The 121,896-nt window shown below is 39.7% G+C and overlaps 3 protein-coding genes across 8 annotated transcripts; 1 reads left to right on the top strand and 2 right to left on the bottom strand.

Annotated features, from left to right (window-relative positions):
* Positions 1-3,390: 3,390 nt before the first annotated feature.
* On the bottom strand, positions 3,391-13,434 carry PRPH2 (peripherin 2). Its single transcript, XM_008496542.2, has 3 exons — positions 12,551-13,434; positions 9,580-9,826; positions 3,391-3,627 (listed from the first exon to the last, which is right to left on the bottom strand). The coding sequence occupies exons 1-3, from the start codon at positions 13,129-13,131 to the stop codon at positions 3,391-3,393; spliced, it is 1,065 nt and encodes a 354-aa protein (XP_008494764.1). The 5' UTR covers positions 13,132-13,434.
* A 6,240-nt stretch (positions 13,435-19,674) lies between these two features.
* On the bottom strand, positions 19,675-22,443 carry TBCC (tubulin folding cofactor C). Its single transcript, XM_030446662.1, has one exon. It carries the CDS (start codon positions 22,322-22,324, stop codon positions 21,254-21,256), a length of 1,071 nt encoding a protein of 356 aa, XP_030302522.1. The 5' UTR covers positions 22,325-22,443; the 3' UTR covers positions 19,675-21,253.
* Positions 22,444-22,471: 28 nt separating this feature from the next.
* Positions 22,472-66,218, top strand: BICRAL (BRD4 interacting chromatin remodeling complex associated protein like). 6 transcript variants are annotated; one of them, XM_030446660.1, is made up of 12 exons: positions 22,472-22,506; positions 46,597-46,645; positions 49,292-49,340; positions 49,420-49,488; positions 53,227-54,927; positions 56,639-56,738; positions 57,851-57,948; positions 59,723-59,784; positions 59,913-60,058; positions 60,205-60,299; positions 61,705-61,807; positions 62,390-66,218. In XM_030446660.1, the coding sequence occupies exons 2-12, from the start codon at positions 46,602-46,604 to the stop codon at positions 63,184-63,186; spliced, it is 3,264 nt and encodes a 1,087-aa protein (XP_030302520.1). In that variant the 5' UTR covers positions 22,472-22,506; positions 46,597-46,601; the 3' UTR covers positions 63,187-66,218. The 6 variants fall into 6 exon arrangements, 4 of the variants coding, with proteins under 4 accessions (XP_030302520.1, XP_030302519.1, XP_030302521.1 ...); XM_030446659.1 differs by lacking the exon at positions 22,472-22,506 and adding an exon at positions 31,707-32,029; XM_030446661.1 differs by lacking the exon at positions 22,472-22,506 and adding an exon at positions 41,575-41,672.
* The last annotated feature ends 55,678 nt before the right edge of the window (positions 66,219-121,896 follow it).

Raw genomic sequence — 121,896 nt, 5'->3', positions numbered from 1 at the left:
CTTAAAAGTTGGCCTTGGGCTGTCTCTCAGATCTGGGTATTTGGATTTAAGCCGATAATCCATACCAAGGTACCTAAAAAGAAGTGGCCTGGTTTTCTATGAATTAAGTTCACATCCTTCTAAAGTTTGTTAGTTTGAAAATCAGGACATGGCTCTGGAATTGGTTGGATTGCTGCAGGCAGATTTGGCTACATGAGCTTAAGCCTCAAACTTAAAATAACAACAATGCTTTCTTCTGAATGACTGTTGCAAGTTAGATTTCAGTGGTGAAAAAAAGTTATACACACGGTTTAGCTGATCATCAAAGATGCTGAGGATGCTGGTGGTGTCACTTGTTGAGCACATCTAGAAGCTAAGGCCCATAAAGATGTTTTAGTTCCCATGTTTTTCAAATGGTTAGTGCTAAAAAGGTGCAGCAAATTCTGTTCCTAGTAATAGGCAAGTGATTTTTGAGTCTGTTGGTTTATCCTGAGCTTAGCTGTGCATGTGAGAAGAGGAAAGTTTGCTTTTTCTCACAGTGTTATATAGAGGGGGGGAAAGCTCCCCAGTGATAGAAGCACATAATACGGGTCCAAAAGATTCACTTAGAAGTGAAAAAGAAAAATGCAAACTAAATAAATCTGTATTAAATTGTATATATTTAAACATTTTCTTTAAAGAGGTCTTTACTTTCAATATAGTTTTTAATACCTACATTTACATTTGCAGGCAGCAGAGATATCTTTATCTAGAACAGCATTTGCAATGTCACAAGAAAGTATATTTAAGTTTGGACAAGTGATATATTACATGTAATATTTTACAAAGCAGTCATATAACAATCTTGTAGTAGTAGTCATAAGATGTTACATAGATCTTCATTAACCAGGAGCCTGTAATTTAGACAGAATTAGCATATACACTGGTTTTATTTGTATGAAACCATTCTTCCAGGACTATTCTTCATGAATCTGTCTCACATGGTTTCTCTACCTGCCTAACACTATGAGACCCTTGCTCTGGGGAGTGGCATCTCCAATGTGGCATTGTAAAAATAAGTTGACAGTTTGTTATGTCACTTTAGCAATAGACTGGGAAAAAAAAAAAAAAAAAAAAAAAAAAAGCCCACAAATACTTGGAGAGTCCTGTCTAAAGCAACGGCCTAAGCCAGATTTCTAGGGCAGCAATAAATCACAATCTCTTTGAAAAATCAGATGTCTAGACAAGTGACCAGTATAGATCACAGCACACTTAAGCCTCACAAGGTAAAACTGTATTAATTAATCCCTGTAATGCAGCTCCTATCCATCTGTGACTCTTCTCTGATACAAGTGGCCACATTGTGGGCCACCTTGCAATCCTGTTCTTCTCTAACCAGCTAGACCAGCTGAGAGGAGCAGCTGGTTGTAGTGGTCTTACCAAGCAGGAAGGAGTTGGTCTGCTTTGTACAGTTCTGCTGTGCAGAGTGTCCCTCAGCAAAGCAATATGTGATAGGCTGTGGTGAATAGCAAGTTGGCTTTTATGTTAGTGCCCTTGGTCTAGTCGGTCTTACACCCAAAACAACAGAGTTGGCTTTTTAATTGATTGTTGTAATTAAATTTGTTATTGCAACTGAAGTGAAAAGGTTTAACCGGCTTTGAGAAAGTGAAAGGATGCCACAAATACCTGTCAAAATCAAACCTGGGGTGCAGATGGCCTCAAGCAGCCTGGCCACCGAGGCACAGACTACAGCTTAATGTATGGGCTCATCCCTACGTGTCCCACTGTGAGCTGGTCTGTCAGTTCTAGAAGGAGCCTGAACAAAAGCCAGGGGAACTGAGTGCTGCTGGGGCAAGTGCAGGAGTGATTGAGAATGAAAACTTCTCAATTAGGCAATTAGGCAGCTGCAGACATGGCTTCATCCAAAAGCTGGTCACCAGCCTGGTGGAAGGGACCTGCCAAGAAAACTCTCCCAGGTGCACCACAGAGAAGTAGAGGTTTTGCACAGCTGGAGGGAAAATAAGAGTGGTGCCTGGCTTGTGGCTGGGGGGCTGAGATGTCTGCAACACATTGGGTGTGAGGTTGGGGTTTTCTGTCTTGGGTTCCTTCCCCTGTAGCTGAATTTATCTGGCATCTGCAGGTAAGCTTGCCAGGATGCTCTGTACTCTTACTAGAGGACACACACCACAGAAAACTCTTTCCACTTTTTATTACAACCTTGTGTATGAGAACAGGGTCCTCTAGTACCACAGTATGTTTGGAGAGATGCAGCATATGCAAAATGTGCCATTCCATTGACTTAAAAGATAAAATGAAGTAATGAAGGGGATCCTATCACTGATGTGGAAAAATAAAACTTACAAAATTTTGCACACCGGGGGCTGATTGAAACTTCCTTTTCCCTGTCATCACAGTCTTGAGACTTGACATACTTGCAGACAAATGGTGTCCATTTGCTAGGACACTGGAGAACATTTAAAGTGTTAGTTGTACCTGGCTTCTTTATTTTTCCTTGGTTTAAAAATAGGCTTGAATGTTCTGTAGCAAGCTATGGGATATACTTTTTAAATTGTCCAGAATAATTATAACTGGCACATGCTCGCAGCATTGATTCCTGCCATTAGGAGAGGAATCTTCTAAGCTTCTGCTTGTTTAAATACAGGGTGAAGCAGAAGTCTACAATACACCCTTTCAGCATATACTGGCTGGAAAAAAATCCCTGAGAAACAGAAAACAAATCTTACCTTAGTGTTGCTTTCCTGATACTCGTGCTGCTTTGTCAGTTACAATTTTTGCTTAGTATGTAAATTGTCAGTGTAAGCTGTCATTTTGTTCTATGTACATCTTAAGAATACAACAGAAAACACCATTGCTTAGCACATAAACAAAAATCACAGTATATGAGAGGCTTGTCAAAATACCTGAATACTAAGTTATTTACAATTCTGGAAATCTTTCCTTTGACTTCTAGCATGTTACTCCCCAATAAACCAGTGTGTTGGTCTTTAAAAGTTGATGTGAAGCATGCTGATAAAACAAATTGAGCAAAAAAATATTAACTTTTCAAAGTCCATTTGTAGTTTCAAAATAAGATGAAACAGATCACTGTGTGATGCCAGCAATTTTCTCTTTAACTTTTTTTTTTTTTCTTTTTTTCTTTTTAATAAACTAACTGGCCCTGATAAGGGAACACATGCATATTGCAAGTCCTAGTGGGGTCATTTTCTCCAGAAGTTACGAATACGTTGTACTCACTTTGTGGAAATACGTATTATCCCAAGGTGCACTATGTTGGATACTCTCACATACAAAAAAGCACGAGTAGAAACGTGTATTCTGATGGTTAATACAGAGCTTTTAAAACGTAGATATTCACAATCCTCAGGTTTTTTTTTATTCCTCTCTGATGAAAAGTCCGCATCAATCAGCAGCTCAACTGACTGTGGCGACGGTTTGTGTCTTCCCACCGTCCTCTCCTCCGCCCCCTTCGGCATCTGCTTCCACCTGATTGAACTTACCAATCTTTTTCAAATTCTCCAGGGCAGACCTCAAAGTGTCTTTCAGGCTGTTCTCCAGGACCCAACCTTCACTTTCGCATTCAGGGTCTTCAGGATTTGCGATGCTCTCCAGAGAGGTGTGCAGCAGACGCAAGCCGACAGTCACGGCCATCTGCAGCGTGCGATGGAGAAGACAGAGGGTGTCAGGCAAACCAAGACAGAGGGTGTCAGGCAAACCTTTGTACCCTTGGCCATGTCTTTGCCACCCTCTGCTATCAGCAGTCTGGGCTGACAGCGTGAACAAAATGCCAAAGGCACGAAACAGGTACAGCTTAAGGGCTTTGGGAATCCTCTGCACGGGAGGACATCCTGAGCAGCTGCCCCTCCGGATGGCTGAGAGGGGTGAGGAGGAGCTGGCGGGAGGAAACTTCTCCTCAGAAGTAGGAACAGAGAGGGTGGAGGTCTGAAATCAGTGAGTGCCTCGGGAAGTGTGACAGTTGTTAAGCAATGGGTGGATGCATCACCTTAGGAAGGGAACAGCAACTTTGTGTGTCCATGTGCAGAAGGCCGTGAACCCCTTCACAGGCTAGATGCCTCTTGAGAGAGATTTTAATAAAATACTCCCTCTCCTGTACACTAGATGTACATAAAGCTGGATGTATGTGCCACAACCTGCTCTGATACCATCTGCTTTATCTTAACTCTAAATATTTTTACTGCACATTGACCTTAATGTGTTTGGCAAGAGTATTAATCTGATCAAGGAGATATTAATGAATCAGCGTTTGTGTTGAACAGAGCAGCATTAGGATTTGAGCCATCAGCTTCACTACTTCAAATTCTGATTTTGTTTTTATATAGGCATGTGCAACCAAGGCAGGAGGTGGTCTGTCTCTTGCTGGTTCCATCCAAACAAAATTTCTATTTCTGATAAAAAACTTACCAGCCTCAATAAGCCCTGACTGAGACTTCCTCTACTGTATTATGCTGATGTAGCACCCCTGCCACCAGCAACACCCCAAACCTGCCTCCAGATAGAATGTTTTTAGCCAGTCTCCTTCCTTCTGACACTGTTCAGGGCAATCTGACTTCCACCATTGCAGTACTTATGAAGAAAAGGGATTGATCTGTGAAGTAAAGAAAGAAAAGGCAGCACCCAGAAGAACCAGTCTGATGAGAGGGAAAAGCAGGTGTTCAGGACAGGGGAGGAAAATACTGATTTAGTCTTGTGTGTGTGAGGCAGAGCTAACAAGACCACTTATTTCTGCTAATAACCTCTTAGAATTTGTTCTGTAAGGGAAGTAGGATGCCTCTGTTACCCTACCCAGATTCCCAAGGAAGTGATTACCTCTGTCCTTCCTAAACCCTAATGATTCAAGAGGTCAGCACCCCTCTGTGTTGCTTACCTGGTGGCACAGGTGAGGCCCACGGAGAGCTTCCCCAGACCTTAGAGGTGCTGCTCTCTGTTGGGGCTTTTGAACCAGAGGTGGTGGAAGCTTGTGAAGTGTCATGCAGGATTAGAGCATCGGGTAGCTAGGCAGATCTGAAGCAGAGATTCAGCCACATAGCATGGCTAATGGCCAAATTCACATTTGTTTTTAGACTTAACCATAGGTTACCCTCAGAATTTTCAGATGTTGAAGCCTTCACTCAAGACCAGAAAGAAAATAACATTGTTAAAACAAACAAGCTTCCTCAAATTCTTCCACATCCAAAGGGAAGTTTTCATCCTGTTTGCCATAGGAACCTTCAAAGAAGGTTTTAATGTCCCTGAATCTGGAAACAGTCTCATTTTGTTGTAGATCTAACCAATAATGTGATGGCTTAAAACAGGTGAAACATTATTCTTTAAAGGTCACAAGAAGTGACAAATCACATCCTATTAATCTTGAGATTTAAACTCTTTAACATCTTCCTTTCAACCTGAGTCCCTGTTTTGCTGTTCTCAGTCATGGGACTAATATCTTTCCTATTACTGCCTGTTGCAAGTAAAGATTAAGACTGGGTGAAAAGATGGACTCCAGTTGCCCTCTACTTGTGCTACCTCACTGTATGTCAGCAGCAGCCTTTTTTTGTGACTGACTTCCTAAATCCCACAGCAAAATTAGCTGTACTTCCAGGCTTCCTGGGTGGCTCTAAGTCACTAAATTTGCTTATGTATTATGAAAGAAAGATGCTTCTGCAGAAGGGAGCAGTCGATCTGCCCTCAGATGAGATACTGTGAAATTTTCTCTCAGTTGAAGGCTTTATGTTCTTAGATATCTTGCTCAGAAAGATTCTGGATCCCTGGGGCTGAGATCTGCTAAAAGGAGTGCAAAATACTCTGACTCTCCTCACCTCCTCTGACCTGAGCCTGCCTTCTCTGCTGGATAAGAGAGTCTGGAAAGTCGAAGACAACTATCTGGCAAATTACTCTGTTTCCTATATGACAGCATAGAGCCTCAGACTATCAGTTTTGCTCAAGTAATTTATGTTGTAAAATGCTTATCTAGCACCTTTAGTGCAGGTAGCTTTTCAATAGATCCATCTCTCCTTTTGTAGGTCTGCGCCAGGACACTTAGAGCTCCATCCAATGCACAGATGATATTATCAGCAATTTTTTAATTTTTGGAAGGCAGCTGGATATGTCTACTTCCTTAAAAAAATTCTATGTTAATGCCTCAGCACCCTTAACTTTGTAAAGATACTTTGAGGGACCTAGACAGGCTGGAGAAATGGACTGGCAGGAGTCTCATGAAGCTGAACATGAAGAAGGGCAAAGTCCTGCAGCAGGTAAGGAATAACCCCAAGCACCAGTACATGCTGGGGAGTGACCAGCTCAGCAGGAAAGGGCCTTGGGTTCTTGGTGGACACCTGAGCCAACAATGTCCCTTTGCAGTGAAGAAGGCTAATGGTACCCTGGGTTGAATTAAACAAAGTACTGCAGGTCAAGGGAGGTGATGCTCCCCTTCTACTCAGCACTGGTGAGGCTCCTGTTGGAATGCTGTGTCCAGTTCTGAACTCCCCAGCACAAGAGAGGCATGGACATGCTGGAGAGAGTCCAATGGGATGATGAAGGGACTGGAGCACATCTCCTATGATGAAAGGCTGAGAGGGAGAAGATGAGGCCTGGCTTTTTTCAGTGGTGCCCAGGGACCACATGCACAAACATAGGAGCTTCTCTTTGATCATCAGGAAACAGTTTTATAATGTGACGGTGACTGAACACTGCTACAGGTTGTCCAGAGAAGTGGCAGAGTCTCCCTCATTGGAGACACTCAAAAGCTGCCTACATGTGGTCCTGTGCCACTGGTTCCATGTGACCCTGCTTGGGCAGGAAGGGTTGGAATAGATGACCTCCAGACTTCCTTCCAACTGCAACCAGTCTGTGGCTCTAGGTTGTAGACTTGTGGTTAATCACAATCCAGCAGAGAAGGCCTGGGCATCAGGGTCCCAAAGCTGACCCTGCCTCACTGGGTGATGATTTCTCCTGTTCACTTGACAAACTGCCTTGAGAATTCTTTTCCTGTTTGTTTCCTGGAACTGTAAAGTGGCAGGAAGAACAAGGCTGTAGGGTATCTCCAAGGGTGGGTGGGTATGGCCATGCTGGGTGGTGCATCTCCCTGTGCCATGGCATGCCCAGCCCCTGGATCTGTGCCAGCAGAGCAACTGAGTTCTTTGGGAGGGTCCCTGCTCACCTACAGCCTGTGAGATAGTTTTGAAGGTTATTGGGAGTTCACCCTTAGTGTTGAGTTTTCTATCCATTGCATGGTGTGGAATGAACCTCCTCCTTGCATCTCATTGCTCTCCTGTGTTCCCATCTCCTGAAGCTCAGCACTGGGCTCTCGTGAGGCACCAGGTGTGAGATGAATCTCAGGATCTCAGCTCTCACAGTAGCTGTGACCTATTGAGAGCCCCATATTTATACAGATGAAAGACCTGGAGCATCTAAAGAACTGGCTGCTGCCCTCCTTTCCTTTTGAAATGCCCTATTCAGGGCACCCTTGAACCTCCCATTTCCTCTTTGCTGGCTGGGACAGGTCAAGAAGGCTTCCAGGCTTGCTCTGCTTGACCTTCTGCAGGGAAGCCCATCTGTTTGCTAGGGTTTAGCCTGAGGCGGCTTAGCTAGAGCATGGTGTGATCTTTTTTTGTCACCCTCATGACAGGTTGTCACTTCTGAGAAGCCTACAGCTCTTGCTAGTAAAAGCAATGTGCATAATGATGGTGGTGATAATAAGAACAGTAATAGCAACAACAACAACAATAAATTCCCGGCAAATACAACACGCTGCATTTTTTTCAAATAGAAGTCTTAATACTTCTAAATAAGCACCTAATGCAGAAACATTAAAAGTATTTGGTCTTCTTGGAGGTCCCTGTGCCCATATGGCACGTTATGTTTTTCTACAGCTGCAATGAGGGGTTCCCTCTGTCCCACTTCCCACAGGGCAGTACTAGGAGTTGGGGCCTCTGCCATGCTCCTACTCAGAATAAAATTGTTTCCTGCAATTTCAAGCAAGTTTTTATATTTCAAGGGAGGCAAAATGAACATCTGCTTCCTGCTTTGTTTCCTTCCTTCAAAGTTTGCCTTAAAAGCAAAGGGAGTTTGAGACTCAAATCTGGACCCTTTATGGTAGGATATCAGGCAAGTAATAAGTATTCCAGAGGGCAAATTAATATAACCTGGGACTGTAGTATTTCTTTAAAGAAAGAAATGCCCTTGCCCTCAGAGTCCTCTGATTACCTTGGAAAAATTTCACCTCTTATTTTAAAAAAGATTAAGAGAAAAAAGAAAAGAGAAGATCCTATTTTCATTACACCACAGATTGGGGGTACTTTGAAGAGTTAGAAATAAAATGCTGCATTTTTATCTCTGCTGTTAATGTTAATGTATCACTGTCATTAATCTCTTACAAGTCAGCAGAGGCAAGTTATAGGTTCCCAGTCATGATTTTTCACAGCTGGCATTCGTATTTCTGTGTATTTTTCCTGAGTTTTTGAATTTCCTTCTGATTTTCATACGCAGCTGAAATTCCCCTCTCTTCAAGAACTCTTTGTTGAGATATGAGCTTTTCACATGAAGTAACTTTATGGTACTTTTTCAGTTCATAATTAATTTGGATAGGTGTGTGTTTTCTAAAAATGATGTTCATTCTAGGAAGGGTGTTGCCCAGTGCTTGTATCAAAATCTAGTACTTTTTTTTTTTTTAATTATGGTAAGTTATTACTTTTTAAAATCCATCTGAAACATGTAAAATAGCCATTTGCAGCAGCATTTCAGGTGATAGGAAATGTCTGCCACACTTGGTGTCTCACAGTGAGCTGCACCCTCCCTGTTTGCCATCCTGCCCTGCACGTTCCTGCCCCTGTGCTGCTGCCAGCCCATGCCCCCTGTGTATTAGTAGTGACTAAAAACCCCAGCTAGAACACCAGACAGCTCCCAGGGGCAGAAGGACACTTTTTCCTCACATCAAATAAACTATATTTTAGCAGCAAAGCTGCACTTTGGGTTAGAGTGCCCACAAACACTTGCACTTGGGCAGTATTGGCACCCATTGGCATACACACAGTGGTTTTTGGAAGAAAAATAAAGTCAAATTAATCCTTCTGCTTCACCTAAACCACTTCTTGTGACTAAAACTATTGATGAAGCTGATCAATCCAAATGCTGCTCTGTACCTGGACACTGAGCAAAGTTCTAGGTCTCATTTTCATCACCACCCCTTAATTACACTTCCCATCCCACAAATTACTGCTGCCCCTTGATGTGCTGCTTTGTGTAATTTTATTCCCTTCAAATGGTGACAAACTTAAAATTAATACATCTGGAAGGCTGAGCCATGCCCTGCTTTTCCTTGCTCAGCACCCTGCATTTGGCAGAAAATTGATCCCTTTTTCCCTCTTGCTGTGGTACACTCAAGCCTTGCTCTGAAGGAGGGGCTCTGTAATCTAACCCCCACCCCATGCCTCCCAGCTGTGTTTCCAGCCTGGGACCTTTCAGAGTGTAGACAGATGGTCACCATTAGATGTCAAAGAACACTGGTGGATGATTTACCTTAAATAGATCTGATCTTTAACTAAAAAATCCCTGCTGGAAAACGCTCTGCCTCTCCAGAGCAAAGCAGGGCAGAGCAGAAGGAGTTACCTCAAAAAGCCAGACGAGTAGGACGATGGCACCCATGGAGCTCATCATGCTGCTGTAGTAGTGCAGGAGGGCTTCCCGGCAGCCACGGAGCCAGAGGTTGAGCTCCTCTGTTTGGTAGTCATAGCTGTAGTGAGCTGAGTTGTTGGTGACCTGGTACTGGATGCAGGGTCTCGGGGAGCTGGGGTTGCAGCAGCTGAAAGGGACACCATCCACCAGGTACCTCCCGTCCACGTTGCTTTTGATCCGACTATGGGCAAGGGCAGAGGGAAGCATGGACACACACATTAAGATATACCAGAGCAAACTTGCACAAGAAAGGAAAGCAAAGGCAACACAGATTTTCCACTGTGCCTTCTGGCATACATCCTTTCTCCGTATCACCTGTTAGCATAGCAACATTTGCCCCTGGTGTTTTTCCTCTCTGAAATCCTTTTCTATGTCAAGGTTACACTGAGGCTATAATTAACTCTTCATGATGGAAATCCTTCCTCTTGGGTCACCTCTTCAAAGAAATTAATTCTTAAGAAAAGTAAATGGCAGAGAGAAATTTCAGGAGGGGCAGTCAGAAAAGAGTGACCACAGCCCAGGGTGGAAGGGATCAGCAGAGATGACCTGAGCTTGGAAAAGGACCTACAACAGCCATAGGATCCACCATATCCAGATAGACCATTGATCCTACAAACCTAATAGCTTCTTGTTGCTAATAGCTCCAGGAAGGGGTAATGCATTCATTCTTGGTTTGGGAAGGTATTTAAAACATGAAATGTGCTTCAGGATAAGGTTGCTGAAAAATTTCTGAAGTCATTGCAGGAGATCCCCAACTATTGTTCATTTGTGACTGTGGGTGCTCTCCATAAACAACCAGTTAGTCTGGTGTCTTATGACAAGTTTAGTTAGGAGATACCTTCAAGGCAAATATTTCCACTGGCACTGCAAGAGAAGACTATAGTAAGAGGACTGTGACTCTCAAAAATGCAATTTTGCTTAGAAAATGACAAAAGAAAGAACTCCAGTGGCCAAAAAGGGAAAAAAAAAAAAAAGAAAAAAAAATCTTGAGAGCCTCTTGTAGATTTCTATATGGATAGTTTAAAGTTCTGTCACAGAAAGAGGTGATTGCAGCAGCCTGGTGAGGCAAAATTCCACTTTGCAGTCAAGATCTAAATATAATAAATGCAAAATGCAGCCGAGTTTTTATGTCTCGATGTAAAGTGTGTTCTGAATTGGGTCTCATTCCCGTTGATGTGTAAATGCTGTGCCAGTTTCAGCAGGATTGGATCAGGTCTTTATTCTACAAATAATATAAAAATTACATTGCAGTGGATGGACTCCCACCTTCCCTGGATTTAAAGAGAACTTTGCTATTGACTTCCAAGGGGCAAGAATATCCCGCCAGGAATGTGAGCAGAGATTGTGCACCACCACGTAGTTCATACCTTTAATTCACTCATTAACATCCATTTGTGGATTTTTAATGCCTTATTTTTTCCTGCCTCAGTAGTATAAAGAAATTGCCATGAGTCTCAGTGCCAAAGAAGACATTGCTTATTAAGGACAACATAACCTTGTTTTCCTGCTGTACTTTGCCCTTCCACTGCAACTGGATTAAGTTACAGCTCTCAAATCTCCATATAATGCTGGCAAGGTGAACTTATTATGATTTCAAGTAGTTAGTTATACCCATAGGCATACCTTCACAATGCAAATACTCCCTTATTATGTAGTAAATGTATTTGTTACAACCCTGCAGAGCAATAGGGTGAGCCTGGAACAGTTTTCATTTCGATGGCAGAATTCAAAACCAACCAGACCACCCAACAAGTCAAAAATAATACGCAGAGAAGCATACAAGTGAAATACCAGTTACGCAGTCAGACAGAAATCCCAAGAGATACACAAAGCTGTTTTCAAAATTACTTCAGATATTTTTAACAGAGGCAGTGTACTGAAAAGACAGATTGCTTCCAGCCTACAAGACCCGTTGTGAAACCAGAAGATGAACATTAATGACTGATGAATTCTGAAAAGAATTCTGAATAGCAACATCTTCCCCTGATACTTGATTTTTCAAAAGGTTGTGAGTATTTATGTCTAGTGCTCGTTCTTTAATTTCAAGACTTCATTTGTTCCTGTGTTTATTTTTTACTTGCCTTTACTGAGCCTAACCTGATTTTGAGATTACTGCCTCTTTGGGCACTGACATCAGAGCCATTAAGGTGTTTCTGGTCAACAATCTGTTCCAGTTTGTATAGAGGAAGCTCGTGCTGTTTTCATGTGAGGTTTAAAAAAAATAGGCACAAACATGTGGATTGAACATGGTTTTATGCAGGGGAGAACTTAAAATGCATTTGGCTACAGGGGACACTGTATAAAGACCATCAAAGAGCATTGACTCTCAATATTGTCTCAGTGCTGACGCAATGCACTAAGGGAACATTAAAGTAAAATTCTATATCTGAAGGATTTAAAACACCTGAGTTATTGGTAAAGCATTACTGTTTATATTTTTTACCACAAAATTGACCAATTGCCAATATGTGGAGTTTTAAGTGTATTAACAGTATGTATCCAGGGAAGTCTTTTTTTAGGAACTTAGTGAGTCCCATTGAAGTTGGCTTTAGGGAATACTTTTCTGTTGATTTTGAGATTAGTTATGTGTGTCTTAATGTAATGGGGTTATAAAGAGGTAAAAGACAGTAAAAATACTATTTCAACTCCCTTTACATTGCACTAAGAGTGCTAATTGCGTTTTGGTGCTTAATATTTTATGGTCTGGGTAATGTAAGAGGTATTTTTCAAGGAAGGAAACAATCTAGCTGGTTACTTGGGTTGCTTATAAAGCAAGAGCAGACTAAAAAAAAAAGCATTTATACAAAACTCCCTCTAGTCAGGGCCTGTTGGGACACACATTTCTTTAGTATAATAGCGATCAAGTAATGATACTACAGAACAGAAACCCCATCAAGTCACTTACTCTTTCACTTCCTTGGAGCTGAAGTCCAGATATCTGTTGCTGATCCACTGAATTTCAAACCAGTCTTTGTAGCCATTGTTCCCACAGCATTTGAACTCAATTTGGAGCATGTCAATGGTCTTCTTCATGAAACATCTTCCGGGGGTGTCTGTGTCCCGATAGAACTTCATGCCATTCTTGAGCCCCTGAGCCAGCGTGCTGTCCAGAGAGCCCCGCATGAGAAAGCAGATCAGAGCAACAAAGAAAATGAGTATGTTAAAGATGAAACATAGTGCCAGGTAAGGTTTCAGCAAAGGCTTCCACTTGACAAATTTAGCGGGATCCAGAGAATCGTGACAAATTTTGCCAGCAAAACCATTGAAGGCGCAGGATAATATACCCACCAATATCAAACAATTGGGCACAAAGTGGCTTTCAGAATTGTCCATCACTTCACTTCGCTTCCGGAGTTCAATTTTGAGGAACAATCCCATGCTAAAAACAAGGATTCCAGCAAACACTGAAAACCAGTTCATGAGCCATAGTCCCTGCGCTAGTTTTACCCGTTTCTTCTGATTGAATTTGACTTTCAGCACTGCCATCTTCGTAATATGAGATTTTGGAAAATATTGCTGCCTGGACCCCTCTTCTCAGCGTAAGAGACTCGAGGCAGAACCATTCAGGCGTTGGAGGAGACCCCGAAGGGCATGGTGGGAAGTGAGCCACTGCATGGTGCTTCCATCTTCAGCTCCTCCAGTCTAGATTCAAGCAAGTAAAATATTAAAAGATCCCTATTAACGATTTCACATTAATGAGAATAATGGGCAATTAACACCTACAACTATTTCTGGTGGTTCCTTCCAGGCAAAGGAGAAACGGTCTCGAGGTTTCAAATGATTTGATCTGGATCTTCAAGACGTCATTCTAATACCTTTAATCAGTTGAGCCAATTTGGAGAAATGTCTGTCAACAGATGAGTGGAAATAATCCTTCATTTTACTAGTTAGTAGATTTGTGCTTTCTTCTGATAGGCTGTTGGGCACAGTGTGAAAACCCAGGGATCCCTGCTGCCAGAAGAATAAGGGCTTTTTGAGGAAAAAGGAGGGCTCTGAGATTAAAGAAAGGCTGCTTGAAAACAAAAATACACTTCCTCCAAGTGATCCTGGTTTATTCATATCTACAGCCAAAACCACCTTCTGGTCCTTATCCTTCTGTGTTGACCTGAGATGGCATTCCGTGGCTTATGTATTCTGGAAGCAGATAAATGTGTAGTTTACAGTGACCTATAAAGCCTAAGCTTGGCATTTTTTATTTACTTCCAGGGCTTGTACCACCTCTGGGCTTTGGCAGGAGGGAAGGAGAAAGGAAAAGAAAGGAGAAACTCACTAAATAAACCCCAGGATGAAATCTAGAGATGCTTTTATAAAAAGCAAGGTGACGTGAGCAGCTTTGTTGGATAATCACCAGGGCAGGGAGGGGAACAGGGCCACCCCAGGAGAGCCAGAACTTTACACCAGGGAGGAATTGGACCCAGGAGCTGGAGCTAGGGAGGGACCCTGGGGCCACCGTCACTGTCCAGTGAAAGGGACCCCCAGGATTCTCAGGGTCTGTCAAGGGATGTGCAGCCCTGCTCAGCTTTCTCACTTAGCAGAAAGAAAAGGAGGGATGCAACCCCGTCCCTTGGGTGGCCTTCCTCCTTATGCTGCAAAGCCATTTTAGGCAAGCACGGATGCTGGGCTGTCACTCTTCCCACAGAAAAACTCTTTAGGAGTTTTCCCAGCTTTGAAACACCACCTCCTGCTTGCCCCTTGGCCTTCAGAAGTTCAGAGCTATTGGAAAATCCTGTGCTGGCTCCCCACCTGCCCCAGCAATGCCAAAATTAACCGCGGGCAACTTCAAGTGATGCAAAATTAACCTGCAGGTGCGTGGGGGCGTGGGTGCCGATGTCGCAGGGGTGAAAGGAGCAGTCCCAGGACCCTAGCCAACCCCGGGGGCTGCTGCTGAGTGCCCTGGAGGCAGCCTCTAGTGGCTGCCTGCAGCATGGCGAGACGGCTCCCCGGGACGGGGTTTAGAAGAAGGTAAGTGTGGAAAATAGTAAGAATTTTTTTTAACACCAAAACTAATAATAATAAAACCAAAAAGCCCCACAACCCACTGAGAAGCAGCATTTTGGTTGTCTGGTGCGGTGGATGCTGCTCAGTTATCATTTGAGGTCCTGGAATGAATGCTGGATGTGTCTTCAGTAAGGACAGATGCTATCAAGCTGCTACTTTTTCCTGCACTAATGGAAGTTGGGTTTTGTTTTGTTTTGTTTTGTTTGTTTTGTTGCGATGGACGTTTCCTGGCACATCCAAGGCGCTACTGCAGTGACCTGGAGAGCATCTGGCACCTGGGATTTTCCAAAACCAGGCCTTATGTTTGCATTGCTGCTGTCCTGGCATGTGAAGGGTGAGTATGTAAGAGGAAAGGAGAAAGACAAGCCTCCACCAGGGGCTATTCTCTCTACTTGCCATGAAGTGGGTGAAAAATGCTGTTTCTTAGGGCATCCTGTTTTTGTGCAAGAAATCCTATCACTGAAATAACATCTCTCCTGGCTTCTTGGCAAAATATGCCATAGCCACCTTACTGCATTTCACTGACTCCTCCTGGGCTCAGCTGGGGCACACTAAATGGTTTGGAGGGTATATTTTTCTGACAACCTGAACCGAAGTCTAGATAAATAAATCTGAAGCTATTTCTTTTCTTGTTGATGATGATGGAGTGGACTTCTAGTTTGAGTGAAAGAGACTTTTCTATGGGGTCTGTGGATTACAAAGATATACAGTGAAAGATGTTCTGCAGTGCAATTAATTGGTCAAGAAATAGTAAACCTGAACTCAGCAGATGTAAGCCTAGTACTGATCTGGATATAGGGAATTTTGTATTCAGGAGCATAGATAACAATCTGAGTATCCATCACCTTAATAATTTAACATTCAGATATACGTGATAAATCTGATGCAGCAAAACCATGTCATTGTTAGGGTGTTTTCTGTTAATTCAGGAATAAAAATGATGAAATGCAACATGTGGCGTTTGCTTTATGGGTCATTAATTCCTCCAAATTTTCTCTTCTCCTTGAGGGGTAACAAGAGGGGTCCTAACATATCACTCCTAAATAGTGAGTGTTATCTGAGAAGTGTTCACTGGTTCACCTGATGCTTATGAACAGACAGTTGGGTACTAATTAAACCTTTAGGTCTTCAGGTGGTACCTTTAAAATCACCCCAGAGAGCAATCAACACAATCAAAACAACCTAGATTTGGAAATCTAATGTTCATTTAAGCAGTTTCAGCAGCTGAATACCAGCTGGGAAGTGGCAAAAACTACCTATCTACCAAGTTAACTCACTGTGCTTGAAAGCTTTAAAGGGGTTTGGTGTGAACAAATCATATCCTATATTCTGATGCTTCTTTCAAAAAAAGAAATTAACACTTCTGAAGGTGGGGAGTGATGCTGCCTGCAAGCTTCAGCTTAAACTGGTCAGCTGTGGGATGCCTCAAGCAGAGCAACCAAGGGATGAGGAAGGTTATGGGCGATCATTGAGAAGTCTTTTGGTGTGTGGACAGTACAAAAAACAAAATGGGCTTTGCCTGCCATCTGCTTTTCTTACAAATCTTTACCTTGGCTGGGATTTATCTTTAATTGGGAAGACTACTGCTGCTTTCTACTTTGAATAGAAGAGACTAAAACTGCTTCATAGCAGGCAAAAACTAATTAGAGCAAGGATCGTTTAAGTTAATGGTCTCCTCAGAGGTTGCATATAAACTCAATTGAATGCCATTTTGGAGAAAAAAGTGGTAGAAAAAACACATTCAAAGTATTATTGATCTTCTAGAACTCAGCATTAATGTGTTCAAATTCAAAATACCATTAAAATACTATAATTTTCTATGGACAACAATGCAATATTGATACATTTCCAAAAAGCAAGAGCTGCTCACCTAAATGTAAACCACAAAATTACCAATTAATACGGGAGGGAGGAAAAAGTTCAGTTTAGCCTGGTGTGTGCTATGCAGTCAGATGCCTAGTCCTGGACCAACTGAACTTCTTCCATCTTCAGCAATATAAGATATAAAAGACAAATTGTGTTCATACAGGTATATCCTATGTGCCTAAACTATGGAAATGCTCTTAGTTGGTAAAAAAAATAATAATAATCCTGTCCTCATGATACTTTCACACTGCTCTGTGATACAAAACATGGGGCTTTCCTGGGTTCTTTTTTCTTTTCTTTCCTTAGAAGTGGTCAGGTTTCAGTGCCAAGATTAAAATGTCTTGTTTTAGCAATGATAGGAAGTTATTGTGTAGAGATAAGAGGTTTGGCTTGTAATTGTAACTGTGTGGTACAGTGCACAGGGACACTCCAGAGGAACAGTGTGATAAAATCTCTGTAACAAACTGTATGATTAATAGGTGGAGAAAAGACAGTTTTATGACTTTTTTTTTCCTTTTATGTACACAAATAGCTTAGTAGGCTATTATTTTTGAAGCACATGAGGTGACTGCAGGCCCTGAGGTTGGAAAAGGAGGCAAGTTGCTAAATTCACTGTTATGCACCCTGGGAACTGTGATTTGACCTGCTGGACCCCAAGGCTTGTAAACTACTCTGGGTCACAATGAAGGGGGCTTAGTGTGATTTTACTCTGGTTGGCTCCCAGCATTTCACCCATCCTTATCCACAGTGTAGGTAATGTGTTCAGAAAACAAGTTTTTCTTTGACTCCTGAGATGCTCATTGTATTTATTTGTATTACTGTGATACACAGGGTGTAAAAGAGTTACAAATCAATGTTTGTACTTGCAGAAGCAGGGAAGAAATATGTTGGGAATTGAAAGCAGCTTACAAAAGGCTCACAAGAGTCATTACTGCTGGAAAACATCTTGGTGCAACAAGATGGGATCCTCAAGTAAGATCCTGATGGGAAGGGAAATCTTAAATTCCACAAGTGGCACAAATTATTTTTTTTCCTTGCAATTTGTTACTTTCCTTGTATCTGATGAAACTGGCTTAACCAAAGGGAGAGATTCAATGATCCTATAAATACTAAAATAATCTTTCCTTTATTAGCATTTATTCTTTTTAAGTAGTTTGAGTGAAATAATCTTGACAACTCTACAGTCCCGACCTGCCTAAGTATCCTAAGCACCTTATTTCAAAAATACTAGTTTGAGTATGTGTCTTCCCATCTAAGAAAACAGATGCTAAGGAATTAGTTTAATAAAGAGCTGAGAAATTCTAAATACAGATTATATACATCTATCCCATAAAATGGTTATTTATATAAATATATATATATGTATGCTCACTCCTACCATGCTTTTGTTAGAAACTTAGTGAGTATATAATTCTCAGTACATTCGAGTTACCACTTTCCACGAGATTTCACTGGAAAATGGATTTTCAAATTAATAACTCTACTTGTGGGGTATCAGCTAATATTTTCTCAGTCACAAAGCATTTTACTTTCCCCCTAACCCACAAAGGCTTGGCAGAATTCTGGGAGTTATAGCACAGGTAACACGCAAGCTTGCTTGCACTGGTGTTGTCAGGAAAAAGGGTTCTGGGACACAGATGACAGCCTGCTAGTGCTTACATAATTGTGCCTTCCTTTTCCATAGGTGTTTTTAATTAAAAATGTGGACATTAATCGTTTTTGTTAAACTAATGAGATAAGAAAGGCTTGGGTGTTTCCCGTTCTTCCAGACCTGAAAGTTTTCTATACTGACAATGCCTATGAATATGCTAGCAAACATTTATAGTGTGTAACTTGGGTCACATACTACATCACAAGTGAATCTTGTTAACATCTGTTTTGAATTTATCTTAGTACCAGTCTAAATTAGGAAATTAACATTTATAAAAGGTGCATGAAAATACGGGCAACTGTGTGTATTCACAGATACATATTTAGAACTATAAATCACATGTGTTTGCCTAACAAAACTCTTTCAGACTTGCTGTTCCCAAATGGAATTTTGTTTCATTTCATGCTCAAGACTAAGATGCTGTTACCTGTTTTGTATTACAAAGGTAAATCTTTAAGGGTAAGTAATTGGAATATTTTTAGCATCTTTCTCTGAAGTCTTCCTGAAGAGCATTACCTAATAATTTTGGTTCAACAAAAGTTAAGTACTCGGAGAAAAGACCCCAGGCATTAGGGACTGGGATGTGAATCACTGACATCTGAAAAATGTCACTAAGGAAACATCTTCAGACTGAAACCGAAGTCTAAATATTCTTGTTTTGCCTCATGCTGTCTACTCAGGCAGCACTGTATGCTATGGACCCACAGCTGATGTGGGAATGCATTTATGTGCCAGTCTGGAGCACAGTGAGAAGTGCACACCTCTGGTACTGCTACAGCCGAGCAGCAAGCTCTCCAGTTCTAGATTTGCAAGTGTCCATCAGCAAAGTAAGTAGATTTAGAGCTTTTGGCTGTCTGAACAAATGCATTTCTGTAGTTCCTACAGGCTGAAAAATCTGAAGTTCCAGGAATAGTGGATGCTAAGGGGATTGATTTGCTGTTGGGGAAACAGTTCAGAAATATACAGGTTGTGAGCAATCCTGACTTACTTCAATTTAGGCCACATTGGGTTAATGGTTATTGAGGCCTAGTTAGAGGCTTTCTGAGAATGAGCTACTGGGAAAGAGATAACTTAATTGGCAACAGAAGAGGAAAATAATTATGTGAGAAGAAGGTTCCATGAGAATGGTATGTGTAATTGGAATACAAAGCCACCTGCATGATAAGATGGTGTAAACAAGGCTTCTCTATATAAAGTGAGTGCAAGTTGTTAATAAACGATTTCATACAATCATATTGATGTGCACATGGAATCCTTAAGCCTCCGCAGACTGTTTTCCCACAATTTGCCACTACCAGGATACGTGGGGAAGAAATATTAACTACAAAATCAGGTTCTGTACTAAGCTGGATATGTTCAAATTAAGATTCTTGGGATCACATCCCTTTAACAACAAATATTAAAAACTGTATTTATTAAAGTAAGAGTAAGGGTGTTTTCTTTAAATCATATTGTGATACTGCCAATGCAAACAAGAATAACTAGTAAAGTGACAACTGAAATAATTCAAAACAAATATATTTGAAATGCAAAACCAGTCAAAAGAGTATACAACAGAAATAAAAAAACCTTGAAAGTTGTAAAGAATATATAAACATTCCCCCCTTTTTTTCCTCCCCTTTTTAAATTAAAGAAGATGAAAACAACTTTGATAAAGTTTCTCTGCTCAAAACCAGTCAAGTACAAAGTTTCAAGTATTTCTCATAGCAATGATGCAGTTTTCCATGGTCCAGCTGGCATTAATCTTGTTAGAGGCACATGTATGATGGTAGGGCAGCATATATATTAAAGCACAACATTAAGCTGATTCTTAAGACACAGTAAACAATGATTTCTTGCAAAATGTCACAAGTTAAGGAGTGGTTTTGGATACTTAGAAATACTATGTATACTTTATGTAGGAATAGCAGCTATTTCACCTCCACTAACAGGCCACTGTAAAGACACTTTATTCCATAATGCTGCTACTTTTTTATGTAGGAGAAGAAATGAAACTTAAGTTACTGTGAGGAAACAAGATTGAAGCTACTGTGCACTTTAAGATAACATACAATTTTGGAATTGGAATACAGTCTCTCATCTTCCTATTTTATTGACTCCCCCTGTCAACACTGCACTATTGCAGTAGCAGGCTGTTGTGAACTCAGATCACAGCACCACAGTTTACTGTCTGGCAAACAGATGAAACAAGTAGTAGGACATACCTGGACACCTCTCCCCTGGAGTTTCAGACTGGAGCAGAGCCATCTACCCAGATTCTGTAATGTTAATCAGCACTTACTGTATGTGCCCAAAGTACACTCTAAGCTCTCATTCATCTCAAGTTAAAGCTGTTTACAGAAGGACCATCCTTCCCCATAGCATTCTCAGATGTGAAGGTTTAGTATTTATGCAGCTTGTATATTTTTGTTAATTTCAAGCAATGATTAATATACTAGGAGAGCATTAAATGTTAGATTTTTTTCCTTTAGACTTGAAATAAAATCCTAGGTAAAGACAACTTGAAGCTGGCTCATACTTGCATCATAGCTTAAGATTTACCCCAGTCTGCTACAACTGTACAGTTACAAACTCCTCCTTTAAATTAACCTTTTGTCCCCACTACTTCACAGAAGTCCTTTCCTCTCGTTCCTATATGATAGTGTACTGTTGTCTACAACTTGAGAACCACAAAAATATGAAAAATTCATTACTTGACTGTCATTCTGGTATAACTTGTACCACTTGCAGCCAATTCAGTTTCTGCCTAGGCAAGTGAAAGCAGTACAGCAGCTCTAATAATACAGGCTCACTGTTGTTCGAGTATCAGTGCCCCTTGCCTTGTCTTAATTAGAAAAACTCATCAATGAGGTACTGCAGTAGATGGCAACTTCCACAGTGATACGTAAAGATTATAGCAGCAACTCGTGTTAAGAACAGCAAACTATATTTGACTGGTATTATTCAATTTAAACATCCAGTCATATATTGTAATTCACAAGCTAAAATACTGGATGGAATCATTTAATGGCATATCGGGGATAAAGTCCCAGAGTTTATGAATCAATGTGTTCACACCAGGATTTTTTGCTCCGCACTGAGCTGCCTCTGCAGTCAGTCCCAGCAGCTGATTCTTTCCTGCTCGGGGATCAGGCTCCAGTTGGGCGAAGGCTTGTCAGTCGCCAGCCAGTGGAAGTCATCCACCGTGTTCCAGTTGTTCCTCTTTCTATCCAGTCCAGAAGACTCGAAATCTCTGTCGATACCAGGGTAGCTCCAAGTGTAGGGGGCAAAGGAGACCCGAGTGCTGTCCTCGATCACGACTCGGCTGGTCACCAGCACGTAGAACCGGCAGTCGCGGGTGCAGTAGGTGCGGAGCTGCTGGCAGGCCAACACCAGGAGGCAATCGCTGCAATCGTCTACCTGCACGGAGGTGGAGACGGGCCCGCAGAGCACGGTGCAGCCCTGGCAGTCCCGCACTCGCAGGGTGTTGGCGTTGCCGCGGAGCCGCACCCGGCAGCCCCGCAGCCCCGAGAGCTCCACGTCGCGCTGCAGCAGCTCGGCGGGGCCCATCTCCAGCTCCCGGTCCACGGCGCCTCTGAACCCGCAGAGCGATGGCCCTTCGGCGGAGACGTGGCCGCTGGTCGGCGCGGCGACTGCAGGCCGGGCGGGCTCCGCGGGGCGCGGCTCGCTGCCCGGAGCCGCTTCTTTCTTGAGGTTCCGAAAGGCGAATTTCTTCTTAGGCTGCAGCTGCTGGCGGCGGGCTGCCAGGTCCCCCTGGAGCCGCGCCACGGCCTCCTGCCCCTGCCGCACCTCGTAGGCCGCCAGGAAGCGCACGCTCTCGGTCAGCAGTTTCTGCAGCCCCTGTAGGCGGGCGGCCGCCTCCTCCAGCAGTCCCTCCGCCAGCAGCGCTTCCACCGCCTCCCGCTCCCGGGAGAAGGCGGCCACGAAGAACTCACTCTGCTCCTCCTTCACCACCTGTGCCTCTTTCTTCTGCCGCTGCCGCTCCACGCCCTGCTGCCGCTCCGCTTCCCGCCGCTGCAGCCGCTCCGGCAGCACTACGGGGGCGGCGGCGGCCATCTCAGGCTTCAGGGGAGCCACGAAGACGACGGGCGGCTGTAGCTCCTCGGCGGGTGCCGCGGCTGGTGGTGCCGGTGCCACCGCCTCCGCCTCAGTCGCTGCCTCCATCTTGCCTCTTCGCCTCCCCTCCGGTCACTAAGATGCCCGCTGATTGGCTGTCGGCAGCCCCGGTTGCGTCACCGCCGCCGATTGGCGGCACCGATGGCTCCCGGGGGGCGGGAGGAGGGGGTGGGGTGAAGGGAGGGGTCTCCGGTGGTTTTAAAGGAGCCGCCGCCTCTCTGCGGGATGGGGTGAGTCCTGCGGCAGGTGCCGTCATCCGTGGGGTGCCTGATACCGCTTCCCAAATTAGCAGCAGGGCTACAAATAACCTTCCGCCCTCTCCCAGCCCCCTCTCCCCCTGCGCGCGCGTGTAAGGACTCGTTTCTTCCCATCCTTTCCCCACCCCCTTACTTCGTCGCCCCCCTTCCCCCCCCCCTTAGGCCATGCTCGCCGCAGGGAGCCTGGCGGTGGCCGTTCGGGCCGGCGCCTTTGGCTCGGGGTCGGCTCCGCTCGCCGGCAACCCCCGCCCGTCTACGGGCTGCAGAGTTACAGCGGGGCCGCGAGCAGCTCCGTCGGGGGGCTCGGGGAAGGGCGGCCCCGTGGCGGGGCCCGGACTCAGCAGGGGAGGGGCGGCTGAGGGCCTCATCCCTGCTGCCGGCGGCGGCTGCAGCTCAGCGCTTGGCTGTAAAAAAATAAAGCCAGGCCGCAATGGCTGCTCTGGTCTTGTCTGAGGCGGCCGTGTGTTTCTGGTAGGCGTCAGGCTGCCCACAGCCCCGTGTGGTGCCTGGCGGCATTCCCTGTGCCCAGGTGGGCGCGGTGCCGCGGGGCGGGCTGCCTGGCAGGGCCCGTGTTTTCAGCAGGCGTTGTAAAATGCAGTGTTTTAATAAGCCTCCCCCACGGTTTCCTTTTGTGGGTTGAGTCATTAATGGAGAAGGCTGTTAATATTCGCAGGTAACTGCAAAAGTGCTGCTAAATGGGCTATTTTTCTTCTTACCCGTCTTCGTTTCCTCAGTGCTTTGTTCCTGAAGAGAGTTAGTTCAGTTCTTGAGGGAAAGCTTGACTCTTGAAAGCTCTTGCCTGCTAGAAAGGGGAGAATGCTCAGTCATGAAAAAGTAAGGATATCTTGAAATACTATCACTGGATTATTTTTTCCTACCAGTGTTTAAATGATGCGTTAACTTAATATTACGCACTTTGCTACTAAACAGTCAAATCCACTCCTGTGGTAACTGTAGTAATGTTACAGTAGGCATGAATATAGTGCCATTCACTGTAAGAAAAAACAAAACAAAAATAAATCCTTACTTCCCTCATGTTTCATAATAAGGATGCGTAAGTTTCATTTTACATAGCAGGCTTTTTTTCCCTTAGCTCCCATGAGTGTAGGTAATAGAGATGGTAACAGTGATCTAAGTGTTCATCCCATACAAGAGATTATTGACAGAAAAAGGCTTCTACTGTTTTTTTGGTATGCATACGTTACTGGAAACTCATAGAATGGTGGGGGTTAGAAGGGGCTAGGGATGATCATCTTGTCCAACTTCCTTGCCAGATCAGGTTCATTTTGAGCAGGTTGCACAGGTGGGTTTTGAATACTTCCAGAGAAGATTCCACATCCTCTCTGGGCAGCCTGTTCCAGTGCTCTGTCACCCTCAAAGTGAAAAAGGTTTTCCTGTGTTCAGATGGAACTTTTGTGTTCCAGTCTGTGCATGTTGGCCTTCATCCCGTTTCTGGGCACCACTGAAATGAGCCTGGTCTCATCTAGTATGGGTTTGGTGTTGTTACACAGATGTGACCTGATAGATGAACTGCAGTGGGTAAACCAATTTGATATATGAAAAGATTACAAGAAAACACTAGTGTACGTAGCTCAAAACAGATGTTAAGTATTATATTCCACAGTATAATGATCACTTTTTATTGCATTTGAGCACTTAAAAAGCTAGGTATTGTAAACTGTTCTAGAGGTGGTTGCAGTTTTACATTAATGAAGACCAAATACACTTGAGAGTAGAAGCTTCTGGGAGGAACTGGAATCTTTCCACCTTGCTAATGCACACAAATGATTTTGGGGTCAGAAGTAAAACAGCCCCACAGAGCAAAGGTGAAGTGTATGACCATAATGAAAAATTTAAAAAGGGAGCAGTAAAATTCTTCCAGTTATCTCATCTTGATGTTCCAAATTTACTTTTCATGCTTACAATTTGAGGCTCCAGTATAATTGATACTAGTTGGTTTTATTCTTTTGGTGGTAATAGAAAGGCAATTTTCTTCCTGACTTTCCTGGCAGCAACTGTTTTAAGGTTGCTTACTGTGCTTCATTAAAAGCCGTAGAGAACAGAAGATTTACAGTTTCCTCTGCAGTAACCACTTGAATAAAGTGTAAGCCTCCTAGCTCAGGCTTCTATGCATTTTGGTAGGCTGCATTGAGAAGTGTAGCTCTTTGAGGATATTAGATAAGAATAAAGTACATTGTTCTGTTTGTGTTATAATTTTCCCTACAATTATTAATTGATATTTCCTCTGTATGCATTTTAATTACTCTCTGGTTTGAAAGTAGACAGTAATAATTTCATTAAACTTTTTGCTGCTGCTTGGGCTGTACAGTGTAGTTTGGTTTGTATGAAGTTGCGGGTTGCATGTCCTTACTTGCATCTAGCACTGTGAAACTCCAAAGCATAAACTCCATTACCTGTTGCTTCCACGTTTAAATCTGTATCCCATAGTTACTGCTCTTGTGTGCAATCTATCTACCCAAAATATCTGTACTGATTTTAACTAGTTGGACAGCATGAACCCCTGGCCTTTTGGAGTGAGATGTATTGCACAGTTCAGATGAAGGTTAAAGATCCCGTCTCATTCCATCATCGTTTTAAGAGGATCAGAGAGTAAAAAGTGAGACAGGCAAGTGGGTGTCTGGCCTCGTGATAATGGATTCTTACTGCTGAGGTTTCTGAGCTTGTGAAAGTCAAGAACCTCATAGTTATCGAGTGACCTTGAGATATAAATTTGCACTTTGAAGCAGAGTAAGGACGTAAATAGTTATTCTTTATTACCGGTATGCATTCACAACACTGACATTTTTTATTCCCAAGGCTGCAAAGCTGTTTTGTCTTTTAGCTGTTTTCAAGAAAAGCAGCAGCTGTTGTGCCTTGCAGGAACTCTTACCTGATAGATGTGATCTCTGTCTGTTAGATTGAGTTTCTCCAGAAGAGATAAGCAGATGAACATAATTACTTCTGGCTACAAAGTACTTACTGCGCTGGCTTGTGCAACCATCATACTCTACTGCTGGTTTTAGCAAGGGCTCTTTGTATTCCCCTGGCACTGTAATCAGACATTAAGGATGTAAGGTGCATTATGATTCATTTAAGATATTGTAGTCTGTACAGTTTTCATGGTGGAGTAGAGCTTCAGTAAAAGTTTCTGTCAGGTCCCTGTGTCTGTGTACTTTTGAAAAAAAAAAACATGAATTCCTTTAATATTATACTTGGCATACTGATTATTTTAAGAAATCTTTTGTTAGGGCTAAAATGCACTTTCTGTATTTGGCCATATGGGAAGGCCAGACAATGTAAAATACGTGTTTTTAAATCACTAATAAGATAGTTAGAGCTAAAACTATAGAACTTAACTTGGCGCATCTTAATTACTATGAGTAATGTGAAAGCTTGGAATTGCAGTCCTTGGGAATGCTTAAGATACCAATTATATTCCAACCAGTCAAGATGCACTTGTTTTGAAACAAGTCTGAGCTAGTCCCTTCTAAGAACCTGGTATGCTCAGTGCTAAAGGTGGAGAAACATTCATTTCCACAAAAAGGAGTTATGCTTCAAGATCAGGGACAAACTTGAAAGGAGAACATTTTATGACAAGAGAGGCACCTGTGTATCAGCAATGCAAGGGCCCAGTATGCTGAACACAAAAGCTGAGAGCAGAAGGTTTGGCCCAGGCCTAGCTGAGAACTGGGCTTTAGGAATTAACATGCTAGTTCCCATTAGTTAAATTCCAAAGGCCAGCTATGTGAACTGGAGATGGTGTGTTATGGGCTCTTACTTTGAGGTAGTTTCTCTCTTAATTCTAGAGTTTCTAAGAGATTTTTTTCCCCATGCCTCACTTTAGACTTCAGATGTCTTTATTTTTTATAAGGCATTTCAGAAAACTATGCTTGGTTATTGTGCTAGCCAGTCTAATGGACCCCCTAGGCTCAATAGGATATGGAAGTTTTCCTGTTTGGAATTGTGAATCTTAATTGCAAACATATTCAATTTATTTTTCTAAACAATTTAAACAGAATTAACTTGAAGGTATTGTGTCTAATTTAACTGATTTTCTGGTAGCTCTCTTGTATTCATCAGTTAAGAAAACTAAACATACAGTTTTTTGCCTTTTATTCATCTTCTGAAAAAATCTGTCAGCTTTTATTTTGAAGGACTGCTGCCTATTAGTAGCATTTGCTCTTTAGTCTAAATCTCAGAGAATAAATTCCATTCATATTGATACACTTTTCAGTGATAATACTGATACTTACCTTACAGCAGTCTTTATTGATATCCAAATCTTACCTACCTAGTTTCTAGTAGGGACCCAGAAATAGCCATTAAAACCATTCTTTCTCAAAAGTGGTGACTTAGATGGTGCTTTATTTATAATGCCCTTCTTCCATTTTGTCTTGTCCTTATACGAGTATAGTTGAGTATTTTTGTGCTTCTTTCCTGAATATGAATGCTTTCTTGCTATAACTTACTACTCCACTGTGTTTCTAGTATCCTTATAGCACCTCATTTCATGTTTTAGACCTCATTTTTTTTTTGCTTAGGTTCCTTCTATTAATATTATTTATTTTTTTAATCATCCACAGTAGCTCAGTTGTATTTGGAGTGGTCCTTCTGTTAGCTTTGTTGCCAAGCTGCTATTTTTAACTATGATGACTTTTTTTTAATTATAAACCTTGTGTCCATCTACTTATTAACATACTTTTATGTATTTCTGTATCTATACTTCCCTGATTTTTTTCCCCCATTCATCTGTGCTAATCAAATTAATTATAAAGCTTCTCCCAGTTTCTGCCACTGTTTTTAGTTTAAATTTCCTGTATAAATTTTGGTGGTGTTAGGTTTTGAAAATCGTTTCTCCAGGTACTGCAATCAAGTGGTGTTTTTTTTCCAACACATTTCAGTGGCTGAATATTTTAAGATTATTCTAATTGGAAGTGAGAGCTATTAATCTTTCAAGCTTAATTCTCCTTTTTAAGGAGAATTACACAACTCTGAGCAGAAGAATATGAGTCTTATTTAAATAACCCAGGGCGTGATACAGTTTTTCTTGATCTGTTATAGTAATAATTTTGCGGTGTTATTTGTTTCCGTGGGAGAGACATATTCAGGGATGAGGTGGTGAGACACTGGCAGATTGCCCAAAGAAGTTGTGGCTGCCCCATCCCTGGAAGTGTTCAAGGCCAGGCTGGATGGGGCTTTGAGCAACCTGACCTAGTGGGAGGTGTCCCTGCCCATGCAGGGGGGTTGGAACTACATGATCCCTAACATCCCTTCCAACCAGCCCATGATTTCATGATTGCTTTGTTAAAGTTGGATCCACATCTCAGAGAAGAACAGTTCTCTAAAATCTGTTCTGTGAATCCATCACAGGACAGCCCTGTCGGCCTTTGCACAATCTCCAGTCATAGAAACCTGTCCCTCTTCTGTTATTGGTGTAAACCTCTTATTCTGAGGGTTCAGTTTTTGTTACCTCCTCCTACTACATATGTCCTAACCGATTACTCCTTAAGATACTTATTGGTTAGACAGTCATGTGTTCAGTATGATGATTGATCCTGGAGTCATCCAGCTTTCTAAGTTACATCATGCAATTATGAGCCTTGTTTTGTAAGTACTGTTTTGTGTACGTAAGGCACAGTATCAAGCTGAACTTCATAATGCTTAGGAAATTTTTACTGTTGGAACATGAAAGTATTGGTGGCAACTATTTAAAATTTTGTAGTTGATATGGATGTTGAACTGAGTTTTTCATGTGGTATGTTGCATTTATATTCCAAGCTGAAGTCACTGGCTCCATCCCATGTATTTGAGTGCCTTACTTTTCAAATGCTTTGATCTGTACCTTTTAGCGATGACCTATTTTTTTCTGCACCTTCAAGCTTAATGTTAGTTATTCTTATCTAAATTACTAATTATTAAAAGCAGTATGTAGTTGGATAAATGATCTTTCTGGTGAAGAGCTGACACAGGAAACGTTAAGGGGTGGAGAGTTAATGAAACATGGAAGGAGAAAGTGCCATTGTAAGAGCTAAGTGCCCAGTCTGAGGCAGTAAGACTGCAGTGGAATAAATAGCATTCTTTTCCATCCAGTGTACCTCAAAGAGGATGCATGGGGTCCAGGTTACAAAACAGATTTTAATGCAAGAATCTTGAGATGACTGTGGAGTTAATTTCTTTGACACAAATAGCTTAGTCCTTAGATTCTTTTTTATGAATCTGCTGCTGCTTGATCTTCTTTTGGGGTACTAATTTATGATTGCATAGGAATTTGAATCCTTGTGATGCAGACCTGGACAAATGGGCTGAATAATACAATAATAATACAGTGACTTGATCTAGGAGGAACCTAGAGACAGAATGAATGGGGAAGGTGGTTTTGTACCCCTTTACTTTCTTCCTCTCAGTATCTAAGCCTAGTTTTCACTTCACAATTTGTGAGTTCAGGGCTATGTGTCTCTGCTCACTCCAAATGTTGGCTGGTATCTTTACACACCTGTGAGAGTGGTAGTTGTTAAATAGCACAGTCACAGTTTGACAGCTGATGAGATAAAAGTAGCCAAGTAGTATGTTGTGTGATGGGTGCACATGATGTTCCTGGTAGCTCTACTTAAGGGTTATTATACCAATGTCTGTCTCCTGAAGATTTCTTCTATTCCTTTTTGATGCTGGCCTTGCCTTTCTTCTCAGGCTTGTTTGCCCTTACTCTTTCTGAACCTGCTACAGGAAAACAAATGAGAAAATGAATGATTGTGATTAAGGAAGTTAAGGAGAAACAGCAACTGAATGTGCATTGGACTTCATTTGGAAAATAGGAATCTGGGTGAGGATGCCAGCTGTGGGCAGTTTACCTGGGGGTAGAAGAATTTTGACACATTGGGGTCTTTTGTGTTAATGTAGAGAGGCATTGAGAAGAGGGGCAACCTCCTGGGGCAATGTTACTCAGTTCAGAAACATCATGTGATCCTTTTTATAAAGCGTGAGTAACTCATGTTAAAGAGCGGCATGTCCTACAAATGTGGTCTGGAAAATTCTGTGGTACACCAGAAAGGAGTAACACTAGAGCTGAAGACTGCAATTCAGACTTTCTAGCCCTGAAGGTAACACTAGGTGTGTACTTGCATCTGAATTATAAAGTATCATCCGACCCTTGATTTTTCCTTTTTTTTTTTTTTTTTAGTAATAATTTCTACCTGAGCCAATTTTGTTTCTGAACAGCTATAGTCAGTATGTAAAATTGTATGTATTTATTTCTGCAGAGGATACAGTGTGTGTCCTGGTTTGGTTTTTCTACTCACTGGTAATGTAAAGGGTTTTCATTCTTAAACTCACTTGGGTAGGTCTGGAGAAATCTGTCTTCTTCAGAGTGCTTCACTGTGTAGATGTTAGCTGTCCTTCTCTTTTTGTACTGTCCCTGCTTAGCAAGGTTATTGCCAATGCTGCTCTGAAACATCCTTCAGGGAAAATAAAGTGTAAATTATGGTACAACTGTGGTCAATTTACATAAGCTTCCTTGTGTTTCTTATGATAAGGCAATCTTTTAAAAATAATTTGTCCTCTTCCCTGCTATTCCTCCTCCTTTTTATTGCCTACTTCCTATTTGTGGTTTCAGTAGGACTGGGGAGCAGTAATATACTGATGAGGTATCTTGCCTCATAATCTCTGAAGCAAAGCTCCTTCCTGTTAACTAAGTCACAAGAACGATTGTGGTGTCCCTCCATCTCAGAAGCTCTTACTTGAGCAACATTCTATAAAGCCAGTAATGCTCAGCAGGCTTTAATCTGGGGCAGAATCTGTGCCTTTGAAGCATTTGCTAAAGCCACGGTCATTGAAGATTGTCTTTTAATTTTCTAATGCTACTGTCAGAAGTATAGTCTGTAAAAATTATTAGGACATTGAGCTAAGCAGCACCATGCTTGTGTTGAGTATGTCTGGACAGTTTAAGGGATCTGTTGGGCTCATGCTAAGGCCTGTTTGCTAGGGCCTGACCTTTCTGGTTAGGGAGTGACTGGAAGCTTCACATAAATTTTCCTTCTATGGGTGCGCATGTAAACAAGAATTGCAGTCGAGTCCTGGCTTTGGCAAAGGTTTGGATCAGGCTAAACTTTTGTTTCCCATACTAAAAAATTACTTGGTTGATTACTTAATATAAGCAGTATAAAAAACTAACAATAGTAAAAACAGTACTGAGGTGCTGACATAAAGTCTTTATCTGGCCACCAGCTTCTTGGAAGATGTTGCACTTAGTACACCGGCCATGAGCATTTTCCTGTAATTGCATCTAAAACCGAAAAACTTAAGTTTTGTGCTACAGGTTAATAAAGAAGAATGTGCTACCAAAGAAAGTTTTCAAATCCTCATCTCATCTCGAAGGAGTTCTAACAAAGTTACTTAGGAAAAAAATAGAAAAGGTTGTTGTGTGTAAGTCCTTGGGATCCATGATTACTAGCAGAAGGAGGATCTTTTAAAAGAGATTTCTTGTTTTAAAAGTGTTTTAAAAGTATTAGCACATATATCTCTGTATGCTAAGATCTGTCAAACCAATCGAAACTTTAATAAGCTAAGCTTTTAAGATAGTTTGAATGAATAATTTTAAATTAAATCTTTATTGAGTATTTTAAGTTCAATAAGTTTTAACCAAAAAGCTTTGAACAGAACTACTGTATTAATGCTTTAGCTGAATTAAGTGCTACAGTTCTATCAATGAACTTTCAATGCTCTAAACTTTTGACTGCAAATTAGCATTTTTAGGTTACCCCAGTTTTTAAAAGCAGATGAAATGAATGACATTATTTCCACCAAGGGTGATAAGAAATTTTATCTGTAAGTATTAAAAATATTGCAACTTGTAAAAATGATTGAATTGCCTCCTTTTCAAGGTGACCTTGCGTTTGGTTTTTCTGCCCCTGCCCCGAGTGTGCAGTGGTTTACAACTTTAATATGAAGGAGATCAACCAGGTTGTTAAAATTGTCTTAGTGGGGAAAAACGTGTTTTTTTTTTTACTTTTCTGTAACCCAAAAACGCACCCCAACTTTTCACCGAATAGCCTGCCAGCTTTCTCAAAAAAAAAAAAAAAAAAAAAAAAAAAAAAAAAAAAGAAAAAGGAAAGAAAAAAAGAGTTAAACTTCTAAAAGGGCCTGTCTGCACAGAAGGCGAGAATGGGCTTGGAGCCGGGGTACCCCTCATGCCGGGGCGGCGGCATTGTCTGCCGGCGGAGCAGCGCGGTGCAGTGCTGTGCCGTTCCGCGCCGCGCTGCTGCCGCGCCGTGCCGTGCAGTTCTGTGCTGTGCTGTGCCGTGCTGTACTGTGCCGTGCCGCGCTGCGCTGTGCCGCGCTCTCCTCTCTCGCTCTCTTTCTCTTTCCCCCTCGCTCGCTCGCTCTCTCTCCCCCCCTCCCTCCCTCCCTCGCTCTCTCGCTCTCCCTCTCTCTCTCTTACACTGCCAGCCCCTGATGTGATGGCGAAGAAACCCCGTTGACAAGGCACTGCTTTTTCATGACGGTGAGTTTCCCTTTGAGTGTATTATAATTTTGTGATAAAAATTTCAAGGAAAAAAAAAACACACAACCTCCTTCCTCCCTTCCTTCGGGGAGGGAAAAGAGAGGGGGGAAATCTATCTCCAGACAGACAGAAAAGAAAGAGGAGCAAATTAACAACCAGGAGTTGCCAAAACCAGGATATTAGGTTTCAGCCCAGAGAGCTATTGGCTCTGGGGCTATGTATATAAATATATATCTGGAGAGAGAGCGAGCGAGAGGGGAGACGAGGAGGAAGAAGAGGGATATTTTGTGGGTGGCTGTTGTTTGGGCAGATGTGGATTCACATGGAAATGAACTATATATATATATATATTTTTTTTTTTCCGCGAGGCTGATGGTGGTGGCTGCTGAGGGCACTTAAAAAAAAAAAGTTGTTTCTTAAAATAAAGGCGGGGGGGTAGAAGGGAAAGATAAGGTTTCAGGTCCAGGCTGATAGCTGCAGAGAGGGGAGAGGTTTGGGGTGGGTTTTTTTTTTTTTTTTTTTTTTTTTTTTTCTTGCTGATGCCATGCAAATTCAGGAGAGGAGGGAAGAAAAATCTCTTTTAATGACTCATTGATTGAGCCGGTTTAAAATTAGTTGTTGTTGTTGTCTTTTTTTTTTTTTTTTTTTTATTTTCCGCCCCCTTGATGGCCATCAAGAGAAGGATGGAAAGAGGAGAGGAGAGAGAGTGTGTGTGTATGTGTGAGTGTGAGAGAGAGAGTGAGAGAGGGGGATAGAGAGAGTATGTGAGGGAGAAAGAAAAATAATCTTTTCAAATCTCCTCCCTCTTTTTTTTTCCCCCCTCGTTTCTTTGCTTTTCTCTAAAGCTCTGTGGTCTGTGAAACACTCTTTCTTCCTCCTCGTCGGGAAAATGGAGACACTTAGTCTCTCTCCTGGCTGCGGAGCTGGGAAGGATTTTTCTTTTCTTTTTTCCTTTTTCACTTCTGGCTTGATTTTTTCCTTTCTCCCGTCCACTCGCCACCACCCTCATCTTGTTATTTCTTTGAGTTTATGTATCAGATTTGTGCCTTCTGGGGATTTATTTTTCACTCGTTTTCTCGTTTTCGGTGTCGCCAGTAGATCTGATTTGATTTGTTTGGTTCTTTATTCGCAATTTCCTCCGAATTGCTCCGTGCCTCCTGCTTTTAATCGAGGAATGGAAACGGTGCTGCTTTTGTGGGTGCGCGAAATGCTCGGGCGGTAGGTTTGGGCTAATGCGCTTTTTTCCTCCTTTTCGGGACCGAAGTTTTACAGTGTGGATTTTTTTCCCCCCCTTTTTGAGAGAGAATATTTACCTTTAACGCCTCTTTTTAAAACATAAGAATAAACCGTCTCTTTCTGGAGTGTAACCTATTTGGTTTTGTCGTTGAGTGGATGTGGATCTGATCCTTTGTGCTGCTGGTATTATTTTCCATAAAAGAAGCAATGTTTTATAAACAGTTTTTACGTGTGCTTAAAACAGTAGTTGGTTGTGGAGGGGATTTTTTTTTTTTATGCAGTCCTCACAGTTCACATCTGTTGGGTTGTGGAGAGGCGTCAGTACTCTAAATTTGAAATTGTTTTTGCTATTAATCGCGAAATTGATTTACAGAATATGGCAGAAAGCAGATGTAGTAATGTTAAAAACCGGGCAAAATTACTCGACGTATAGAAGGAGTGTTTATGTTTATTTAGAACTGTAACTAAGTAATCGCTGGAGAAAGGAAGGGCATGTGGAGGCCTTCGCTTATCCCCTCCTGTATTCCCCGCTTCTCGGGGCTCGGCAGCCCTGTATGCAGCAGGATATGGAGGAGAAGGGAGGAAAGGTCCTCCGGAGGCGGCTGAGGCCATGCCCGGGGCTCGGCTGCCGGCGTTCGCGGAGCCGCTCCGGGTGCGAGTGGAAGTGGGAGAGAGCGGGGAAGATGGCGCTCTCTGGCCTCCTGCCAGCGTTTGTTGCGCAGTTTCACTCCGACTCTCCTCCCCCACGGGCGCCATTTTAGGGTCCTTTCTGCTGTCGCCGCGCTGTGTGGGGCGTTGCCGTCGCGTCCCGCTCGGGCCATTTCTTTTTCTGTGGCGGAAGCCTTGGTCTCTCAGGCCTTGAGAATCCTCCCCGCGAAATCCCAGCAGCTGCTTGCTTTTTTATCACCCTTCTCTTTTATTTTTCTCTGAGAAATTGCTATACGGCGTGTGTGCTTTGGGGAGAGGAATGAAGGGTTCCTGGCTGTGCGTGTGCAAGGGAGCAAAAGGGGAGGATTTTTTTGGACATGGGTCTTTTCGGGGAGGGCCTCGTCAGAGCTGTCGCTCCGAGTCCGCTGCTTTTAAAGGCTTTGTCCCGTCTCACGGGCCCTTCAGGTGACGGTCCTGTGAGGTATCAAATTGGCTCGGTTCGCAGGGGCCAGTGCTGCCGGCTTAGCTCCCGTAAACATCATTTCAGAGCTGCTTTCCTTATCTCTGAGCTATGTGTTCCTTGACATCTGATGCATTCAGGGTGTAGGAAGAAAAAAGATGTAAAAGAAGATCCCCCTTTAATTGAACTATGACCAAAAATTACAACATGCATAACACAAAAAACAGAAAATCTACTTAAAAAAAATCCCTAGTGTAGCACATAGGACAAAGTAATTTCCAAGGAAGAGCCTAAAATGCTTATAACAGTGCTTGCAAAACTACAAGGACAAGTGCAGAATAAAGTCCCTTTTGAAGGACTGGCATCTTTTCCAGTCTTCATCACTCCTTCATGTCTCGCAGAAGGTAGTGGTTTTCACAATTCAAATTGGCACCTCCACATCAATATGCTTTTTTGTATTGGTGCTGTTTTTTAGGGAGAGTATTGAAAATAGTCTCCTATTTTTTGAGGAAAACTGTCTTATTTTTTCACCTCTTTTATTTTTCTATACTCAGATCAATGCTCAGCAGGTTTGAGTTTAATACCAACAACATTGTATTCAGGAATAGCAAGTATGCTGCCTGACCAACTCGTGCTGTGCCCACTAAGGAGTGTGGAATGCTTGTTTGTCCTTCCTGTATGCTTTTTGACAAATTAGAGGGGGGTTTCCTCAAGCCTCCTGTTCCTGAAGGAAGTGGGAGATTTTTGAAATTCGGGATTAATTTTAAGGTATTGAAATTGTTTGTCTGTTGGCGTTGAAGGATTTTAAGTGATGTTTCTTGTGAGATAGACACTTCTATTGCTTGGATTATAGTAAAATATTGTCTGGCTACAAAGTTTACTCTAAAAACTCAAAGGGACAACCTTTTTAGTATTTTATCTTATTAAACAATATACCTGCAAAAAACTTTTAATTGTTTATTGAGTGTGGAGTGCAGTATTCACATATTTCAGATACTACTGCATGAGAATCATTTACTTGAAGGGTCCATTTTGCAGTTTTTAACAGCACTACGGGGATCAAGGTATTGATTTTTTTTTAAACGGTAGTGTATTTTTACAATAAAGTTTCTCCATTATACACAGTGTTTCACAGATTGTGGATTTTTTCATTTAATTTTTGAGAGTCATGGAAAACTTAAAAATATTATCAGTTTGTATTGTATTAGAGTGTAATACTTGCCACATGACTATATATACTCTGATCTGACTTGCTTGTGCTAAACAAGTTCTCATGTTGCGACCTTTGGCAGGTAGTATTTAAATATACCAAGATATATTATAGATCTAATCAGTTGTGGTTTTTTGGCCTCTGAGCTTAAAGGTTTTCTAGTTTTGTTGTTGCAAGTAGGGCTTTGTATTTCGCATAGCTTGCTCACCTTGATGGAGGAGTGCAGGAACTCTCCATGTTGATACACGCACCCATTTGTGCATTCATTGGTGCACCTTGACTTATTCACTAGTCTGTTACATATTTTAAGGGTGTTCTTACTTTGTTTATATTTACATCACTTGCTTTGTATGTTATGTCTTCATTCTTGAGTTGCTAATACTCCTAGTATACGGGGTTGCCCTGAGGTGAAGTCAGGGATACACAGTTGTGCCCTGGACAGAGGTGGTTATACATTAGCTAAATATTTACATCACCTTGTAGGTGTGCATTTCCCCTGCTCACTGTGTGCCCTTGTCTAGTAGTGTTTGTATATTTAATTAATTGTACTGAGAGGGATAAAAAACCCCAAACAAACCTGAAGTGCTATTACAAGCTGCATTTCCAGTTTCCTTCAAGGGCCATTTCTGAATAAACTTAAGTTTTGCACAGAGGTGAATCTGTAGTTGAGTTGAAGATCTTTGTATGTATGGATGCGCTGGTTATACTTCCCCATCAGTTCCAGAAAAGTTGTATCTGCTCACAGCAGTCATGTTTTATAAAGTGTCTCTAATGGTCAGTGATGGTGCCTTTTCATGCTGCACTAGGCTTGTGATAAGTCTCATGGCTGGCACTTTTTAGCATAGCTGTAGCAGTGAGAGCATGAAAGTGCCATCCCTGTCTAAGTAATAGATACAGTCCAGGCATAAGAGCCTCTTTGATAACGTAGTTCATTCTGTTCAGTGAGTAGGCATAATTTCTTCTAGTAGTTCTGCTGGAATAAGCTACATCTGTGCTTGAAAGGTTTTTGATGGTGATGTATAGTAATGTCCAGCATAGACGTGGGAATTGTCTACAAAAACAAGTATCTTTTGTTTTCTTACTGTACAGAAAAAGCACCAAGATTAATAAACAGCTCTGACATTCATTGTGACCTCCAACTGTTTTAAAATTGGAATAAGTGGTATCAGTAAAGCACTTGGTGCACCAACATAGATGCATAAATGTCAACAGAATTAAAGTTTTTTCAAAGTCATCATTAGTTAAATGATCTATGGCTATCTTTATTTTCAAATGTTCATTGCCCAGCTTTTGTTAATAGAAACAACTACTGCGTTTGTATTGTTTTTGCTTTATTTGTGAATTGCTGTGGGTTGAGTCAAAATAAAAACATGATTAACTGGCACAAACATACAGTCAAGGTTTTTACTGCTTTAATTTATCTTCTTGCACTAGTTTAAAAATGTTCTAGAGCTACTTCCAATGTTACTTTGAGTAAAGGAATGCTTACTGAAAGAGAAAGGAAGATGAAGGGAAAACAATTGTCAAAACTTAACACAATAGCCTTTCTTTTGTTGGAGGTATTAAGGGTTGTGAAATGGAGAGGTCAGTCCAGGAAGAAGGTTTTAACTTCATTGCATGAGACTGATCATTTTTGTAAGGGCTGATCTTACGCTTTGTATCAGGTGGAATTTGAAATAGTTTTACTGTGAACTTGAGCTGAGTGTCGAATTTCAAGATCTGGTGTTAAAGTTTGAATTTATTAAGTTATATCAACCACAGAAAATATCTTTACCCCACCTAAAATCAAATGGCAAAATCTCCATTGAGTTCAGCAAGGCATTGTCTTCAACCAGGGCAAGATTAGCAGTGTGGAAGATTTTCAGTCTGGTTTTGGAGGCATTGATATGGAGGGCACTGCCGAATTAGTTACACATTTGTCAGTTACTTGCATTCAAATTTCAGCTGATTTCCCAAACCTAATACTTGAAAGGAGCATAAATCTCTATTGAGCTGTAATTTTTGGCAGTTGTTAGCTGATACAAGCTTGTACCCCATGGCAAGGTAAACAAGTTGCTTTTTTTAAACTAGTATGGACTAGAGTGGCAATGAAAAGGTATTAACTGATCATTGGCTTACATCTTTTTTTTTTAATTACCAATTCTTAAGGCAGTTACCTTCTGGGACTGCATAAGTGTTTTTTCAGAAGCTTTGAAAATTTATTGCAGAGTGAAAAGTATAATACACAGGTATTCCCTAGTAAGTTAAAAACTGTCTCGAAATATTTCTTGGACATACTGTATCGTGCAAATAATGTATGCTAAAACTGCATGCAGCAGTTTCTAGAAATACTCAAGAGCATCTAAATTCCTTTGAGCAGATGAGCATTTGTGTCCTAAGGAACTACTGAGGTTACTCTTTGTTTTCTGCTTCTGGGATGCAACATGTGCCATGGTCTAGTAACTGCAACGGTAGTGGATCAAGGGTTGGACTTGATGATCTCTGAGGTCCCTTCCAACCCAGTCGATTCTATGATTCTATGATATCAAAACATTTTATGACTACTGAGATTCCTGAAGAATTGTGTCCATGGTGGAGCAGCTTAGAAGGCAGAGCCCAAAATAGGCCATAGCCTAGTGATGAGGACAGTGACTGCTGGGAAAATGGGCTCAGCAGTGTTCAACCTGGTGAATGCAGTGGGGTAATCCCGACCTTAAGGCTGTGATTTATTGTGGTTAATCTGGAAACAGGATTTTTAAAGTCTTGTCAAGGGTTTGATATTGCTAAGAGCAGCTCTGGATGCAGCAGGAAAAAAATGATGTTGAATAACTTAGAAATTAGATGCTGAAATGTGTGTCTTTAAGATTTAAGACAGTTGCACTGGGGTTTCACACAGATACTCAGTGTGCTTGACTGTAGCTGGATTAACCTTTGCAGTCGTACATACTGTTAACAATTGAACTACACTTCACCATTTTTTTTCTTAATACATAAAAATATCACTGTAGTTTTTAGAATTTTGATAAGTTACCTCATCGCCAAAGAGAAATAAAATTTAAGAGATGGCTAAACAACCTGTTGCAGATTGTCTGTGCTTTAGTATGTGGTTTTTTATTTGCTCCTCTGTGTGCAGGGCCAGTGCATCACAATTGTGTAAAGCTCCTGCCAGATTTTTGAAACCATGAAGACACAAAATGTGCCTAGCATTTCATGAGAGGTAGCACTTTTGTCTTTTTTTATTGGTACGCACCTGACCCTGAATAGTTCCCCCTTTAAATCATTCTTCTCAATATTTAAAATTAGAAATTTCTTTTCATCCCCTTATGCATACAGATGTCTTTGAAATACTGATAAAAAAAGTCAGCTCCACAGCTAATTTCAACCATTGGAAGGTCATTTTAAAAGCACTACTTCAAATTTAGAATCTTGGAATGAAATGAAACTTCAAAAAGACATTTTCATATGTATAGAAAGTACCCATTTGCATATTGCAGTGTTGCTACGTTTGAATCCCAAATTTCTTACTTAGCTCTTTTTCAGAGCACAGTTCTTGGTTGATTTTGCAGCAGTATTTTAGCAACTTTTTTATTTACTATGAAAGAGGAAATGCTCAGGAGTAGTGACATATTGTAGAATATAAGCACAGCATGGTTTACAAGTGAGTAGATATATCATTGCATTTACAAATATATTTTAAAAATTAAATTTTCCTTCCTGTTCCTGTGGTCCTGAAATGACAGCTTCTTGATAATAAAATCTTCTGTATTTTTAAGTAAAACAGAGTAAAATTTTAACTTGCAATCAAGTTTTCCAATATTTACCTCTTTTCCATTGAACAGAATGTTATTGCTCTGCTGCACACAATTTTTTTTGTGATGAAAGGGGGCATGTAGGAGTACTCTTGCCCTGTTTTTGTATTTCATCTATGTAAAAATCAGTTTCTTGAAAGTAAAGGGCTTAATGGGGTGAGTAGCTCTTAAGTTGATCATAAAACACATGCTTGGTTACTTATAACAACCTGAAATTGTCCAGTTTGCAAGATGCTAGATTGTTCAAAAGTAGCATGGATTTGAAATTGAAAAGTAAAATACATGGTAATAAGGGTTTGAACATGTACTCCTTTCTTAACACTCCTATATTGCAGAGAATGCAAATGGGGTCTGGTTGTTAATGTCTCTGTCCATTTCCTTCAGTGAATGGACATTCATTGAAGCAAAGAAGGCTGCCTGCCTGTTGAGAATCTGGGAGAGAAGTTACAGTGTAAATGAGGCAGCTGTTACAGGACCTTAGCAACTCAAGGTGTATACTGCTTAAATGGCACGTGTTAGCCAATATGTTGTAAAAATCTATTTTTATTTTTTTTTCTTTTTTCTTCTCTAGTTTGTTAGCACAGTGAGTAAAATACTAGCACTGTGAAAATTAATCAGAGTCATGGTGGAAGGACTTCAACTCTGGGCATTTTGCCTTTGTAGTCACTGTGGAATCACGTAATGCTGCTGTCATCCTTTGACGTAATTCAACAAGGGATAGATGCTTGTATTGGGTTAACAGAGTTATCTTACCTCTGTATTCAAAACTGATATGAAATGTCATAAATTTGGTGTAGTGTGCTCCGTTCACCAAAATACCATTCTCTACAGTGACTTTTACAGTAACTTTGGTTTGTTCTGTTTCTGTTGTTCTGATGATTATTGTTACAGTGAGAATATACTCTTCAGGTACTCCATAGTGAAGTTACTATTGAAGCTGGGGTTGTAGATTAATGCTCTAGAAAATGGTGTAGAGCAACAGAACAGTACAGAAGATTTGATGGCTTAGCTTCCTTATAAAGCCTGGTGGAAGTGTCGGCAGAGTTCCTGCTGACTGGATATGTGCAAAGTCTTGCCAGATTTGTGAGGATTAGTGGGCATATTTCGTAACCCAAGCAGTAGCTGCTTCAGGTTCTGTGTATTTTACTGTATGCCAGTTTGATTATCTCCCACTACGAAGTTGTAACAACAGCACTCATTTCCTTGTTTTAAAGCATTGATTTCCAAAGGTCAGTGTTCACTCTCAGAAGTCACAGGCCAGCATGCTGCCAGTCAGGAGTTGATCCCATGTAGTTGCACAGAAATTGTAAGTCTGTAGATTTTTACAGCAGTTTTGCAGGTAAATATATTTACATGTGGGTGACCAAGTTTTGATGTTGATCGTTTCATGCTTTTGGGAATTACTGCTTGAAATGTTGTTTTTCTAAACTATCCCACTGTCATAGGCTTTTCACAAAACAAGAAAATAATATTTTACTGCTTTGTATCTGAAGTGATGTATTAAGGTTGTACAAGTTTATAAATGACTTTGAGAATAGAAAATAACTATTTTGTGACAAGGTTGATTGTAGCTTGAGTGAATTTAAAATCCAGTATTAACAGTGGTTCTGTATGGTCTCATTTTTTAAGTTACAAAAATCATGTACACCATATCAAGCATGTAGGAATAGTTGGGCTGTCTAGACAAATCCAGTTTTAATGACTGTGCAGGTTATAAACCCTGCATGTGTTGCATGATATTGTGCATTGTGTAACATAGTGATTAAATTTTAGGCTTTTAAGGACCATTGGAAGTTACTGGGACCAGAACTCGCTTCAAAGTTAGGACAGGTTGCTCAGTGCCATGTGAGTTTTGAAAAATGTCCAAAGAGAGGGATTCCACCCTCTTGCTGGAGCATTCTTTATTGTGAATGTCTTTTTTTTCCTTTTTTTTCCCTAATACCTGATTGGGATTTTTTTTTTTTTTGGCTGTTGGCCTTGTGACTTGCTGCACGTTGCTGATAGAGGCTGGCTCTGCTTATCTTTATTCCACTTCTAGTTAGTGGCAGTCTGCAGGTAGCACCTGAGTTACCTGTGTGCTGTCCAGGCTGAAAAAAATGTAGTTTCCACAGGCTTTCTTGGTGTCACGTCCTTGTAGGATTTATTGGCACCTTGCTGAACTCTCTTAATCTCTGTTTCTTTTAAGGGAAGAGTGTGTGTGCACTGCAAAAATGCACACAGTATTTCCAGATGGGAGCTGACAACTGCTGAGCAGAGGGAGGTAGTCACTTCCATTGACCTGCTGGCTGCACTGCAGCTATTGTGAGTGTGGTGGCTAATCAGCTGTATGAGAGTGGCTGCAGTCCAACAGTTGCTTTCAGCTGGCTGAAGCACTGGGGTTTTCCCCCATGCTTAACTACCCAGCTCCTTTATATATATATATATATATATATATATATTCCCTCTCTTGTGCTAGCATTAGCACTTCTTGTAGCCCTGTGGCAAGCCAGAACCAAATCAAGAAGCTAATCCAAGTTGAAAGAGATCAATGTATTTTGTCAGATCAATTTTCTGTTCCAGGTGACTGTTCAAAGCTTTGAGCTGACATGGGGAAAGTGGATGAGAGAGGCATGGGACTGCTCACTTACTCTTGTGTTGACCTCTGCTCTGTAGTAGGCAAGAGTGTTGAAAGGGAGGCAGAGGCTTTAAGGCCAAGTAATAACTGGGCCCCAGAGGATTAGCCTGCATAGCTGAGGTTTCCTTGTCAGTTTTACTGCTTTCACCTTTTCTTATATTCTGTTTGCAAGCATGCAATAAAGGGTTATTTCCCAAGAGGAATAGGTAGTGCTGCTTCCACTAGTACCTGTCACCCAAGTTGAAGTAGATGCTAAGTTCATCAGTGCAGTAGTTGGGGTAAAGGCTTTGCTAATAATAAGTTACAGGGAATATCCGTGCTTGATTGTGACTAATTAGTAAGGATTGCCCTTTTTAAGGGCAGAGCTGAGTTTGACCTACTTATGAGTCTGTTTTCTTTTTTAATTTTTTTTTTTTAAAAAAGAACCTGTAGAGCAGTATTGATGATAGCTAGTTATATCTTACCTTGTAACAGCTCTCCAGCAGGTTGTGTGAATCTTCCCAATGTGTATTTCTCCTAAATGTCTCTAGTGTGGTCTCTTTTCAGTGCTGTGGACACACTGATGGCCCAGACAAACCTCACCTGGAGCCTCCACCCACACCCCTTGCCCATGGGCTGAAGCCCATGTCAGCTGATGGAAATACAGAGATGGGACAATCTTTAGGAGTCTGTGCCAGTGGTCTCCAAATATTTTTAATCACGCACACTATCAGTAAAAGTTTTTTGAGCATGCACCCCCAGTATCTGTATATTCGTTTATAAATTATATGCATGTACTACTGAAAGTTGAATACTTTCTTCTTGCACACACTGCACTTTGGAGACTGCTGGTCTAGGCTATGGAACTAATCCTCTAATTCCACTCATTTTATTTGAGTATTATTTTCAAAATGTCCTGCCTTAATATGGTTTATACTTATTTCATGAATCAGTCATTGATTTGGCCTACTGTAAGTTAACAGTGAGGAAGACAGAATTTAGAAATGAGAAATGAAATAGAATGAAATGTATAGAAATGAGAAAACCTAAAAAGTTGGCAGGAAAAGCAGCAAACTCTTCTACCATTTGTGCTGTTGGAAACACGTTAGGAAAATTTCACAGGGTAGGGTTCCTTTTATTAACACACTTTTAAATTATCATCTGTGTCAAGGTTATGTGTTGTCCTCTTTTCTAAGTAGACTGAATGAGTAGTTGCTTTTGAGTGTGCAAGGACTTGGTCTGATTGCATGCCTCCACTGCTGTGGTCTTGAAGTCAATCCTCATTGAAAATCTGCATAAAATAAAAAATCAACCCTGCAGTTATGTGGTTATGTGTAACTTGGGTATGTGTGGTGAAATAGGAACATAATTTAGTCCAGATAGGTAGATTTGTGGCTTCCTTGGTATCTTGATTGTTCTTTCAGAGACTGTATGTGTGCTGTTTAAATTGCATGTTGGTGCTGTAGTATTTCACGAAAGCACTGCCATGCAGCATCACAGTAGTGTAGTGTTATATAGTCATCATCATTTGTCAGGATATTGAGGTGCTAGTGGTTGGTCTGTGCTTTATTTGCAGTTTTCAGGGTACATATAGGCTCTTAGACTGTGAATGCTGATGAGAACAACTTCAGAATGTAGCAAGAGCAATGTGTGATAGGTGTGTTTGTAGCCCTCTGATAGTATGTTGTTCAGCTCTATAAAAACTTAGTAATGATTTTATACAGATTAGCTCATTGGTAAACAATCACAGAAAAAAATGTTTTTTTTTCATATGTGTATAGAATTTTGTTAGTGGTTAAAGCTTGCTAGCTTGTGATTCTTGGTGTTTATCAAAAATGTAGCTGTTTCTTCTTTGGATTTTATTGTTTGTCATAAAACTAGTAGGACCTGGGTAGATTTTTCTAATGGAGAAAAACAAGAGATTGTTTTTATTAATAAAGCCAAGTCCATTTTCAGCTCAATAGCTGAAGCGTGAAGACATTATGTTACTGCTAAGATTCTCTTTCATTGGTGTTTTCATGCAATTTACTTTCCTTAATATTTTTATGTGCAGGTTTTCAAGAATTTAGTGAGCTTACCAAGTTTACCTAATAAGTGTTAGTAGTTTTAGTACCCACAGGAGGACTCCTTAAACAACGTTCTGTGTGGTCACTCTTGATAGTTTTTGAACCCTTATTGTAGTATAATCACAGAGAATATTTGATAACCCAAAGACATTTTGTTGTATTTAAATAAAAAATGGTCAGAATTGCCATGGACAGATGAAATGGGATTTTCAAAACTAGAGGCAGACATGCAGTGTGAAAAAAAAAAAGAAAAAAAAAAAGATCATGTTGACTTTTGATAGAACTGATCGCTAGTCTTGGTTAGTTAAGATTCTTACAAACTCCCTCTTGAGAGAGGGATGTTCTGTTCAGATCCTAGAGGAAGTAACAGCTTCCCGTGAGTAGGACTAACAGTTAAAGCAGAATGCTGGTAACTTAATGCTAATAGCTTATTAGTTTATTCTTACTAATGCACATTTGCATTCAAATTTATTGACATAAAGTGTTCTGTTACTTGCTTAGTATTAAATTGCAAGATCAGTGCTCATGCTGGTAGCTGTATGCAACAGTAAGCAAATATAATAATTGAATCATGGGAGGAATTATTTTTAAGATGCATAATCACATCATGTATGCAGATTTTGTTAAAATTTGAGGTAGTTCTCTGTAGCTGTGCTCTGTTCTCTTGCTCTGAGGGAGAGGCAGTAGTGAGAGATCTTTATAGTGATGTATCCTGTGGCTCTGCTTCAACCTTGCTTTAAGCTAAAGCACAGAAGACTGACACAAAATTCTGAATGAGGCTATGCAGTATAGAGGACAGGGTATCCTCTGCTAGTCTGTAGTATAAAACAGTTTCAGAGTCGGTGAAGTAAAGATTCAAGAAAGAGATCACAGAATCACAGGACAGCTGAGGTGGGAAGGGAGGTCTGGAGGTCACCTCATCCGATGTCCTGCTCAGAGGCTCATCCAGAGGAGGCTGCTCATGGCTGTATTCCAGCTGAGTGCTGGGTAACTTCAAGGTTGGAGACCTTATAACCTTGCTGGGAAACCACTGCTGATACATGGCTACCCACAGAGTTTAAAAAAAAAAATAATCTGGTATTTAAATAGGTTTTGTTGTTGTTTAGATTTGTGCCCCTTGTCATTTGTTCATTTACTGGATACCACTGAGAGAAGTTTGGCTCAGTCTTTCCAGCCTCCCACTAGGTGTGCTTTACACATGGGTAAGATTCCCCTGTAGCCTTCCATTCCCCTGGAAGCAGCTGAGTGCTGCTGCTCTCAGCCTCTTGTGTAACACATGCTCCAATCCCTTCATTGTCTTGATCATTACAGAAGTCTGTACAGAGGAGAGACTGAAGAATGATTCATATGGATCTAGTCAGGGAGAGTAAGTTTCTGTTTGGCAAGAAGTAAGAGATTAAAATGAAATAAACCCAAAACAATACTAATAAATTTGAGTGCTAAGTATGATATCAGACTTTTAAAAGGGAAATAGAGAAAACAAGCAAGCATGGAATGCACAGTGATCAGTTTCATGTCATTAGAAGATACTTTGAAGATGAGGTGGAATCACCAGATGGAAGCTAGGGTACCAAGAGATTTAGGAAATGCTTGTATCAGTTGATAATTGAACTGATGGATTAGATGGGCTTGTTACAGAGGGAATAAGGGAGGATAAAGTGGTCCTGAGAGTTACTGACAGGGAAAAGTGAGAAGGTAGAGTCTCAGATAACATTCTGAGAGTTACAGTAAAGAGGTAATGGAAGCTTTGAAGAAACAGTGACCAGAGGAAGAGCGATGGAACGTGTTTGGTACAGGTAGTGTGCAACTAAGTAGGTGCTGCCTAAAAGAGCTGGGAGTTGGTGGTTGATATTGTGAACCTAAAAATGCTCTGCACCTGGTGAATGGGTGCTTTTGTTCAGTTTGACTTATGCAAATTCAGAACTCTGCAATATTAAACATAAGTTTGGTTAAGTGTTTTTCTCAGTGTTGTTGAGGAGAAACTGTGTGTGGCCGTATTGTCACTATCAGTAGCTAAGAAAGGCCTGATAAAAATAGTGTTCTTTTTAAGAGTTTTTAATGTCTTGTCTGTAGTTTTGGTTCTGGCCTGCAACAGTGCTATAGTGACATTCACCTACATTTTTTTATCTTTATGGCTCGTCATTACTGTAGCCACTAATTTGCAACACTCTTTGTAGGTTCTCTAGTGTTCAGTCATTCTCTCACTGGATTTATCTGCAACTAAATTCCTGTGGAATCATTTTAATTGGAGTCTTGAGGTTGCATTAGGTGTTGATTTTTTTGCTACGTTTTTTAAGTTACAGAAGTTCTGTTTCATTAGTCTGGTTAATAACATTGCACGGGATTTTCTGTACCATTACCTGTAACTGAACTTGATTTTGAGATAAATCAGTGGACCTCTGTAGAAGGTGCAGGTTTATTTAAGAACTTTGCTAATAGTAGACATCTGTCAACTTCACAAATTAAAAAAAAACAAAACAAAACTATTTTAAATTTGTTTTATTGCTGAAAGCAATCTTTTGTCTGATACTGTATCAAATATCCATCCTCTTCCATTTTGTTCCAGTTGTCATGGATGATGACGATGATGAATCCTGTCTCCTTGATCTTATTGGGTAAGTTTTCTTTAAGCAATTTTTTTCAGAAAAGTTAGGGAAAATAACTTTGAAAAATCATCTTCTACAAGGTGATTCTATCTCAGTAGTGTCTTGGGACTAGGTGACTTGCAAATGAACCGGGTAGCTATCAATGCATCCCTTCCTCCATGTGGAGATGTATCACAAAGCCTTCAGTCCCAGTGAGTGCTGTCTAACAGTTCCCTTGCTGGCATTCTCTTCAGGAGAGGCTAAGGAATGAGTATGTATGGAGGTTGGAGTCTCTTCTCAGCTGTGATAATACGAAGTTTTGAAGCACCTTACTTAGATGTTACAATGTCAATGCAAAGAACTGTATTTTTTGACTAAAAAAATGAGGACTCTTATTTTTTTAGTACTGGAACGAGATACTTTGTTTACACTATGCTTGTTTTGAAGGCCGAAGTAAAATTACTCTTAGTTTAAATAATTTATTCATGTGGCGTGTATTTGCATAAAAATGTTAGAAAAATAGAAGTGCTTTGTTACTTTATTGTTTCTGTAGCAGGTTTATTTGGAAGTTGACAATTCTATATTGCAGTCTCAAAAAATAAAACAACTGAAGCATTAGCAAGATTTTTGTGGATTTTATATATGACAAGTTACTTTTCTTTGGCTAGCATTCATGTCAGTATTCAAGAACAGATAATGTGCTATAATGCATTTAAAATGTAAGAAGAAAGTGTCATACATTATACTTTATAACTCTGCTAGAAATCAGTATGATGTCAGTCTTGCAGCAGCTTCTAAAAGATCGTCTCTGCTTCACACAAGATTTTTTTACTGTCTTAAGTGTAGTAAATGAGTAGGCCTTGTACCTTTCTCACACACTCAAAGCTTCCAGCAAAACCAGTGAGTGCTTTAACTTGAGGAAAAAAAAAATCACCAGAGTGACTGCTGTAATTTGAGGATTACTCTGTGGATGCTGTAGCAAAAGCATTGCCAGAAATGGCTCACAGCTATATTCTGTGAAGTGTACTCTGCCAGATGGCTGATTGTGTTGGTATAAACACACATCCTGCTTGGAACATAGAGATGGTAATTGACTGCATGGGACAATTATGTGCTCTGTCATGAGGGTGAATCACATGGATCCTGGTACAAGTTCACAGGTGGTCCAGAAAATGAAGTGCTCTCTATACAGATGTTTGTGTGAAAAATTAGTGTTCTTCCTGCTGCTTAAGCATCTAGAAGAATGGAAGACAGCATTTTTTCCCATCTGATCTTTGATTTTGGTAAGCACCATCTAAAATTCCTTCCTTACTAAAGACAATATTTAAGGTTATAAAGTATTCTTAATTTTTAATTATATTTTTCATTATGGAAAGCCAGTGAATGTAATTAGTATTAAACAGCTTGGCTATTGATCAGTAAAACTCAGAAGCATGATAGAGCCATTTATAATTTCTGTTCTCCTTAATTTTTGAAATTAAATGTAATTACTATAAAAATGTAATTTTCGTTTGAAAATACATGCAACCATTTCTATGTTGTAAGCATAACTGTATGATGAAGTCCATGCCAAGTACTGTCTCCTTAACACATCCTTGGTAGACACCAGTGCACTTTGTTTAAATGAAAAAAACCAAAACAGACATATAGAGGTTATTTATATTTTTAGAAGAGTAGCTGTAAACCTGAAAGATCCTTAACTTGTTTTCTCTTTATTTTCTAGGATGATCAGGAGAGGAGAAATGTTTTGAATTAATATTTTTTAATATGAGAATCTCAAAACTGCATTATTACCACTTGTTAATCAATAAAGATGTTTTAAAATTAAAAAAACCTCCATGTCAGTTTACTCTTCATGCTAATGAATGCCTTGGGAAGTGCTATATGATTTTTTAATTAAAATAGTCCTATGTAACAAAGCTTTTAAGTGTTTTTTAATGGGTCTACATGTGTAATTACATTAATATGTTTTTTATTTGTTCGATTTTCCAACAGTATCATACTACATTTTTAATCTGAGTTGAATTCAGTGATAGTGCTGAGTTAGGAAAACGTACTGAAACTGTGCTTCATAATACTTGATCACTTATTTCTGTGATTGATTTCACTTTGAGAAGGTGTTGCTTTATTCTCCAAGTGAAGGGACTGTTGCTCTGCAAGCTCAAGTTTGTGTTAACTTAAGAGTGGCAGAAAACATGCTAAAGATTCAGGTTTTAAATCCCCTGTTCACTTACACACTAGGTAAGCAGGCATGATAGTTCATCTCTGTAGGAGAGATAGTATCTGTTCTACTTCTCATGGTGTTTGGTGGTACTCTTTTCCTTAGGTTTTGTACTCTGTGTTTTCATAAAATACGTGCGTGGCTTTAGAGTATGAGTAAGACCCTCATAAAGAGAAGTAAAGTGGAATGCAGCTAAAATTCTGTGGTGATCATAGTTTTTTGCTTGAAATGCTTGGTACAATGACACAAGTGCGATTAACATCTGAAAATTGTGCTGATACAGGAACAGAGCATCAGGTGGCATAAACTTTCAGCTTTGCATTGGAGTCAAAGGAATGTATTTTTACAACAAACCTGATTTATATAAATACTGTATCTGACTTAGTTAAATTACCCTCATTAGTAGAAAGGTTTTTCAAAAAGTGCTAACCTTTTGTTTTTTCCCCCCCTTTAAGGGACCCACAGGCACTGAATTATTTTCTACATGGGCCTAGTAGTAAATCTGTAAGTAGCATTCCTTTGTATTAAACATTCATAAGTTTCATTGAGTGTGTTATTTCTGAACATTTCTTTCTCTTACCAGAGCAATGAAGACTTGACTAATGCAGAATATTCTGTAGCCAACTCAAATTCAATTTTCGCCAACTCCAATGTAAGTGGTTGGGAGATAAATTTGTATTGGGATTGCATGCTTCTGTTATGGCTTTACTTGACTTCTATAAAACTGAATGAACTAGATGTGGAATTTGACCTTTTTCCTCTGAAAACTCTGAATGCTAACATGTAACCACCTCATGCTGTTAATATTTTTAGCATTTAATTGGGCTTTCAGTGGGGAAGTAATCAAAAGATACTGCACTGTTGGGCAGTGTTTTGTAAATACATAAAACAGCTTACTGAGCAGTGAAAGTGTTCTCTGATGTAACTCTCTCCAGTAAACTGGACTTGTTGGACTAGATGACTTTCCAGATTCCTTCTGACCCATGTTTCTTTGATTTATTGGTGTATTTTTTTTTAAATCACTGAGTTCTACATCCCACAATTCATTTATTTGAATACATAGAGTAGGGTTTCAGTATTAATTTCTTTCTGTTGTACTCTTACCTTGACTCCTTTAGTCCCATCTTCCTAACAGTTAGTGGATGTACTCATAGGTGTGAGACTTTAAATAATTGACATAAATCCTGAAAACTGTTCTGTAGATGGAAAAGTAGTGACTGTTCTGTATCCACACTAATGAGATGTGAAGTGTTTGCCCTGTCCTTCCCCTTCCAGTACCATTATTAAATATTTAATGATAGAATAATCATACTTAGAGTGACAGTTCTTTCTTTGGATAAGCTGTTTGGGATACTGGTATGGGGTAGGGTACCGAGAGTAATAGGGTGTGCCCAATTTTCAGCTGATCAGGAACAGTGGTTTCAACTTGGCACCAGGCTTGCCATTATGGATCAGCAGCTTCCTGTATGCAGTATGGCAGAGGTGAGTTTTGAGGACTCATCCTAAGAAAAATCATATTATGGGGAAAAAAAGGATGAATAAGAAAAAGCTTTTTCACTGTGAGGGTGACAGAACACTGGAACAGGCTGCCCAGTGAGGTTGTGGAGTCTGGTTCTCTGGACATTCAAAACCCACCTGGACATGTTCCTGTGTGACCTACATTAGGTGGTCCTGCTCTGGCAGTGGGGTTGGACTTGGTGATCTCTCAAGGTCCTTTCCAGCCCCTCACAATCTGTGATTTCTGTGGTATAATTTGCATTTGTCATAGTCTCTAAGCTTTCTAGTTTTTATTGTCATTCTGATAAGCATGAGCAGATGGTAAGGTGTTAGGGATGTATTTCTGGTGTGTTTTCAGAAAGTGAGTTTTCGGAGTAATTTTGGGGCAGTCAGAGATTCCTGGAAAAAGTAGCATTGTTGCCTATGGAAGACCAGTTGGAAGAAATAAAAATACTTAGTGAAAGTCAAAAGATCATTCTGGTTTATGAGACTGGGTGGGTCAGAGGAGGTGATAGGTAGGCTAGAAGATGTGATCAGAGGAGCAGGAGTTTCTGGTGTGTTTTCCTAGGATGGCTTACTGTATTTTCATTCTCCAGCATTTGTTCCTCTCATGCTGTCTTCTCATCCTTTTGTATCTTCATAATGAATACCAATGTCATCTTGTCTTCCCTCCCCTCCTTACTTGAGACCTCTGTATTGACCTACGTGAAGAACAGCTTGATTGCAAACATAAAATTTCTGTAGAGCATTGTGAAAGAACAAGAGGTATATAAATATAGTTCTACAGTCTCTTTTTTATAACAAAAGATACCTGAAAAGTTGAAGGCTTCTGAATTCTTCAGCATTGAAGTTTTTGCAGCTACAGATTCCTGGTTGGTTTCCTTGGGTGATCGATCATCAGTGTCCATTACAAACCTCACACAGAGGGTTCCTTAGCCATTGCTCTATTTTCCAACTTCCTCTTATAGCACAGTGTAACAGCTTAAGAGAGCAGAATATTAATGGAGCCAACGACAGTAAGGCCCTGTTTGGTAGGCAGAACCACAAGGTTGCAGAGGCAGTAATTTCTTGCTGAAGTTAGTATGGTGTTCTGTGTGACTGAGTCTGGGCAGCAGTGATTCAGATGTTAACTTGTGAAGTCCCTGGTTCCAGTTTATGCACATAAAATCGGTTTTGGATATTAAACAGTCCTGGGAGCAGGGAATGAAACTTGGGATTCTTCATTCCAGTGGGGAAATCTCAAGCAATTAATATTGATTGCAAGAAATATTATTTATTCTTACTGCTGCTATTATTAGTAGTACTTAATAGTTGTATTGTTAGTACCAGCTAGAATAGCAGTAACTTAAGCCTTCTATATTATACAGTTGTGAAAGATTTCAGATTGGCCATTGTCACTGGAGACAACTTAAAGATGCAATAGGGAATTCTCTACAAGAACCTGACATGATGAGTCCTAGTATTGCCCTAGTTAGTGTCTCCTTTTCGCTCTGCCTGATAGTAGCTATGTACAGTTGAGAACATGATTTGTAATTTTACGTGTTTTTATGAGGTGCAGACACTGAGACATTCAAGTACTAGTTTTAATTCCTCCTGTTAACATAAAAGTAAAAAAAATATTGTAAAATTATAATTGTATTTTTCAAATACTGTTTTGAATTTTAAGAACAGTCTTGTAGTATGTTAAATCATGATCAAAGTTCCATAAAATAGACAGGCTGATTCAGAGACAGATTGACATGAAATTCTGAAAAAATACATTTGGGGAACTGAAGTTAGGGTGGGGTTGTTATTACATATGATAATTATAGCTTGCAACATCTCCACACTTTTTATATGAGGTGAAAACAAGCATCTGTGACCTTCAAGGAGTGGAGGCTCATAGTATGAATGTAACTGTTAATTCCACACCTGCATTTTGCATTTATCCTGACCTAAAAAGGAGCAGGATGTTGGTTTTGAGTAATTGAGATACAATTTTACAATATAGAATGGTGTAGTCTTGTCTAACTAAAAACTATTTTAAGTATTACTGTGCTTTTAAATTTGTCATTCCACTTGCAGTGACCTGATATTTGTGTTGCCTAGAGTTTCTGGGCATAATTTTTTTTGGAAGACTCTAATGACAGTAGGCCAAAGTAGATTCTTTTCCTTATCACAGTATTTATGTATGTAGATGTGAAGGATTTTTTCATTCAGGCTGATACTTAATATTTGCTGTAGTTTCAATGATCATAGTTCTCCATAAACTTTGTATTAGTATAAACCATGAAGTCTGTAGCATAGTTTTTCTTTCTGCATTCTTTCTAAAATCTTCCTGAAAGAAGGATTAGGTAATTCCTTAACTTTGTGAAATAATCATTAGTTTGCACTGTGTGACTGCAGAAATACTGGTAGGATTTTAGACACGTATTGATCTCATTTGATGGAGGAAATCAGTGAAAGAGCAGTTTCCTCCTGCCTGTTCCCTGCTACTGCTGTTGCTACTGAAGCCTTGTCCCAGGTTGAGTCACAGTGGAGATCTTTTCACTCCTCCTTTCTTTTATCCTTTTGTCCATGCGGTGCTCAGCTTGAGGAAGGGAAAATGGTACATCAAGAGCATGTCACAGCCTCTTGAAACGGTGCAGCTGCAGAGCTGAGCACTCTGGAGTTGGGAGATGTGAGAAGTGACAGCAGAGTAGTGTCTCCAGCAGTCTGTTATGAGGGCATGAGTTGGATGTAAGTGACGCATGTGTTTATGCTGGCCCACTGTATGGGGTGAATGTCACCTTATATACATACTATGCAAAGAATGTAATTTCTAAAGTTTGCTTGCATGAAGAAAAGCTTAATGGGGAAAAAAAGGAGACATTGCAGTTTCTGAAAATTACTTAATTCTTGTTTTGCGTTTCAGAACACTGATCCTAAGTCATCTGTAAAAGGTGTGAGCGGTCAGCTTGGAGAGGGGTCTAGTGATGGACTGCAGCTGTCCAGTAGCCTTCAGTTTCTTGAAGATGAACTTGTATCTTCTCCTTTACCTGATCTTACTGAGGATCAGCCTTTTGATATACTTCAGAAGTCCTTGCAGGAGGCCAATATTACTGAACAGACTTTGGCAGAAGAGGCATATTTGGATGCCAGTGTAGGTTCTAGCCAACAGTTTGCACAAGCTCAGCTTCATCCTTCTTCATCAGCATCTTTTACTCAGGCTTCTAATGTTTCTAATTACTCAGGTCAGACGTTGCAACCTATAGGAGTTACTCAAGTGGTACAGCAACCTGTTGGAGCATCTTTTGCAAGCAATACAGTTGGTGTGCAACATGGCTTTATGCAACATGTTGGAATTAGTGTTCCCAGCCAGCATTTGTCTAATAACAGCCAGATCAGTGGTTCTGGGCAGATACAGCTAATAGGTTCATTTAGTAATCAGCCTTCCATGATGACCATTAATAACCTTGATGGATCTCAGATAATACTGAAAGGTAATGGTCAGCAAACGCCTGCAAACATGAGTAGTGGCCTCTTGGTTCATAGACAAACTCCAAATGGTAACTCACTGTTTGGCAACTCAAATTCAAGTCCAGTAGCACAACCCGTAACCGTTCCATTTAACAGCACAAATTTCCAGACATCATTGCCTGTCCATAATATCATCATTCAGAGGGGTTTGGCACCAAACTCTAACAAAGTTCCCATTAATATCCAACCAAAGCCTATCCAGATGGGTCAGCAGACTGCTTACAATGTGAATAACTTGGGAATACAGCAACATCACGTACAGCAAGGGATTCCGTTTGCATCTGCAAACTCACCTCAGAGTTCAGTAGTCGGTCCTCATATGTCTGTTAATATTGTTAATCAACAAAATACAAGAAAATCAGTTACACCTCAGGCAGTCAGCAGTGCTGGAGGTAGTATTGTTATCCATTCTCCTATGGGACAGCCTCATGCACCTCAAAACCAGTTTCTCATACCTACAAGCTTGTCTGTTAATTCTAATTCAGTTCATCACGTCCAGGCCATAAATGGACAGCTTCTTCAGACTCAGCCTTCCCAGCTGGTTCCTAGCCAAGTGTCTGCTGAGCATGTAATGCTCAACAGGAACTCTGCAAACATGCTGAGAGCCAACCAGTCATATTCAGGACAGATGCTGAATAATCAGAATACAGCTGTCCAGCTTGTTTCCGGCCAGACATTCACAGCTCCAGGGAACCAAGTTATAGTAAATCATGGAACTTCACAAGTTGTTGGTGGACAGGTGCCACTGCAGCAGGCATCACCAACGGTCTTGCATTTGTCACCCAGTCAAGCTAATGTTTCTCAAGGGAGATCGAGCTTTACTACTATGTCACCTGGGCAGTCTACAGCCTCAAGTATGTCAGCATCTAATCGATTTGCTGTTGCAAGTTCGTCGGGTTCAGTACATCCTAGCTTGGGACCATCAGTTCAGTCTGTGGCATCAGGAGGAAATTTTGCAGGAGATCAGCTCACACAGAACAGAACTCAAGTTCCCATCAGTGCATCACATCGTCTTCCAGCATCCTCTTCAAAATCTGTAAGCACCTTCAGCCACACGTCAGCTGGAGTAACACAACAGCAGTTCACCTTTGGTCAGGTAAGAAAGCTGCTTGAGCATGTAGCCTGAGAAATGCTTCTAATCTATGCTAAAATTGGGTTAGCTAAGTGTTATGGTTGGTGTTAATACAGAGAACATTTTTGCTGGTTTGCATTGTTAGAAATACTGTGGAAGTGCTAAAAATTACTGTAACACAAAGACATAATTTCACTTGGTATTCTCTAAAGTCTATTACTGACTGAATGAGCCTGTCACTTTTATTAATTCAGAACACTTATTGGTGATTTATAGTAGCATTTTCAGAACTGCTTTGCACTGATCTATATTTGCTCCCATTTAAAGGAGTTAATGTTGTAAGATTATAAGGCTGTGTGGTCTCCTGAAAATCTTACCATGGAGCTAGATGTAAAGGCACCGGTACATTCTTAGCACCTAGGAGTATTTTGACCTGACTAAAAACTATGCATGCGTTTTCAAGGTTTTACATATTGAAATTAGAGATGAAAAGGTTTCTTGGGTTACTTCCCATACAATTAATTCATTAACATATAACCTTTTTGGCATTTTGCGTGTCTGTAGCAGCGAAATGCTTTCAAACATGAAGCAAAGAAAAGGCAAGAGATGTTTCTTTGAATCCTTAAGAGACAATACCTTTGAAAGCAGTTTGCAAAAGTGTAACATTTAAAAATATCTTCTATATGTAGGGGTCTTCTTAATAATTTAAAAAAAATACTTATGTTTAAGGTGAGAACTGGTGTCTATTTTTGTCCATTTGATGCAGCTGCAGTTTATATTCAGCTCAGGTTTATTTTCACAAGTGAAAATGGAGTGACTTGTCACACAGTTAGCAATGTGCTGTTATTCAGTTTCCATTTTTTGCTTTTGTTTGTTTTCCTTGATCATTATAAAACACTGTTTATATCGGTATGCACTAATTATCATAGAGCTTTCTCTTTTCCCAAAGTACTGATGGATTTTTTTTTTAACAAAGACCCCAAAATGGTCTTAGAAAACAATGTGTATTTAGAAAAAAACGGATGAATGTGTTGTAGAACCAGATTTTGAGTCTTTGCCAAAACTGCCAGAGTAGGTAGTAAGATTTTATTTGCTGATGACTAAGGCCTGTCTGATGGTCTCTTCATGTGTCTATGTCTTCCTGTTTGTAGGATATGTGCCGTGTCAGTGAGTTTTCAGCAGTTTCTAAGGAATAATATTTGTTCTTGCTGTGAAAGATAATTTTGGTTTTGTGTTGAAATTTCAGAGCTGAAAGGGGAATTACAGAAAACAAATTTTACTGTTTACCAGAATCCTTTTAGTTTGTACTTGCATTTTAAACATTGTGCTGTATTGTAAACAGTGTATCATTTATATGCTAGACACTGGAGAGTGTGTTTTACTGTGGGTTTTTTGTTATTGTGGAACAGTGTTAAAACTGTGAAAAGCTGAGCTTTCTGAGGGCCATTTGGAGTGGTCTTCTAGAGTATAACTGAAGCATGTTTGTACTGCTAGTGCAATTTCTATTCAACTGTGATTTATTTCATAAAATTACTGAGCTTAGAACTCAGGAAGAGTTAAGATATCTGAAATGTAGGCACAGATAAGCTTGAGGATCAAAAAAGATGCGTAAAGCTGAATTTTAGTTGCCTTTTTTCTCTTTTTTTCATCTGTTCGTTAAAGCTTTCAATAAGCATTTGACTGTGTGTTTTGTTTTGGGTTTTTTTAATCTTCTTTTTTATTGTCTGGGGCACAGAAAAAAGCAATGAATCAGACATCTCCAGTTTCTGCATCGAAGACACAGGATAATTTGAGACAACCTCAGCTAACAAGTCTTCTGAGCAACACACTATCAGGTCAACTAAGGTCTTTTTAAAATCATTTTCTTAATTTTCTCCAGACACAGAAATTGTTTCTTATGTAGTGTGTAAAATTTGCCATGATGGCTTTTGCTGATAGGACCCTAAGGTCATCAGAATTTTATTTATAGAAGAATCCAGACTAAATTTTTCAGTATTGAATATGTGCTTTTATTTTTCACAACTGTGGTACTTCATTTTGTAGAGTGAAGAGTTGAAACTTCACAATAAGTAATAACTTTCCCTTCTATAAAAGCCAAAATTGCACCTTCTTTAGTTTTTCTTTATTTTTTTTTTCAGTTTAGGAATACAGAAATAACAAGTTTTCAAAACAGAGACACCTGCTAAAAATAGTATGAAACTTCTAGACCCTCTCTTGTGATGGATACTTCAGATAAAGAGGAAACAGAAATGTGTTTACAAGGTTATATGCAGGATGTTATCCCCTGGTTTGTTTTTGAGTGTGTCACTTGCATATAGAATAGTTAATGCAGTGTTCATGGCAAAATACTGGACTTTCCAAGCAGCAGCATGCTACTAAAAGAACAAAACCAGTATATGAAAAACTGAGAAATACTGTAACCTTGGGGTTTTTTTTGTATTGGGTTTCTTTTGTTGAAAAAAAAAAGATTCTTAGTTGTGCTGGTTGTAAAGTTGCAATGCTCTTTGAATTCCTGAGCAAGGCGTATGGATGAAGTCTGCACATCTAGAAAATGCAGGGGAAAATAAAAGGATAATGACTCTTGTGGAACTACTCTGAGAGCTCTAGAAAAATATGTTTTATATGGTTCAGGGAGATTAAGTACTGAAAAGCTTGAGAAATTGTACAGCATGTTTTTCAGTAAATTGTTGGGACACTGTGCTGGTGGTTCTTGAATTTCTTCTTACATTGCAGTACTATTTCTATCCAAGGATTTTTGTAGTGTGTAGAATAAAGGATCAGTGCTGTTTCACTTCTTCTCCACAGTATAGCTTCACTGATGTTTTTTAAGCATGAGGACATGTATCTTTCTCCTAAAAGCTAAAAACTCAAGTGAAATGATCAAGATAGGTAGGTAACATTCTGTTCTTGCTTAGCATGACAAGTCTTTTTAACATATTTTTTATAGGACAGGACTCTGGAGGAAAAATCATACAGCAATCTCTAGGAACAGCACAGCCGCAAGAAAAAGTAATAGGATCATCAGCAGTTCAACAGAGCATACAGGTAGAGGAGACTTCTGTATTTGTTTTCCTTTCCCTTAGAGTTTTAGTGAAGTTGGGATTGTTTCAACTCCATATTGATAATCTAGGAGTCCCTGAAGGTTTTTTTAGGGTATATGAAGTCACTCAGGCTTGTCAAACGTAATAAAATGTTGAGTATTTTTCAAACTGATACTCGAGTGTGTGGCTTCGAGATTAAGGCAATAAGTGGAAGCCAACTTTACTGTTCCCTGAAAACAATTTTATGTAACATAGCAATTCTTTGCTGATCAGGACATAAGTTAGACCTACTCTTAATTACTTCTTAAAATCTCTTCTATTACCAGTCTATTTGTGAGAGGATGGTTTGTGAGAAGCAGCAGAAAAATTCATCTGATCTTTGCCTGTTTTACTCTTCACTGGATTGTCATATTTATTTTTTTTTTTACCACCAAAAGTTCTCCTGTATGTGGCAATTGCATACAAAAATTTAGAAGTATATCCATGTTTTAGGGCTGGAAGCAGCAGCTTATTTGGAGAGGGAATACAAGAACTGGAGGGTGGAGGCAATCATTACATTCATGGACTGAGTAGCTGAGGGCAAGGAGTGAGGGTTTGACATAGGCTTGAGAGTGTTGGCTTCGTTGTGGATGAAACTAAAATACAAAATCATGGAAGAAAACACGGGAGGATGTGATCTAGAATTTTTTGTTCCTTGCTGTACATCAGCATAGTATGATGTGAATGTTTTCCCCTGTCTTATTGATACACAAGTAGATCAAAAGATGCTCACGGCAGTGCTCAGTTATGACTTCAGGCTGTTTTTCAAATTTTTGGTTAGATGTTCATTCTCCTGTGGTGGGGAATGCTTCCTTGTCTCTGAAGCTAAGAGATTTTGGACCAGCAAGAACCACTACACTGCAGTGTTCCTGCTTGATGCTGCTTGTGCTGTGCTAAGATAAATGCTCTGTACCACATGCTTTTTTGTTCTTCTGACCATGTTGTAGTTCAAAAGAGCTTTCATGCAATCTTTCTTTAAATCATAAATACCTTTTGCACTGTGACCAATTTCATTAAGTACAACTTGTTGACTAAAGAAACCCAACAACTTCGCATTAAAGACTCTTTGATCGCGAATGGTTTCTTTGGAAGAATATTTAGATGGTAATAATGCCTCTCATACAGTAGGAATAAGAGTGTTTACTCACATCTTAGGACAGTATTCCTTTGAGAAACCTTGGCTTCATAAACGCCTAAGGAAAGTAGAATATGATGTATATACCTGATGGATGACTTTATAGCATCAGCTCTGAAACAGAATTCCCAGAACCACTTTCACCTGCCACTCACTGTTACAATTCCTGAGATTTTGATGTGTGCAACCTTAGCCTGCTTTCAGATACTCTCATCTATCAAAATCAGGCAAGATGACATCAGCTGAGAAGTGCAGAGACAGTTCTTAAGAGCAGATTTGTTTGGAAAAGTTTTTAGCTGTACCTTTTCTTCTTTTCACCTGCTAAGTTTGATATCCAACCTTTTTTCTAGAGAAGTTTGTGCATGCACTACAGTGGAATTTGCCTACAAACAATATTTCAGACCTTTGGTTTATGAAAGAGAAGTGGCTTCCTTATTTCATTGATACCGTGTGCTGTGAGAACAGGAGATAATTGAAAGTGTTAATACTTAAGCAGTGGCCACACTTCTATTGGTGATACATTAAATTGGCAGAAGTTGGTGCTGAAACTTAGGCTTTGCAACAGAGAGGATATATTTTAATTTGTCTTTTATTTTGAACCTAGGTGGATGGTCATTTAGTTGGGCAGAAAAGGCCTGCTGCCAAACAGTTAACTAAAGGAGCTTTGTAAGTCATTCTTCTTTTGTAATTTTGTGGCAGATGTTTCTCTAACCTTAATTTCTTCTTAGTTTTTGTCAGTGTATAAACTTCTGCTAGAGTATGGGTTAATTATATATCATTAATTTTCCTTGTAGCATTCTACAGCAGTTACAGAAGGATCAGGTGCATGCTGTGACACCAGATAAAAGCCGGTTCAGATCACTGAATGATGCAGTTCAGAGACTCCTTTCATACCACGTGTGCCAGGGATCACTGCCAACAGAGGAAGACTTAAGAAAAGGTAATTTTTTTTCTAAAAATTGCCAGTAAGTTTGTAATAAATGTATTGAGAGAATTCTGTATGTAAAAGCAAGTAAGAAAGGGAACATTTTGAAATTTGCAGTTTATTGTAGAACACTAATTAAAAGTACATTCTTGTCTTTCTAGTGGACAGTGAATTTGAATCTGTAGCTACACAGCTTCTGAAGAGGACGCAGGCTATGCTGAACAAATACAGATGTTTGCTTATAGAAGATGCAATGGTAAGGTGTATCACCCAGGCACAATTTATGCTTATAGGATATGATTCAGTGTGTTAAAAAAATACATCTACAGGAAGGTGAGAGCTAGCATTACAGTTCATTTTGTTGATACTGTTTATCACCTTATGAAGGAGATAAATACATACATGAAGGTTTTAAAGATCCATATATATACATATATATATGTGCATGCACACTTAAAATCAGTGAAATGGGTTGAGTTTGTATTTCACATACCATCTAAGTAAGGATGCTGAAAGCAGGAACTTCTGCTCTCTGCTTATGCTTTTGCTCTTGTGCTGAACAGGCTGTGGTAGGCAGGCAGGTGGTTTCTATATATTTCTGCGTATGATAGAGCCTGAAAGAGTGTTGCAAATCTCCATTCAGAGGCCTCCATCTGTTATTATAATTAGAGCCAAATCATATTACAATTTATTTACTTCAGTGCTTTCAGAATTGCAGGGATGAGGTAAAAAGAAAACTTAAAAAGTTAATTTAATAATGTATTTTACAAGGGTCAGGAAATGTCATTGTGGCTTCAAACTTGTTAATTTTCAAGCCTTGGAAAGTTATGAATTTGAGTAAAATGGTCGTTAGAATCACTCTGCTTTAGAGACAGGAATTTGGAATGTGTTAGAATTAATATGGTTTTGGAATCCCGTAGCAGTCCCATTATAAAGAGATTCCAAGTATTTGCCAGTAATTGCAGGTACAAAGGGAGGTTGGAGGTCGAAATCTGTTCTTTTAACATCTGATATGTTGAATGGTAAATTCCATATAGTCATTTCAAAGAGGTTATTTTGCATAGTGTTCAGGTTTGGAACTTGTTCCCTGTGTTGTGATTTAGTAGCCAGTGAACTTTATTCTGCGGTGGATGGATCCACCTGGTTTGAAGGCATGGTCAGCAAAATGCAGCTCTGCACCAACTAGTTAGAAGGATGGAAGAGTAGTGCAGGGAGGAAACGATGCTAGGGTGGTGAGGTCCCATTGCAAGATTTTTGCTTTCTTTCTCTCTAAAATTAGAAAGATCCTATGTGATGTAAAACATGGTGATGTAGAGTGGTAAATGTACACAGTCCTGAAAAGGTGCAGCTCTTCTATTTGGAATAGAATCCAAATCTATTCTTGTTTTAAAATCTAAACCAATCTAATCTTGTTTTAAAATCTTTGACAAATAAAATGTGCTATAAAATGTGAATAATATTTTATGATTGAGTTACAGTAGTGGTTGGAGTCCCAGTCAAGGTCTTTGAAGATGCTGTGGAATTGTGAACATTTCCCACAAATACCTGATGAAACACATTCCTTTTCTCTGACGAGTAACAAAGCTGTAAATGTTTTGATTTGGTGGCAAATGTCTGAGTAAGTACAGAGATGGTAATTTTTTACTTTATTTTTTCTGCAGCGGATAAATCCCTCTGCAGAAATGGTTATGATTGACAGAATGTTTAACCAGGAAGAAAGGGCATCTCTGACCCGGGATAAGCGTCTTGCACTAGTGGATCCTGGTAAGTAAAGGTTAACTTCTGACTCTTGCAGAAGCAGTGCAAAAATGATTGTGACCATAGCGAGACACTGATTGCTAGGGATTCTGGTAACTGAACTATCAAATAAGCAGTTGCAAGTTGAATTTTAATAGCTACTGAATTCACAGAATTACAGAATGTCAGGAGTTGGAAGGGACCTCTGAAGAACATTGAGTCCAACCCCCCTCCTAGAGCAGAACCAAAACCCAAGCAGGTCACTCAGAAATGTATACAGGTGTCTCTTTAAAGTCTCCAGAGAAGAAGACTCCCCAGCCTCTCTAGGGTGTCTGTTCTAGGGCTTTGTAAACCTTACAGTAAAGAAATTCTTCCTCATGTTGAGGTGGAGCATCCTGTGCTCTATCTTGAATCCATTGCCCTTACCCTATCGCAGGGCACAAGTCCTACACTGGACATGGCAGAATACTTAAGCATGTCTATGTCTCTTTACAGACATGAATCTGCAGGTTGTCAGTGTCATTTGAATTGTAATACTCAGAAAATGTGTTTGAGTGTCTGTTTTGATGGATAGGTAATTTAAGTAAAATGTTGTTCCTTAATTTTCAGATGGTTATCAGGCTGATTTTTGTTGTTCTGCCAAACAATTTGATCAAGCAGCTGAAGAAGCACAGTCCAGCAAAAGTGACCATCAGTCTAGCAAAACATTACCTTCTCGAGGTCAGACTACCAAAACCCAAGCCAGAGACCGACCAAAATCCAGCTCAGCAGAGTCCACAAATCACAGTAAACTTCCTCTAGTGCCTAACAATGTTCTGACACCCCAAGAAGGAATAACTTCTAAAAAATCGGAGAGCCTCACTAAAGCTTTAAAATTTGAAAAAGCTAATTGTTCTTCTGAGAGCCAGTATGTGGCCCTTTCTGAAGAAAAGATGGCTGGGAAAGATTTTGCCAAGTCCACTGAGAATTCTTCGACTTCTGAAGACTTGTCAAAACCTGTGTCAAGAGGCAGTCATGGAACACACAATAAAATATCAAGGAACACAGTTCAGTCTTTCTCAAAGGTAACGTGTAATAATTCCTTCCAAGACAAAGCTGTGAGGAATTCTCCAAAGAATGAGATTTTACATCCTGATAACAAGAAAGGCTCTGGTGAACCCCAGCAAGACTTACTGCTCAGTAAGAGTTTAGAAACTACATTTAAAAACATCTTGGAACTTAAAAAAGCTGGGAGACAGCCACAAAGCGAGGCAACAAGTAGTGGCTCAGTTGAATTAGAATTTCCTACTTTTTCACCTATTGCTTCACACGAAAACTGCCTGGAAAAATTTATTCCAGACCACAGTGAAGGTGTAGAAACGGACTCTATTTTAGAAGCAGCTGTAAATAGTATCTTAGAGTGTTAATAGTTACAGTTCCATGGACAAGTTGATGTTTCTCTTAGCAGAAGCAAATGTGAATGACACCACAATTACAGCCTGACATGCATTTAAGGTTAACCTTTCTAAACTAGATTCTGTTCTGTGTTTGAGAGCAATACTCATTGTGGTTACAGTGAGATACCCAAGTAAAGTTAATCCTTGTTAGAATGCAGTCTGTTAGGGCCTTACTGTTTCAAGTATTATTATGATAATGCTTTTGATAATTGTGCAGTACTGCAACATAACAAGGTTGCAGATTGTTAGGCCCTATGTAACATGGTAATATACTGACAATCACAGTCATTTGAAAGGATATATTTATTAAGAAAATGTTTTTAAAAGGCAATGGAAGCAACAATTCTCCCCTACCCTTCTCTTCCACAAATCATCAGATTTTTAGTTTTTATGGAAAACCCACTGTACCTCTATTCAGAAGTGATTATTTGCTTTGTTAATGAATCTGTGTTCTAGGATTCCTAAGTTGGAAGGATATCATCAGTGTGTTTACAAGGCTTCTTAATTTAAACTTAAAGTGCTTTTCTATTGCTTTCTGAGCAGAAACTAGTACTTGATGATATATTTGTAGTGGGTAACTTTAGTCTGTGGGATGATATTATATGATCTTAGTCACAGTGGCATGATATGAAGTAATAAATGCTTGACTAAGGAAGATAGAATGGAAGCCAATAAATGGCAAGTGTACAGGATGAGGCCATGATAGAGCCATGAATTTATATATATAACACATATATATGTTAACTCTTGAGGAAAAGATTTTGCATTTTATAATTGGATGTAGTCAGCCTTGAGTCTTTCTGAAGTGGTATAAATGTGTTGGGTTTTTTTAAAAATTTGTTGTTTGGGTTTTTTGTTTGTTTTTGTTTTTTTAGACCAAGTGTCAAAAGCACTTTTATTTGAAAACAATTATGATATTTGTAGCTTATATTTTAAGAGGACATTAGCCTTACTCTGATTAAATTTAAAGGCCAGTGTTTATTTTTTATTTTTTTGCTTTTTGCTGTCAGAGAATGTTAAATCATCCACCGTAGCAGTCATAAGTATCAAAAGATGTACAGACCAAAGTCGATCAGCAATCCTGTTGCTTAAACATATCAAAGTGTGTAGTTATTATTTCATATTGTAGAGCCGAGTGAAACCATTGCATGGTTTGTATTTGGCTTCCTGTCATGTTGTTAAGAAAGAATCTTATTATTTTATTTATTTATTTTAATCTATGACATCTTTTTTTTCTTTTCTTTTCTTTTTTTGCTGCCCATGCTGCTTTTTCCTAGGTTACTTTGGTCGTGAGTGCTTTTGTGCACGTAAGTGTGCTGACATTTGTCACATGGGTGTAGTGCATATGTCTGCTCAGGAGGGTATAGCTTTTGTGGTTTCTAAGGTATGCTCGTGTTCTCACTCAGACCTCCACAACTTCTAAGAAAAATTACCAGCCATTTTCCAGACTTGCTGATTACAATTTCATGATATAGAGGCTCATTGTGACAAGCTGTGGTTGTCAGTCAGATTGCCAGGAAGGAAGACAAAAAGTTTTGCTATCGTTTAATTCAGTCCTTTTAAATAGTGCAAAAGAAAGAATTAGATTCTTGTGACAGTAGAAGATTGCAGTGCAACTCAGTATTGAGTTACAATCCACCGTCTGACCACTAAAGGAAACCAAATCTAGAAAGCAATGTGAGAAAGAAGAACTTGCTTAAAATTAATTTCCCCTTCAAGGTGAATGGAAATACTGGTTTTGTATTTTACTGATTGCCATTTAAAAAAATTGTGCCAATTTCAAAGTATGTGTTTGTAAAAACCCAACATTCCCAAGTGTTGTATAAAATACTAAAGGTAATAAGTATTGCCAGTTTTAAATTTTTAGTTAGGTGTCCATAGAATAGATTCTCAGGCCATTAGTTGTTTTCTTATTGGCAAAACTGACAATATACTCTTCACCTATTGCCTTTTTAGATTTAATAATCTGCTCATGGCTGTGTATCCTGATGTGTATTTTATTTTACCATTTTGGAAATTTAACTGTTTTAAATCACCTAGGAAGGAAAACAGCAAGTTACACAGCTGCATGTTAACTGGTTAAGTTTTTCTTTTATAGGGAAAAAAAAAAGTTGCACATTCATTGATCCACTTGCTTTTTGTACCACCACAAAATGGATATGGGGTTTCCAGCTTCTCTACAGCAAATACATGGTGGGAGTATCAGGCTATGTGTCTTCTGTTGGATCTCATTTGGGGATGGGGGACAACAGCATATAAAAAATGAGAAATTATATAAATAATCATGGGTGATTCGGTCAGACACATTTCTCTGAATTGCTTATGAGAGGAACCCATTGAGCAATCCTAGCAAGATTAATCTTAAAATTATTAATGTTCTGTTCACTCCTTTGTATTAATTTCTAAAGGAATTCTGGTACGTGTTGAAGCAGTAAATGAAAGAATTGTGTTTTTGTTGTGCTTAAAAAAAAAAAAGGTATGAATTTATTAATCATACGGGCTCAAGTCCAGCAAAGTATTGTGAATGTGCATGACTTCAAACATGTTTTCATTATTTTGCTGGATCAGCATTGTGGTTTCAATGTTATTTAATATTGCCTAATATTAAAACAAATTTTAAACTGGCAATTAAGAAAACTGTTTGTTTTGATGATTTTAGTATAATTTATCTGTTAGCTTAGGGAGGCCTTACAGACTGACTTCACTTAAAGAGGATGTGTCACTTATTGTCAGTGTGGTATGGACTTTATTTGCTTAAATACCTTCATTTGTAAAGTATGTCTCACTTGAAATTGCTTTGTATACATTTTGTAAAAATATTTATAAAATGTTTTGTAAAAAAAAAAAGTATAACAAATTGCAGTTTATTTTGTTATGTTGGATAAATACTGTTAAAAGACACAAGTCAGTAAATATATTGTTAATCCATGGATAGGAAATGTTTAGTTGGAGATTACAAATTGAAACAACCATTGCAATACAGCCAAAGATTTGGGAAAAAATGCATATCTGTGGTTGTCTTGATTTAACCTAGTTGAATATTTACGTTTCCAAAAGAGAATTGTTCACAGTTTTAAATAATAATACGGTTGGAAGATATTCTTACTCCTGTGCCTCTTGATGCAGCCCTGTTATAAAATACTCAAGAGGCAAACTCTCCATACTCTGGATCTCTCTGCATCTACAGTGTTGGGACTTGGTTCCTGGGGCATTGTAACTACACAGAGTAATGGAAGTCTCCACGTAACAAGGTTGCCAGCAGTCCTGCTCTGTTGTCATTGCAAGCCTTGCCATGGCAAGGTTACTGGGACACACCTGCCCCTTCCAGCATGTGTTGACAAGGTAGAGACATCATCCACCTGATGTGTCAGGGGAGTGGAGTAAAAGAGAGGGCTTTTGGTTGTCAGCTGGCCACCTCATTCATGCGACTGGTTTCAGAGTTGTGCCAGTTTTAGTTGGTTATAGACAGCTGTCTTTGCAGCATTTCCCATTCGCCATGAGAAGATACTACATTTGCTTGTGTTACAGTGCTTCTTCCTACTTTTACTAGAGTGATGAGCCTTTTCTTACTGTGATTGAATTTTTTAGAAAGTATGCTGAGATTCTGATCTAGTAAGTTCTTATGTTTGGAACCTCAACACTTTGTTTTTGGAGGCTTTGCTTCTAAACGAAGGGATTGGTGAAGTGCACTGCCTCTCAACTTGGAGTAGGGCCTGGAGTATTGAAAGGTAGAAATCTTCATGGTTAGTATTTGTTATTTTGTCAGTGAGACAAAATAAACATGCTTTTCTGAATGTTTTCTGCATGGATTCAGGCAGGAACAAAATTAATAAAATAAGTTGTATATTATTTTAGTTTCTGCTTGGGTTAGGATGCCTAAGCATCTTGGATTCTTTTTTTTTTTTTCTTTGTCATATTCCTGTAGAATTACCAGGCAAACTTTCTGGGTTGAGACACATTTGTTGCACAGTTGACCACGCAGCTGTCTTCACTGTAGGATGGGTTTTTCTGTTAGAACAATATGGTATGTTTTTTAAATTGCCTTTCAATAGCATTTTTGTCATAGGGTTTGTTGTATTTATTCCAAAATTTATGGCAGAATTTCTGAAGATGGGAGCATGTATGTTAGCATTAGTGTGCATTAGCATAGCTTATTAAAAAAGTCAGAACACTCTTCATTTTAAGGATGACTACAAAGAAAACAAAATACCTGAGTAAGCTTGGCACATGGAAAGATAAGTAATTTTAAACCTTGGAGAACTTTCTTGCTTCTTCTGGAAATGTTTACTTTACAAGCCTTTGAATCTTTTCCTTTAGGATTGCACACACTTTTTCCTAGGCTTATCACAATGGTGCCTTTCTCAGGCCAGCTTCAAGAAATGCAAGAAATTGCCTTGATGGTGACTTAGGGAGCACCCATCATTTTGGTTAAAGTCATTACAAAGAAGAAGTCTCAGCAAAGACCTGAACAGCAGCAGCTCTGGTGCAGATATAAGACATTGTACAGATTCTGTAATGATGCATTTATTTAAGTATTTGTTTATAATTTATGGATTGGCATTTGTCTTTCTGTGCTGCTAGCTTTGCAACTAGGCATTGTACTGGAAACTGAAAAAAATGCATCCATAATAATGCATTGCAGTAGGTAAACAACAAGCAAACTTGAGAGAAAGCCTCTGCTCTACTAGGGAAGAAAAACATATAAGGACACAAAGTGTCCAACTGAACCAATATTTTTGGTGTAAAAGTGAAAACCTCTGAAGTTGCTGTGTTGGGTGCTGGGCACAGAATTCTGCTTTTTTTTTTTTTTTTTTTTTCTAGACTTGAAGTTTTGTGGGGAATAATGGAGGAAGAATTAAACTCAGAATTAAGCCTCTTGTGTAGTACTGTTCACTTGGCCTTTTAATGCTAGTTTTGTCTAGGTGGTGTCATTTTTTTCTGTAGAGTAGTCATCTTCTAGAATGTAGTGCTCAGTCTGGTGCTGCTTTTGCACCGCTGGAATTTTCTGAGGAAGCAGTGCTCTGTTTTTCTTGATACTGTAATCATTTAGGTTGGAAAAGACCCTTAAGATCTTGAAGTCCAACCATTGACCTAACACTACCAGGTCAAATGAGGTGTTCTCATTTGAGATAAATTGTTGCAACTATGTTAATGAAAAAACAGCAATTTTAGAAGAGCAAGGGTTAGCCAGAGTAGTTAGTCCCTGTTGGTGCATCTAGACAGCTTTTACTGTTTCAGCAACCTTTTATGTCTATGTAATTTTTCTTTACCTAGTAAAGTAGTGATACTAGTGGCCAAATTTTCAGAATTACCCTGCACTCCGGGCTATACAGGTTCCTTATTGTCACAAGTTTACTACAACTTGTGAATTAGTGATGCTTCTCATTCTAATTAATCTGCCAAAACAGGTTTGTTGTGGTAGAGCTCCACTGTCTCTGGCCACCACTGAGGTGGAAGTAGCAGCCCTAACTCTCATGTTCCTTTCTAGACACCTGACATGTAGGGCCTGATCCACAGTCTGTTGAATCAGTGGAAAGATTTTCAAGGATTATGGTGATAATACTTATTTTTTAAAAATAAACCACATGAAATTTAATTGGTATAATGCCCCTGATGGGGGTGGGAGGCCATCGATGCAGGGACTCTCAGATTCCACAGTGATGACCATCGTAACACCTAGGTAAGTAGCATTATATAATGGGGTAATTTGGGGTGGTCATTAAATAAACGGTTGTCATCTAAGCAGGTTGCTATGTTTTTCCTCTGAGTACTGTACACTTTTATTAATTGCTTCACAGTTCTGAAAATATAAAGCTTTAGTCTGTGTTGTGAACTTTGGCTCCAAATGTTCATACTGAGGTGTGAAACCATGTAAAAGTCATGGTGAGAATTTCCTGGAAGTAGTTTTATGTCAGGTAAGCAGAACAGTCTTTGAAATTACAGAAATGAGCTAAAATAATTGTCATTTATGTGAGGCTAAAATCCTGAACGAATTACTGTGATGAAAACTATAGTTCAGCATCTCAAATGAAATTAAAAAAATCACAAATGAGGGAAGTACAAGGTTGAAATAATTAAAATAATTCATGTCAATTCTGAGCCCTGTCTCAGCAGTTGAATTCTCATCAACTTCAAGATCTGGGAGTTACTTCAGAGATACTCAAAGCTGACAGCCTTTTCAAATTACCAGCACATAAAAGACTGAAAAAAAGGTGCGTGTGTTTTAAACTTTTTTTTATAACTTCTATAATTTGTGTAATCACAAATCATGCTAGTGTTTTTGTGATTGCCATTTGCTGACAGGTCAGGCAGCACTAGGCTTCTGAGAGCTGCATGCAGAAGAGCTTAAAAATGGATAGATAACGTTCTTACACTGCAGAGCTCAGCCACTGGGCTAGTACTGATAAATACACATATAAATGTCTGTTCTGTTCTCTCTAAGGTAGTTTAAGTGTGTAGCCAACATTTCTGCACTATTACAGAATTTTAATTACTTTTAAAGTTCAATTTGAAACTGATTTCATCTTGGGGCAGAACTTCTTCCAGAATCTCATTCTGAAGTACAGCAATGAAATTTCAATTATCAGTGAAGTGGTTTAGGCTCTTTCTTTATCTACCACGCTGTGATTGGGGTCTGTATCCTTTGTGAGCAGCAGCAGCTGGAAACCTGCTGTTGTTCATTTCACAACCTCTTATTGCTTGGTGTACCTGACTCTGATAAATGGCAAATAGAAAAAAAAAAAAAATACATGTGGTTAGTATTACTCAGGTTGAACAATTCAATTTCACCATGCTTTCAAGCTAAAATTAATCAGGGAATAGGGGATTTGGGAGACCTCTATTAACAGGTACCAGTGACAGACCAGTTTGCTGTGCCAGTGAATTATTTGATACTGACTGTTGAGGAACAGGGACTCTGAAACCTTCATGTATACAGAAGAAAATTCAGACGAAGCTGAAAGAGACAAGGCTCTGGGGTTTGGAAGAGATGAGCAGGTCTGTGTGAGGAATAGGTTTTGAGAGGACCTTTGGGTGATTAAACTTGATTTTAAAAATCTGGAATGTATTTTACACCCAGGAAGTTGTAAAGAATTGTATCCATTTCTGTATTGGATCACACAAGTTTCATTTTTTTTTTTCCCCAATTGCACTTCTGAGAGTGTCTTGCTAAATGTTTGTTTCTATGTCTTACTATTACACAGATGGACTCAGCACACAGTTTGAAAGAACATAGCTAATGAGCAAGGTTTGGTTTAAAACTAAACAAAAAATTGAGTAAGCTCCAAAATGCTGTGGAACTGGGGAAATGTTTTCATTATACTGAATGAGCACCATTGGCAACATACACCTTACCAAGAGGTAAGGAACGTGTGAAATCTGTATGCTACTGTGCTGTGATTTTCTGAGGTTAAATTTTCCTAATTAATAAAAAAGGGTAGAGAAAATGTATACAACCTTATAACAACCAGTAACAAATGAGTACTGAGTGTATGAGAATGTTATGTTACTCTTGCCTGTCAAGGAGGGTGATTCTGTAACAACTTATCTGGGAGTTAAAATCAATTTCCCAAAGAACTAAAAGACCTGTGTTTTTTGAATGATTCCACATTTACTTTGTCAAAGCTGAAGGAGGGGTGCTGCCTTGCTCTGTTTTTTTTGTTTTATTTTGTTTTTGCTTTATCCTTTGGTAATCAAATTTGAAACCCCTTAGTCAAGAAGCATTCTCAGGTACTTCTAGCACTGAGTTACTTCTACCTCTTTATGCAGCAGTGTTCTGTCAGAGGCATTGTTTTTTGATCAAGCAGAACTGTACAAATAGTAACTATTTACTTGTACTCTCATTTTCCATAAGGGGGATTAAACAACTTTTTTTGAAATCTAGTTTTATGCCTTCAATTTTTAAGCTTTCTAGCTAAGAGACCCCTCTTTTTGCTCTGTGCATGCAGATGTGTTTTAGCATTTACCCTTAGCATCTCAGTAGAAATAGTAATATAGGTACCAGGGCAAGATTGTTAGTGACAGCAAAAAATGCAAATTTATTATTTTTTTAAACTTTATTTTATCTGCCATGTAGTTTCAGACCTGAAGGTGCTAATAGCAGTTTTATAGCTACAACTCTGACAAGGGTACAGTCATGGAAATGGTAAAGGCTGAAGGTTGGAGTTAACTATGCCACAAATGGTGAGATGAGGTTAAAGGAGCCTTTAAACGTTATAGGCAAATATGATTTTGTTTGTCTGTACTGCAATCCAGAGGCAAAATTTTACTTGAAATCCAGTTTTGTTGTATGCAAGGAGAAGAAGAGAAGGAGCAGACATAAATTATTAAAGGTCCATTGTTTTTAGAACAGCCAAGAAAAAAAGTTTTTTTTCTTGATTCTTACATCTATTCACTTGAAAAGGCTGCAGGAGCTTTAACATTGGTGAGTTGACTTAGTCTTGTGTAAAAGGTTTTTTTAAAAGAAAAGGGAAGGTGGAAAGCAGAACACTCAGTTGTGTGCATGCGTCTATTCTGGGGGTAGTTCAACAACATCAGGTTCTATGCAAATAAACAGTAGGTTTCAATTGTTGGCTGCTAATTATCACCTAAATTTGATTTTCATGCTCTTCAAAGGGCCTCATATCTTTCCATTTAGTTACTTGTTTTCAGTATGATGAATCTTTAATTCAAACCAAACGTGGGTCAATTTCCAGCTGGAAAAAAAATATGTGAGGAATGTGTTCATCCACGGTCATATCAGTGTTTCTCTAGTTCTATATATGTGGTGATTCATGGGCTCAGTGGGGAGGGGAATTTGTGTCAATCCGTGAATTGGCTTTGCCTGTTTGGCAGGTTTGTAAAGGCTTTGGTCAGTTGTAGAATGGCTTAAATAATTGTGCCTAATGGGATGAGTTAAGAAGGTAAAGTTTTAAAATTACACAGATGTAACAACATCTTTTTCTGAGTACATTTTTTCCCCTCAGTTATTATTTTCCTTTACACGATATCAGGTCAGTTGTTTCTTTGGGCGTTTTTTTCTGCTCCTGGAATTTTCTTTTTAATCCTTATTGGTAGGGTATTTGTAGGGGGAGAAGTTTCAGCCTAAAGTCCCTGAGGACACTGAAATAATGGTTGCAGGTCTTTTGTCACCTACTACAAAATATGGGCCTATAACAAGGAAGAAAGGCAACTTAAGAAATGCCTCAGTAAGTGATTGATTAAGTAGCTGTTGAACACCACCTTAGAAACCTTGCAGTGCTGTGTCGTTTGGGCATTGTGTTGGGCAGCTGGCTTTGCATAACCCTGCTTGAGCAGGGGCATTGGACAGGATGACCTTCAATGGTCTGTTCCAACCTCAGCCATTCTGTGATGCTATGCCCATAATACTGAGCAAAAATTGTGAAGAAAGAATATTTAAGTGTGCAGTACCAGTTGTCGCTTTGGTTTCACCGGGTGTAGTTTTGAATTGAAATTTTTGGGGTCAGGCAAGTGATGTATTTATTGAAAAATACATTCCTTGCTTTATGACTTAAAAAGAGTATTGTATAAATATAAATGTATTGCCAGGAATACATTAAAGTTTTTTTACTAGTCATGTACTTAGGATTTTAGAAAAAACAGTTACAGGTGTTTGTATGACTATTTATCCTATTTACAGGAGCCTCTTTTTACACTCCCTTAGCACTGCTTTGTGAATATCAGACACTGTATTTGTGTGTTTATGTATATTCAGCACATTCTGACCTTTTGGATCTGCAGTTATCTTTGTCATACAGCTTTTTGGACTTGGAGTGCCTGTGCTTGTTCCCAGGATTCCTGTCTCTGTGCATAGGACAGCACAGGTACCTTGTACTGGATTCAGGTCTATCCAAAGGCTTGTCTATGTGCATAAAAGTGACATCAAACCTAACAAGGCCAAAGTGCCCTGTCTGAACAGCATCTCAGTTTCCTAGGTCAGAGTCTGTCCCCTAGGAAAATGCTCAGCATTGATTCCCACCTTCTTAACCTCCTCTAAGAGACAAAGCTTCCTCCTCTGATTAGCTCTGCTTGGAGAACAGCACCCCCATCTCCCAGATCCTGGGGACTCCCAGTACCAGTTGTTGTGATGGCAAAGTAGCAGCTGGCAGTAAAGTAGCTCTCATCTTTAGCAGAGCTGGCTCTTGAGGATATCCCAAATTCCCCAATTAGTGATCCTCAGTTGGGGAACCTGCTATATGCTATAGCTCATAACTCCAGGCAGTTATTCATACAGTGTTTCCTCGATGGAGTGAACACTTTTCATTTTAATAGGCCTTATCTGTTTTTACCAATAAAAATATTTGATGTCCCTCCTCACCCACAAGCTCTGTTCTCTGATCTGCTATCCACCACTACACAGTAGCTGCCAGCTTCTTCCCCTTTGATAGCACTCTTGATCACTTCAGCTCATGGTGGAAGTGGCACTGGCAACTGTGATCTGAGCACAGATGGAATACTACAAGGTCCTTTTTCAGACATTTGAGCCTCAGCTTATTCTGCACCTTGGAATCAGTCCCTGTGATAAAAATTTATTATTAGTGCTTTTTTGCTTTAATGGATCCAGCCACAGAGCAATCTGCCATCCAGCTGTCTGGGTACTTAACAGCCACAGCAGGGAAAAGGGTAAATCCCATCAGTGAACTGCTGCCTATAAAGGTTGTTAGCCAGCCCTGGTAATTGGTAACAGCTATTTGCAGTTGCATGTAGATTTGATACAGAGTCTTGCAAAAAAAGGTATTCAAGTCTGGGCACTCCTCTTTCCTCTCCTGCATGTAGGAATGCACAGACCTTCCAGGGTCAGGATCCTCACAAACCAGGAGTGTGTGGTGCTGGTTCCGTGCAGGTGTTAGATCCTGCCTTACTTGTTGGGATGCCTGATAGCACTGTACTTGATGTAGCCCTCTGGCCTCCTTTACCCTCAGCTAGGTGGCTGTGTTTAGGCTTAAATCACTGTTACTTCTGGATATAGAGTATTTGGGAGTTTTTTGGGGAGGTTTTTTTTTTAAATGTTTATTTTCCCAAGAGAAGGAAGAAGAAATTGGAGGCAGGTAAACACTAGAACCTGAGCAAAAGCTAAAATTTACTCTGTAGACCAATTTTTCCCCTGCGTTTTGACTATTTACCAGAAAGAAATAGCATGTATGCAATCTGAAAGGAGACAGACTGAATAGTACTCCAAAATGTGAATTTCTCCCAGCTGTCTTAATGGATTGTTGATTTTAAAATCACTGCTGCTGGCTATGCAGTTACCACCCAGTTAATGCATTTGGTTAGTTCAGCTGTGGGATACTATTCTTTGTGTTGGGGTCCATGTCAGTATGGATACTGACTTCAAGGAAAAACATGAAGGAAACTTCAAGGAAAACATGCCTTTCAGGTAAGTGAGTATTCTGACCAACTAAATCTGAGGCTATGGAAGCAAGAATAAGCCAGGAAAAAAACTGGTAATAATGTAATTCCATTAAAATTAATTTGAATACAGTGTTACTTTCTGTTATGATGAAAAGAAAACAACACAATATAGTAAAAAGGGAGTTGTGACTCAGGAAATTAAAAGTGGTTTTGTGTTTACAAAGGCATCAGGTAACCTGACAAAATAGTATCTGATGTAGAGAGGGTGAATCAGAAGCCTATGTAAACTTGAAACAGGAGAACAGGACGGTTAGCGAAGCAAAGGGTAAGCATCAGGTAAGGTTAAAAAAACTTGATTATTAAGAATATGACTGTTCCATAGTAATTACAGAATAGTTGTTACTGTCTTGTGTAATGGCAGGTTTACTTACTGGTACAAGGATTTGAAACCTTGAGTGCAGTAAGATGAAAAAACTCATCCTCGTTGATGACACTCTGCTCTTTTTCTTGAGAAAAATTGTAACATTAAAGGTAGTTGAAGATCTGTTTATTCCTTTTCTGCAGTGATCTTTGAGCTGCTTCCCTGAATCTCTTGTACATTTATTCATGTTCTATACTAATAAAACAAACTCAGGGTTTTTAATTGCTTGTGATAGAAATCATATTGAACAAGAAATTATTTCCAAAAATTCTGGAGCTTTCTGAGCTCTTACAGAAGGTATATTTCTCTGGGTTTAAAATCTCTCTATTTTAGTCAATTTAGTCAATTACAATGTGGTTTGCATAACAGTTTCATGATTCTCCACGAGGTGGAGGAAGCAGCTTGTTGCTTGTGTGTGTGTAGGCTGTGCAGGGCTCCTGCTTCCCACGTCTCCCACCCACCAGACCCCTCGCTGCATGGCCTCTGGGGCTGCTTGGAGGTGGGGTGGCAAAAACCATAGAATGGTTTGGACTGGAAGGAACCTTAAACATCATTGGGTTCCAAACCCCCTACAAGGTCAGGGACACCAAGAACGAGCTCTGAAGGCTTCTTGCTGGTTTGCTTCATTTCCAAACAACAGTGATTTCAGTATTATGAATCATCAGCTCCTAAAGAGCTTAGTGAAGGATGCCAGTGTGGTCAGGTCTGCTTTTCCATCAGGGAAATGTTCTCCCACAGATGTACAATGCTTTTCCTGTGGTCATAGAGCATGGTAGTGGCAGGGCTGTCAGATAAACTGAGTTCTCTGAGATTCAGTGCCCTGTGCCTCATTCACTCCTAGAGATTGATTTCACTTTAAAACTAGTGCTCTTCATGTATTGAAATAGCTGTAGCAAAACCAGCAGCTACTGTCTGTCATTAAAATATTGTAACTTATGTTAGATTTCTTCTGAGGGCTCAGATAGTATGAACTCTTTTTTTTTGTTTGTTTTTATTTTTGTTGTTGTTGACTGTGGGATGTGGAAGGACCTACTTTTGTGCAGTTAGCCCTGAGCAAACATGGGTCCTGTGTTTTCAGTCTGTGCAGCTCCTAAAAATCAAACCCCTTGTGATTTTCTTTCCTTGTCTCAAGCCCTATCATCTAACTGAATGATTTTTATTTTTACCTGTGATTATGTAGGTCAGAAGAACAGAAAATATTAGTTTTAAAATTCAATTAAGTTAATTTCTGTTGGGAAAAAAAATATGTTAACCTTTAAAGAGGGTTCAACACTGCTTCTGTTTTTTCTCTGGTCATCTTGTGGCAGACCACGTGAGTTATTTTTCAAGGCGTTAAAGTGTGTTTGCAGTAGTGCTCTGGTAGTTTCTGAGTTGCACAGGGCTAACTCAATTGTGAAAGAAGATAAATCAAGAAAAAGCCTTCGAAATTGGATGTTGTTATGATGACTTACAATATGTAATTGCAGGAATATAACTGAGGATACAAATAATAACTTGCTTAGAAAGAAGGCTGAAAAGAGGTCTTCAGGAATCATTTCATCCTTGATACACAGTCCACTATGTCTATACCCTTCTTGGCAGAAGGTTGTCTATGGCTGCAGCTTTCATAGGGTTTTTTGCTTCCCTCTGCCCCAGAGAGTCTGTTGACCTGCCTGTTTCTGTGTTCCCACAAGCATTGTGTTGCCATAAATGAAGCATATGTGAGCTTAAAAAGGAGAATTTTGAAATTACCAACAGCCTCTGTGTGTGCTATGTATTTCAGGTGAGATTTGGTCTCTGCTGTGCTTGTGACAAACTAAATACTGTTAACAAACTTTACAGAAAGAGGTTTGCAAGAGCTGAGCTTTGCTAGCTGCTGTGACAGCTAAAATCATCTGTTTTGTTACCGTAGGCTCAGTTGATTAGAGGCATCCTGTTGGTGTGGCTAATCAGTCCGATGACCAAGCCCCAGTTCTTCTCTACAAGCTTAAAATTCAGGTGACCATACTTACAGTGAGTAGAATCTTAGCTTTAGCAAGCAATTTAATAGTAATATACTTTATCTAGATAAAGGGGTAAATATATCAGAACACCTGCCAAACTACTTGAGGAAAACTGCATTTAATTCTGAAGAACCTGACAGAGATGCCTGATCTCTGAAGCTAATTGATGTGAGTTAGCTGTCCTTGAAGAGGCAAAACTTATCTCCAGTATCAGATGTGTAACCTGGGAAAGGTGTTAGATTCTCTGCTGCACTCATGACTATCCCTCCAGCCCTGTCACCATGGAGTACTGATATAAAATGAGGCTATACCAAGCTATAGGAATCAAATTTTACTGGCGTGGCTCAGAAGTTCAGCAGATAAAAGCAAGCATGAAATGAACCCTGTCCTAACTAACCTTATCCTCTGTGACAGGGTGACCCTCTTAATGGATGAGGGAAGGGCTCTGGATGTTGTCTGCCTTGGCTTTAGCAAGGCCTTTGCCACAGTTTCCCACAGCATTCTCCTGGAGAAGCTGGCTGCTCATGGCTTGGATGTGCACACCCTTCAATGGATAAAAAAGTGGTTTGGATGGCTCCAAAGAGTTGTGGTCAGAATGGAGTTAAATCCAGCTGGCAGCTGGTCATGGGTGCTGGGACCACTCCTGTTTAACATCTTTATTGATGATTTGAGTGAGGGGATAGAGTGCACCTGCAGTGAGTGTGCAGATGACACACAGCTGGGTGGAAGTGTTGATCTGCCTGGGGGTAGGGAGGCTCTGCAGAGGGATCCAGACTGGTTTCATTGGTGGGCCAAAGCTAATAGTAAAAGTTACACCAAGGCCAAATGTTGGGTCCTGCACTTGGACCACAACAACCCCCAGCAGCACTCCAGGCTTGGGGAGAGTGACTGGAGAGCTGCCCAGCAGTGTGGGACCTGGGGTGCTGACTGACAGCTGAACATGAGCCAGCAGTGTGCCCAGGTTGCCAAGAAGGCAAAAACCATCCTGGCCTGTAACAGGACAGTGTGACCAGCAGGGCCAGGGAGCAGATCCTACCCCTGTACTCAGCCTTGGTGAGTCTGCACCTCCAGTACTGTGTGCAGTTGTGGGCACCACAGCATAGGAAGGGCACGGAGGTGCTGGAGAGGGTGCAGAGAAGGGCAACTGGGCTGATCAGTGTTCTGGAGAACAGAACTTTAGGGGAGAGGCAGAAGGAGCTGGGGCTGTTCAGCCTGGGGGAGATGGAGGGGAGACCTTATTGCCCTCTACAACTACCTGAAAGGAGGCTATAGTGAGGTGGGGGTTGGCCTCTTCTCCCCAGGACAAGAGGAAATAGGTTCAAGATGCACCAGGGGAGATTCAAATTAGATATTATGAAAATTTTCTTCACTGAAAGAGTGGTGAAGCATTGGAACAGGTTACCCAGGGAGGTGGTGAAGTTGTCATCCCTGGAGGTATTAAAAACTGGGTAGATGTGGTGCTTCAGATTATTTAGTGGTTAAGGCTTGTAGGACTGACACTTGGACTCAGTGATCTCGAAGGTCCTTTCCAACCTTAATGATTCTGTGATTCTTTTTTGGGTGATGACTATAAGAGCTCAAACTGGGACCAGTCTCCTGGTACAGGAAGATTTGTATCTTAGAGGTTGCAACAACATTTTTTCCCTGTGCAATTCATTATCCTGATTGCTAGTTCCCTTTATCACATTGATGTTATAATTTCTAATATTTTAAAAATCTTTATTAGATCTTTAATTTACTGGTGGCTCAGGCTGACTGAAAAAAAAATCCAATAGATCTATAAAACATGTGGTGAAGTGAAAAATACACCAAAATTTCACTTCTGTGTTCTGGCCAAATCTATCTTCTGGGAGTTGCTACTCTAGCCTGCTCTGTGCTGGAGAGCCATTTTTCTCATCTTCACTTAGCTGCAAAATTGTGCTTCCTCTTATGCTGAGGCCAAACACATCCCCAGCAAAAATTGCTTGGTTTGCCAACCATGCAGCTGATGACACATGTATTTATGCTCCCTGGCAAACTAAGTTAAACAAACAAGGACTGTGCTGGGCAGATGTTGTAGAAGGTAATAGTTCATTATAACTCAACTATGAGCAGCTTCTTCTTTCCAGTTATGGCATCTCTATGCATCACTTTCCCAAGAGATTAGTATTATGGGTAAAAAAATTACAGAATATCAGGTCTTGGAAGCACAGTAACTATACATTAGGGAATAGTAGCTGGAATGAAGGGTCTGAGGACATGTACATCTGTCTCATTTTGTTAAAAGCACAGTTGTTTCTACCTCAGATATTAAACTGTTAAATTAATTCCTGAAAACTCAGTCATTTGGTTCTCAGCGTGCCTGAATTCGAGCTGTGTTTCAGTAACATCAGGTTCTGTGCAAATAAACAGTAGGTTTCAATTGTCTGCTGCTAATTATCACTCAAATTTGATTTGCACGCTCTTCAAAGGGCCTCATATCTTTCCATTTAGTTATTTGTTTCAGCACGATGAATCTTTAATTCAAACCAAACGTTGGGTCAGTTTCCAACTGGAAACAAAAATGTGAGGAATGTGTTTGTCCACAGTCATATCAGTATCTCTCTTTAGTTCTGTATATGTGGTGATTCATGGGCTCAGTGGGGAGGGGAGTTTGTGTCAATCCGTGAATTGGCTTTGCCTGTTTGGCAGGTTTGTAAAGGCTTTGGTCAGTTGTAGAATGGCTTAAATAATTGTGCCTAATGGGATGGTTCTGGTGCAATTTAGAATAAGGAGTGCAAGTCTGAAATTACTCAGGCACAAAAAGATCTTGTTAGACTTCAATTCCCATCCTATGTATATCTATACGAGGCTGAAATGGAGAGAAGGGATAACATGATCTAGACTCTTCTCTGCTGTGTTGAATCCAAACTTAAAGATGTGCATTTCATATTTTATGCAGGCTCCTTGGTTTTCACTGTGACTCTCTGCCATGTGCATGGCCATAAAATTTTAGTTGCAGAACTGAAGGAATTCTGGATATTTTTCTCTATAAAATAAACAGAAAGCAAGAAATGCAAGAAAGAGGGCTATAGCAACAATAAAATTTGCTGTAATAAATACCACATGATCACGATTTATGAAGCAGACAATAAAGACTAATTTAAAAAGAGAAATGCTTCTATTCTCTTTCATGTGGCTAAAGGCAGCATCATTTCTGGCTGTCTCTACTGGAGATTTATTAAAAGATTTAACACCCCTTTCTGTTTTTCTTCTTCTGGAAGCTTGGAGGAGGATACTTGAGTAAATTGTGGTTCTTTAGATTTGCATCTGACCTCTGTTTTCTTTTCATGTGGACGTAGTTGGTAGGAGTTTTGGGTTTTTAAAATTTTTTTTTAAAGAACACTTTCAAGATATTTCTGTAGTATGATGTAGCATTTCCTGCATTTTTTTTTCCTAGTGAGCTGAGTAAATGGACCTTATTTTAGATAAGTCCATGAATACGGAAGAACTCCTCCTCAAACTCTGTATATTATCTTTTGATACTGTCAAGGTAGGCCATTTAATCTCTCAGCAAAAGCCTATATTGATTTGGTGCCCAGACAGTCAGCTAAGTCTGAACTGGTGACCTAGTGTAAAGATGTTTGCTGCTGTTATTTGAGTAAAGATTTCATTGTTATATCAAGTATTTCCTACACCTTACTGTTTTGGGCCTCTGTCAATCACAACTAAAATGAGGGTCCTTCTGAAGTGGAACTGTAATAAAATTAGTACCATGTGGCTGTATCTCTAAGTTGCATCTCGACAGGGTTTGATACAGCGAATCCTTCTTTGGCACATACAAGCTTTTCTTTTTGTCTGATCAGTGCTTCTGGATTCTGGGGCTTTGTGACTGATTAATCTCCAATCCAAAGAGTTGTATTTTTTCTTGCTACATTGGAGGTAGAGTATGTGCTGGTAGAATTATTACAGCATACAAGACCTTACTTATTTAACATAACCAAAAGTAAAAAGAGACTTAACAACAAGTACTTGCCTGTCATGATCAGGGTGAAAAAAATCTGTGGTAGGGATGTTTGACTTCATAGATGTGTTTCATGTAAATTCCATGGATGTTTTGTAAGGTTCCTTTGTCATGTATGTAGGCACCTCTTTTGTATTATCTGGGACTATTCTGCTCAGGTGATGAACAGCAAAATAGGGAAGACTTTGCCTTTTTACGTTCTCAAGGCCTTCAGGTAATGTCTAAAATTATTTGTCTCAATTAGAGTGAAGCCCTGAGGAATGGTTATCTCTCTTCAGAAATATTAAGAGTGGATGGTGGTGGGGTCTATTAAGTTCTTCAATGGTTTAGCCATAATCTTCATAGTAGTTGGAACTTGTTTAGTAAAATCTGAGCATTTACCTTTTTAAGAAACTTCTATCTGCAGGTTAGCTGCCCGGAGTAATATTTATACCATACAAATCACGATACCATTGCTAAAATATCTTGGAATCACACTGTTTCGTGGAAGGGTCTCTGTTCCCATTCTTATTCCACCACAGGGTCTGAGTTGAGACTGGGAACTTGTGAATGTGATGCACACTGTTTGAAATCACCAGTTCTGAATGAGTGAATGGGCTCTCTTGAGCTACTGCATAGCAATAACTGGTATCCTTCAGGATTTGCATTACATGTGTTTGTTTCACAGTTCTCTGTAGTCTAGCGTTTTTCTCTGAACTGAGAATTCAGAGAAAATGAGCACTTGAAGATGGGCTGTAATTAATTTTTTCTGACTTTCAGATCATCTCCTTGTTGTGTAGCTGGCTATAATCACAACCATTTATGAGGGAGCTATTCCAAATTCTAATACTTCATTTTTCTACCTTCTGAGAGGAGGGGAATGCTCTGAGGTTCTCTTCTAGATGAGTAGTATATGTATAGTAAATGGATTTTAAAGGAAAGATACTTTTTTAAAAGATATGTTTACTTTAAAATTGTTTTGCTTCAGGAGCATGGTTGGGGTTTTTTGTTTGTTTGGGGTTTTTTGGTTTTGTTTTTGGTTCGGTTTTTTTGTTTGTTTTTGTTTTTTCCCAAGGTGCCTGGCTGCTTGAATTTTTTAATGCTTGCCCTTTCTGATACATGGAGGAGGAGGCTTTCCCATTCTGTATTATTTCACTCAGTCTTTCTGTCAGTCTGTCTCCTTGGGTACTTTCTGTGACACCTTTCTCTTAAGAAAACTTTTTAACTGAAATGATCTTTTGATTTCTGGGTTGTTTTTTTTGTTTTGTTTTTTTCTTTTTTTTTTTTTTTTTTTTTTTTGGCAGTTTTGTTACTTTGGCCAGGAGCCTTATGTTGCTGACTCATTGCTTATGAAGAAGAGACACTAACTGCAAATACCCTGATGCATTCCTGCTGATTCAACACATAACCTCCTAACTATATACATCACTTCGGTCAGAGCCATAATTCCTAATGATATTCCAGACTGGACAAGAAATTAAAATAATACTGTGCTTCAAGTATCTGGTAGCTTTAGCTTATTAACTAGTTCTGTCTAGAATAGTTTACGTCCCTACTGCATATTATTGCTCAGAAATCAGTAACACAGACAGTCTGCATGTGCCAGAGCTTGTATCTCCAACTTTGTGCTGGACGTTTGTACCTGGACTGTCTGGATCTCAAACTGCTTTTACATAATTAGGAATCTACTATACATTATTTATTTCTGCTTTTGGTCCAACAAGTCTGCTAAAGCAGAGTGAACTGTTACTTGAGATTCTTCTCCAATCATAAAGTTATTTGAATTGTTTATATAGTTAGAAAATAAGTATCAAAAGAAGAAATGTGGAGAAAATCACCTCAACCATATGGGATTTTAAATAGGTTTAAAAAAAATATACTGCTTGGTACAGCTCAGTTCTGAATTGAGAATGGGGAGAAATTAGCTGACCTCTATAAACCTTGGTGTGGCATGGCGGAGATAAGCTCTGTGGAGAACAAAGACAGACATTTTATCCACTAGAATTATTCTAGAATATCCTTGCTAATCTTCACACCTGAGGAGTTTTGGGGCTGATGTGACCCCCCATGCTGCTTTCACACCTAGGTAACTTTATTAATTTCATCAGGGTGAGGTCAGGAAATTCTCAAAGCACAGAGCAGGTCCATAACCCAGCTTTTATAAGGGCTCCAAGATTAGTGGTGTCCAGGGCATAAGAACACTGAGAAAAGTCTTTAAAATATCCACATAATTTTCCTGCTATGTGTCTGTTAAGACAAATAGGCTTTTCTGTCTCAGTTCTCCATGCCTTTGACACCTTGGAGCTGTGTTATGCTATTGCCATGCACTCTGTATGGGGCTGTGTGCTGAGACCCTTGGAAACTGGAGCTGGTGCACAATGTGGAGCTTCATGCCAAGAACAGTTTGGATCAGCTCTGCTGGTTGTTAATAAGTTCCTGGGCAGAATTCAAGGTGTTAGTTTGAATCTATAAAACCCCCAAATGGTTACCCAGGAGGCTGCTTTTCAGTAGTGCAGTGCAGTACTCATAACGGGGATCAACCAGAGACACTTGATCTCACCTTTGGAATTCACTTCCCAAATCCATCCACCTGGGCTAGAGTCTGTCAAGTGTTAGTGTGTGCTGTAAGCTCAGTTTGCCTGATGACCTGGCTGGGGATGGTGTGAGGAACTAGGGGTTTGTTTTATGCTGGTATGTAATTTTAGCTGCTGGTGAGTGTTTCGTTCTGTTTTGTTTCCTTTCACTTTATGCCAGAAAGAGCAGTATTACTGTTTTTGAAATGATACCATAGCTATGGTTTATACCTGTAGTCATGGGGCTGGGACTGAGGCATTGCCAGCTTCATTTTAATTAGCTACATTTCTGATTCTGTGGAAGTCAGTTGGGAGTATGCAACTCATTCCCTGGAACTGGGATTTTTTCCCCGAGCAAAACTTTTGAGCTCAGATAAGAATCTTTAAAGAAGTTCTGCATAAAGATAGATGAGATCAGGAAACTTGGATAATAGGACTTCTCCTTAAGACTGAGCCCTGTCAAGGTCCCTCTGGGTGGCTTCCCTTCCCTCCAGTGTATTGACCATACCACACAGCTTGGTGTCATCAGCAAACTTGTTGAGGGTGCACTTGATTCCACTGTCTGTGCTGGTGTTTGTCGTGCAATGTGTTTGATTCTCAGCTCATTAAATGAGATGTAGAGAAGGGAAGCTGCAAAAGAGGGGATTGCTTTACCTTGATTTCTGGTAGAGGTGGGTTGTGCAGTTGCAGTTCTGTAGTGGAGAACACAACTTACAAGCTGAGCCAACCCTTGTTCAGTGCAGACTGTGTGAGGTGGCATGATGCCATCTCACAGAGCACATCAAGGAAATTAAAGCTTGAAAACTAAATCTGGGATAATTGAAGAAAATTACCTGTAAAGAAAATAGAAAAGAAAATACCTGTAAAAATATTTTGGGGTTTGTAATAATGCAGTCCATAAACAGACAATGCTGATGACAGATGAATTTGTTGTGTTCAGCAATAGAAATAATAATAAGTGTACATGGCTGTTTTAAATGGGAAGCCTTGGACAAGTCCATTGACTTAAGGAGACAAAGATCTGTTGCTTTTCTGTTTTTTTCACCTGGAACTGTCAGGGGAGGGAGGAGAAGGTGTCAGAAAGCTGAGAGTACATATAAATCCAAGGCTGGAGTATTTTATTCACTAGTGGCTCATCTCTAATATTGTTTGGCTATAGACCAAAGTTCCTATCTGATAAGTCAGGATGTAAAACTGTGAGTAATTCATCCACCAAGCAGCACAAGCCAGATTTATCTGGTTTCGTGTGTTCAGTTTGTCCCTGTGTTTTTATTTCCATTTGTTTAGACAGATCCCAAATTTAGGTGTTGCACTGTATGGTCATCTGCAGGAGAGAGGCACCAAAGCCTCAGTGAACTCCCCAGGCTTCTCACCCACGGGGCCCTGAAACCACTGGGTCCCAATGCAGCACATTCCTTTGTAGAAAAAATGTTAGATGCTCAATCAACCCAAACTTAATCGTTTTCTGCTTTCAGCTTCCCAGCTATGGGGATATAGCTGTTTTAGGCAACCTGGAAAGCTGCCCCTCCATCTTCAAGCCCTTACATATTCACTCACCTAACAACCTCCCCCTGTGTGCCATGACAAAAGCTTTTCTGCAGAAGCAGAGTCATCCTTCTCGTGATTTTTCTAAACTTTGCTTTCATTACCAGTAAAGTATGTTGGGTTTTGTTGTTTTGTTTGTTTGTTTGTTTATTTTCCTAGGAAAATGTGTGTCCTGGTGCAAAGAAGTTTATTTGTTAGCCTGATTGACATATGATGAGGCAAAGTTAGACTGACAGTGTTTCATTGATGTGAAATTTTACACTGTATCTGGACATAGTATATACTTGGTTTATGATCCAGCTGGGCATGCTTGTTAGTTATTGTTGAGGTCAATCAAAGTGTAATTGTAACATAGGGAAAGGTGGTCCCAGGGCTACAAAGATTTGTTTCCAACAGCTGCTATTCATTATTCATTAAACTCTACCTTCTGTTTTTGAAATTAATAACCCTTGGCCTTCTAACAAGGCATCAGACCTTAAGAATATAGATCTAAAAATCAAAGATGCGCTAGTTTCATCCCCAGACAATATGAGCACAAAGCACTTCAGCCAGTAATAATTGTTGGCTGCAGAATGTAGTATTTCTGTTTGTGGAAAACCAGATGTGTGTTAATTAACCTGAAATTTATGGGCTCAGCATGCTGGATGTGAGAGAACTGACGGGTGTACAATAAACTCCAAACTTACGGAAGTCAGGAGGAACACTCAAAATTTCACTTAAATAGAATGTCCTAAATTAAGGTGAAGTGCAGTATCATGAGTCTGCAATGGGGGACTATCTGGTTAATAACAGTTTATTCAAATTGGCACTTGCATCTCTGTAAAACTAATGATTTTGCAACATCATTTTCCATTGTTTGTCAGGAGTGTAGCACAGGCTTTGGCTCAGCAATAACAGAAGGAGGCACATGATGTTTCTGTCCTGTGAATCCCATTCCTATGTCCCTTTGAGTGTTGCTTCTCTGAAATGGCATTTGGGAAGGTCTCAGGACAGCTTTGGAACATGGCTGGGGACAGGGGCTGCTTCACTGCTGAATGCTGCTTCACTCTGCTGAGTGCCTGTGCAGCTTTGTTGCTGCTGAAGTGTTGTTTGGGGAGTGTTTTCTGTAGCTGGGTGAGGGATGTGGTTTTTGATTCCATGAAACACAGAACACAGCAATATCTGCAAACTATTAGTTTGAATGAAAGCTTTTAGTTTGAATTGCACTATTAGTTGTCTCGTCCACTGCAAGTTCTGCAAGTTAGAGACTGCTGCTTTGGGTGGTTTCAGAACAAAGCAGTGAAATGTAATAACTATTAGTGATATTATGGGACTAAAAGAAGTTATATAATTAGCCACAAGAAAACTGTGGCAGGCCTATACTCACATATATTTGCAAAGAAATTTTCTTAAAAAAGTGTTCCTTTTTACAGTGGAATTACTTCAGCCTCTCTGCAGTGTGAGTTCCAGCATGGTATTTAGCATTCTCAAAACCATCTGTTGAGGGGAAGACACTTTCTTTGAATTCTACTCTACCAAACCTTCCCTGGAACAGACAAAAAATTTCTGGAGTTAATGATTACACAACACCACTTCTGCTGAGATTTCCACTGTTGTGGGATACCCCCTGCTTTGAAGACCAGTGGTGTCCTTCCACTGCAATATCCTACCTATGTGTTGGTGGTGGGTGACTGGTAGGACTCATCCTGCTTTCCGGACATGGGCACCATCACTGAATAGTGGTGTTCTAAATCCTACATATATGAACAGGCTCTATGTCTCTTTCTCTAAAACATTGGACTGTTTCATGTTGCCTTAAAATAACAGACATCAGAGCAACAGACATCATCTATCTGGACCTGTACAAAGCATTCAGCACTGTCCCATGTGACATTCTGGTCTCTAAACTGGAACAACACAGATTTGATGGATGAACCACTCATTGGATAAGGAAATGGCTGGATGGTTGCAATCAATGGCTCAGTGTCCAGATTGAGACATGTAATGTGTGGTGTTCCTCAAGGGTTGGTACTTGGACGAGCGCTGTTTAACATCTTTGGTGACATGGACGGTGGAATTGAGTGCATCCTCAGCAAGTTTGCTGATGACACCAAACTGTGTGGTCAAGTCAGCACGCTAGAGGGAAGGGATGCCATCCAGAGGGACATTGGCAGGCATGAGAAGTGGGCTTGTTCAAACTGCATGAAGTTCAACAAGGCCAAGTGCAAGGTGCTGCACCTGGGTCAAGGCAATCCCATGCATGAATACAGGTTGAGAAGAGAAAGGATTGAGGGAAGCCCTGAGGAGAAGGATTTGTGGGTGATGGTGGACCAGAAGTTTAACATGAGCCATCAATGTGCACTTGCAACCCAGAAAGCCAGCCATGTCCTGGGCTGCATCAAAAGCATGGCCAGCTGGTCCTGAGAGGTGATTCTCCCCCTCTGCTCCACTCTCGTGACACCCCACCTGCAGTACTGTGTCCAGTTGTGGAGTCCCCAACAAAAGAAGGACACAAAGCTCCTTGAGTGCATCCAGAGGAGAGCCACAAGAATGATCAGAGGGCTGGAGCACCTTCCCTATGAAGACAGGATGAGGAAGTTGGGGTTGTTCAGCCTGGAGAAGAGGAGGCTCTAAAGTGACCTAATTGTGGCTTTCCAATATCTGAGTGTGCCTACAAGAAAGCTGGCGTAGGGCTTTTGGCATGGATGTGTAGCAAGAGGTCAAGGAGCAATGGTTTAAAACTTGAAGAGAGGAGATTTTGGTTAATTATTAGGAAATTCTTAACTACGAGGGTGATAAGGCACTGGAACAGCTTGCCCAGGGAAGCTTTAGCTGCTGCCTCCCTGGAATTGTTCAAGGCCAGGTTGGACGGGGCCTTGAGCAATCTGGTCTTGTGGAAAGTGTTCTGGCCCATGGTGAGGGGGTTGATTTAGATGATATTTAAGGTCCCCTCCAGCACAAAACATTCTATGATTCTATGAAACAAACTTGTGACACTTGCAATTCCCCTCCAACATTTATTACAAGTTCTAACAAGTTCTACTTGAGACCAGCTCAAAGTGTACTCCTGTTTCATCTTGACTTTTATGCCAAGGCCTGTGGAAAACTTTTTTCAGTTGACTTCAGAGGACACTGCAACCAGCCTAAGCAGGTCAAGGCATATTTTCTGCATTTTATCACTTTGTTTTCACAAAGGGCTGGTACACAGTGGCTCAAATATGTGCAGGATGTTGTTCTGAGGCTGGGTGTCTCAGTGCAGACTGTCTATGGGAAATATGATTACATTAACTGATACATGATCAGAAGATCTACTAAGGTAGCTGATCATAAAGTTAATTAAAATTGGTCCAAGACTGTTAATGCAGCCACCTCTCTACTCTTTGAATCTGTCTCTCATATAATTTTCTTTCCTGTGTAAATTCCACTACTTATTCACATGGGGTACTTTAAACCATCACTAAATGTTACATTTATGAGAGATTTCTATGCAAACATTGGGATATCCATTGCACATAAGCATGTTTCCTCACTTCAGCCAGCCTTGTTGGGCAGCTTATCTGCTGTTCTCCCTAAGTCTGACCTTCCACGTTTAGTTACTTTAAAGTAACTAGAAAATCAACTATCTGCTCAATTTCCTTATAGCTTGGGGGTAAGGTTAAAATATCATGTAGCTACCGTATGTTTGACATTATACAGCCACTACTTATAAGCAACTATTTTCTTTTTAAATACACAGTACATTTTGCAAGAGTACATAACAAGTATTCTCATTCCTATTCTTTGTCCTAGAGAAGGTCTGGTGTTGTTAAATATGAAAAGTTGCCCCTGGTGTTTATCTTACTAAATCTGTTCACATCAATTGGTTCTGACTACCCCATATTTCAACGGAAATGATGGGGAAAGGTCATATAGATTGCCCTTCTCTTTAGTTCTTGGCTTAAGGGTGTCCTGTTTGTAATTAAGGAACAATTTCTTTCGTGGTGGTAGTCAAGAAAATTTCTTTTTCTCTCTTTTCTTCACGTTACATTAGGAAAGTTATGTGGAAGCCAGAGTGCAGTTAATTCAGGTGGAAAATTTGTTGCTGGAGAGGTAATTTTAAATTTTTTTTAATTTTTTTTTTTTGAGAAAATCTGAAACAGCTTTTATGTTGTATATTCAAATTGAAATCCACAAACTATCAGCAGAGAATCTGGAGGTAAAAGAGCTGAATGTGAAGGTTTTGATTGCAAGGCCATCTGGCATTATTATGAAAAATATTCCTTTATGCTTAAAAGAAACCTAAACCACATTGTTCTGTAGGTGCTGACTCCAATGAAACTGAATCATCTTGGTGCAGGTTTGTTGTATGACTCTTGGCAAAACTCTGGAAAAATCAACTCTTTCTATGCTGATGAAGTGGCTGTGGCTGAGAATCATAATTTTAAGGGGAAAAAATGTGAAATGGAATGTCTGGCATGCTGAAGTGAAATATTTAAAAATTCTAACTTTTTTTTTTTTTTTTTTTTTTTTTTTTTTTTTTTAGCTGTCTTGCAAGATTCATGCAATATGTACCTTTTTAGAAGACCAGAATCAGATAATAAATGTATTGATGCTCCAGTCTGTTCCTAGAGAGAGACTGAAGAGAGATAAAATCTGTTTGCTGATATAGAATGGTCTGAAAGGGTTTGGGTCATAGAGAGAAACAGGCTTCTAGAGAATACAGAGATTGGTATTATATCCTGAAGCCTACATTTTTAGATTTCTGTGAAACTTGATTTGTTTGCTGTCTTTTCCTGAAGTCTGTGTGCTGTGTTTGCTTACAGGCTTCACTGCTTGTATGGAACCGAAGGGATTAGCAATGGGATGTAAGGGCTTTTCTATCTAGGTCAGGTTGGATTTAGCACTGACTGAAAATGACACCAGTTGTTTAGTATTCTGGATCAAATGTATGGTGGCCAGATTCATAGCAGTCTGGGTCATATGAGGTCACAGTGCAGCTAAAGTTGAGGAAACAGCCAAAGCTGAAGCAGCATTTTCAGACTGCTAGTCAGGGAAGGACAGCACTGGGTATTCCCACACAAAATTTTGTTTTTACGTATTTTCCTTCCTGTTTTGAGGCTGAACACTTTATTCCTAAATGCCACATGTAATGCATTTATGAGTTAGGAAAGATGCATCAGGCCAGGCATAAATCCGAGGAATTTATTTTTAGCTTGCATTCTGGAGTCATAATTGATTTGTCACTACAGTGAATCAAGAGTCTGTTTCTGAGGTTGCCAGCAGGTTCTAAAGGTCCTCCTGTGGGATTTGAGGAAGGAGATCTTTTTAATCTTGTCACTTTGTAGAAGACTTTTCAAAATAAAAAGCCAAATAGGAATGAAAATCCTAAATATCTCATAACAAAAAACATGGCTTTAAAGAGTCTTGATCACTTCAGATTACTTTATTTCACTTTTAACTCAGAGAGCTTCAGCAGACAAGGCCAGTCTTTTTGAAACAGGTGGCAAGTAGGTTCCTTGGACTTCTACCATATGATGCTGGAGCTTCTGCCACAGACACAGTCTCTGGTCCACCTAATGGGCTGCAATGGGAGCACCCAACCAGTTAGGAAAAGAAAGGGAAGGAGTGGTCAGTGACATGCTCATCTTCAGCATAGGTGGAAACTGGAAAGAAAAGGAATCAGTTTCTGCTTTGGCACCAAGGACTTGCCTGCAGAGCAGTTTGGTGGCTTGTGAAAGGCAAATGCTGTTTGCCCTACCTCCTTATGGCCAAGCTGAGCTACTTAGCATCCTGTGTGTGGGAGAAGGTTCAAGCTGTAATGCATTGAGTGACACCAAACAGCCCAAAATCAAAAGAATGGAGATTTAAATTTTGTAATCTGACTCCTACATACCAAGCCCAGGTGTATCCACTGTACTTGCTCTACTATCTGAGAACTGCAATCCATTTCTTCTTTGAAATAGCAGAGCCCTGGTTCAAGGCCTTTCTTTTGTGTTGGCAAAGTTTTTCAGCTATGCAAAATTTAGATTCCTAAGATGTATAAATTTAGCAGACTCTGGGACCTTCTCTGTAACTGAGATATTTTTTTGTGTCATGGGACAATGAGCTTCACTGACTTTGCAGTTGCAGACACTCTGCAGACACTGTGTTGGTAGAATATTTCCTGTCTTGAGCAGAAGAAGATGTCATAAATCTTTATTCTCTGCGATAAACTCTGTGTTAATGAAGATAGAACTTGCTTTGATATGGAACCAGGTTAAAAGAAGAATTCTTCTGATGAGACAAACCCAGTGATAGAAAACAGTGAATTAGGATGCAGGGGAAACAATGGATCTTGAGAGGAATTTTTGTGTGGACAATGACAAATTCTGTACAGCTACACATGTATGTTTTTTACCGTTTGAGATAAAATCTAAGAGATGGCATTTATGAGCCACTGGTATAGATAATTGCTGAAAAATTTGGTGTTGAATTTTGGCCAGAAGGTGGAATTCATTATAGACACACCTCATCCATTCCCATAAAACACAGCCTGTCTCTGTATATGGAATCTACCTTGCCTTATTCTACAAAAAGGGTCTGCAAATAAGGAACTAAAGGGTATAAGGGATGGTTCACCCAAATGCTACCTGCAGAGTTCCCTGTGGTGCTGTCATGGACCAGTCTCTTGTGCAGCATGTCAAGAGATGAGCCCTTAGGTTAGCTGACTGCTGTGTCCTCTGTTGGAGTCACTGCTGTGTTATTCCAGTTTTATATTGACATAACACCATGGGAGTGACTGTCAAGCTTTTTATCTCTGTCTCATCACTTTATTTATATATTTATTTATATATTTATTTATATATTTATTTATATTTATATATTTATTTATATATTTATGAAGCATCCAGTCATTTTATTTACTGAATACCTTTCAGTACTGTGCAGAAGGCTGGTAACTGGCAGGAGTGGAGTGTGCCTTGCAGTTGTACAGTTGTATATCCACTACATCTTCAGGAACAAACCATTTATAGTTTGATGATATACAGAAAATCTCTTGATACCTGCACATTTGTTGTGTAAGTCCTAACATAAAGCTCGCTGAAATATATAGGGACTTCACTGAAATGTCACCTTCAGTAACAGTTATTCCCTTTTTACTGCTTACCTTCAGTCACAATCAGGCTGGATGTGTTTTGTGTTGTTTCTCCTACTGATATGGATGTTTTAAGGAGGGTAAATGCTGGCCTCATCTATCATTCTGTCAAACACTGAACTGCAGACCTGTGTTTGAATTATCAGATGCATGTGGATTATGTTACCTGTCTCTTTTCTGTTTGTTTTCCCTATGAAACAGCTGGTGTAAAGGTTTTGTTTTAATCATACAAAAGCTATAACCTGGAAGAACCAACATTAATTTCCTCTGGAGCCTTATGAAGAGTATCAAGGGTGTGTCTGACTTGTGGTGACAGAGCTTTTCAGCATACCCTGCGAAAGATCTGCTTCTGGGCACACGTGGCAGCCAGATACAACTTACTCACACAGTGTTGTACATACAGTACTAGTTCATTAACTTTCCCTCCATGAATCTGCAAACCAGATAGTTTACTAGCAGTTTTTATGTGCCATCACATATCTGGGGTCAGGTACTAGTAATACTTAATTGCATATCAGACTGAGTTTCCGTAAGACTTCAAACAGTGATCAAGTGATTGGGTGGAAGCTTAATGCTTTCAGAATCTTAAATCCTCTGTCTCATAGGTTACAGCAGGCATTCATGAAAGGGAAGATAGAATAAATTAGTCGATGCAAAATATATCTGGAAGCTTGAAATAATCCTGTAATTCCCAAGATTATCCATAATAATGTGACCGTAGAGTCAGTGATGCAATGGAGCAACAAGATCATTGCATGCCAGTGTTCAGATAAGATCTTCTGTGGATTCTTCCCTGCAAGATCTAACCAAGGAGGTTGAAAGCAATTTGAAAAAACTATCTAAAGCAGCTTTAGTCTGAAGGGATTAGAAGTCCACAGATGAATATCATGTTCTTCAGTCTCCCTGAAAAAAATGCTTTGATGAGACAGCCTCCAATCAATGCAAAGGGATCATAATTTGGGAACCTGGGGTCTGTTTTATCAATTCCCAGACACAATGCTGCAGATATTTGGTATGATTAAGAATTGGTGCAAAGGGACTTTAAATAGACCCTGCATGGGCAGCTGATAGAAAAAGCTTCGAAGCTTCTGGAAGGAACAGTGTGCCTGGGATAGGTTTCTGGGGAAAGGAGAGCAGCTTTTAGGAGTTACCTTTACATTTCTTCCAGAGCCGCAGTGAAGGTGCCAGGTGGCTCTCTGAGATGGGGTCACAGCCATGCAGTCCTCACTGGAGGTTTCAGCAGTCACTCCTCAGCTGGTACTCTGGCCTGATGAGCACCTTTCCTGTTGCTCCTGTGTCATGTGGGGTCAGTTCTATAGTGGAGACCTCTTGGTGACTTAAGTGATATTTTCTTTTTGTGTGGGACAGGTATCATCAGCAGGACCGGACAGGTGAAATGGGAATGGGAGAAGTGATGGATGTGAAGGCTCAGCTGGTGGTCCCATTCCCACAGCTTCATGTGGAGGAGATGGGTGCCTGTGGCCCTCTGGTTCCTGTGATCCTGGGATGACTGTACCAGAGGGGCCAGCAGCTGGGACAACAGCATTCTGAGGGTCACCAAAAGAACAGTGGCACATACCCTGGGCTGAGTGGGGAGTCACTGAAACCAAGAAAAACTTGGTGTTTTTCTGTTTTCTCTTTGCAGACAAAATGTAGATGCCAGCAGAACATAACTGATGCCAAGTTATCCGCTTATGAATTAGTGGTGCTGGTAATGTCTGGGGCTTAATCCCCTGTACTCCTCCTTTAAACTCTTCCCTGCTTCTTCTTCCCACAGGATCTTAGGGGAAAGAGTAATTAAGATTTTCTTGTTCCCACTGGTGTAGACTGTGAATGCAGGAGGACTTTGTGATTTTCTCTGGAAAGGAACTGTGGTAGGGACATATGGTCTTTTAATTTGGAAAAATCTTATATTTTCCAGGGTGCTTGCCATAAGTCAGGGGGAGTTTGGGTTCACAGTAAAGATGGGTGGGTGGAAAAGCCTTTTTTTTTTTTTCCTTTTCTTTGTTTTTGCAATTTGGGCTCTTGACATGCAATATTTCACTCTTTTGTTTGAGATATTGCCACTAGAACCTTGGGAAGAAAGGAACCTTCTTCCCCATCGCAAAGCTGGTATTATTTGGGATACCCTGCTGGGATTCTGAAGAGAAGTGCTGAGAGACAACCTCTGACAGACATAAAAAACCAGCTTTGGATTCTGAACAGCAAAACTCAAGCATCTGAGCAAAAGCTATGTTGACTTTTGTCAATGTACTGCTGCCTGCCAGCTATCTATGTATTGCACTTTAAATGCTTCTTGGGATAATCAGCTGCTTTGAATAACTAAAGAGAAATGTGAAAGATGACTTACAGCTGTGAAATGTGTAATAGTGCAGTTTCTGGAGAAATGATGCAATGAGTGGAGATATGAGCTGTAAAAGTCTGCAAGGCAGATGAACCACCAGGGATTCACTTTTACCTCAGCAAGAAGATTCCCAGTCCCCAGTATGGATGGCATGGATGTGAGATGTCTATGCCCAGGGAGAAAGAGCTGAGCTCCTAAGGTTAGATTATTCCAGTTAAATGCCTGGCTGTATAATTAACTTCATGTTGTAATAATAAAATGGTTGCAAGAACCTCCAGTAAGAATAGGATGATGTGCTATCCCCAATCTGTGATTCTTACGGATGATGGGCATGGTTGCCATGAAGACACAGCACAGCTCCCACATGGACCAATCTGGTTATAAAATCACCCCTATGAAATAAACACAAGAGTCTCAGGCAGGTGAGCTCTAATCCAGTTTGACAGCAGAGGATGAGTCTTGCATATAAACATTCCCAGTCTGCTGGGGCACAAAGGGACATTGTACCCTCACCTCACCTCACCTGAGAGCAAAAGGATGAAGACAGACAAGAAGTTGTGCTCATGGCAACAGAAGAACGGGAGCAGAGAAATGGAGTAGGTGTAATGTGGTTAACCCAGGCTTGGTTGATCAAAGGCTGCTGGGGTATAGAGCCACCCCTGAAGCTGGGAGAGTGGCAGTAGCAGCTTTCACCCCCATAGCAAAGGGAGCTGAGTCTCCTAGATCTATCCAGACTGAGAAAAGAGAAACCTTAGACTGGTATACCCTTTCAGATCAAGCAGCAAAATTAGTTACTTTGCACACCTGAATGTGCTTTCCAGAATCTTATTTTTCTGTTTTCCTGTTTCTAGGTTGATACTAAATATACTTGCATACTTACAAGTTCTACAGGGGTTAACTCATTGGTACTACCTTGGGGATAGAAATATTTGGAAGCACTGGAATTCCTGTTTCTCCAAGTGCGAGTGGATGTTATCTGTTCATGTCTGACTATGTCTTTGATATCTTCAGATAGAAGGTGATGGTGATGCCCCAAGCCATTTCATGCCAGCCATTTATCACTGTTCTGGCACCAGTCCTCCTCTGACATCTGACCTGAGTACTATCAGTTGCAGGTCATTCCATTACCTACAAAACCCAGCTTTTTGCTGTAGGAAATACCATTTCCTGTAGCTTCTGGCAGACCCAAGGGGACAGAACTCACTGGCCAGGGCTCCCTCTGTGAGAGCATGTGAAATGCCTGTTTCTGCTGCAGAAGAGGCCTCTTTGCTCACATGTAGCTTGTGCATTTGAGGGCTGCTCAGCTTTTCAGAGGGGATAGAATGGACAGCACTCAAAATAAGAATGTACATTTATTAAGTGTCTCACTTTATTAATCCCTGTTTTTTGCCAGCTGTTCTGGTTCATGTATGTTTCCCAAGTATCCTGTATATTAAAAAACTCTTGTGGATTTTCTGTGGAGCTGACCATGACGTTATCTGGGACTTTCATGTCTCAATGCATTTGTTTTTACTCTGCCTCTGTGAGTTGAGGAAATGGCCCAAACCAGTGGTGGAGGGAATTAAAATTACAACAGGGATGTCCAGAGTCTCCAGTAGTTCCAGCTGGTTTTGTGAGAGATTAGCACACTAGACAAATCTGCCTTAGACACTCACTCCAAGGTGAGACTACCAGAATTGCCTAGAGCCATCTGAAAGCATTGCCCATCAGAAAGCATGAACTTGAGTTGTTGAGAGCAGCATTTGTGTGCTGGAGCTGTGAAAATGGCTGTTCCTGCATTCACTTTGTGCCTTCTTTTCACCCAAAAAGGCAGAATGAAGAAGAAAGCAACAGAGATGTAAAAACCTGTGAATGGCTCATCTTTTGGGTATTTTGAAAATCTTTTCAGTGTCAATGTTCAACAGGGATTTTATTTTGCCCCACGGCTGATAATATAAGTGTTTTTTGCCCCATTATATTCGGGGGAACTTTATCAAGCCTACTGGCCAAATCCAGGTCAATTTGTGCCCCAAAACACTCGGGTTGAAAGCTGTAATGTTTTTTCTTTCTTTTTTTTTTTTTTTTTTTTTTTTTTTTTTTTTTTTTTTTAATTTTATTTTTTTTTTAAACATATGCCCTTTTTAGTTGATTCACATTGAACCGTGCACAACATTTGCACTGAAATTTTTGCTCTACACTTAACAATTACCTATTACCTCTTTGTTATCATTTTTTTGAAAATTGCAGAATTATTCTTTGTTCATACTGAGCAATATAAAGACATAAGGAAAAACTTGGCTTCTTCTCCAGATCCCATTATTTAATGCAAGCAGTTTTGTCTATCTGAGAACAATGCTTCCAGAGAAGCCCAGTAACTGAGTTTTGACTTTCCTTTCAAGTCATATTTCATCTAATGTTGGGAGGGAGTGTACTTCTTAGCTCCTCTATAGTTAGAGCTCCAAAAGAGGAAAGACTGAGCTTTTCTTGCTGACAGAGTACCTCAAAAATTTAGGTTTTGAGCGTTATATATTTGTTTGGTATTACCAGCCCATGAAAGTAAATGAAGTAGATAATTAGGACTTTTTTTTTTTTTTTTTTTTTTTTAAATCAGGAAAGAAGTGGCAGGAGGGGGGATGAGAGAGAAGTCCATCTCTCAGCCTGCCAACAGCAGTCTCTTGAAGGTGGCACTGGGGTGGGCAGTCTCAGAGCAGTGACTTGCTTGATCTATTATAAAATTGTCTATACCAGTGCGTAGCTACCACCCACTTATATTTATTATGCAGTTTTATTTTTGCTTGGTAATATTTTTCTTGTTTTTATTTGAAAAGGTCTACATTTTGTGGTGACAGTCTCCCATTTTCCAAATTAACTGCTAGCAGATGTTGCTGTGTGGTGTGAAGCACATGCTGCAGCCTGAGCCGCCAAGGGCTGGATACTGGCTTGGAAAAAAAAAAAATCTTTCTGTTATTCAAGCAAGTTTCAGGAGTGTCTATAAAGTGCTTATGTAGAATCTTACTGAGAGAATAAATTACTGTTGTTTTTATAGCTTTTAGATGGTTTTAGTGCTTGGAATTACTGCTGAAACCTAGCAAGTCTGTACCATGGTTTAGGAAATGAAATATCATTTAAGCAGTGTTATTTAGGAAAGGATTAGCTGCTGATACTTTATATACAGATCTATGCAGGTAAGTCCTGCTTTGAGCTACAACTGCTTATTACTGTCCTTTATAAAATTCTTGCTACTGTTGCACATATCTGCTAAACCTAAGCTTTCAGAGCTAGAAGCTTCAGTGTGAGCAGAGAGCTTTGAGTAGGCTATTTGTGAAATTATTGCTGAAAATGAGATTGAGAAATAGGGATTGTGCTTCTCCCTTTGGAATAAAGTATTGCAATTTGGCAATCGGGGCATTGTCCTGTTGCCAGGCTTGTGACTTTTGCTGCATTTGTGACATTTCCTCTAGTTTTGGACAAACGATGCTCTTGTGAGAATCTGTGGTTCCATGTGTCACAGAGAGACTTGATGGTCATACAGGTAGCCAGTCCAGACTATTTTTATATCTTGCTACAATTGTTCATCCAGGTAACTGGGTAAGTTTAATTTAAACACTTGCTCTTCTCCATGTCTGTCCCTGGGGGGATGAGAAGGAGTGTGAGGGGAGGGAAGGTGTTGTGGCACAATAAGTAATTCAATGTAATATGAAGAAACACTTACTGGACTGGATACTGGTGTGAGGGAACCTTCTATGGTGGTGGCCAGTGTCATATCATTGCCTAATTTGTTGCTGGGATCCAAGTGTGTCTGGTGCTCCCTCGAAGCTTTTTAAGATCTTTTTATGGGAGTGTTTGTTTTGCATTAGAGCAAGGAGATGGACCAGAAAACCATGCAAGTTTCCTATTAAATCTACCATTCTCCCTCTGAGCCGTGTTCCTTAGTCCCCCCCGGAGGAATTGGGAAGTTACCCTGGTTTGCCCCATTAGTTGCGTTGCTTCAGAAGAGCTGCCCACTAGATGTCACTGGAACTTCACTGAAACGAGATTTGAAAAGCCTTTCTGGTAGGTGGTTAAGGAGCTGATGGGTAGGTGAGCATCCTCATCCCTGTGCTTGCATCCCTTTTGGCTTCATTCCTGCCCTGAGGCTTGTGCTGCCTTTCCACGGCTGCCCTACGGTGTCCCTGGGCTTGTGTGTTGTGCCAAACGCCTCCCACAAGCCTCAGGTCAGAAAATTAGACTGACATGTTAGGGATTTGAAGAGCCTATAGATGGGGACAGTAACACTTTTGGGATTGGCACGTGAGTGCAGAGGCCTCTCTGGTTGTGAAAATATTCTGATGGTGCTCTAGATACTAGGATTGCTGAGGATTTTATTTTCTTATCTTCCAAATGCAATGGTTAATTCTGCATTTAAATTTAACATAAAACTCCATGCCAGTAAGGAATCTGTAGACTCTCTTATGATTTTACCTTTTTTAAAAAGCCTGTCCTGATATGTCCAGTTAAAGAAGGGTTATCACGAAGATGGCAGATAAAGCAGAAACTGGTCCTCACCACTGTTCCTAATACGTAAGTCGGAGAAATTACTTCTGCTTTATTTCACCTGCCCTGCTCAAGGTCCCTCCAGTTATACCACCTGTAGATGGCCTACATTTGACCCTTTGTTGACTTATTTAATCATCTGCCTGGTTTTCAGAACAGGTTATGAGCGTTCAGACTTAAATCAGTCCTTGAAACAGTCCTGTCATTAGGCAGTGAGGCTCATACCTGAGAGTCTGCCCGTCACATAATATGAACACAGATGACAATCACTTACCTCTTTTATGTCATGATATAAGGCTGAAATTGCTTGAAATGAGGAAGAAAGCCATTATTTAATCAATGGAATTGCGTCAATTGAATAAAATTTGTCTCTAGTGTAAACAAATGGAATGTCTTTGCGCTCTGTGAAAACAAGACTAAATTACTTGCAGATCTTGCAGATAGAAAAACATAGGAAGTGGACTGCAGACAGATCCAGGTTTTTGGAGAAGACATTTAAAACAGTTATCCAGATTATACTGGATTACTTAATATTTTTTTCATCATGTGCTTGCACTCACTTTTATTATTTTATGAATAAAAGTGGTACTGATAGTTTTTTCAGTCATGTTTGATTATTTGAGAAATTCTTTAGAACAATGCAGGATTAATACCAATAAATTATTACAATAAATGTATTAGATAAATAAGAAAATTTTCAATGGTGTTTTGAAGAGCTGTCATGTGTGTGTCTTGGGACACAGAAGTTTTTGGTACATGCAGATCCAAGAAACTTTATTTGAGAGAATGATCACTCATAAAAAAAAATAAAATCTATGCTTCCTCTGTGTAGCATAACACAATAAAGAATTTAAAAAATTCTACATTTGTGTGTTTACCTAATTACCCAGTTTTTAGTAGTATGAGTGCTTGATATTTAGTAGCTATCTCCTGAAAAGCAATCTATATGTTGAAAAAACAGATGTTGCATGGGCAGTCGTCCAGTTTTCCACAAGTCCAATGGAAGAAAATGTGTGAGTGTGTTACAGATGATTGTTTCTAATATATAAACACCATAATTTCTTACTTGCTAAAGTAAATTTTGTTTTTGCTTTTGTAGATGCTGTAAAGTAACCAACCAGAGTAAAATCAATTATGTGCTTGACCTGGCACCACTAGAATTCAAGATACACCCTATGCAAGTCTTCCTCACTGATTCAGAATTAGGGTCACTCCACAGAGGAGTCTGCAGGAAGGGAGTCCAGTCTGAAAAACAGGTATTTTATATATATATTTATACATATATATATATATATAAATATTTTTATATATATTTATATAAAACTTTTTTTAAAGCTTCTCTCGTGTATTAGAGATAATGTTGGGTGACTGAAAAAAACACTGTGAGAAAGCCAAATTCTGGGTTTAATGTATATATCTTGGTTCAAGAGGGCTCTAGGGGAGCTCTTTTACCCAATGAATGCCCAAAGAGCCAAGTTGAGAGACATTTAATAATCTCAGCACCTTGTAGGAATGTGACACATGATACCTGACAGGCAAAAGGTAGAGGAGAGGGAAAAAATTCAGCACCAAAGATCACAGAAAAGGTATATTAAATATGCAATTAATTGGTTCACCCCTTTCTCTTCTTTAGGTTGTTACCAGGTAATGTCTAGAGATCTCCTCTGCATGTACAATAGTAACTCATACTCTGTCCCTACACCATGGATGCTAACCCCTTGTAGAGAGTTATGAACTTGAAGATCATTTGGTTTATTTGAACATATGACATCTACAGCTCTCTCTCATATCTGCCTTCACTACCAGTTCTAAATCTGGCAAAAAAAAAAAAAAAAAAGAAAAAAAAAATTTCAACAAGTATGTTGCCACTGGGATGGCTGTATGGCTACCTATCCAAAGGAGCCAGAATTTCTGTATTTCAGTGGTGGCAACTGTAATTGGATCAGATTTTTGACTCCCCAGGTGGCCTCTTGCAGTGGGTTGTATTTCCCCTTTTATGATGGTGGTACAAACTATGAGGTCCTTTGTGTGGGCAGATTTTATGGGGGGGAGAAATGGTTTGTCCAGCTGAAAACAGAGTGGAAGGGTGTGAGTGGGGTAGCTTTGGGTAGGAGGGCCTGTAAATCCTGGGGGACAGTTCATGTTATTCTGGTTTTTGAGAACTCAGCAGGAAGGCAATTGCCAGCTCTGGTTTCATTAGGGTGATGCTCCCTGAAACACTCATGGCAGTTGGCTTCGTTTACAGGTCAGTGTAATGATAAAGTTCACTTCCTTTCATTGGAGAGGTTGCTTTGGATATCTGAATATGTTTATTCAGAAATGCCTGACATACTATCTGATAAAGAAAACACTGTGGTGGATTTTCATAAAATAAATACGTCTAATAGCCAATAATCAGAGTGGCATCTCTGTATTTGTCTGAGAATCTGATTCCTACTACCTCTATTTTTGTGCTCTAGGGTCTTGTTTTTCTTCTTTTGTCATTTAAGATAATTTGTTAGCTTTTAACTGAACTAAAAAAAAACCTTCTTATTGTTACACTCCGGATAGTAAAGCATACTTAAGCAGCAAGGTAGAGAAATCTGCACCTTGAGAGAGTATCATGTTGTACTGGGACTTCTGAGAGATTAGCTTTTGAAGAACCTCTTTGTTTTTATTCTGAATATGATCCAGTCCTGGGAATTTAATTTTCTTCTCCAGATCATTATGTTTGCATGTTTTCTTATCAAAGGAGGAATAAGTTTAGGGCATGAGTCTGTAAATCTGTTTTCACATAATTTATTAAGAGTCACATGGTACTGGTGCCATTGAAGGGAAAGATGCTTTTCATCTTTTAATTTTACAGTGACATCTAGCCCTTTCAACATGGTTTTCATCTTTAGAGCTCAGTGCATTATCCTGGTTTCCCACACTACGACTGTCCAGGGATTGGCAGGTCTGTGAATAAAAGCCACCTATATTTTGTTGTCTTTCTGCTTAATCACTCTCCCTTCTGCACCTCCTTACAGTGCCAGTGGAGTTGTCTTTAGAAGTGCAAGTTTGGCTCTTTGCTGGATAGCCTTGCTTGGGCAGAGGAGAAGAAATGCAGCAAGATCGTGTAAGTTGTGTGGGTTCAGAGGCCAGGTAATTATCCTTCTGTTCAGTGGAAGTTTTTTGTCCATTTTCCACAAAGGAATCCGAAGAGTTTCTTATTTACGTGTTGTGATTCCTTAACAGCTGATGAGGTTTGTGAGTGACTTTTTCTGTAGTTTCTGAAAACGCTGTGGAGTACTCTGGGAGTTGCAGAAAAAAAAAAAAGCTTCTGGTTTTCTGCCTCTTCCTTCCATTAACACTCTGACTATCCCAGGGAGTTACTTCAGCCTGGGAGGAATGATGGTGTGCGGGTGTGTGGCAGCAGCCAGGCGCGGTGTGACCCTGGGGAGTCACCCACCCCATCTGTGCCATGTATGAAGCTGGCTGCTCATGATTAGGTCTGGTGCTGTCTCTGTGGGGATAGACAAACAGCCTGGTTCTGCTTGCACAAGCTGAAGACACTTTTAATGCTGAAGAGTAGAGGAACAGGAACAAAGTCAGTTTTGAAAGTGGATTTGAAAGCTGTGTCGAGTTAGTTTAAATGCCTTTCTTCTTAGGGGTTCCATCATTAAGGGATGAAAAGTGGAGTCATTCCTTAAGGCCTTCAGCTTCCTCTCCTGTTCATCTTAGTGGGAAATGGACTCACAAGGACAAAAATGGTAAATGTGACCTCTGAGGATAGTTATGATTTCCCAAACTTCTAGATCCTACAAGCAAACTTTCAGACAAAAAGAAAAAAATCTTCCTATACAATTCAAATATTGTATTTAAAAGGGGATTCCTCCAGTTTTCTAAAGACATGGCTTTTGCAGAGAGCACAGAATGCTTCACATGCACCCAAATGAAGTTGTAGTGGCAGCAGCACGGCTGTTTGGTAGCCTGAGAGTCTCAGTAAGGCTGCTCACTGAGTCCCTCCTCCTCCCTGAATGAGCAGCTCACAGCAGGCAGCTGCTCTCTAGCCAGGTTGGGTTTGGATAAGCTTAGTATAAAGATTGGGTTTGCATTGTACTATGGGGAAGAAAATACTGAGGTTTTTTGAGTGCTTGCAACACTAAGTTGCAAGCATCGTTGTGCAGGCTCCAAAGAGTGAGAACCTGTGTCCTGCCAATGCAGACACTGGGCCTGTTGGTTGACCTTGTCTACTCAGCTGTGACATGTCTTGCTTTGAGCAGAGAAGCTGGGCTCCAAAGACAGCTTTCAAGCTGGGTCTTCTGAACCCTTAGTTTTCATAGGTCTGAAAGAGTCAGAAATCCTGCTAGTACCAGCAGGAGCTGCAGGTGCCAATATTGCTGAATAGCAAGACTTGAAACCACAGAATCCAGCTGGAATCAAGTTGGCAACTGAAAATGTTGCTTCTAGTGCCTGTGCATCTCTCCTGAAGATGTGGGGTGCTGTCAGGCTTGGCTGGCTGACTGACTGGTATTTGCCAGCAGTTGTGAGACCCCTCAGAGGTTTAAACAACTATACATTACTATTGTTACTAGCAACCATAAGATATTTATTTCAAATTGGGCAATATTTTATTCAGTGTAGCTCAACCCATCTTCTAGTATCTGTGAGTTAGAGTTTGGTTGCTTGCCAGTCATTTCTCCAAAAACTTATTGCTCTAGCTTTTGCTGTGCTCACTGAGACAGTCTGAGCCCTTCTGGCTCAGTGGAGGTGAACAGTGGAGGGAACAGTGGAGGTGAATGCATGACATTACATCCCACAAATGGCATCGTGGTTATAGTGCATGAGTGCTATTCACCTGAGTTTCAGTCCATGCTGCCATAATTTTTTTCAATGCAGCTGATCTAGAATAAAACAGGTGATGGTCAGAGAAGATGGCAAAAATGCTCACAGGCAACTGCCAGCAGTTAAAAATCATGCAGCAACATGACTCAGCCTCTCAGATGGCAAAACCTCCTCTGCTTCATGAAGTTAGGTGGCCAGTACACTGTGATCCATTTTTATTATTTGCCATATTTTATTGAGTGTAAAATGATGATTATGGGAGAGTCTGAAAGTAAGGTAGAAAATACAGAGAAATGCTTGAATTCATTAAGACCCAGAGGAGATTCATTAAAATGTGCTTTGCAACCCCAAAGCAGTTCTTTCAGTTTCTTACCTGGTCTGCAGAAATACAAGCTGCAGCTTTAAAATCCACTGCCAATAGAAGAAAATAATGAAATGTTTCTTTTTTTATCTCTCTCTCTTTTTTTTTTCCTTTTCTTCTTTTCTTACATTCACAATCTGATTAGTCCCATTGTTTCTGTATGAATAAACCTGACTGCATGTCCATCCACAAACACTTCTGTCATGTGCCTTGTCCAGCAAGCAGATGCTGTTTAATTTCTTCTGATCTCTTTTCCTGGTAAAACCCTGAACGCTGAAAAAATTCAGTGTGTGCATTGTTACAGACATAATTCAAGATTCTTCAGCTTATTTCCTGTTTTCTTTTCAAAACAGAATAGGGATGATGATTTATTACTTGTATGATGTTAGACCTAAAATCCCTTTCCTAGGCTCTCCACTCAGTTGTTCCAGGAGCTATATTAAACCAATCTGTGTGCATATTACATATCTTTTAAATGTCTATTCTAGAAAGGCAGGAATTCTCCTGAACTGTGAGACAAATCTTTTTCTGTTCATCTCCATTAGCTGTGTACCAGGATTGAAAAATCTGACTGATATAATTTAACAGTAGATGCTCCTCATGCTGTCTTTGATAACTTCAGTGATGGGATCAAATTAAAACAGGGCTTCCCTATTGCAAGAGGTTGCATTTCAGAGGATAACCTGATAATTCATTTTTTTCTGAAAAGGACCCAATGTTTTAGTTATTTCCCTTGTAGGAAACTCTGGTTTGTCAAGGCCTGGTGTGCTGCTTAGGTAAGTTCAGGCTTCAGAGGAGAATGAAAGGCCAGACATGGGAATGGTACAAGATTTTACAGGGACTTAGTGTAGTGTGAGCCAATTTAGAAAATTCTATTTGTATTTATTTTTCATCTCTCATTTCCTAAGGCATGATTAATTTTTAGCCAACCCATTTCTAGCAGCTCTTGCTTCCTTAGAACTCTCCAATTACCAGGAAACATTTTCTACTGGCAATCTTTATTGCTGATAAATAAAAACAAATACTAGGAGACAGCAGAACTCCTAGAGAGCCATCTTGCTTATATAGCTGCTCCTTCCCTGGGTATCTGCCACCGCCTCCAGGGAGCAGGATGCAATGAAACTGTAGACGTTCCTTTGAGGGATTCTCACTGAGCTGTTGACAAGTTCTTCATGGGCTGTGGACAATATACCACTATGCACTTGTGTCACACCACAGGGCCTCCCGTTGACGCTTATCCTTTTCGTTTGCCCTCTGACCCCCACTGCTTGCCACTTAGTGAAGCAGCAGTTCAGAAAAGAAAGCAAAAGTCAGACCAAAGTAGCTTTCATCTTACCTTGCATAGCCTCGTTTGTACTTGAGCTATTTTTCAAATCACTAATAATTAATATGGATCTTACGTATTTTTTTGATTTTGCAATAAGACCCCTTCTTGATTATAAATGGACAAAATGGCACTGTTTCCCAACTATCCAGATATCTGAATTTTCACCCTGACATTTTTATTTCCCCCACGTTTTTTTTCATGTGTCAGAAGTAATCCAGAAATCACCCCAGAGAGTTAAAAAATGTACAAATGCAAATTTACAGGCTTGGTCCCTCTGCAGTTTCTAACTTTCACACGTGTTAATGATCTGTACTTGGGCTTACTGAACTGACAGCAAAATGTCATGTGTAAGTACAGTTTAGACAATCCATACAGCTATGGTTTTGAATGTGAGCATCTCATTCATTTGGGTAATTAAAACACTCAGTTACAATTGTTCAGTATATAAATGCCAATCTTTGAAATCTGGAATGAAAAATTTACTACTTTGGATCTGTGACCAGCTTCAGTACTGCAACACTTCACCCAGTGAAGCAGAAGAATAACTTCAGTGGCCTCCACGTCTGTTAATTGAATTACTGGATTACAGGAATGCTGAAAACCCTCTGCCTTTAACCAGGATTCTGTGGTGTCAAGGTGTTGTACAAAGTCAGAATGAAAAATCACCTCTCATGACACGTGGGTTGGAAAATATCCCAACGTGCCTCCTCCATTTCTCTGCTTGATCCCCAGCAGCAGCTGAACACCACCCCTCCTCTGACTGATGTTGGAAGTGGTCATCAAATGAAAGAGTAGAGCTAGAAGGAGGGAAGATGGTGATTTAATTAGAGATCTAAGGGGTCATTTTTTTCTCCCCAGCATGGAGTCTTGTTGTAAGTCAGCACCTATTGATGTGTGATGATTGCAGGCAGCCAAGAAACTGGTCTGTGCATCCATTCCTCTTGCCTTGTCATGGCAGAGACAGAACCCTCTGCATTTAGGAGTGAATTTGCTCTCCCTCTTTGTTTACAGTTAAGCAGATTGCAATGAAAAATTCAGTGAAAATTACATTTGATGAATTATGTAGGAAGGATAGGTGGAAAAATAAAGTTAAATATTGACAGTGGTCATTTACAAAACAGGCAAGGCTTTGAAAATTTGCTCAAGATGTATATGAGCATAAATTTTATTGAAAGTCATCAGAATTTTGTATTCTTCACCACCATAGAGAGTTTGAGTGTTTTCTTCTACTATTTGTACTTAATTTTAGCAAAAAGAAAATCTATTAATAATGTTCAGTTTTGAAGTTTAAAATGCAGAACTTTGGAAAATGAATAATTTAACTTTAAAGAGGTTTACATAGTCAATCTTCAGTTTTGCTCAGAGGAAATGGAAAATGAATTATTGGAAAATGAATAATTTAACTTTAAAGATGTTTACTTAGTCAATCTTCAGTTTTGATCAGAGGTTGCACAGTTTTACTTAGAGCTGCTGACATCAGAATCTTACCTGAGAAACTGCTTCCTTTCATTCATTAAAGAAAGAAAATAAGTTTATGACTCTTAACTGGCTGGAAGAGCTCATGATTTGAAAAGTTATAGTTGTCTTATATATGAGGGTGGAGAAATTTCTGAGCTGTCATTTTATGCTGGTTTTGGGTTTGGGTTTTTTTTTTTTGTACTTTTGGCAGTATCATTAAAAAAAAAAGTTTCTTAGTTATGATTAAACATCAAAGCACCAGTGGTGAAAGGAAGTGCCTGGGTATCCTCAAAACTGCTATTATCAGACCACTAAGGCAGCCAGTTGGAGCTTCATTCCCACTGGTGCTCAGTGGATGCCAAGTGTTTGCAGGATTGGGGCCAATATTTAAAACTTCAATCTACTGCATGGTTCTTTTTCAGTTCTTGATTCTTTACAGGTGCTCTCCCCCTGCATCGTGCTCTGCATACTGTGAAAGCAACTGAGGTATTATAGTTAGACACTATATACATCATGAAGATTAACTTGATAACTGATCAATTCTGGCCACATGCTTGAAATTTAAGTCAATTGTCTAGATGAAATGTGTAAATCCCTGTATAACAGACATTTATCTCTTTCCAGACTTTTCAGTGCTCTGCAGAAGATGAAAGCAAGGCAGTAGACAATCTTTTCTGGAGGCAATGCTGTATTTTTTCTTCCACTAGGAATAATTTCCTGAGATGTGGTATCCAGCTGGGTGCATGCAAGGTATGTTGAGGATAAGGGACACAGGTACTTTGGTGTGTGTTTGCACTGGTGAAGCTCTGAATAACCTGGGATCTGATAGACATCCCAGGTAGAAAACAGGACCTTCCCTTACAAGCATTTTTGCTGATGTCCTACAGGTCACATCCCTGTGCTTGGCATTTGCCCCTGACAAGAGTGATGGGAATGTTTCTTTTTTTTTTCCCTAGGAGCCTGGAGAAATTGTGGTGCATGAGCTTTAATGGGAATATTCTCTTTTTCTCTTACCTCTTTCCCTTCTCTTTCCTGACCCTGGATTATTTTACTCTTTCTGCATGGATTGTACATTTGCAAAGTTTAATGTTTGCTTATTTTCCTGTTGTTCCCAAAATTGCAATGCTGGAGTATTACAGGCTGCTCATCAAAGCACCTTTAAAAAGGGAATTGTCAGAAACTCATGTGTGTACTAACTACATATTTTTACAAAGCACTTTTTGTGTGTTCAGAGCAAAATACAACTTGCTTTGACAGTGGTCCCATCCTAAAGTTTTACCTTCAGGAATTCAACCTCCTACTTTTACAGCCTACTCATAGTCCCTCTGGAAATTTTAAATGCAGCATGTTAGGATGTTGGTTAACAGAAAATAAACCTGTGAGATGACCTGCCCATGTGCTAATAATAAGTCATGAGTCTGCTTTTTAAGAAACTCTGTCACAAATGGTGGTTGAAAAAATAAATGAACCACTGAATTCCTACAGATAAGACCATCCAGATGGGACTGCTGGGGGGTAGGTTAATGAGTTGGCCCTGTGGCCTTGACAGTCTTCCTTCAAAAAAAGGGGCACGTGTTGTTCAGACAAGCCATGGCCTCTCTTTTCCAAAGGTGAAATGTACCATGGAGTGAAGGGCCAGCAAAAGGTCTCTGCCTCAGGCTCGCATGGGGCTTGACTGATAGATAAAATTTGTGCAAGGAACCCCTTTTCTTTTAGGGAGTAAACTTGTCCTTCTGGTGGGTTCCTTAAGAGCAATCAGACCTAGATGTGAACATTTTATACAGGCTTTACACTCCTGGTCCTTAAGGATTTTCAGAGAGCCATGCATTTATGGGTTAGATAAGAGATAAAGAGATCCATGATTATCTTGCTCGTTACTTTTAATGTGTGTATGTGGGAAATACACCACCATTAGATTTCTTTAATTTCTAGATTTGTTTTTTTGCTGTATCACTAGTAACTAGCTCCACTTTTCCAAAATACTCATCAGTTCAGCATTTTCTGAAAGGACTTTCTGTACTGCAGAAATTCCATTTGCATGGAATGTTGAATACGCTCAAAATAAAAAATGGCTTTTTTGGGCCAATAGACACAAAAGATATTAGGTACCCCCCCCCCCCTTTTTTTTTTTTTAAATTTGAGTTGGTTAAAAAAGAACAGCAACAGAAACAACAGTGATATGTGGCTGTTAGTTTCTGGGTAAATGTGGTGATCCTGTTGCTTTATTCGTTGAACAAAATGTAGCATGGATAACAACTAAACTCCTTGGTCTTAGGAGCTGCTTCATCTTTTGGCTGATGGACAATTTACAGAGTTAGCTCCATGATTTCTAGTGTCCCAGGAGTGCATTAGAGTTTCACAGCAGGAGATTTGTAAAAGGGAAAGGAACAGTGTACAGGGAATTAAAAGGTCTGTAAAACTAGAGGCTCCCTCTCCTGTGAGGAGTGATCTTGTCTAAATCAATAAATGTCCGTGGTCTGTGTTTTTCAGCTGTGATTATTATGACTGTGTGTTCACTCTGTGTTCTGAGCAATGTTGGCTTAATAAAACACACAAAAATGTATTTACAGCTATTTGTCTAAATTCTAAATAACTGTTCCTTTTGGTCTCTGTCCTTGGCTGCTCACAATTCATAATGCAAACAGCTTTTGGCTCCAAGTCCAGTGAAGGCATGCTCAAGTCCAGCCACATGGCTACTCCAGTCAACATTTGTAAAACTTTGTACAGGCTTAAAGGTAAGCACATGCTTAAATGGTCTGCTAACTCTGAGTCTCATTTCTCCTGAGTATTTAGGAGAACATTATTTTTAATGGCTGTGCCTTGCACAAACCCATTTTCCATTACTCTGTATTTATGATTACCGATGCTGCTTCCGAACTGTTTATCTTGAATCAGAAACTGTAATAAAAGGGAATCAATGAAAAGCAATGAAAAGTTGCACTCTGATGTAACAAGCAGTCAAAGCCAATGAATGAGCAAAAAATCTTAACTCCCAGATTTCTTTTGCAGAAACGCTATGTAAACACATGGAAAAATGAAATGTAGCTAAATCAGGAAAAAAGTGGCTATGTTGCAAAAGGGTATTTTATTTTGTTTTATTTTTTCTTACTGCAGCATAACTGGTATCTGCTGAGTCTTATCCATAAGGTCCTGCAGGTGTTACAGATTTCTACCACACGGTACCTATGCAGGCTTAACTCGTGCACGAAGCAGTGACTGACTTTTCCAGTCTGAGAGTTTTGATCTCTTAGACAAACTATAGCACTTAGTTTCTGCTAAGTGGGGTAGGTAACATTCAGGAGCATGAATTTATGCAACTATCACAACAAAACCAGAATAATATTGGCAGTGAAGGGAAAACATATTTCGATTTCCAATAATTATTAAATCAGTTCTAATTCCAGGGTAGCAGCTTGGGAAATGAAACTCACAGATATAAAGCAAAGATACAGTTGAGGCTGAATTCTTAAAAGTAAGACCATGAAACAGAAAACAAACTAGCTGGTAATAAGGAGGACATGTTGTTTATGAACTGTTTGGTTACATTTTCTGCTGATCCATCTGCCTGTGGAAATCCTTTGCCATTCCTTGAAGACTAAAATATCATTCTGAAGATAGAGGCAGGATTCAAGCAGTACCATTCTCCCCAGATATCTTCTGATGAGGTGTCAGCTTCCTTTTGGCAGAGTCTGAAGGAGAGATAAGGGACTGTGGTTACAGGCACAAAGGGCTTTTATGACAAGGTGAGAAAGAGAAAGTTTCAGATTAGCAGGAATTTGTATCTTTATTGTGCTTTTAACTCCGGTTCAAATCTTAAAACAGATTTTTGCTGGTACATGAACTCAGTGAACTAATGTCCTATTGCATTTTAATTTCATCACTCTTCAGAGGCTTCAAAGGCTGCTCCAAGTCTAGAGAAAAGTTCACAATCTACTTGTTTTGGTTACAGAAATGGGGGTTTGTTGTGTGTGGTCACAAAACAGGGCGAGTACTTGAAGTAGATCAGCCAAGAATAAAAAAAGGCTACTATCTGTTTTAAAAGATCCATTGTATTTGTACCTGAAAATGAATAATCTTAACTAGCTCTTTACTGTTAAAGTAAGGACTGCTAATTTTTAAGAATACAAATACAGGAAGCCTCGGAGATAGATGTTTAAACTAACTGGTAATAAAATTGAGTAAATCAGTACAACAGATATAAAAACCTGCAGGATGTATTTCTTAAAGTCTCTCTCCCATAGTTGTCCTACTCTCCTTTTGGTCATCCAAAAATGCTTTTAAATTTGCAAATATATTCCACAAATTCAAGTTTTGGAGCTTTAAAATTGTGACCTGCCAAAGTTCCCTCTATGCCTGAAGGATATATCACATTCCATAAAATTGTTAAGACTGTCCATCAGATCAGGTGGGAATCTATTAAGTGCAGTAGGGTCTCTCCACTTAGGAATCATGCACAGTATTTTGTGTGGCCATCATTTGAAAGGAAAGGTGCTGGTGTGTGAATTCAATTATTTCAATTACATAAAACTTGCCAATTTACTCCTGGGTTCCCATGTTTTAGGTGTACCTATATATGTTACTTCAGGGAGTGTCAACTCTACTTTGAATTGGTGGGAAATGAAATAAAAAAGAAACTAATATTTGGTTTGTTGGAAAAGGACAATTAGAGTGGAACTGATGAAAATTCAGGGGGGCAGAATTTAAATTCCCTTTCTCTAGGTTCTTGAAAGAATTCACATAGGCTGAAGAAATGGTGTAATTAATAGCACTGCACTGAACTGTATAGAAACAGAGAAGAAATCAACAAATATCCTAAGGAGAAGATGCCAGATTTAGACCTGAACATTTCTCTGAAGTGTTAAGAAACCCAGTCACTGTCAACTTCACTAAAAACTGGATGGGTTCAAATACAGCACCTGATGGGAGTAGTAAGAGAAGTGCAAATACTGTTCTACTGGTCTGTCACATCTATCAGTTTCTTTTAACTTACAGTGTACAATAACAATAATTTTGTCTCTGGTGCCTTGGGACAACATCTGCAATGGGGGATGTAGTGGCCAGTACTGAACAGAACTCTGGTTCTAGATGTGCCTATCAGTCCACAAACCCATCTCCATCAGAACCTACAAAGGAAGATCAGTGATCCAGCACTGAAAAATGTCATCTCTTTGCAGTTCAGGGAAACTTCTGGGTACCCAAATATTATTCAGGACATAAAAATAGATGCAGTACCTAAATTTGGAGGCTTATCTCAAAAGTCTTGGTAGTCCTTATTTGGGCAAAGCAAATATCAGTTGCTTGGGAGTTTTCATGATGTGAAGGCTGCTGAATAGGCATGTGATTTTGTTTACTCAAAAGTAATTTGTTTATTTCTGCTGTATCTTAGTGTAGAATATTATCATTCAAAGGCAGATGAATGTATAAACAATCGTAGGTTGGTGTAAAACAGCAGCATCTATCAAGAGTCTGGCCCTGTATGCTACTTGCATTATCTGCATTTCTCAAACTTTTTGCTTTTCTGTATCTCTGCTCCTCTCATATCTGTGCAGGAAGATTTATTTGGCAGTAAAAATGTCCACTTAAATTGAAAGTTCAGTTATTTACTTTGTAGAAGTGAATAGCTTTCAGTAAATCAGCCTTTCTTTCTCTTTCCTATTATTATTTATTGTTTACATTACTGTACCAGACATGTCTACTGTAAAGCTTTCTGGCTTTGATCCACCAAAGGGGGGAAAATGTGATGCTGAAGTACAGTTGCAGAAAAGCAGCTGGACCTCTGAATTCTATTCCCCACTGGCAGACAAGGGGCTGTTCTCTGGGTTGTCATTCAGTATCAGAAAAAAGCAATTTTTTTTCTTGCTTTTTGGGGCAAAAAAAAAATATTTTAGCCTCTTTAAAGGGGTGCTGAGGGCCTAGAAGAGAAGGGAAAGAATTTCCAAGAGGGTTGTGTGGTGGCTGTCACAGAGGGCAGTGGAATCCTGCAGTAAGAATGCTGTATAAACCCCCTAGGCAGTGAGGAACACCTTCTGTATAAACCCAGGTGCCCATATGTAACCCTAGATACCTCTGTGTTTTAAAACCCTGACTCTAGAAATACCTTTCGGGAGGAAGATTTAGGTCCTTGGTGACTGCTGAATACCCTGTCCCTTGGAGTGCTCTGGTGTGTTGCAGGGATGGAGGATCCAATGGGCTCAGGAGTTGTTGCTCTAAGGTAGCACGTGGATTACATTATTTTGTATACTTTCTGATTTGTACATTGGAGGTAGTAACTGCACCAATACATTTTTTATATGATATAAAGGTATTTTTATTTCACCCTGTTGTTGTCTTGAGGGACTTAATTCCTTCTGCAGACATTTCTCCTCTTTGTCTGCATTTATTTACTGCTTGTACTGCTGAAAATCATTCCAGTGCACCAGTGATTGAAAGAGCCTGTAGAAACATTTTCCAAAGAAAAGCAGGAAAATCTGTAAAATTGTTTGCAAACTGTACTTATCAGTGTGTGCTGTGGTATGGTATGTACTCTGTGTCATCATGTGACAAGAATCCCTAGTCTGTCCCTGTAGCTGTCCCTTATGTTCGAACTTCTTTCAACCCTGATGTTATTTCTGTCTTTGTTTTTGGCAACAGGGTTAGGAAGTTTAAATTTTGGAAGGCAGGAAAGGGGAGAGATACAGAACTGCTTGCTTGAAGGGGTCAGGAAGGACAGGCTGGCTGAAAGCAGTCAGAGTTGCTAATGCATTTCTCTTCCATCTCGTTGCAGGGCAGAGAAAGTCAAAATCCTACACGGGGCCCAGTGGTCCCTTCCCCCCACTTTCATCTCACCCATCCTATAATCTTCATGTCAAAGCCAACCTCCTCCCACTGGAGGATGACTGGATGTGATTCCTTTCAGAGGCTGTCAGCGCTTCTTCTGTAACTGCCCTGTGGAGATGCTGTTGAGTGACATGAAACACTTTTTCTCCTGACAGGATTAGAGAACCATCTCTCCACACTGCCCAGCTTCCCCCTCTGCCTCCACCAGCTCTCTCTATGTGGCCAGAGGCAGGCTTGGGGCTTGGATAACAAAGCAGCTTTGGGTTGCTTCTCCCACGTTTGTCACTGACAGAGGAACACTGTTATTAGAGGAAACTTCGTATAGCAAACGAGCCCAATTTTGGAGCAAGAAGGGGAATCATTAGTCTATGCCCCTTTCTTTTGTGCCTCCCTATTTATATCTTGTGGAAGGGTAAGTATTGCCCAGTGTTATGCCCAAGCTCTGGTCCTTCCAGATGAATTCCTGCTCTGCCCATCATCTCATTGGGTGTTCTGTATGATGCAGATAACAGTGGCGATTAGCCTGTCCCAGAAGAAGTGCCACTGATTGATCTCTGATAATTGAAAACATCCATCTTATTGGGAAGATACATGATAAAATCTTGCCAACAGGACTCCCAGAATCAGGATTTTTATCCTGAGTATTCATTTTTACTCACTGTCAAAATCTTAATGTAAGAGGGACAGAGAGATATTTTTTTAGTCACTGTAGTGGGTGATCAGTCTAGTACCAACTTGCCTCTCCCCGGTGCCATAGCTGATGCTTGCTTAAAGTGTTGGTACTCTCCTTTGTCCTTTGACCAGCTTGTACTCTCTGTTATTATTTGGGTATGTTGGGTTACCAAAGCAGGTCTTACTTTTCATTTAACAACTTTCCCTTTATCCCTAAGTTGAAGTGCCTTTTTTAAATGAATGCCTTGACCTTGTTTCTATTAAGTTTTGCTAACTGAAGCATCTTCAGTGACCAATTATCTCACTCTACATTTAACTGTATACTTTTCTCATTGCCTAAATACAGATGCATGAATATGTATGAAAAAATATATTTACTACATAAAATCAACTAGAAAGAAGCAGAACATTTTTTTTCCATTGCCTATCTCTTGGGGTTAGGATTTATTCAGCCAAGTATTTATTCATATTATTAATTTGGCTTGCAGTAAGCATGTATATTGAAATCAATGTTGTGTCTGCTTACAGGTTGAATCTGTCTCTACAGATTTACAGCACTATGTTACTACTTTGCAATATGCTGTAATGTTAAAATCTTTGATTTTATTAAGCAGGATGTAATGTGCCAAATCTTTGCAAATTACTCATTGTTTTGGTACTGGATATTGGCAGCATTATCATTAACACAGCAAGTCAAATGAACCTTGCTCTAGATTTTCCAGTTAATTTTCCAAGCAGATGTCAATACAAGAAACTAATTTCAGATTATCTCAAATAATTTTACTTTCAGACTGTACTTTTCAATCTGTGAAGTATGGGATGGTCCATGTTCACATTATTCCAAGGGAAGCCTTTTAGAAAAGCTGTGACCTCTTTGCTCTTGAAGGTTAGAGGAAAGCTTTTTCTTTCAGCTCTTTACAACTCTGCTTCCATATGCTGCCAATTCTACTCATCAACTCTACTCATCTTTTTTTTTGCCAAGGACAACCAGCCCTTTCTGGCTTTTTCCACCTTTAATTTGTTCCATTCAGCTTTATTTCTGGAGAAGAGGACTAATTTCTTCTCTAAAGAAGCAATTTTCTTGCAACAACAACTCAGACATTATGGCTTTAGCATGGCTTGACTCTTTCAGAAACACTGAAATGCAAAAAAAGGCACGTGGATCCTGTGGTGATGAGCAGGCTTGAAAACACTTAGCTAGATCAAAAAGGCTGAGCTGCTGAGTTTTTTGGCTTCTGTTTGGATTTTTTGTTTCATTTAATGGGCAGTGTCAACAGAGCCAGAACTCTGAGAGGCATACCAGACAGGAAAAGCCAGTTGGGAAATGACCTGAAACTGTTGTTGGCACTGGACTCTAAAAATGAGACTTTTATTGTCTGCAAAGGAGCTGCTGCAGGTCACTGTCTGTGGTGCAATGCTGAGGGTACCTCCAGCCAGGGGGATTTCATGTATAAAAAGAAAATGGTGTACAAACTGAAAAGCCCTTTCTTGAATTTCTGATGTGGACTTTTGATTTTCCCGTGGCAGGAATTTTTCTTCTTCTGATTTTGAAGCCAAAGAAAAATTGCAACCCAAGGCCTGACTTTTCATCAGATACTTTAAAATCAATTAGGAGACATGCTGAAAGGACTTCAGAGAAAGTGCTGCAGAGAATCTTGCTTACTTTCCTGACACAAACTTCTTATGTTGTCTAACTAGCACCACAAATACAGACAAAATGGTTGCCTGCTATGCAAAAATTCTGCCATAAAAAGAAAAAAAGGAATGAGAAAGGCAAAGGCATAATAAATCTACAAAGGAAACCAAGTGACCTCTCTTGATCTTTACTATCAAGGCACCAAGTGTGTGTTTCTTAATGTCCAATTCTAGCTAAATTTAATCTATACACTGTCTAACATATTCCCTCTGGGGAATGCACTGCCAAATGAACACACAGTGTTCTCACATTAAAGTCTTCCATCAGCATTGCTGTGGGCTGTGGGGGATATGAAGTCAGGCAGTCTCCTTGCTGCTCCAGCCTGAAGAAGAGGCCAAAGTTCAGCAGTTTCATTAATTCATTCAGGAAGAGAGGAAAGTAAAAACAAACCAAGTATTTGTTTTCATTGATTGTCCAGATTTCATTGATTGTCCGGACAACTGGTTCACTTGGTTGTTTTATTTTTTCCCCTTTTCCTTTTTCCCCCCTTCTAGAAATCAGGGGGTTAAGGAATTTTAAAGACAGAAATTAAGATACTTAAGCAAATAGTTCCCTCATATCCAAGTTTTTGCTGGATATTTTAATTTTTGCTGATAGTAGATTTTTAGCATAAGCTCTTCATTTGGTTATGGCTCTTCATCGAATAAAATCTTACTTTTTTTCTTACTAGTCACTGAAAAAAGACTGTGTTTCTAGAATTCTGGCTGTTTGCAGAGCTCTGGCTGTACCAGATAGCTCTTTCTGCCTCTGAAAATGCAACCTCACGTGCATAGAGCAATTAACTGTTGAGAAATCTGAGAAACCCTGTGGTCACAGGAGATGCAGTCCTACATTGACTGCAAAACTCCCTGCCATATGAAATAAAAATAGCTATTAATTTCACCATGTTAGGAGCTAAGAGCGCATACGGGAGCCAAGCTCAAAAGCCATCCCTTTATCCAGGCTTTCCACCAAATGTAAATGCAATCATGCTGTCAAACAAAACCAGAGGCAACAATCTCAGTATAAGACACTGCTGCTGTACTTAAATGATCTGAAGAAAAGCTGAGGCTGGTGTGTATCAGTTTGGGAACCCCACTGGATACTCCAAGGTCTTACTTGCTGTGCTCATATGTAGTTAACCCTTACAAATGTACAAAAGTTACAGCAATGAGGCCAAAGAAGTGAACAAAAGGGTGGATCAAAAATATGGAGAGTAGCAATAGATTACCTTGTTTAATGTGGTAGTTCAGGAGTTCATCAGAAGTTTGTAACTGCTCTTTGTTTTCCTTGTGCAGAGCAATTTCCCCTGTCCTTTTCTCCCTCTTTCATGTTATTTATTTTCTAGTAACACTGACCTTCTGCATGGCAAAATACAAAGAACTTCCTCCTCAAAGAACAGCGCTTCCACGTGAAAAGATTTTTCTTGTGTACAAATTCACATTTAGTAAATATATTTTCCTGTAGGTTTTCCAGGCCCATGCAGAAAACTGTATTTTAGATTTTAGGTAAATACTTCAAAAGTATGCGACTTGGAAGCTTATGTTCCCTGTTTTTTTATTAAGATCTGAATTAGTCCTTTAAGTCAAGTTTGAAAATAAAGTGGAGGCTCATAAGCTGCTTAGATGCTTATAAAATTTACTTTCAGGGTATATCTTGAATGCAGTTTTTTCCCTGTGTTTATGATGATAATCTCATGTTTAGCAAACACTTGGCTGTGGAACAACAGAGAGTTGTGAGATGACCAAGATCATTTCCTGAGTTGCATCTTTTTTGTTTTCGCAACAAGTCTTTATTTAAGATTTCATTTAACAAGCCTTGTGGACTATCTCTTGATTAGATTCTGCATGTTTCCTGCCACTTGCATGAACCAAGAAATGTAATCTTAAAGCCAGAGCCAATATAAATATTTTTTCATAGAGTGATGTAACAACCAGCTTTTTGTTTCACAAAATTCAGACTTAGTAGAAGCTCTGAAACTTTCCTCCATTTTCAGTCTGTCCTGAAAAAATAATTTCAGGCAGTCGCTCACATAAGTGAGGAAGCTGGGAGTTTAGCAAAGTAGGAAACCATCACAGAATCACTATCAGAAAAAAAAATAAAAATTAAACTTTCAGAAGGAAGATTGGGATATAAGTATCAGCTAAAACCTGTCCTAGGACAATTGACCTTATATATGTGTCTAAAGTGGCAGTCCCCTGGCATTATTTGTTCACTGGATATTCATTGCTATGCAACTAATTTATAAAAATCTTCATTTAATTTGCTTTGCAGTCAAAGTCAACTAAAATCTTTCCCTTCCTGCATAATTTCTGGATTTAATTGCTAATTTGTGAGACTAAATTTTTAAGGCAAGTATTCTGGTCTTAGGTTTCATGGTGGAATCCTGGAGTGACTTCAGCTGAGAGAAGTTACTTTGCAGATGTGCTCATGTGGATATCAGCAGCTGGTCCAGAAGAAGAGAGTTGTAGAGGGTATTTCTGGAACAAGAAATTGTGATTGATGGTAAAATCAAGACCAAGAGACGATGGAATTAAAGTTTAAGGGAGAAGTTTGTGGTATAGGCATAGTTTTGGGGAGAAGGTGCGTGAGATAGTCAAGACTAAAGATTGTCACCATGGTATATGCCCCTGAGAGGTTCAGCCAAAGGACTTGAATGTTGGAAGTTTTTCAGGTTTGTTTTCTTTCTTTCTTTTTTTTTTTTTTTTTTTTTTTTTTTTTTTTTTTTTCTTTTTTTTTTTTTTTTTTTTTTTTTTCTTTACCAGTGTAAGATTAATTTATAGTGTTTGGGCAGGGGGGAAGTTGAGGAATGGGGTCAAATTGATGGCAAGCTGCCAAAATCTGCTTAACTTTTTTATCAAAAGAAAAATAAACTTTCATCTGCTTTTCTGATGTCTTTGAGTGTGAAAATGGGTGTGTTGCAAATCGAATGCATAAGCTGCTCTGCAGCAATGAACTTCAAATTCTTAGAGTTTATGGGACATTATTAAACCTCTAGTTATGGTGGTATGTTAGCAATTGCTGTGTTGCTGTGTTTTACTAGCTTTACTTGAGTTCACTTTGAAAAAATGAAAAATCTCCACGAATTGCTGCTTCTCTTAGTTTGCAATGGTCACTGTTCAGTTGCTGCTTGGATTTCTTTGCTGATTGTTTTGATTTGCTGCTTAAAGGCCAACATGTAACTCACTCAGGCTGGTTTCTGGGTCTGATTACGAGTTTTATAGTGCCATCTCCCAGTCTCAGTCTTCATAGTTTTTTTTCATTGGTGTAGGGCCATTGCATCTTGCTTTTCAATTGTGATTTCTCAGTGAGATGTGCCAGGTCTGCAAGATGGTTCTGGTTTCCCCCCTTCTACTCACTGCTGTGAAAATCCACTTCTACAAAGATGCTGAAGCTCCCAAAACATTCTGCATTACTCTCTGGTACCCAAATTAATTCTGGTTCTTATAAGTTCCCCAGTTATTGAATTTACCTGACTCTTCTGTCCATTTTTATAGAACTATTATTCTAAAACCCCATAAGTAAGACCCTATTTTCAATCACTGTAGCTTTGCCAGACTTTAACTGCTAGGTTTAAATTTTGTCAGGTGTCAGGAAAGTGTTTGGGCAAAAAAGTACACCAACATATTCTAACATTTTTCAGAGTAATGCAAAAGAAAGCAAATACACTATTTCACTTAGATTTTAACTGCTAAATATTAAAAATATTTAAAAGGTATTTGTAGCCACATGCTTTGCAATCAGAAGTTTTGGGACAGAAATGTATCTTTTTACATGTACCCTAAAAATAATGTTACTTAATGAAATTATAACCTTTTTTTATAAATCAGAATGAAAAAATGTTTTTCAGAATTGTTTCAGCTTGCTAAGTCTAAATTATATGGAGCACTCATATTTCCTTGGTGCTGGAAGTTTTGGTTTTGCTCAGCTATTACCAAGGTAATTCCTTCTTTGGTACCCTGTGCTAAAATGCTTTTTGATATTGTCTTTTGAAACTACTGAAAGTGCCATTGACAATGCTGAGACATTAATGCTGAATTCTGATTTCTTCAGTATTTTGAGTAACCAAGGAAAAAGAGGACACAAAAGAAGTCAATTGTCATATGAAGACACTTGCTTTTCAGTCATGGCCAAATTACTCATAGTGGATGTGGCAGGGTTTGCTGGTGAAAGTGGCCTTCAGCCATCTAGCTAAAGATCCTGTTGTGTAATGAATGCATGGGAAAGGCTGAATGAAAACACTAAAAAGGGACAGATAGGGATTTTCCTAAATGTTAAGTTTGTCATGGGCAAAATAATCTCGAACTGGGAGATTTTACTTGATTTATTGCCAGTTAAGATAAATTTTTCATTAATGATGCAAGTGTGGAGGATAAACAGGGATTAAATGAATGCTTAGGGAAATGCCTTTTCCCCCCCCAGGCCAGGCCTGGCTTCAGTCTGACTCCTCTCCTCCTCCTTCAGGGAGTGTCCCTGACCTGGTGTGACCTCAGCCTCATAGGGGTATCCCTGCACATTCTTCAGCGAGTGCCTCCATCCACGTCCCCAACAATGTCCTCTTCTGCACACGTCCATTTTGTATCCTTTCTCAAGACACATCTCCTCTTCAGGTATCTCCTGCCCCAGTGGTTAAATTCTTTAAAGGTGTCTGAGCAGATGTCGCTGTGGGCTCCCCTGAGGGTCTGCAGTCCTGAGGTGCTCCCAGTGGTGTCAGAATCCTCAGGACCTTGTGATGAGCAGCCCCACACCACCTCTGCAGCTGCTGCCTGTCCTCACCCTGCCATTTAGACCCAGTAGAAATGTAGGAACATTCCCCAGCTTATCAGTTCTTAGCTCTACACCTTAAATATGTTTTTGTAAATACAGGCCTTGTTACAGATCTGTTTTCAGAGCATCTGAATATGAAGTCATATAAATGGGTATGTTATTTGGCATTGGACTGCGCTGAAGGGAAATGCTTTTGTGTAGCTGCACTTTGTACTGTAATGATGGGCCAAGACACCTCATAACCAGGTGAGTGCTAATGAAGTTTGACATGATTAAATGTCCCTGAAAAATGTGAAGACAATCTGTTACAAAAGAACATCTGAAGATGTTTTGTTACAGGAATTCAAGTGGCTGGGTGGGATCTTTCTTGCTATCAATAATCTGTTGAATAACTTGAGCTGAGAGCAGTGTAGGTCAGAAAAGCCCAAAATCTGAGTCTTGGAGAAGGCGTTTGGATTTCGTACATTTAGTAGAAGTCTGACTCCTCGATACCTCTTGTGTGTTGCTACTGCACAGAATTTTGCTTTACCAGATTTTCAGTGCTACTAAAATTACAGTTAAATGTTTGAAAAGAGAAAGAGACATCAAATATCTTTCCCTGTACTTTCTGGTTCAGGACTAAAAAGCTGCTACAGCTAATTTATCCCTCTAAACATTAGGCACTTCTCTTTGAACACCTGAGGAGAGAAGTAGGATGGCATCATGGGTTCAGTGAAAGATGTGAGAATATAGGACTGGCAGACACAGGGGTGAATATTGTAATGTTTGTAATGTAATAATCCTTCAACTTTGTTATGTTGATGTTAAAATACAGCTCTAATGAAAATAGTATCCCGGTGTATAGTTGAGTTGCTGTCAGTTCCCTTTGTGCAAAACAGCAATTGGTATGAATGAGTTATGCCAGAAAGAAATAAAGATAGAATATGTTATTTGAAAGCCCTGCTTGTCAGATAAAAGGGGGAATAAATTATTACGTACCTTTGAAAAAAAATACATTGAAAATATAAACAGTGAAGAG

This window comes from Calypte anna, chromosome 3, assembly GCF_003957555.1.
Source record: "Calypte anna isolate BGI_N300 chromosome 3, bCalAnn1_v1.p, whole genome shotgun sequence".
NCBI classification, from domain to species: Eukaryota; Metazoa; Chordata; class Aves; order Apodiformes; family Trochilidae; genus Calypte; species Calypte anna.
Note: the sequence above shows the minus strand (reverse complement) of the source record. Positions and strands in the feature narration are given on the sequence as shown.

Bases quoted from the DNA above. Each gene is read 5' to 3' on its own strand.
- PRPH2 (XM_008496542.2), bottom strand. From the start codon at position 13,131: ATGGCAGTGCTGAAAGTCAAATTCAATCAGAAGAAACGGGTAAAACTA. The intron at 9,827-12,550 runs GTAAGTGACTTG...CCTTGCCCATAG, and splicing joins AGCTCCAAGGAAGTGAAAGA to TCGGATCAAAAGCAACGTGG. The intron at 3,628-9,579 runs GTAACTCCTTCT...CGCACGCTGCAG, and splicing joins TACTCGTCTGGCTTTTTGAG to ATGGCCGTGACTGTCGGCTT.
- TBCC (XM_030446662.1), bottom strand. From the start codon at position 22,324: ATGGAGGCAGCGACTGAGGCGGAGGCGGTGGCACCGGCACCACCAGCC.
- BICRAL (XM_030446658.1), top strand. The intron at 49,489-53,226 runs GTAAGTGGTTGG...TTTGCGTTTCAG, and splicing joins CAATTTTCGCCAACTCCAAT to AACACTGATCCTAAGTCATC. The intron at 54,928-56,638 runs GTAAGAAAGCTG...TCTGGGGCACAG, and splicing joins AGCAGTTCACCTTTGGTCAG to AAAAAAGCAATGAATCAGAC.